Raw genomic sequence first — 144,179 nt, forward strand, 5'->3', positions numbered from 1 at the left:
TGGGTAAGGAACTGGTCTTGCATGCAGCAGATCTGGGTTTGACCCTCAGCACCCCACACGGTGTTCTGAGTGCTGCTAAGAATGATTCCTGGGAGCAGAACATGGACTAAACCCTGAGCACCATGAGGAAACATCAGCACATACACCCCTGTCCTCCCCATTCTACCGGCCCCCCCAAGACAAAAGCAAGCAACAAAATAATTAACTTACAAGCAGACAAACTGGCAAAAATTTTCAACTAGAAATCAACAATCTGTAGAACTCTTAATAGTTTATGTTTCCCTCAAACAATTCAATCTCTCACTAAAACTACCTGCTCACTTTCATGTAGAATTCTTTTAATTTTGACTGTTAGGTGAAAGATACTTTTATCCATATAAATGAGAAAATATTCAATGCTGGTAGGGGAGCAAATGTACTCCTGGTAGGCACTTACCTTCCATGGCACCAACTTGTGTTGAAGTATGACATCCCATACAGTCCCCTAAGCACCATCAGGAGTTACTCCTGAGTTCAGAGCCAGGAGTAAACTCTGAGAATCAGTAATGTAGCCCAAAACTCAAGAAGGAAGGAAGGGAGGTAGGAGGGAGGGAAGGGAAGAAGGAAAGGTAGAGAAGAAGAAAAGGAGGGAGAGAGGAAGGCAAGGAAGGAGGGAATACTGTATATGCCTGAATTTTAAATGAATATTCTTCAAATTATAAACTATATTAGAAATTTATGTATTAAATATATTATTCATAAATTAGAAATATGTGTTTCTTAAGAATGTTGAATCCCAGTTTGAATATTAAAATGACATTTAATATTAAAAATTTGAATATTAAAAATGACATTTAATATTCAGTTTTCTTCTCTAGCAAGGAACGAGTTGATGCTGTTTATCTTTTTATTTTGTTTTTTTTTGGGTCAATGCTAACATTCACTTGGATACTTATGGATATATTTGAGAAAACCTAAATAAATCCTTACAAGTTGTTTCATATTTTGTGTTTTATATGATCTTTAATAGCTTATAGAAAGCTATTTTATTTCACATTTGAATTCAACATAATACACACAATATTAAAAATATATGGCAGAATATAATTTGGGATAAAAAGAAATTTCTTCCTTGCATAAAATAATTGAGTAGTAAAACAAATATGTTAATAAAATATGACAATTTGTAGATCAGAGGATACTATTAAAATACCTTATTGGTTTTTGGAGATCTTATGCTGTATATTTTCTTGTGAACCAATTTCACAAGTAGAATTTAAAAACAATTAAAAAGCACAGTAAGTAAGTAAGTAAGTGAAGTAAGTAAAGGCCCTCCCGTTGATCATCGATTTGCTCGAGCGGGCCCAGTAACGTCTCCATTGGAGACTTTGTTGTTACTGTGTCTGGCATATCGAATACGTCACGGGGAGCTTGCCAGGCTCTGCCGTGCAGGCAAGATACTCTTGGTAGCTTGCCGGGCTCTCCGAGAGGGGCAGAGGAATCGAACTCAGGTCGGCCATGTTGGCTGCGTGCAAGGCAAACGCCCTTCCGCTTTGCTATCGCTCAATACAGATTTATAACTAATTCATTTTAGTAGTAATACACCAAGATTTTGTGAATTTTGTTATAAGCTTTAAGGAAGGCAATTGAAATCTAATACTATCGCTTTTCAATTCTTTTTTAAATCTCAAAGGCCATCATCAGGTTAACATAATAAAAATGTCTCAGTCTCCTGTCACAATGACCACAGAAAATTTCACATTATATAAATAACCAATGCTGATTAGGAATCGATGGAACAAACTTTATTTCGATGATCAGAAAATCACAGTCTAGTTACATAGAGTAACTAAATTTAATGTGCAGAGTGTCTTTCTTGCATTCTCTGCAAAAGAAGCATCAGTAAAGGGTAATATTAAGTACAAATCTATTCAATCTCTCATCCATAAATATGTGTGTGTATATATATATATATACATATATATAGGGGGCAGTTGGGCAGAACAGTTGGGGGAACAGCTGTTGGGGGAACAGTTGTGCGGGGAACAGCTCAGGGGAACAGCTGTTGGGGCAGCTGGGGCAGGAGCTTTTTGGGAGAGCCATGGGGGCCAGCTCTCTGGGGCAGCTGTCAGTGGGGGCAGCTGTCCAGAACTCCAGCCAGTGTGGCTCCTGGTAACTCTAACTGGGGAGCTCTGCCGTGGCCCCTGTGTCTGGTACTGTGCTGTGCTTGGCTTCTCCCTGCAGCCCCTGCGGGGGTGCAGGGCTTCGGGAAGTTTTCCCGCTGTGACTGTGGGGATCCTGGTTCTCGTTGGGGAGCATCTGCTTGGTGGACACAGGCCCACGGCATCTTTAGTTGCACATGTGCTCTTGTGTCCACATGCATACACACATGTACCCGCATGAGCCAAGGGGAATGTCAGGGCCATTTGGCTAAAGGTTGAGCAGCCTGTTGCTCTGATCAGACATGTTCTTGTTGGCTGGGCCTGGGAGAAGTCTCAAGTTCAGAAGACAAGGTAATAAAAGGAGTGTATCTGCAGGTCAGAGGCCCAGTTTGGACAAGGGACATTTCTATAGTTACTTCTTTTACTTCAAACATTTTTTTTGGTGGGGAGGCACCTAGCAGTCCTGCAGTACTCGTGGGACCGTCTGGTATGCCAGGGAGGGAACCCAGGTCAGTGGCATGCAAGGCAAGCACATTGGCCATCCTATTTCCAGCCTCCTTTCCTTTGAACTTTTGACACTTAGTATTCCACTTAGTGGGGAAATGTAGAACCTTTTGGTGTGGGCAGACACATCCGGTGGTGCTCAGGGCTTCCTCTTGGCTTGAGCCCAGGGATCAGTCCTCGCAGGGGCCATAGGTGTACTGGGGATCCAACTTGGGTTGGCTACTTACAAACCTTACCTGCCATACTATCACACCAGCCTTTGGAAATGTAGAAATTTTGAAGAGCTTGGACACTCAAGAAAGCATCCTTCCACCCGAAGGGATTTGGTCTGTATAGGGCATTTGCCTTGCATGCAGCTGACCCAAGTTCGATTATTCTGCCCCACTTGGAGAGCCTGTAAAGCTACTGAGAGTATCTCACCCACATGGGAAAGCCTGGCAAGCTACCCGCGATGTATCTGATATGCCAAACACAGTAACAACAAGCCTCAAAATTGTGACATAATTGGGCCCACTCAAGCAAATTGATGAACAATGGGAGGAGAGTGCTACAGTGCTACACATATATGTGTATGCATATATTTGTATTTTTGTACCACAATTTGCAGTGGTTAGTTGTTATTCCTGATTTTATGTCTGTGGTCACTCCTTCCTTTTACTCAGGGGATCATATGGGACTCCAGGGTGGAATCCAGATTGGCTGCATGCTAGATAAGCATACAACTTTCTATACTATCTCTCTGGCCCTAAGGTATATTTTTTTGACAAATTAAATACATATATAGTAAAAGCTCTAAAATTTAAGACTAACAATTCCCTGTGTTTTGCTTTATTACTTATTGCAAGTTAAATTAATTATGCATTTTGCTTTTAATTAATAAACTTTAATTGCCCAATGTCTAAATTATTGCTGTTAGAATAACATTTTCTTATTCACTAATGAAAGAGTAACTGAATTAGTTGATAAGATTAGTTTCTTTGAACAAGTCATCATTAAAGTGTTAAGAAGTCAATTTGATCACTTTTCCATAACTTAAGTGGCTCATTGTTTGAGTAAGAATTTCCATACAAGGTCTACTAATTCAAATAAATTATAGAGTCATGAGTTTAAAAAAGAGCTACTGAATTTTTTTTTTATTTCAGACGCTCACCATCCCTGAGCCTCTTCCTTTTTGTCCCCAACATTGTGCCAGTCTTCTTCCACCTCCAGGTCGGTTAATCCATCAATATTTAAATCCGGGACTTGGGTTTCTCTGCGTATGTACCTCAGGCGTCCTCTAGGATCCTAAGATGCCCACAACCCCTGAGCGGCAAGTAATCTGCTCATACCCAGCAATCTCAAGTAACATCTCAGTCTCCATATCTCCACACCAACATGAAGAAACAATTCAAATCTCCACTGCATAGGGAGAATGATGAAAAGAGTCTAGAAGCCTCAGCAGGTGCTAGTCACCTAAGAAACATCTCTGAGAAAGAATTCAGATATTAAGTAATGAAGATGTTCAATTAATTAAATGAAATATTGAGACAGATATCCAGTAAATTGAAGGAGGACATGAAAAAAACAATGGATCGGACAATCGAGAAAATCCAGGAAGAAATGAGAGCAGAAATTGGAAAGCTATGCACAGAAATATAATGAATCAAAGATTCCATAGAGGAAATAAGAAACTCAATGTGTTCCATCCACAGTTGAATGGCCACGGCTGAAGACAGAATCAGTGAGCTGGAAGATCAGCTGCACGAAGCCAAGAAGCAACAACAAACAATGGCAAGAAACCTCAGAATAGCCCTACAGCGAATCAGAGCCCTAGGAGATGATTCCAAAAGGAACAATATTAGAATCATTGGAGTACCAGGAGGTCAGGGAAACAATCTCGATGAAAAATCCATGGTCAAACAAATCATTGCTGAAAAATTTCCAAACCTGGACAATGCAGCCATTCAGATTCAAGGAGGTTGAAGGGTGCCAGCTAAAAGAAACCCTAACAAAAACACTGCAAGACATATCATAGTTAGAGTGAACGATGACACAGATAGAGACACAATACTGCAAGCAGCAAGGTCAAAGAAGGTAATGACATATAAAGAAGTACCCCTTAGATTCACAGCAGACCTATCAGAGGAAACCCTCCAAGCCCAGAGGCAATGGTGGGATATAGTGAAAAAACTCACTGAAATGAACACTTCACCAAGAATATCTATCTGGCTAAACTCTCACTCAAACTCGAAGGAATGGTACACTATTTTCAGGATAAACAGTAGCTCAGAAACTTCACAGACTCAAAACCAAACCTAAAACAAGGGCTAAAGGGGGTACTATAAGACAAGACAAACCCTACAAGCACAACAGACCTCTATAGGAAGATGAGACAAAACTCCATAACAATAATCTCTCTCAACTTCAATGGTCTAAATTCACCAATTAAGAGACACAGAGTGGCAAAATGGATTCAGAGACAGAAACCCAACATTCTGCTGCCTACAAGAAACTCATCTGAACACTCAGAACAAACACGGATTCAAAATTAAAGGATGAAAAACAATCCTGCAAGCAAACAGCTCCCTCAAAAATGCTGGGGTGGCCATACTAGTATCTGACATCATAAATTTCAGGTTGAAAAAAGATTAGAAGGGGCAGCAAAGGCTATTTTATATTCATCAAGGGATATGTGCAACAGGAAGAAATCACAATCTTTAATATATACTCACCTAATGAAGGAATAGCTAAATATTTAAAACAACTGATAACAGATTTTGAGGACACTGCTAGCAACACAATAGTAGCCGTATACTTCAACATTACTTTATAACCTCTGGATAGATCAACAAGAACAAAACTCAGCAAGAAAACATTGGTTCTGAGGGAAGAAATAGAAGAGAGAGGGCTTATAGATCTATACAGGGCTCTATACCCCCAAAAGAAAGAATACACATTCTTCTCCAGTTGCACATGGAACATTTTCCAAAATAGACTATGTGCTAGGCCACAAAACATAGCGCAATAGAATCAGGAAGATAAAAATAGTATCAACAATCTTTTCAGACCACGATGCACTGAAGATAGACGTAAATCACACACAGACATGGAGAACCAAATCAAATACTTGGAAATTGAACAACTCATTGTTGAACAACTAGTGGGTCAGGAAGGAAGTCAAGGATGAAATCAAAAGATATGTGGAAACAAATGAGAATGAAGACATGAGCTACCAGAACCTATGGGATGCAGCTAAAGCTGTGTTAAGGGAAAAATTTATGGCTCTGCATGCATTTCTCAGGAAGGAAGAAAGGGATCACATAAACAACTTGACTTCACAGCTCAAGAGCTTAGAACAGGATCAACAGAAGGAGCCCAAATCAGGCAGAAGGAAAGAGATCCTAAAACTTAGAGCACAAATCAATGACAGGGAAACAAAAAAAATCTGAAAAATCAATGAAACCAAGAGCTGGTTTTTTGAGAAAATAAACAAAATAGATAACCTCCTAGCAACACTCACAAAGAAAGAGAGAGAGAACCCTAATAAACCAAAACAGAAATGAGAAGAGGGATATCACAAGAGAAACCAAAGAAATTCAAAAGATCATCAGAGACTACTTTAAAGTCTGTATTCCATGAAACAAGAGAACGTAGAAGAAATGGATAAATTCCTGTAATTCCTATAATCACCCAAGACTGAATCAAGAAGATATAGAGTACCTGAATAGACCATTAACATTGAGGAAATTGAAACTGTAATCAAAATCTTCCCAAAAACAAAAGCCCAGGTCCAGATGGATTCACTAGCGAATTTTTCCAAACATTTAAAGAACCTGTTGCCAGTTCTTCTCAAGCTTTTCCAGGAAATTGAAGAAACAGAAACTCTCCCAAAAGTTTCTATGAAGCCCATATCTGTCCAATACCAAAAGGAAACAAATAAACCACAAGAAAACAAAACTTCAGGCCGTTATCCCTGAGGAACATGGATGCGAAGATTCTCAACAAAATACTAGCAAATAGAATTCAACAACTCATCAAAAAATCATACACCATGATGAAGTGGGATTCATCCTGGGGATCAAGGATGGTTTAACATTAGGAAATAAAAAACCATAACCCATTATACCAACAAAAGAAAAGATAAAAAGCACATGATCATATCAATAGTTGCAGAGAAAGCATTTGACAAGATCCAGCACCCATTTATAATGAAAACCCTTGCCAAAATGGGTATAGAGGGGACATTCCTCAATATAGTTAAAGCCATCTACCACAAGCCTACATCAAGCAACATCCTCTATGGGGAAAAACTGAGAGCCTTCCCCCTAAGGTCAGAGACGAGACAAGGATGCCCACTCTCTCCACTGGTGTTCAATATAGTATGGGACTTTCTTGCAATAGCGATTAGGCAAGAAAAAGATGTTAAGGGCATTCAGGTAGGACAGGAAGAAATCAAGCTCTCATTATTTGCAGATGATATGATTGATAATATCCTTAGAGGACCCTAAAACCTCTACCAAGAAACTCCTAGAAGCAATAGACTTGTATAGTAAAGTAGCAGGTATAAAATCAATACCCAAAAGTTCATGGCTTTCCTATATGCAAATAGTGAAAGAGAAAAAATGACATGAAAAAACAAACCTCTTCACAATTGTTCTCCAGAAAATCAAGTACCTAGGAATCAGCTTAACTAAGGATGTAAAAGACCTGTACAAAGAAAATTACAAAACGCTATTTCAGGAAAAAAAAAGAGGACACAAGAAAATGGAAATATACCCTCTGATATTGGATCAGGAGAATTAACATTGTCAAAATGGCAATACTTCCCAAAGCATTATACAAATTCAATGTGGTCCCTATCATGATACCCACGACATTCTTCAAAGAAATGGAGCAAACACTCCTGAAATTCTTGTGGAACATAAGCCCCCACGAATAGCTAAAGCAATTCTTGGGAAAAATAAAATGGTTGAAATCAACCTTTCTAACTTCAAACTTCACTACAAAGCAGTAATAATTAAAACAGCATGGTACTGGAACAAAGGAAGAGCTGTAGATCAATGGAACAGAGTTGAATATACTGACATCTCCCCCAAACATATGATCACCTAATCTTTGATAAGGAAACAAGAAATGTGAAGTGGAGCAAGGAAAGCCTCTTTAACAAATTGTGCTGGCAAAACTGGACAGCTACGCAGAAAAAAATGGGCTCAGACCTCTGCCTAACACCATGTACGAAAGTAAGATCAAAATGGATAAAAGACCTCAACATCAGACCAGAATCCATAAGGCACATTGAAGACAAGGTTGGCAAAACCCTCCACAACATTTAAGCTAATGGTATCTTCAAAGGTGCCATGCCACTGGCCAAGCAAGTGAAAATAGAGATAGACAAATGGCACTATCTTAAACTAAGAAGCTTCTGCACCTCAAAAGAAACAGTGACCAAAATACAAAAACAGTCTACAGAATGGGAAAGGATATTCGCCTAATACTCATTCAACAGGGTTTATCACGGATATAAAAAGTACTGATTGAACTCCACAAGAAAAAAACATCCAACCCCATAAAGAAATGGGCCAACAAAATGAACAGAAACTTTCTCAAAGAAGAAATCCAAATGGCAAAAAGGCACATGAGAAAATGCTCTACATCATTAATCATCAGGGAGATGCAGATCAAAACCACAATGAGATATAATCTCACACCACAGAGACTGGCCCACATCCAAAAGAACAAAAGCAACCTGTGTTGGCATGGATGTGGAGAGAAAGGGACCCTCCTTCACTGCTGGTGGGAATTCTGAGTGGTTCAGCCCTTTTTGGAAAACAGTATGGACAAGTGTCAAAAAATTAGAAATTGAGCTCCTATTTTACCCAGCAATACCACTCCTGCGAATATATCCCAGAGAGGCAAAAAAGTATAGTTGAAGTGACATCTGCATGTGTTTGTTCACTACAGCACTCTTTACAATAGCCAGAATCTGGAAAAAAATCTGAGTACCCTAGAACAGATGACTGGTTGAAGAAACTTTGGTACATCTACACAATGGAGTACTATGTAGCTGTTAGAAAAGATGAAGTCATGAAATTTACATTCAAGTGGTACTACATGGAAAGTAAGCGAAATGAGTCAGAAGGAGAGGGACAGACATGGAAAGGTTGCATTCATCTGAGGAACATAAAGTAACAAAATAGGAGACTAACACCCAAGAATAGCCGAGATAAGTACCAGGAGGTTTACTCCATGGCTTGGAGGACAGCTGCACATACTAAGGGAAAAGGCAGCTCAGATAAAGAAGGGAGCACCAAATAAAGGGTTTTGGGGGATCCTCCCAGGATGGGAGATGCATACTGAAAGTAGACTATAGACCAAACATGATTTCCACTCAATGCCTCTTTTGCAAACCACAGCACCCAAAAGAGAGAGAAAACAAAAGGGAATGCCCTGCCACAGAGGCAGGATGGGATGGGGGGGCGGGGCTAGGGGTGGGAAGGATACTGGGATCTTTGGTGGTGGAGAATGGGCACTGATGGAGAGATGGGTACTTCATCATTGTATAACTGAAACCCAAGCACAAAAATTTGCAAGTCTACAACTGTACCTAATGGTGTTTCACTAATAAAAATTCTTAAAAACTTCTATTTCACAAAAAAGAAATTGATTTATACCCAGAAAAATTAAATGCTGATTTACCCCAAAAATAAAATAAAATAAAATAAAATTTTATTTCAAAAGAAAAACTAAGTTTCATATAAGTATAAATTGAAAATATCGAAGATATCATAGTAATTAAGAAAGCCAATAAATGTAGTTGATTCGAAGAATTTCCTGCAGTTAACACACATACATTTCACTGCAAGAACATTTTATATGCAATATAATCAGAATTGTAAAATAAATATATTATGGAAAATAAGTATCAGTGAGCTGAAGTGATGGTACAGTGGGTAGCACTGTAGTACTGTCCTCCCATTGTTCATTGATTTTCTCTAGTGGACACCAGTAACATCTCCATTGTGAGACTTGTTGTTACTCTTTTTGCTGTATCGAATATGGGGAGCTTGCCAGACTCTACTGTGAGGGTGGGATACTCTCAGTAGCTTGCTGGACTCTCTGAGAAGAATGGAGGAATAGAACCCAGGTTGGCTGCGTGCAAAACAAATGCCCTATCCGCTCTTACATGCTTCTGACCTAGGTTTGAACTCCAGTATCCTATATGGTTCCCTGAGCCATATTGATCCTTGAGTGTAGAGCAAGGAATAAGTACCAAGCACTGCTGGGTATGACCCTCAAACAACGTGTGTGTGTGTGTGTGTGTGTGTGTGTGTGTAAACACTTCCTGTAAAGAGCAAAATTGGAAATATTTTAAGATTTCACAAGTCACCTTTCTTTGTTTTTTAATATATCTCTATTCTTTGGTGTATACATGTGATTTTAATACACCAATTTGATGAAAAATGTACAAATCACTGACTCCACAGAGCATTTTACAAAGAGGTTTCAGGTCATAAGAAGGAGCGGTGAAATGTAATATTAACATAACTAAGTTTTCAACTCTGACATCTAAAACATACTGCATTACATTTTATTTTGTACTTGAATATATTTTCTTTCATAAATGAGGGTTCTTCCCACACACAGACTTTGGCAGGCATATATCATTTATTTGTAATTGTAGACACACTTTTGCTTATTATACTAACATTTCGATAAAATTTAACGTATGCCTTATTGATCTATTTTTTAAAAAATATTGTTGGTTTATATATCCATAGAAACAGAAAAATCTGGAGGGTCTTTTGGTCATTGCCTTCCACTACACTGAATGAACATTTTTAAGTGTCTTCTGCCCGTTTTTAGCTCAACTGTTATATTTTGTTAAAGCTCTGTTTTATTAGATACTAGTGTCAAGCCCAGGACTATGGGTTCCCAAGCAGTGAGATGGACAGAGACACTAACTCGATAATGCAAAAGCAGAAGGAGTTTTATTCCAGTATATTGGGGTGAAGAATTATCTCACCCACATAGTGTTCTCTTGATAAAGACCCCAACTTCAGGCAGCAAGCAGTTTACATACAGTTTGATTACATAAGCAGTACCTGTCTTATTGTTTCAGAAAGAAATCTTACTTAGTTACCAAAGGTGTTTTGGCAAGTGTCTAGGATAACAGTGGTCAGACAATAGTTAAACAATAGTTTCCACTAGCAGTTTATGGTTTCATGTGCTACTCATTCTTTTAGGGTTAACAAAAGGCAATTTCTGGGGCATTGTGGTTGATTGATTAAGCCCACTTGTTGAGCCCAGGAACTTTCCCAGGTGAGTTCAGGTTGGCTAGTTACACATTGTTTTATTGCTGGGAAACTGAGACTATTTCAGTTCCAGGAATTGAACCTGAGGCCTACCTGATTTTACTGGTCTCTGGGCTTGCCATGGCATCAGTTTCAACCTTACACTAGCTAATTGTATGGTTACATAAATCTGGATTCAAATATCTAGATTCTTTTATTTCAAGTCATCAACAAAGTATAATTTATAAAATTTCTTTCTCCTTGCCTCTAATCTTTAGGACTCCTTTCTAGAATTCTACAATTTTCCTAGAATATTAGTTTCTAGAAATTCCCTTCTAGCAGACTCCCAGAAACTGACACTGGAAGGGTTTTGCCTGTGACTCAAAACTGGAATCTTTCAAGCTATCTATATCACTATACTAATCACATAAAAGATTGTCAAATCTCCAGAGAAAATTGAAAATACCTGCCTTAGTGGCAGATTAAAGGTTGGAGAGTGGAGATGGAAATCTGGGACTTTGCTCAGGGAAGTGGACATTGGTGAAAGAATTGGTATTGGCAAATTGTATGCTTAAAATTCAATCATGAATAACACTGTAACTTTGTAGTTCACAGTGATTTAATTTAAAAAATTAAGTATATAATTAACAAGAGTGTTCCAAATATTTGAGGGTTATGAATGTATTCTGAGTTACTGAGAGGAAAATCTATCTAAAAATTTCAGACTAGAGAATTTGTGTTAGGTAAAAAATTTGTAAATTCCTTTCTCTGCTTTATAGAATAACTTTTCAAATAATTTTCCATATGTGACCTAGACTTAAAAGGACCAATTGAATTAACTATATTACCTTTGGTCCACTTCCACTGTAACAGTCTTTTAGGGAGTTTTAGTGGAGAATTTAGTAGCTCCACAATTGACTTAAAGAGTCAACATATATAGTTTTATTTAGTCAATTTAGCCAAACAACCAATTTTGAGTTAATGAAAGTGTTAAATAAGCACTTAATTTAAGTTTACTTAGCAAGATTATTTCATTCTTTTTAACTTTGCAAAAGATAAATTCATAATTTTCATTTTCCTATTGTCTTCTTTGTTTTTAATTTAATTTTTTAATAGAGTCACCATGGATGCTTAGTTACAAAGCTGTTCATATCAATTTTCCATACTTTATTTTCTAAAATATGTGTAATTAATTAGTTTACTAGTCAGTCACAATGGCTATGGAAGAATATTTGGGTGGCTTTCTTCTAAGTTATAAAATAGCACAGTGAGTAGGGTGTTTGCCTTGCACGTGGCTGACCTGGCCGACCCGAGTTTAATTCCTCCACCCCTCTCAGAGAGCCCAGCAAGCTTCCAAGAGTATCTTGTCCACATGGCAAAGTCTGGCAAAGTATCCGTGATGTATTCAATATGCCAAACACAATAACAACAAGTCTTACAATGTTACTAGCCCCTGAGGACAGTGCTACAGTGCTACTAAATATTTAAGTCACTTCTTTTGGTTTCTGAGATACCTAGGAGCTCACTACTGATCTTCAAATGCTATGTCCTTAGGCAATAAAGAAATTAAAGTATCACTTAATTTTTCTGATCCAATGATGTACAAGTTAATTCTCTATTTTTCAGAAGTTTTTATTTGGATAGCAGTACACCAGGTAGTGCTCAGGCTTACTCCTGGCTCTATACTCAGGTATTACTCCTGGTAGAGCTCATGGAGCCATCTGGGTTGCCAAATGCCAAGGATCAAACCAGGGCCAACATGGCCAATGCAAGTGCCCTACCAGCTGTACTATCTCTCCAACCCTATAAATCATTTATTCATTTTTACCTTAGATTTTAATGCTTGAGTCAAATATTTTTATTTGCAAATTCTTAACATCCCTATTGTTTTTTCCCAATTATCCTAAAAAAGTGTGAATGAATCAAATATTTTAACATAAATGTTGTTAAATGTATTACATAAAATTACTTCATCATTAGCTCACTACTAATTTTATCAACTAAAGAGGAAAGAAAAGCCCCAAATCAAGAATGTCTATGATTGATGTAAGATTTGCTTAGAACTAAATGGTGACCGGCTAATTAGATAGTGACATTTCCAGAATCAAAGATCAGTGAGCCCCTCCACCCCTCACCCACTTTGCCCAGAAGACAGGACTATGTCTCCACCTGGCACCAAAAAGCCATCAGGCTGCATTCCATGCTCCCTTACATCCACCCCCTATAAATAACAAAAGGCCAGACCAAGTACACCAGACCAACCAGCCTCTGTTCCCTTTTGCTGCTGAAATCCCGTTTAGCATCTCCCAGGGAGTGACTCTACTCTAGCTTCGCCATTGTCCAGTAAGATTCACTCAGGAGGGCAACTTCTCCTATAATTTCTCCTATATCTTCACTTTACTCGGTCTCTGTCTCTTTGAGTTGGGTGAGGTCAGAGACCTTACTTTCGATGTCTGACTAATATTACATATGATGCCACATCAAAACTCCCATTAGTAGGGTGTTAAACTTTATATTCTACTCCTGGCACTTGCAGGATTGTCCCTTCTACTTCTTCTCTTCCTCAAATAAACACTTTACCAACATCTTAGTCCTATCTCCCTTCTTCTTTTACTTGACTTATCTACCTTTTTTACATTAATGCTTGTAAATGAAAATCAAACAAAAAAAACAAATTCCATGAGTAATCTTAGTTGAAAGCAATAGATGCAGAATAAAAAATCACATTATAATAGGAATTAACAGTAGAAGAAACTTTCAAAATGTGTTTTAAATTTATATTTAAAACTCATAAACAGTTCTTAAATTATTTTAGAATTGAATATTTATATTGCTGATGTGACTAACTTCACAAGTTTCTGGAAATATGCTAAAGATTTTTTTTTTCTTTTTGGGTCACACCCAGAGATGCACAGGGTTTACTTCTGGTTTTGCACTCAGAATTCACCCCTAGCGGTGCACGGGAGGGCGGGGGGGGGGGGGGGGGGACCATAGGGGATGCTGGGAACCGAATCCAGGTCAGCCGTGTGCAAGGCAAATGCCCTACCCACTGTGCTATCACTACAGCCCCAATATGCTAAAGTTTTAACATCTGAATTTTCTTTCTTATGATGTATACACTCAAATCTTTGAACTGTTTTCTCCAACAACTATTTACTATGCTTTACAGCCATTAAAAATTGCCTATAAAAATATTTTAAGCATTTGTCTCAAACCAGGCACTATGTGCTAAATCCATAAAGGAGTAAAAGTTTGGCATACTAATGTATTGTGTTCTGTGGATCATTCTTGGTTGCCAAGATCTGTGATGCATGTCAATTATAGCAGAATCCAGGATATTATAATTCTACCAAGTTCTAAGGATTTATCTTTTCTGAAAGGGTAGTATTTGAATTGATGATTATTTGGTTATGCTAAAATTCTTCAAATGTGTGAGACCTGCACAGGTCTGTAAATCTGGGGCAAATAAAGGAAATGTAGACTATGTTTATGATATCACTGTATCACTGTCATCCCATTGTTCATTGATTTCTTTGAACAGGGACCAGTAACATCTCCATTGGTTCTAGTGCTGAAATTTTAGCAAGTGCAACATTGGAGGCTCTTTTAGGGTCAGCGTAATGAGAACCATCATTGTTACTGTGTTTTGGCATATCAAATACGCCACGGGGAGCTTGCTAGACTCTACCGTGCGGGCAGGATACTCTCGGTAGCCTGCCGAGTTCTCTGAGAGTGAGAACTAGACAGTAAGAGGTCTTGTGTCCGAGAATCGTGCTTCGGTGAGCTGGGTGTTATAGTCTCTGCGTCTTGGCCATTGGTTATCCGGCAATGGGGGCAGTTGGTGGGTGTAACACCTAGCTACTGGAAGATGGAGGATCTGGGTGGAGGAGGCCAAGTCCCAATCCAAGTAGATCTTGAGATCTCAGCCCCGGGTCCCGCACACCTGGGTTCCTCTGCCGGTTACTTCATGCGTGATATGAGGCTCGTCTGCGCATGTGTAGAGTGGTCTTAAGCATGGCTGTGGCTGTTTACAATATAGATAAAGAAATAAATGTCAAACAAACAAACACTGTCCTCCTGTTGCTCATTGATTTGCTCGAGGAGGCCCAGTAACGTCTCCACTGTGAGACTTTTTACTGTGTTTGGCATATCGAATATGCCATAGAGAGCATGCCAGGCTCTGCCGTGTGGGAGGAATACTCTAGGTATCTTGCCAGGCTCTCCAAAAAGGGCAGAGGAATCGAATCTGGGTTGGCCGCATGCAAGGCAAACGCCCTACCAGCTATGCTATCTCTTCAGTCCAACTAAATAAATACAAGGTTGAAAAAGATGCACTCCCTAGGAAAATGTCTGATTTGCTAATTTTATTTGATAATTGCCTCAATTGATTACAAATTATTTAAAAGTTATTTTAATAAGTTTTTAAATCATAACTATCACCATGCCTCTTTCAACAACATTCTAAATTCCCATAAGCAAAGCCTATAAACATCCTACAGGGATGTGGATTCAGCAATATCTACCCCCAAACCTGTTGAAAACAAAATGAAAGTAATTAGTGAGAAAGTGTATGACATTAATTCTTTAAGTTTGAAATGGAATTATTTTGTTACTAAAAGTATGCTGCAATGATTAAATTTTCAAATTATTTTTTAAAGAATTTGACTTAGTTTTTGAAATATTTAAATTATATTCTTTAACCCTTAAACTCACATGTTTACTTACATAGATTTGTTTTCAGTTCTCAGTATGCATAAAATAATAGTAAATCAAAACTGTATGAAGTTTAAAGGCTTCTGCCAATTTCCCTTAAAATTGGAAAAGGATGGTATGCAGATTCCACCATCCTATGCGTGTCTTTTTATAGGAGTCTCTTAATTATGAGAAAGGCAATCAGGGACCTCTGTGAGGTTACCTTGAATGCTCACCACTCATAAAATCAACTATACACATTAAAGCTACTCTCTTCATCCTGGGCATGATGACATTGACAGAAAAGACTCACACACATGGTCTGCCACTAACTACACTCACCAGATTCAGAATTTACTCTTAAAAAAAGGCATTCTACAAACTGACCTTTGAAAGAGACAATACACACAGAAATTGAGATTCACATTTCATACTTATGACATAGTCTCCCAAATTCTGAAAGTATGGACTTGGAATTTTTCTCTTGAAAGATTTCCCTTTGCGTACTTGAAACATCAAAAAGTAGGTGCCCCATTGCAATCTACTGCTGTGCAAATCTTTAAGCATTCATCTTTGATTACTGAAGTTGATGTGTGAGTAGTTAGGGGAAACTACTTTCTGAGACATGAAAACTCTCTCAGCCTTCATAGGGTGAAGGGTTCCCCACTGATATCCTGGTGCATTATTTAGGTTTTCCAGCCTATCTCTGCAGGTGTCAGTGCTAAAGCTTATGGAGTGCAGATAAAGCTTGCTAGTAGAAGGCAGGTTTCACAGCCTGCTCACCTCTCTGGAGGAAACTGATCATGCCATCCATAGCAAAACCAAAACAGCAACTGATAGTTTCCATTTGGTATTTGAAAATTGGACTTTTACTTGGAAAATCTGAAGAAATTTTATTTTTCTGATCAGCAAAGATCTTTAGGAGAAGGAAACTGAGTGTGTGACACAGAAGGGCAAGAGTTGTCACTCATGTGTAAGGCCCTGGACTTGATCTTTGGTACCACAGAAAACAAAACAAAGCAGAAAAACACCACACACACTTTTGGTGGAAAATTCTCAGTGCATTGTAAACTAGGTTATAAAATTCCACACAGCATGTATGTGTGGAGTAAAGCATGGTACTTACAAATGTATGCATTCAGTATATTAAAACTTACCAAAGTGTGTATGTTTATATTAATACCCTTATATTCAGTTCAAAGAATGTGTTTTTTAAATTTCCATGTTTCATAAGACTGACTTTCTCTAGGTATAAACTCCACAAGGGAAAATTAATTAGTTAACTGAAAGGTAATAATTTGCCACCTACTGTGATCTTGGAAAAAATAATTCCTGCTCTCAGAGAACTTAAATTCTAATTAAGGACATGATGATAACTAGCAATATGGTAAATCTGTAAAATTGACTTGGGAAATGTCAAATAAATGATCTTGTTCTCTAAATAATTTTATTTTATTTTTCTTTTTAAAACATTATGATAGATTATCACAGTTTTAATTAATAGTCTAGTAACTCCTCAGTATGAACAAGAAATTATATCTATCACTGTATAACTTTGGTTTTACTAACATTAGTCATGATTACTAGAGAAGAGAACAAGTAGGATGTATATGTATGGATAGATAATGCTTTATACAAGAAAGGAATTAACTCATATTGCTTTGAAGATTAAGAAGTCCCTATATAAGAAATTAGAAAATTGGAGATACAGAAGAATGATGATTTATCCTAGTCTAAATTCTGACCTGAGAAGCAGGAGAGCTCAATATGTTGGTTGCAGTCTGAAAGGAAGTTCAAAATCAAGAGTTCATGTCTTAGTTTTAAAGGATGTCCAACTCATGGAAATCTGACAAGAAGTATTCTCTAATGAATAGGAAGACTAGTCTTTTCTGTGTGGTCATTTGGTTTAGGTTCACACACTTATGATAAAGGAAATTAACTACTTTATTTAACTCATTAATTCAAATGTAATCTTACCCAAAAACACTTTCATAGTCATCCCTAAAATAATTACTTAACCAATTACTTACCCTATAGCTCATCAAGTTGATAAAACACTTCAAGATGAACTCCTATCAAATTGACACCATATTCATACCCTGAAACCATATTCATTTTCCAAAACAATAATAATAATTGCATCTAATGATACAATGATCTTGTGTATAAAAGAAAATGCACTAATTCTTTCAAGAAGAGAGTTCTTCTTGAGTGATATTCATTCTTCTGTCATATTTCATAAATATTGTCATACACCATTATAAAAGACTATGAAGTCTCTACATATTACATTAATACGTAAATTTAAAGGTAATAAAGGAAAACATATTTGCATTACCCACGATTCTTTACCTAATATGCAGCCCAACCGTTCATTCTGAATGGTCTTGGTCATTAGTATTCCTGCAAGAATTTCATGTTACAGTTTTCCTTTGGCTTGATCACAAGGCATGTAATGTGCTAAGAGTTCTCTTGAAACACAAACGTACTCTGGCTCACCTTAATTTTGGTTCCATGTTAAATTTCTCCTTTAGCATCCAAGAACAGTCATTCCAGCTGGCAAACAACTCCCCTTTTTGACTACTCATGTAGAAGTCTGAGGAATCCTTTGTACCTCAGTGGAAGTCTTACCTTCTAGCTCATGAAAGAGTTGAATCTCCTGATGTTTCCAAAGGGAAGAAGCGTTTTTTCCCTTTGAAGCCTGGCTTTCTAGACCTGAAGAACTCTAAGTCTCAAGAACAGGAAACAAAATTGTTGTTACTAGTCCTCAGGTATAATTAAGAAGGAGTCCATTTCAATTTCAATCCTTTGATTCCTCAACCCATGATTGCTGGCAATGGAAAAAAATGGAAAAAAAAATTTTGTTTAATTGTAAATAAGCACTTTTTTGTAAGTTGATTCAGAAAACAGTTCTCTGGAGAATCTTGCCCTGAATCAGCAAAGTATTGTCACATAGCTGTCATTAAAACTGAGTCTTCAAAAGGAATTCTATCATGCTATCAAACTACTTTTAATCTTCCCAATATATCCAAACTAATAGATTTTCCTGGACTTTACCAATTACACTCATGATTCTTTACCACACATGGCTCTTTCATATGTATGTGATTGTCTAAATTAGTTTTCTTCAGGGCTTCTTTTGCTCTGTCTCTTTCTCTTTCTATATTACTCAAAGAGAAGGACTTGTGAGGACACACAACAAGATGGCCACAGCCTACAAGGCATGAAGGAAAGCTTCATAATGAAAGTTAAAAAGTATCTGGATTCTTAATACCCTAGCCTCAGGACAATAAGAAAGAAATTTTTGTCATTTTGCCACACAATGTGTGGTATTTATTTTGTCAGGACCATCTGAAAAGACTAATACACTCTGTCTCTGGCATATTTATAGGGATTTATAGCCCTTCTTTTCACAAGTTTCTTTTCTGTGTCAAAAAAGTATCCAAAAACTTTAGGAACCCCACAAAACTTGTTATATTCTAAAAGTTATTGGCCAATAATATATGTTTATGTTATTCAATTGTTATATTGTTGTTTTTGCTATAGTTGCTATTATAGTTTGATATTCCTTTCTTTGTTACCAGACATTTTCTCATGAGAATTATGACTCTCAAATTTCTCCTGCCTGAGCCATTTTCCTCAGGCCAGGGGAAAATGAGGGTTCTTTTAAGTTCCTAGCAGTATCCCTTTCCTTCCAACTCAGGAGGCAAAGCAAACAGAGTTTTTATTTACCTTAATTTTTTTTTAATTTTTTATTTTTATTTGGGTTTTTGGACCTTCCCTGCTATGTGGCTGTTCTCAGGGCTTAGTCCAATTTTTTCCACTCAGGGATCATTTTTGGTGGGACATTATAGGGTGCTGGGGATAGAGACTCAGGCTGTAGCAAGGCAAATGACCTACCTGCTCACTATCTTTCCAACCCTGAACAAAAAGTTTAAAGCTAATGCTTCCTTATATCCTCCTGGATACTCATGCAAGAACAGACAGCGGACAACATCTGATCTTTAGTCATTGCTAAGTCATAAGTCAGTATGTATCAGTCCCAAGTTTGACAGTGATATAAACTGGGTGAAGAGGTGCCTTGGTTTGTTTTTTGTTTGTTTCTTTGTTTGTTTGTTCTGAGTCATACCCAGTAGTGATCACAGATTGCTCCTCACTCTGTGCTCAGAGATCAATCCAGGAAGGACTATGGGGACCATATGAGGTGCAGGCAGGGAGTTTGTGTGTGTGTGTGTGTGTGTGTGTGTGTGTGTGTGTGTGTGTGTGTGTGTGTGCTTTGCCTTATCTTTGCAGGTTTATCTTTACCTTTCTAGTTTTCTTTATCAATTTTTACCCACTGTATCTTGACAGACTGGTCTTGCCTCATTTGTACTAATGCGCCATACTTTCCTTGTGAAACACCTTCAACTGGTATACCCTGACATATGCTGCCAGTTAAGCAGATTGGTAGTCTTGGGAATATTTTCCTTGACTCCCTAACTCTGTAAGACTAAAGGCTCTTATGACATCATGCATTTCTCTTTTGGCTTACATGTAACTGTATTTGTTTCAGCATTTTATTAAAGTTTATTGTTTCTAGTTGTCTGCAATACCCAATTGAGTAAATACCAAGTCTCTTTTATTCAAATATGTTTCCCTGCATCTCCCTTGGTACACTTATTAGTAAATCATAATATTATTTGAATAATAATTTATGATTGACTGTGTGAAGTGATTATGTCATAGAGGTGATATAAAAATATCTGTCACTGCCTCTAACATCAAGTTAGCTTATCTTTTGGTTTAGAAGGTAAATATAAACAAATTTTATAACTAAAATATATTAAATAATTAGCATCAAGTAATAAAGCATGAGAATATACAAATCAATTTTAAAATAATTTACAACACAATGTCAAAAGATTAGAGTCAGAATTGACTGATGATTTATGAATGAAACAAATCTTGAGTTTGAGTTAAAAAGCAGGAAAGATTTAGAGTGAAATTTTTAAGAAGTTTCTGGGAAGAATGGAATTAATATCACTTCAGAGGTTGGCCAGTCTTGAGGATCAAAACTGATAGAGATGCCTTCAAAGTTGCCTTTAGAGAGGTCAAACATTCTGTGGAAATGAAGAGGATGTAGTTCCACAATGTGATCAAAGCCAGACAGTGGTATGATAAGAATTTTAATGACTGGAAATCCTGACAAAAAGCTTCAGTATTATATTTCTACAAGATACTAGAAGTATCATTGATGCATTACAGGAATGTGGGAAGAAAGGGTAAGAAAATCTAATAGACTAATTTTTAAAAAAGCATTATAAACGAGCTGGCAAAGTTATAGTAATATTGTACAGTTTCAGCAATCTCAATGAGAACACATAATAGACTATGTGGTCTTCTCTTTCTATTAAGGACCATCTCATGTCTTTAATATCTTTTGTTTCAAGCTTAGATTTCCAAAGAATCTTCTTTTCAAAAAAAGATGGTTTAGCAACAGTCCTTGAAAATCAATCTCTCATTTTTAAAGCTATATTTTTCTTAAAAACTACCTCTTAAAGAACAGAACAGTATAATTGACAACATCAAGAACTTTATCTGTGAAATCATCATTTTTCATCAAATTAAAAATATCCACAACTATCTTCATAAAATTTTCTTTAAAAATGCCAATATAACTATGGATGCTATACTGATTCATAGCAATTATGTTATTTATAAAAAATTTCAAACTGTTACCCATTCTCTAAATCACAATGACTTTAAGACAGGAAATAATTAGGTATTCAATTATAAACTTGTTTAATATGATTTTTTAAATAAAATTAACACATCACTATAGTTCTAAGAGTCAACTACACCCACAAAGTTTGCTTTGAAAAGCATCAATTTTCCTTTCTCTCCCATTAACTTTTTCTTCCCTGTCATATCCATATATTGCTGAATTTCTGATTGAAATTACAATACAGCTATGGAAGATAATAATCTCACTCTTAATCTTCTGTCTCTGACTCCTTCGCCAAATGCTTTCAGTTTCTCTCCTTCATCCTCTTAATAAAGAAAGCTTATAATTTTGTGCAGATTCACAACAATTATGCATGTTTATTTTAATGCTGCAAAGCAATTCATCCCTATGTCATATGATTCATGGTATCATTGATTGGTATTGGATTCATATACTGTATATCCAACTGTTTTCACTGCAGTTAATAATTGTTTATAGCATGTTTAAACTAGCTTTTCATTGCTAGTTTAAATCCACTCTTGTAATCATTTAATCCCTATCAGTGAGGGATAACCCATTTTGTTTTCTTCTATTCATCCTTTTTCAATAATCACTTGCATAACCTTCAATTTACTCCAATCTTAAGTGGAGCAAACTTACTCCAGTCTTGTATAGCAAATAATGGTAATTGTAGGATCTCCTTTCTTTAGGGCTTCTCTTTATGGATCACTTTGACTGAATCCAATGCTCACTAGACCCTTTCTTATCATCCTATTTTTATTTATCTCCAAAAGGCAAATGTTTTTATTTATTTAATATATTAGCTTATTCTCTTCACTTACATTTGTATAGAATCTTTGGAACTCATTTCGCCTAAAAGTTTTGAAAGCATTTATTAAATTTCATTAAGATTGTATTTATGTTGTTAAGGAAAGGCCCATGGGGTGACGAAATGAACAGAAACGTTCTCAAAGAAGAAATCTGAATGGCAAAAAGGCACATGAGAAAATGCTCTACATCATTAATCATCAGGGAGATGCAGATCAAAACCACGAGATATAATTTCTCATCACAGAGACTGGCCTACATCCAAAAGAACAAAAGCAACCTGTGTTGGCATGGATGTGGCGAGAAAGGGACCCTCCTTCACTGCTGGTGGGAATGCTGACTGGTTCGGCCCTTTTGGAAAATAGTATGGATGATTCTCAAAAAATTAGAAATTGAGCTCCCATTTGACCCAGCAATACCACTCCTGGGAATATATCCCAGAGAGGCAAAAATGTATAGTCGAAGTGACATCTGCACTTGTTTGTTAATTGCAGCACTCTTTACAATAGCCAGAATCTGGAAAAAACCTGAGTGCCCAAGAACAGATGACTGGTTAAAGAAACTTTGGTACATCTACACGATGGAGTACTATGTAGCTGTTAGAAAAGATGAAGTCATGAAATTTACATTCAAGTGGTACTACATGGAAAGTATCACACTAAGCGAAATGAGTCAAAAAGAGAGGGACAGACATAGAAAGATTGCATTCATCTGGGGAACATAAAGTAACAAAATAGGAGACTAACACCCAAGAATAGCTGAGATAAGTACCAGGAGGTTTACTCCATAGCTTGGAAGCCAGCCGCACATGGTAGGGGAAAAGGGAACTCAGATAGAGAAGGGAGCACCAAATAAAGGGTGTTGGGAGGATCCTCCCAGGATGGGAGATGCATGCTGAAAGTAGACTATAGACTGAACATGATTGCCACTCAATGCCTCTTTTGCAAACCACAGCATCCAAAAGGAGAGAAAGAACAAAAGGGAATGCCCTGCCACAGAGGGAGGGTGCGATGGAGGGTATGGGAGTGGGAGGGATACTGGGATCATTCATGGTAGACAATGGGCACTAGTGGAGGGATGGGTACTCAATCATTGCATAATTGAAACACAAACACAAAAATTTGTAAGTTTACAACTATACCTCATGATGTCTCACTAATAAAAATAAAATAAAAAGAAAGGCCCATTTTTATCATTAATATAATATTTATTTAAATTTGTTCAAAAATTTTTAACTCCAAGGGGGCTGGAGCAGTAGCACAGCAGGTAGGGCATTTGCTTTGCACACGGCCGACCCAGGTTCGATTCCCAGCATCATTCCATATGGTCCCCCGAGCACCGACAGGAATGATTCCTGAGTGCATGAACCAGGAGTAACTCCTGTGCATGACCAGGTGTGATCCGAAAAGCAAAAAAAAAAAATTTTAACTCCAATATTATGAAGTTTCTTGATGATTGTAATGTTATTGATCGCACTTTACTCACTGAATTTGATGCTTAGTGGAAAGCCTTCATCTGAACACATGCACTTCATTTCTGGAAAATATTTCTTATTTTTCTGATGACTATATATCCTGTTTATTTTGTTATTCTAAGTTGGTCTTGAATTTTATCTTCCTCTACCCAACATATTTTCTTTGTTTTCTTAAAGAGATGTTCACCTATTTGTCTTCAAATACATTTTCTTTCATTTCAATAAATTTTAATTTCTTAGTGATGTTCATTTTTTCAAATTTAAATGCCAAAAATATTATGCTCTATCTCTGTGTATAATCTTATAATTGTTATTGTATATTTTTCCTGTAGACAGGAAGTTTGAATTTCCTCCATTGAGTTTTTCTTCACTGAGTCTTCACTTACACTTTAAGTAGAGGACTTACAGACCTGGAGAGATAGCACAGAGGATAAGAAGCTTACCATGAATGCAATCATCCCAGGTTCAATCCCTGGAACACCATATGATATCAGAAATTATTTCTGAGCAAAGACCCAGAAGTAAATTACAAGCACTGTCCTGTGGTGGCCCCAGACCAACCAAAAAAAAAAAAAAACCAAAGAATAGAGAATTTACTTTATTTCTGGGTGAGGTCTGGTTACCTTCTCAGAAAAAAAATGTAGGTGCTTAGCAGTAGACTGAAAATTCTGTGCTCATCTTAAATATTCCTCATTGTGAGGTTAATTGCTGGGCCATCTGTTTGGGCAACCAGAACAGAGATTTCCAGTGTCATTATATTTGGTTCTATTATCTTGGGTTAATTAAATACTATTGATAATATAAGGGGCCAACATGGCCGACCCGAGTTCGATTCCTCCACCCCTCTCGGAGAGCCCGGCAAGCTACCGAGAGTATTCGATATGCCAGACACAGTAACAACAAAGTCTCCAATGGAGACGTTACTGGGCCCGCTCGAGCAAATCGACGATCAACGGGAGGGCCTTTACCTTTACCTTTACCTAATATTATACTGAAGAATATATATCTTCTATTTAGAAACTTAGTCTATGACCACTCGCATTCAGGGGATGGGAAAGGAGTGGTATAAAACTCAAAGTAACATCAAATTTGTATATTCATATTGTATTTAGTATCTATATTTTAATTCAAAATTTTTACCTTCGACTCCACTTATTAATGACATCTTCCCCGTTATACATTTTCTGGGCTAGAGTGATAGCACAGCAGTAGGGTGTTTGCCTTGCAGGAGGCCGACCCCACTGACCCGGGTTCAATTCCTCCACCCCTCTCGTAGAGCCTAGCAAGCTACCGAGAGTATCTCGCCTACACAGGAAAGCCTGGCAAGCTACTCGTGACATATTCAATATGCCAAACACAGTAACAACAAGTCTCACAAGGGAGACGTTACTGGGCCCGCTCGAGCAAATCAAAGAACAACGGGAGGACAGTGATCAGTGATCATACATTTTCCAGAGAAAAATGTGCTCTGTCTTCTGCATAAGACAGGAAGTAGCCTAGCTATCTACATAAGGGGGTCTATATTTTAACATATGGACTTTAAATCCACAACACTTTTTAGCGCCAGATTCAAACATTCTTTCAAAATCAAGTGTGATAGTTTCTGTGCCATATGTAGGTTCTGTAGTGTAAACAATTTTGTTTCTTTAGGTTAGTTGGCTAGTTTATTATATAATATTTTAGAATCTGTTACTTTGTTTATCCCTCACCCATTTGCTTTCTAGCCTAAAATTAGAGGTTATATATTTTATCTTTTGGGAGTCTCTATATATATATGTATATATGTATATATATAATTAAAAACTTCTTTATTGTCATGTCATAATGGTGTTTTAAGGGAGTCATAGTAAGTTTGTATGTTCAATGTACTGTCTCTAGCAATCTTTATTACCTGGCTACTAGTCCATATCAGTGAATATTTTTCAGTGTTCTTTTTGAGGATTATAGATAATATACGTTATGTAGACATATCAGAAATGGGTATGTATATTATAGTATACTCCTCATAAACCTTTTCCGGACCTTCCCATAAAAAGCAGAAACTCCAATCATCTATTCCACCTCACGGTCTCCTCCCAACTCTCAGATTCATGTTGAATTTTTTATAAAGCTACTGAGTATCAGATTTGTGAAAGCTATTCAAGGATAAAAAATTATTAATGACAGAGAGATTTAAATTTTGTCTTGCTTTTGTACTTTTCTTTTACTATGGATCTTTGTATATGAAGATATATAATGTTACTTGTGCAAAATTGGACATTTTTTCTAGCCAGTACGTTACATATGGTAATAACACGACTGTGAATATAATCAAAAGGGTTTAATATCAAAAGAAATATAAGTGATCAACCACTGCAAAAGCTTAATAATTAATGTGTGCATACCTAGTAACAGATTAGCAACAGTTTTTCTAAAATCCTTAGAACTTCCACATTTCATCATTAACCGAGCAGAAATTTAGCCATCTATAAGATCTCATCCTATTACTCTAAGGTAAAATTATTCTAGTCTTGTTCTCATATCGCCAGTTTGGACAGTGATGCTTGAGGTATTGCATAAGCCTATCCAGGGAATGTTTAAGGTAAGTACTACTTGGATCCTTGGATATCAACTTCAGAAAATATGATTCTCTCTGTCCCTCTGGAGTTAATAATTTTATCTTAAATATTCCCAGGTGAATTGATAAATAACAATGTTGAGAAGTCTCTAGAGAGTACATATTATCTAAATAGAGAAGCAGAAGGGTAACTTCTTAATGGCCCTTAATTTGTTCACGACGGGCTCTTGAAAGTCTCCATGACAGTGTTCTAGTTTGATAACTTCAAATGGTCTTTTGAATGATTCTTTCCCTTGGTCTTACTACTTTTGGTGTTCTCACCTTAAGTGAATGAGTAGTTGAAGAGGTAGTTAAAAGTAATGACAACACTTATTTGTTTTGAATATTACCAAATTCTATAGAAGATTTCCCAGAAAAACTTAATAACATGTTCTCTCAGAACACTGATGAATTAGCTTACAACTTTGGTTAGCTGGGAACTTCTGGGTAAAGTCTGTGAAACACCCAGAGATGTGAAACAGAAACATTGCCTTTTTATGGGAAGTATTATAGTTCAACAAAACTTTATGTAATTTTACAATTTTAGGAGATATGTTTGATGAGGTATTCATGAAGTAGCAAAGTAATTATCTAACACTCTCTTGGTAACAAGAAGAGATTCCATCTGAAAAAGATAATAAGCAACTCATTATACTAGTACTCATTATACTAGTACTTTTTTCTTATAAACTTAATATTTTATAAATTGTTGTGAATTTAACAAGAATATTTATGGAATATTTACAAATGTTATAAACGTTGAGTGATTCAAATAGAATCAAAATTTATTGTCAGAATACTCTTGGTAGGTAGCTTGCCAGTCTCTCTTAGAGTGGCAGAGGAATCGAAGCGCGTCGGCCACATGCAAGGCAAAAGTCCCACCCACTATGCTATTGCTCCCGCCCAGATCTTTTATCTAGAAGAATTTCATATTTACCATATAACTTTCCTTAGATCTGTTCCTAAAAACACCAGTGTCCCAAAATATGTTAGTACATATATTCTAGAAGGTTAAATATACACCCTTGGCCAGGAGAGATAGCTGCAGAAGGCTGAAGTTTGAACTCAAATAACCACAGCTGGAAGCAATCCTGAACACCAAGTAAGGAGTAGCTCCTGAGTACCAGCACGTATGACCCAAATAAAGAGGAGTTGTAGACAGTTTTTCCATTTTGTTTGACCATGAATAATTCTGGACATCATAATTATTAAAATTTTACAGTCATTGATACAATATAGGAAAGTACCTTGATTCTTTGACAGTGCTACCTCTTTTTGATTATTCAAGTCTCTGTGGTGTGCTATGATGTCTCATTATCTTTTGATTTGCATCTCCTCGATTATTAGCAATGTAGAGCATTTTTTCAAGTGCCTTTGACATTTATGTATCATTGTCATTATGTAGGCTATAGTGTTATATTTTGTTAACTTGGTACAGATCTTTTCTTTCATTTGGTTACTGCTTGAACAGTAATCTACCAAGCTTCACTCAAAACAAACAGGTCATTATTGTGTTACAGTTTGAGATATAACAGCCTTCTTCCCAAAAGAGATAAAACAAAGCAGAGTTTCTTTAGGAAATATATTTGCTGTTTCAATTTTACATGAAGTGTTCAGATAAAATCTTCAGGGACACCATGTTATTGTACTAGATCAGGAACTATGCTGCTACATTATTGCAAACACTTTGGAAATTCTTGAACTTGATCAAAACATTTTTAAGAGTACTATTATTAATCTATTCCTCTTATTTCTATTTTTCCTTTAATGTGCTTTGAGTTTTCAGATAAAAAGTTTTATCAAAAGTGCAAAATGTTATATTATTATTGTAAGATAATACCATCTTTCAGTTCATAACTGAAAGTTTGGTCCGTTGATGAAAATCTTTTACATTTATTGAAGCATGTTACCAGCATATACCTGAAGATCAATCACTATCACGATCAAGATCATCCTGTTGTTCATCGATTGCCTCGAGCAGGCACCAGTAACGTCCCCTTCGTCCTAGCCCTGAAATTTTAAAAAGTGCCATATTCAAGGCTCTTTCAGGGTTAGGAGAATGAGACCCATCATTGTTACTGGTATTTGGCATATTGGGTACGCCATGGGGAGTTTGCCAGACTCTGCCATGTGGGCAGGTTACATTTGGTAGCCTGTCAGATTGTCCAAAGTAAGAATGAGATATTAAGATGTCCTGTAGCTAGGTTTTATAGTCTCTGCATCTTGGCCATTGATGGGATTACATGGCGCTGGGCGTCAGTTGGTGGGTGTGACCCCTGCCTATTGGAAGATGAAGGATCTTGGGGGAGGATGCTCAGCCCCAATTCAAGCAGGCTTGGAGATCTCATCCCTGGGACCCGCATGCCTTTGTTCCTCTGCCAGTACCTTCATGCATGTGGAGAGTGGTCTCAGCATGGTTGTGGCTGGTTCTGGAGGTCTTTGGCTGCCAGAGCTCTGCTCAGGGTGGAGAGGGAAATTCAACACACCCCCCTCCAAGGAGCCCTAGGGAGGACAGTCAGGCACAGGGGCAGGAGACTCTGACTGAAGATCAATGCTTAAGTGCATATATAGAAGCATATTCTTTCTTTTGAATGCTCAAATGTTAAGTTCTAGTATTTTATATTTTTTCTAAAGACACTTTGACTATTACCCCTTCTCTTCTTCTAAGATGCACAGAAGAAATGATTCTCCTGTCTTATAGAAATTTGCCAATAGGTGAAAATTTCTTATTTCAAAGATCCAAATCAGTAAGTGTTGATGTCAATTAGAGGGTAGTTAAGTAAAAGCATTGGTTACTCTTCCTCTTCATCCCCCAAGCTGTGCTGGTCTCCTCCACCACCCAGGTCAGTTTATCTGCCAGTATTCAAACCCAGGACTTGAATTTCTCCCTGCAAGCCCCCAAGGCGTCCTCTCAGAACCTGGGAGAAAAACAGCCCTGAGCCTCTGCCTCTGCCTCTTACTCTTCATCCTCCAAGCTGTGCTGGTCTCCTCCCCCACCCAGTCTTTATGCCCACCACACATACCACTTACCCATGTGGGCGTGGCCTTTTCAGAAGTGGGCGTGACATTGGTAGAAGTGGGCGTGGCCTAATTTTCAGCGGTCACAGGTAGTTTAGCCAAACCAGGGAACCTAGTCCCCATACCTACACACCAACATGAAGAAACAACACAAATCCACACCACATGGGGAGGACAATGAAAAGAATCCAGAAGCCTCTGTAGGTGCTGCTCACCTAAGGGAACTCTCTGACAAAGAATTTAGATATAAAGTCATGAAGATGTTCAATGAACTCAACGAAACACTCAGACAGATATCCAGTAACATTACAAAAATTATCGACAAATTATGGGAAGAAATGAGAGCAGAAATGTCACGAATAAAAGATTCCATACATAAAACACTCAGTCTGTGCCCTCAACAGTAGAATGACTGCAGCTGAAGAGAGAATCAGTAAGCTGGAAGATCAGCTGCACCAAGCCAACAGGCAACAACGAACAATGGCAAGGGACCTCAAAATAGCTCTAGAGAGAAAACAGAGACCTAGGAGATGATTCCAAGAGGAACAACATTAGAATCATTGGAGTACCAGAAGCTCAGGGAAACAATGCCAATGAAAAAACCACGGTTAAACAAACCATTGCTGAAAAATTCCCAGAGCTCGAAAATGCAGCTGTTCAGGTACAAGGAACCAAAGTTGCTAGCTAAAAGAGACCCTAACAAAAACACTCCAAGACATAACATAGTTAGAATGATCGATGCTGCCGATAGAGACACAAAACTGCAAGCAGCAAGGTCAAAGAAGGTAATCACATACAAGAGAGCACCCTTTACATTCACAGCAGACCTATCAGAGGAAACCCTTCAAGCCTGAAGGCAATGGTGGGATATAGTGAAAAAAACTCACTGAAATAAATACTTCACCAAGAATACTCTATCCGGCTAAACTCTCACTCAAAATCTAAGGAACGGTACACAATTTTCTAGATAAACAGCAACTCAGGAACTTCATAGACTCAAAACCAAACCTAAAACAAGGGCTAAAGGGGGTACTATAAGACAAGACAAACCAGACAAGCACAACAGACCCTTACAGAAAGATGACACAAAACCCCATAACAATAATATCTCTTAATGTCAGCAGTCTAAATCCACCAATTAAGAGACACAGAGTGCCAAAATGGATTCAGAGACAGAACCCAACATTCTGCTGTCTACAAGAAACTCATCTGAACAGTCAGAGAAAACACAGACTCAAAGTTAAAGGATGGAAAACAATCCTGCAAGCAAACAGCTCCCTCAAAAAAGCTGGGGTAGCCATATTAGTATCTGACAACATTAATTTCAGGTTGAAAAAGATTAGAAGGGACAGGGAAGGCTATTTTCTCTACATCAAGGGATACATACAACAGGAACAAATCACACTCTTAAATGTATATGCGCCTAATGAGGGAACAGTTAAATATTTAAAACAACTGCTAACAGATTTTAAGGAGGACATTGCTAGCAACACAACAGTTGATGGAGACTTCAACATTGCCTTATAACCAACGCTGGATAGATCAACAAGAACAAAAGTCAGCAAGGAATCATTGGCTTTGAAAGAAGAAATAGAAGAGAAAGGGCTTATAGACCTATACTGGGCTTTAGACCCCCCCAAAAAAGAATACACATTCTTCTCCAGTGCGCACAGAACATTTTTCAAAATAGACAATGTGCTATGCCACAAAACATACCTCAATAGAATCAGGAAGATAGAAATAGTATCAACCATCTTTTCAGACCATGATGCACTGAGAATAGAATTGAATCACACACAGATATGGAGAACAAATCAAATACCTGGAAATTAAACAACTCAATGCTGAACAATGAGTGGATCAGGAAGTAAGTCAAGGACGAAATCAAAAGATACTTGGAAACAAATGAGAATGAAGACAGAAGCTACCAAAACTTATGGGATGCAGCTAAAGTCATATTAAGGGGAAAATTCATAGCTCTGCAAGCATATCTCAGGAGGAAGAAAGGATGCACATAAACTACTTGACTTCACAGCTCAAGATCTTAGAACAGGATAAAAGAAGGAGCCCAAATCAGGCAGAAGGAAAGAGATCATAACACTTAAAGTAGAAATCAGTGACAGGGAAACCAAAGAAACAATATGAAAGATCAATGAAACCAAGAGCTGGTTCTTCAAGAAAATAAATAAGATAGATAAATCACTAGCAACACTCACAAAGAAATAGAGAGAGAAACCCCTAATAAACCAAATCAGAAATAAGAATGGGGATATCACAATAGAAACCAAAGAAATTCAAAAGATCATCAGAGACTATTTGAAAGTTTGTATGCCACGAAACAAGAGAACCTAGAAGAAATGGATAAATTCCTGGATTCTCATCATCTCCCAAAGCTGAATCAAGAAGATATAGAGTACCTAAAAGACCTATTCACATTAAGGAAATTGAAACTGTAATTAAAAAGTAAAGTAAAGGCCCTCCCGTTGATCATCGATTTGCTCGAGCAGGCCCAGTAACGTTTCTATTGGAGACTTTGTTGTTACTGTGTTTGGCATATCAAATACGTCACGGAGAGCTTGCCAGGCTCTTCCATGCGGGCGAGATACTTTCAGTAGCTTGCCGGGCTCTCCGAGAGAGGCGGAGTCGCTCCAGCCCTTAGCTGGAGCGATTGCACAGCATCAGGGTGTTTGCCTTGCACGCAGCCAACATGGCCGACCCGAGTTCGATTCCTCCACCCCTCTCGGAGAGCAAGTGAAGGAAAGTCCAAATAAATGTAATAAAAAATCTTCCCCAAAACAAAATCCCAGGTACAGATGGATTCACTAGCGAATTTTTCAAAACATTTAAAGAGGACCTATTGCCAGTTCTTCTCAAGCTTTTCCAGGAAATTGAAAAAAAAAAAAAACAGAAACTCTCCCAAACAGTTTCTATGAAGCCCAAATCTCTCAAATACCAAAAGGAAACAAAGACACCACAAGAAAAGAAAACTACAGGCTGATATCCCTGTAGATGAAGTCATGAAATTTACATACAAGTGTTACTACATGGAAAGTATCATGTTAAGCGAAATGAGTCAGAAAGAGAGGGATAGACATAGAAAGATTGCATTCATCTGGTGAACATATAGTAACAAAATAGGAGAATAGGAGACTAACACCCAATAATGGCCGATATTAGCACCAGGAGGTTTACTCCATGGCTTGGAGGAAAGCTACACATGCTAGGGGAAAAGGGAGCTCAGATAGAGAAGGGAGCACCAAATAAAGGGTGTTGGGAGGATCCTCCCAGGATGGGAGAATCGTGCTGAAAGTAGACTATAGACCAAACATGATTGCCACTCAATGCCTCTTTTGCAAACCACAACACCCCAAAGGAGAGAGAGAACAAAGGGGAATGCCCTGCCACAGAGGCAGGGTGGGATGGGGGAGATAGTGGGTGGGAGGGATACTGGGACCCCGTGGTGGTGGAAAATGAGCACTGGTGGAGGGATGGGTATTTGATCATTGTATAATTGAAATCCAAGCACAAAAGTTTGTAAGTCTACAACTGTACCTTAAGTTGTTTCAGTAACAAAAATTCAAAAAAGAAAAAAAGAAGGTTGAAGGAAGAAGGAAAAAAAACATTGGTTAGAAAGATTTCTTAGAGATTGTATATTTCTTTTCAATTTAATAAAATATTACAAAGAGTAAAGCACTGAGAAAAACTGAATAGCAGAAAATCATCTGAATGTCTCTCTGTGATAAGCACACAGCTCCCCAGAAAATGACATTAACGTCATGGGGGATGTCCAATAATCATATTTTTAACATACATGTTCCTAAATACAGAACCCGTTTCCTCTTCTGTGTGTTTTCTTCTCTTTCTCAAGTACCACTAAGTCCCAGTCTCCATGGAAGACATTTTACACAAATTATTTTTTATTTGAATAAATATTTTAACTTTTGAACACAACTGTGTCTATTAACATTTCCAGTTTTGTTTTTATTGAACGGCTGTGAGATACAGTTACAAAGTTTTCATGTTTGAGTTTCAGTCATACAATGATCGAACACCCATCACTCCACCAATGCACATTTTCCACCATCCATGTTCCCAGTATTCGCCCCCTTTCCCAAACTTCCCCTTGCCTGTATAGCGGACAATTTTCCCAATTTCCCCCATACTCTCTCCCTACTTTGGGGCATTATGGTATTTAATATAGATACTGAGAGGCTATCATATTTGGTTCTTTATCTACTTTCAAGCACACATTTCCCATCCTGAACGATCCCTCCAACTGTCATTGACTTAGTGATCCCTTCTCTATTCCAGGTTCCTTCTTCCCCAGCTCATGAAGCAGGCTTCTAACTATGGAGCAATATTCCCGGCCCTTTTGTCTACTGTTCTTGAGTTACACACAGTATTATTCCTCTTTGGACATTGATATCAATTCATAAATGTGATCACCGCCATACTTTTTCATTCTCTCTTTATTTTCTGATTTTTAGGTGCCTGCACAGCATCCTATTTTATGACCTATTGCTCTCTGACAGGCCCACATGCTGTGTTGCAGAGCCATGTGTGTGGCGGGCCTCTGCTGATAAAGTTGTCTGTTGAGTATTGTTTCACAATTTCAGGTTGTTACATTTGTGGTTTTGATAAAGACCATGAGACAGCTTATGTGTGAAGGGAAAGTATAGTTACTACAAATTTGTTTTAAGTCAGCATAGGGTTCTTGTATAGAGTATGTTGAAATGAATTTTTTTGAAATGAAAAAAAATGTTGAGATATGAATGAATGACTTATAGTTATTTTTGACCTTTTTTGGGGGGTGGGTGACTCTCAACTGTGTTCAGGGATCACCCCTGGTGTTGGGGGCAGGGCTGGGGGACCATTTTTTACCTCGGATGGGCTGTGCGCAAGGCAAGCACCTTCCTCGTTATCTGACTTAAGATTTTCTTGTTAGTTTAAGTTTTTGGGTGGTACCTGGTGATGGAGCAATAGCACACGGGATAGGACATTTGCCTTGCATGAGGCTGACCTAGTCGGCCCAGTTTTGATTCATTTGCTGCTCTTGGAGAGTCCGGTAAGCTATCAAGAGTATCTCGCCCACACAGCAAAGCCTGGCAAGCTACCCGTAAAGTTTTCAATATGCCAAACACAGTAACAACAAGTCTCACAATGGAGACCTTACTGGGCTAGCTAGAGCAAATCTATGAAAAACGGAAGGACAATGCTACAGTGTTACAGTTAAAATATATTTACAGTGGGAGAGAGTCTCTCAAGCAGCTCTCAGGGGACTCTCCTGGCCACACTAAGCAACCAGGCTAGCCAGCTCAGGGAGAAGGCTTAGAGTTTCGTCGTGCTTTGGCCTTCCTGCACCAAGGATCACAAGGTCCACCTCAGGGTGGCTAAGGGGTCCCAGGACTCCATCTGTGATTAACAGAGTAGGGAGTATTTGGTGCCAGAATAGACTTGAGCCAATTCCAACGCTGTCTTCCTCATCCCGATTTAATTTAGTCTTATTTCCAACACAGGTTTAAAAATTTTTAAAGTGTTCCCTTTTCTTTTTTTTTTCTTTTTCTTCTTCTTCTTCTTCTTCTTCTTCTTCTTTTTTTGTATAGCCAATATAGTAGATAGAACTTCACTGGAGCTCAAAATTTTGTGTTGATTTTGATTCATTAAATGCTACAGATGGTAGGAAATTCAACGGAAGCATTAAATGGAGATCCAATTACAGAAATTCTATATTTCTCATTTTGAAATGAATTTGACAACACTAACCTCTGGAATGAGATGGACAAAACTGAAGTGGATTTTAGGACTATTAGATTGGCTAAAGCAGGTTAAGGTAATAGAAGAGCAAATGATTTACAATCATCTCATTCTATATTTCTGTGCAGCTCAAGACTCCTTTGCCGCCTTGAAAATTTATTTTCTCTTATATCCAAATGTCATTAGAGGAGACCTTTCATGTAAAAGAAAGAAGACTGACACACATTTTTTTAAGATAAAATGTTGACCTGTTTTTTTTTTCTCTCAAGTAGTCAGATGGAATATTTTCATAGCTCTCTAGAGCACTCTTAAGCACAACAATTTTACAGTAGTCAGGGTGGCCAGGAAACAGAAAAGGTTTTGCCTCTGTACTTCTGCTCAGTTCAGTAAATGGGGTTATGACCCCACTAGAGATTAGGGCTAGAGAAGATAATAGAAAGAGACATGTGCAAACATAAAGATAACATTTCAAATGAAATTTAACACCATACTATAACATCATGCAATAACATAATCCAGAGGTAGGAAACCCAGACTTTGTGCGTAGCTCTCTCTCACCAGTATGATTTGAGTCCATGTCATTTTCCCTTTCTGACCCTTAGCTTACTCCCCTATGTAATAAATAGTGATAATGATATTTACCTGAGAAGAATTTGGTGAATAGAATGAAAGTCAGGATTTTATGGTACAACTAAACCTTTGTTGATTTTGATATATAAACTGATTGTTTTCTTACAAATGATCAAATGTCTTGTAATAAAGACACTTAAATACTATGCCTGAGGCCAGAAAGATTGTATAGCGGGTAGGGATCTTGCCTTACACAAACCCAGGTTTAATCCCTGGCACTCTGTATGGTCCACTGAGCCTGCCAGGAGTGATCCCTGAACATTGAGTCAAGAGTAAGCTCCAAGCACCACCATGTGTAGCAAAAATGAAAGGGGGAGGGAGGGAGAGAGAAACAGAGAAGTGAGGAAGGGAAGGAAAGAAAGAAAGAAAGAAAGAAAGAAAGAAAGAAAGAAAGAAAGAAAGAAAGAAAGAAAGAAAGAAGAGGAAGGAAGGAAGGAAGGAAGGAAGGAAGGAAGGAAGGAAGGAAGGAAGGAAGGAAGGAAGGAAGGGAGGAAGGAGAAGAAATGAAGAAGAGAATGAGAGAAAAAGAAAGGAAGAAACAAAGAAAGAGAAAAAGAGAAAGAAAGAAAATGCCCAGATATGTAGAAAAGAGAATTTTCCCGAATATGCCATGACTATACTATGTACCTAGAATTTCTGTTCAGCCAAATAGACAAATATGATTGATGATCAGGTCACCCTCAGTCAGTCTTGTCTTCATTGTCTCTATCTTTGCTACTCAACAACACATATGACCATATTAAAAGTCTTTGCAAATTTAAAATTTATTAAAAAAGTACTTAGAGGACTTGACAAATTAAATGCCAACAAGCAGAAGCAAATGAAAAAGCAAGTGTGCTCTTCAGGTATTGTGCTAATATAGTCCTGAAACTGAAAATTTATGAGATATTTGTAAATTACAGATAATATGAAATGTACAGATACTAAAGAACATAAGAAGAGATAAATAATTCTAAATAACTAAGATTGTTACCAGACAATGAAAGAAATTTTTTTTAGGTTCTCCTTTCCCTGCTCTAAGGGAAAATGAGGTGGAGAATGACTTTTTTTTTTACTACTTTTATTGAATCACTATGAGATAGACCCTTACAATGCTGTTCATGATTCGTGTTAATTAAAGGATTTCAGAAAATGTATGTCTATCTTACCCAATAATCATTAGTCCATTAACAATAAAAACTTCAATTCATTAATAATTGCTCCCAAAGATTCAATAAGATTATTTGAATAGATATATTCTTCTTTACATTTATTTCTTCTAATATAATACTCTAGGTTTATCATCTTAGTGCCAGTTAAAAGGTGTAATTTTCACAAATAATGTAATTCCTAACAGCACAGTTCATGAATCTGTTATAATGTTTATCATGTCATGAACTGCACAAGTATTATTGTAATATGTTTGCTTGCTTCCATTCTTCTCTAAACCTAGATCACCTCAAAGGAATCTTTTAAAGATGACAGTTTCACATTGTATGACATTGTGGAGAACCATCCAATAGATTGACAAGGTGCACATAATCACAATTAAATTTAAGAACTTTGTCTTTTCGCATCTCACATTTCTTTCTTTCTCACTTTTACTTATTCCTGCCAAAATGCAGGATTCTGATTATTATTTAAGAGGGTTATGTTATCATATAGATCTGGAAACTAATAAAAACTTCTCACTTGCACAAGTTCCTGAAAGGAAGGCCTGTCTTAACTTTGTTTTTATAATCTAATTTTATTTTTACTAAAGAAAACATCACACAAAACAAAACAAAACAAAGCAAAACCCCCCTACAATCTTCCCCGACAATTTGTGATATCCAATTAGTTCTATTCTTTTGTCTTAAAATAGTGCTCCAACTATTTATATACACCTTTTCCTTCAGTTTTCACTCTGACTTTTTAAATCTCTTTCTTTAAATCTCTTTTCTTCAAATGTTGAATCAACTCTTATTTTTCTCTATGAAACATCGAATAATTACTAGGAAGCTAGAGAGATAACACAGTAGTTCGTGCACTTGCTTTATACACAGCTAACCCCAATTTTATCCCCAGCCCACATATAGTTACCCACACATTGCTTTAACTGATTTCTGAGCACAGAGCCAGGAGTAAGTCCTGACCACAGTTGAGTTACCCCAGAAACCAAACATAATGATAATAATAAAAAGTTATTGGTACTTTCTGGCACTATTACATACCCCTATCTTTTTATAGTTCATTGTTTAAACCTCACTGTAAAAAATAATGTGTTGTAATCTTGTCCTTTATGGTAGCCTATGAGCTATCTGAAATATATTTAGAGCATAGGAAGTATTTAAAAATATGTTCACGCATGCATGAATCAACATATTTTATAACAACTCTCTAAAAATGGGCTGGAGTGATAGCACAGCGGTAGGGCGTTCGCCTTACACGCGGCCAACATGGCCAACCCGAGTTCGATTCCTCCGCCCCTCTCGAGAGTATTCGATATGCCAGACACAGTAACAACAAAGTCTCCAATGGAGACATTACTGGGCCCGCTCGAGCAAATCGACGATCAACGGGAGGACCTCTAAAAAGGAATTTTACTCTAAACATGTGATTTGTAATTTTGTTCTACATTACCTTTTTTGTTTTCTAAGAAAATAAATCTATTATATTTTAGTACAGGATGATGATGAGAATTCTAAAAGTTAGCCCTAAACAATTCACATGGCAATTAATGTGCCAAAAACATTGCACTCTAGCAGCACTGTGAACCACTAAAACTTTACCCAACAAGGCTCGGAAGGAAGAGGGACAAGTGGCTCTAAGGACCAAATATGGGGCATAGTCTGTGCTTAATATGTGCTTCACCCATTGAACCACCTTCCAGATCCACAATCACACATCTTTAGCAAGAGAGCACTAGACTTGGGACTGGCGCAATAGAACAGTGGGTAGAGTGTTTGCCTTGCATGCGGCTGACCTGAGATCGACTCCCAACATCCCATATGGTCCCCTGAGCACCGCCACGAGTAATTCCTGAGTGCAGAGCCAGGAGTAACCCCTGAGCATCTCCAGGTGTGACCCAAAAAGAAAGAAAATGATAATTAAAAAAAGAGAGAGAGAGAGCACTAGACTATATATTCTGATCAGGAAGTGATATATAGTACATGTTTTCCATACATCTGAATTTTTAAATACCATTCAAGAGGCACTTCTCTTGTGAAATAGTTTTGAAGCATCACTCTCTCCCCTATTGCTCTATATCTAAGCAACACAGAACCCTTAATCTAAAGAAAAGAACTGTGGGGAGAAGGCTACTATGGAGAAAAGTTAGCCATCAAATTTAAGATGAAAGTGTTTGATCCTAAGCTTAACCATTATAAAAGGTAAAGGCCCTCCCGTTGATCGTCGATTTGCTCGAGCGGGCCCAGTAACGTCTCCATTGGAGACTTTGTTGTTACTGTGTCTGGCATATCGAATACTCTCGGTAGCTTGCCGGGCTCTCCGAGAGGGGCGGAGGAATCGAACTTGGGTCGGCCATGTTGGCCGCTTGGAAGGCGAACGCCCTACCCGCTGTGCTATCGCTCCATTATAATAGAAAAAAATGAAGGGGTCTTATCAATTCATTGATTTTTAGACCTACATTTATTTATTTCTTTGATTTTTGTTTTTTATGATAAACTGTTCATTTAAAATTTACTACTAGTATTTGGCTTCTGATGGTGAAGATATTGTTTCATCTTTCCAACACTTTAATCATACTTTAGAATACTTTTATCACAAATTAGAACACTTTTGTCACAAATTAAAGACAAATATCCATTGATGTTTCATAAAGAAGCTGATGTTACTAAAATACAGGCACAGATACTATACATTTATAAGTGTTCACTTTAATACAATTTTATTTTTCGCAGATATGTACCATTATTTTCAGTGACAACATATATTCCCTTCATAAGATACAAACAGCCTTCAAGTGAAATTCAGGTCTATGTCACAACTTGATGTTTTCATATTCTAACTTTCAGGAAATATTGTCTTAAAAATATCTCTTGTATAATTCCTATCTTGAAATATTCAGGGGAAAGACTGCATGGTGTTTGAGATACGTAGGTATCAAAGGGAAAGTTAAGGATATTTTCTTATTTCTAAGCAGATAGTTGAGACCATGGTCTCTGAAATGTGGAGATATTTAGAAACTTTTTAGATAAGAGGTTGATTATTACTTTTGAAAATACGCCTGCAACAATGTTCATAATCAGAAACTGGTTGTGGGGTCTCTGGATCCCAGCAATAACCTCTAATAATCATCTACCACTGCTCTGCATTATATTTGTACTGATTCTAAGCATTCAAAATATTTTCAAGAACATAGAAACTTTGCCATGTTTTAAATTTTAGAAACTTGCAAGTGAAGCCTAAATACACAGGATGATAATCTGGCAGGTTTAGGATATAAATTTCAGAGCAAAATGACTAAAGCAGATGACCAGTGCTACTACAATGAACAAACGGAACACATAAGCATCAAAGTCCCTAGATCATAGTCGGAAACTTAAAGACAGATTGATTTATTTTCAAGCCTGGGTTTGAAAGTTCAATAATATATCAATTTTCCAATATTCGGTTCAATTTAGTGCTTGGTTAGCTTAAAAAGATCATAAGGAATAGAATGTATACCTAGGAAAATTATAGGGGAAGCATCATTGACCCTGGAAAAAAAGTTAAGGCAGCACAGACTGTAAACTAGAAAATGCATTTATATAATTCCTATTTTGAAATAGAATCCATGTATATATGTTAATATATTTATGTGAATGCAAAAGAAGGAAGTCACACACTCAGCTGAAAGAACCAGGATTATTGGTTTCTTGCATCCTCCTAAATATCTTCCATGCAGATAAAATTACAAGGTTTTAGAAACTATTTACTTAATGGTAGGGAAAGAACATCCTTGGGTAGTCATTAACATAGGTATGTTCATTGTGTAAAAATTATCAAACTGTGTTTCATTTATTTGTTTATCTCCATGCTGTACTTAAAGGCCACATAAATACACAAATTAAAAAGTCTAAACATAGTAAGTATTCTAGAAATGCTAGTCAGTACAGTTAGATGTTATAACTGAGGCATTAATTTTCTACCCTCAAACTTGTAAAAATCAAATGATTACCTAAATCAGAAATGAATGAAGTTAAGACATGAGATAAAACAAGCTCATCCTCAATAGATATAAAAATGAAAAATGAGCAATGGACAAGAAATAGAAAGTAGCCTGGGCAACATGTTTAAATATTGTTTATCTCTTTACAGGGACCACATTTCCTCACAAGCAGGAAAAAGTGACTGAACAAAAATTATTGCATTTCTGTTCCAAATCTTTTTCCTTTCTTTACAAGAGAAAGGTTTCTGGTCTTTGTACTCTTAGTTTTTTGCCCTCTTTCCAAAGAGAATTCTGCTCTTGCCAGATGGTTCTCTGAGTTTTTGTAATACAAAATCAGTATAACAAAAGGGAGAGAAAACGTGGGAAATGGCAAATTAAGGAAGAAGGGTGAGTTGAAGGACAATGTCCAGATGGCATATATGTCCTCTGCTATCAGGAGATACAGCTTGAAGAGAAATATTGTTTCTCCTAAAAATTAATATTACAAAAATATTAACATTAAAATAAAGACAAAGGAAAAAATGAGACAGTCAGCATGTATTAAAACAATCAGTCAATGGTAGTTTTAAGAAAAATGTTCATATCCAAAACTTAGTATCCAGTATATCTGATTTTAGAAGACTATTAGCCGTTATCTGCTTAAAAAAAATGTCATGGACTCTGGCAGAGAAGATAACTCAGAATGATGGAATGCATGCCTAGCATGTGTGAACCTTGAGTTCAATCCCTAGTCCCACATGGTGTCTAGAGCATTTCAAAGCCTGAGCAGTGAAGGGCAGCCAAACTAAGAATAGCTGGGAATGCTCCCCACTCTCTTTCCAACACTGCTTGGGGTGAGTGGGTGGGAGGGTATAAAAACTGAAAGTAAAAAAGAATAAATGTTACACAGTTAGAAGGTAGTATACACATATTGAGCAGTAACATGTAAATTGAGAGACGCAGTACAATAGATTTTAGATTCATTAATTTAATTTTTTCCTGATCAATAGTGAGCACTTGGTAAAGGAAAAGTCTCAACAATAATAGTTGGAAAACAATTTGAATTTAGGACTGAAGAATAATTAGTCGGTTATTTTAAAAACAAAAATTTTGGGATATTTTCTCTTCCAGTGTTGAAGAAAGGAATTATAGATAGGAAAAGAGGTCTTGACTTCCTGGCCATGTAAGGTGGTAGAATGGATTCATTCCATTCTGGACCTATCTAAAACTTTGGTGTGACTGTGGTGGTTTCATCTTGATTCCTCATAATTTAATTATGAGTTGCTAAATCCTTTATTGGATTTATATTTGGGTACTTTCAAGCAGCTAACATGGCTGGTGCATATCATTAAACTGCTGCATTCACATCTGTACTCCTTATAAAACCATGAAAGTATGTGCAACAGTAGGTTTGGTGGGAATTACTTTTGCTTTCTCAATGCCCATAGTGTTGTGCAACCTTTAACTACTATTATCCTTTGGTTACAGATATTCTTAGACCAGAACTGTGGATAAATTTGATAATTAAAAGCACCTTCAGATTACAACTACCACCATGTCTCACAGAATACTAAAGGAACCTTTCCTTCTTTTTTGAAAAGAGAGTGTCTAACATTCTGCCAAATATATTTAACTACTCGTTTGTTTGCTGTTGGACCACATACATCTGTGTTCAGAGCTGACTCTGTCTCTCTGCTGAGGGATCACTCCTGCAATGCTCAAAGAACATATGGGACACCAGAGATTAAACCCACATCAGCCATGTGCAAGGCAAGCAACCTGTCCACTGTATTCTATGGCCCCCCACTAAACTTCCTTTAAAAAGAGAAGAAACACTCTTTCTCAATAAACTGTTTTACATTGACTGAGCAATAGTTTGGAAAAATAGGGGTACAGAAAGCTAGTGAATTTTTCACAGGATAAGTTCTAGCTGTCTTTCAATACACCATTCAAAGCAATGGTTTCTTCCAAGTTGTAGGGAATTCCTGAATTTTAATTCTTTTTAAATTTTTCTGGGACAAACCTGGTGGTGCTCATGGCTTATTCTTTTCTCTGTGCTCAGGGATCACTCCTGGCAAGCTCAAGGTACCATATAGGGTGCTGGGGTTGAACCCAAATCAGCTGCTTGCAAGGCAAACACTCTACCTGCTGTAATATCTCTCTGGTCCTAGGATGCCTTAAATTGAAAATAACAATTATCTGAAGTTACTTATTCTGTTTAGAGCATGCCCAGGATAGTTTTCCATTTAATACATAGGAAAGAATTAAGCTCCCAGAACACTATTTCTCAATCTGAAACAATTTTATCCTAGAGAATATTTGACAGTTACTGAAGGTATATTTTGGTTGATGCAATTCTGGGGATGGTAGCAGCATTTAACACGTAAGGGATAAGGCTATTAGTAACAATTTGTAACGCTTATGAAAGCATCCATGGAAAGTAATTATTTCAAAATTTTAGAAATTTTAGAACTAGAATACATTCTTATGTTCATCTTTAAATGAATTTACAAAATGACTACAAATGATATTTCATGGGAACACTGTTGTCTTATAAATCCATGTTTATTGATAAAAGATATTACTCCTAAAAAAATTACTGATTATATGACTACATGTTTTTATATTCCCAACATTCTATGTAGTAGGTTTCACTTTCAACACCATCATTTATATCTCTGATTTAACCAAATAAGTACATTTCTAACTTAAATCAAAAATAATCATTGAAGTTCCACTGATCTTTCTTTAATGGTACTGGCTTCACCAAAATTGGCAATAAGTGTCAGAATTCCATAAAAATTTCAACCAACAGATGGAAAATCTGAAATTACAATAGGCAAACAACCATATGACTTTTCACACTTGTAATGGTGCCATCAAATTTTTTCAGTTTATTCTTTCAGAAACAAGTAACTGCAAAGGATGTAACTACTAGGCCAGGTGTTACGGCAAGGTAGAGTTCAAACAAGTAAATTGACATGACACTTTAAAATGTACTATTTCATCTGGGTGAATGGCAGTTCTGCTATGTGCATAAAATCACAGATTTATCTGAATGTTAAGTTATTGTCGAGGAGTCATTTTACCATTCCTCTTTTTTTTTTTTTTGCTTTGTGTCATGTTGATTCCTTGAAGCAACTAGAAAAACAGCCATAATCCATTTGATTTCCTGTCTTCCCACGAGAAAAACTTTTGACAGATGATAAATAGCAACTGCTGACAATCATCAATGCGAAGCTATCATGCTTTTACATTAAATACAAAAACAGAGTTGTAAAGTCACAAGGGATAGGACTTTTGACACATAAGAGACAAATATATAATCCTCAGAACTAAATCACTGTTGGGATCTAAGCAAGTGCAACAAAGCACAGCTGCTTTTAGAATTTCACAAAGTCAAACTAAAGCTAACTTTGATATCTGGAACCTAATGCATGTTCCAACCCAATGTGCCATCCAGAAGCTCAAGTTAAACTTGCAAACATCAGTGAACACGTGTGCTCAAAGGAGAGAATCATTTTATCATACTGTCTCTTTTAATTAAGGCAAAACAGAGACTAGAAAATAAATAAAAATGCCATAAACCTAGTTAATTAGAATAGGAAGTCAATTCAGAGGCAAAGTGTTTTTAGTATTAGATGTCTGTATCTCATTAAAACTGCATGAGAGCTAAGGATATTCAAACTTTCAAAGAAAAATAGTAAATTATCCAGATTTCTTATCAATATAAGGAAGGCATATGCAAAGGTTACTTTTTTTATAGTCTAATATGATACTTCTTCTACTGTTGACAAATAATAAGAGTGGCTCCCAATATCATTCTTTCATTTATAGGTAACTCACAGCTATTGACATTCACTTCAACTTATCTAGCCAATTTAGCAAGCAAAAGTGCCCATGGGATCTAATTTTAACTTCAAATTATATATACAACTATATAGTACGTTAGATTAAATGACTGATTTTAATAGGGGAAATCTTATCTAATAGGCTAGGAAGTAGCAGGCCTTCCAAATTTCATGCTATTCTGAATGATCTTGATAACAAATCAAAGGTTTTAGAGTATGCTGTTTATTTATCAAATTAATAATACACTGGCCTTTTGACTTTTATTAAACTTGATTTTCTCTACTTGGCCTAATTTTCCTCATGAAAATGGGGAAGTAATATAGATCAGAGAAGTCCTTCCCTAATCTTCAGTCCCCTTTCTTCCTCTTCCTACTTGAGTGTGAATGGAGGTCTGGAGCAAGTAGGTGGAAGCCATACTTGTGCAGTTCATGACATGCACGACCATGAACAGACTGGAAGCTATACAAAGGCTACAATGCCTAGTCATGTCTTTCAGTGGAATTGTTTGACCAAGACCCTATTTTCAGAAATGTTTTCATGTTTTGAGGAATATATATATATATATATATATATATATATTACTGTATCACTGTCCTCCCGTTGTTCATCGATTTGCTCGAGCGGGCCCAGTAAAGTCTCCATTGGAGACTTTTGTTGTTACTGTGTTTGGCATATCGAATACATCACGGGTAGCTTGCCAGGTTCTGCCATGCGGGCGAGATACTCTCAGTAGCTTGCCAGGCTCTCTGAGAGGGGTGCAGGAATCGAACTCGGGTCGGCCATGTTGGCTGCATGCAAGGCAAACGCCCCACCGCTGTGCTATCGCTCCAGCCCATATTATATTATATATATATAATACATATATATGTATCACTGTCACTGTCCTCCTGTTGTTCATTGATTTGCTGGAGCGGGCACAGTAACGTCTCTATTGTGACACTTGTGTTTGGCATATATAATATGACACAGGTAGCTTGCCAGGCTTTGCCATGCGGCTGAGATAATCTCTGTAGCTTGCCGGGCTCTCTGAGAGGGGCGGAGGAATCGAACCTGGGTCGACTGGGTTGGCCACGTGCAAGGCTAACATCCTACCCGCTGTGCTATCACTCCAGCCCATATGTGTGTGTGTGTGTATGCATATATACATATATGCAAGTGAAGGCAGAAAGTCAGACATACATATGTACATATATGTACATATATGTAATATATGTCTGATTTTCTGCCTTCATTTTACATGTCTACATTTATAGCTGGGTATTTTCAGTGACCTAATCACAGTTTCCATAATAATAGGAATAACAGTTCAGGAATACATTTAAATAGAAGAACCTACATGAATGTTGGTAGAACTGATGACAATAAAGGTAAGAAGGTAGTTTACAAATATGTTTTTATTTGATCCTTGCAATCCTATTATATAAAATTTAGGGAAGTTAAACCACTTATTCAAAGATGTACATTTATAACATAGGAGAGCCAGAATTTGATTTGTTTCTTATTTTGGGGTTTTGGGCCACACCTGGCTATGTTTAGTCCTGGCCTCTGTACTGATCACTCTTGGTGGGGCTCAAGGGACGTTATGGGGTACAGGGACATGAACCCAGGTCTGCCAGTACAAGGTAGGCACCCTACCCACTGTACTAACTCTTTTGATTATATGTTGTCTAACTTTACATTGAGTTCCTTTAATGTTTCTTTAAAAATGCTAAGCTCAATTATTTTTTACTTCTATCTTTTGCAAAGTCCTACAAGTAAGTTTATCTTAAAAGCGTGAAATGGAATTATCCAAAATTACATGTACTTGGGATCAGAGAGATAAGTGAACATGTTGGAATACATTCTTTCCATGCTGATGGCTCAGGTTTAATCTGTAGCATTACATTGCCCTTAAGCACTGCCAGGAGTGAGTCCCCAAGCCGAATCAAGAGGATTCTCCAAACACCTCTAGGTGTGCTCCCAAAGCAAAATGTAAAGAGCTCTATATACTCAAGAAACACAATTAGACAAAGAGAACTGTCCTAGAAAGTTGTAAAAAAAAATCTCTAATTTATTTAACTCTTTTATTAAATGGCATTGATCATTATTATGCTTATAGTTAGTATTTAACAAAAATATACATGATTAGGAAAATTTTAGTTTTTTATGGTAACCAACCATAAATCCGAGAGATTATTTTCTCAAACTTTCACATGTGAAATTTTTAAAGCAGTTCATTAAAAGTTAAGTAATTACTAGTAAGAAGCAGTGTAGGAAAAAAAAAAGACACATACATACCTGTATAGTCATTTTACATAAGTGGAAATTATTGGGATTAATATCACCTTGAAACAGACCATAGAATCTAAGAAAGCTAAATGTACTAAAAACCTTGATAATACATATGTTCATAAAATCTCTGAAGTATATTTTCAAACTGAAAAATATTTATTTATATTCACACTAAAATAGAAAAACATGATGTTTCAGTAACAATTACTTCTTTGTGTTATTTCTTACACAAAATGAAATATGGTTTGGATAAACATTAAATAGAAGTGATACCCAGTATTGAATTCAGCTATTTTCTTCCCCCCAAAAGTGAATAAAAACTAATTCATAAATAATAATGTTGCATATACCTTTTAAAATCTGAAAATACTTAGAAATAGAGCAGGTGAATGAAATGATCTTAAACCTATTAGAACCATTTCCCAAGAGCATGACATTGACAATTTGCTATATTATATTTTTTAGACCTCATGTGAAAAAAATCAGCATTTTTCAGTGTCTTAATCCTTTACCTGACTTTGTCTTTAACACATTATAATTCAGAGGTCAGTTTTTTTTTCTTTAACTGATTATAATTCAAAATGAGAGGTTGTTGTGGTTTTTTTGTTTTGTTTTGTTTTTTTCTCACTGCTCTGTGCCACACTCTTCATTTTGTGGTAGCACTGTCCTCCCGTTGTTCATTGATTTGCTCCAGCGGGCCCAGTTACGTCTCCATTGTGAGACTTAATACTGTGTTTGGCATATTTAATACATCACGAGGAGCTTGAGATGAGATGATGATTTTAGGAATATAGACAAATAATTCTAAATTCTGTAGGTACCAATGGTTATAATGTCTCAGTTTGTTCATGCTATTATATTGAAAACTCCATATGAAACAGGTCTAAAGTTTAATATTAAACAAAGAGAACTATTATTGTCCCAAAGTTAAGAGATAAGAAGACTTTCTCAGTTTTACCTCCAAAACTAGTCATGACTTTTTAAGACTTGTGGATAAGATTAGTTGGACTCAGGGAGAAACCTATGTGTATAATATCCCGGATGGCGCCTACGGCTCTTGTTTCGGGGGGTAGGGGGGTAGGCTGGCAGCTTGCCCAGTGGGGGAAGCTCAGGACATGGGGAAGACAGTGGAGGAAACAAGGGACAAGCCAGTTGGTTGATCAGATGTCGTTTATTTCATTCTCTCCACACACCTGCCCCAGTCTCTCTGAGCCCCCCATTCTAGTCTCACACTGCTCCTCATTGCCGTCTCCTCCTTTCTCTCCCACTCATCTCACCATGCTCCATCATACTGCCCTGCACTCTCTCTTCTCTCTCTTTCCAGCTCCTCTAACTCCCTTGTCCGTGGGCTGACACTACACCCAGTCTGTTAGCCAAATCAAGGTAAGAAAGCCCCTCCTCACTGTCAGGCTCAAGGGCTGAAGACACCACCTAGGGGTATTCCAGAGCTGTTCCTGACTGCCCAGGGGCAAAATATCTCTTAAGGTGTTTTTCTCCTTTCTCAGTCCAATAACTCTATCAATATCTTAATTCTAGTTATTTTTGTATGGACACAGTAAGAGATAACATTGCCTTGTTGGACAGCTCTCCTGAGAACATCTTGTCACAGACTCAGACTATAGCATTCAGGCCAGATTAATCATTCCTAACCCTAGCAGGGTCCGAATCTAGTTATTACTTTTTGGATCATGACAGCATTTGTCCATGGACAAGCTCTTAACTTATAGTTAAACAAGCATTATGGCACTTTGACCAGGCCCATCTCTAGGCCAGGGTAGCACATAGTTTACCACTTGCCCTGGTTCCATCTAGTTCCTTGTCAGAACCCTGCTTTTGGGGGTGCTAGGAAGTAAGGGCAGCTGAGGCTTAGGTCGAGAGAACAGATGCCCAGGAGGAAACTATCACTGAGAATCACATTACAAAAGCATAGCATATATTGTCTTCTGTTTCCATACAAAAAGAACACTGCTCTGAATAAACTATGCAAAGGACTTAGGGAGAAGAGAAAAACAATATTTACAAGTCAATAGAGCACAAAGAAAGAAGTTACAAATAAACAGAGGAGGAATAGGAGCACTGTGATGGGAACAATCCAATAACCCTAAACTACCTGAGTCAATGCAGGAAGGGCAAACAATGTTATCCTACATCTATGAAGGGGTTTTACTCTTCAATCTGGCTCCCACTGGTCTGCAACTCACCTTTAATTCCTTTTGGTCTCCCTGTAAAAACTCTTTTCTTATGATCACTTTGACAAGATAGCTACATTAAGAACATGACTCTACTGTGTTCCAACCTTCAGGCTTCTTGCCAATAAAGTTCTTATTTGGCCTGTAAATGTGTATAACCTTTGACCTTTAAATGGTTGTTGAACTGGACTTCTATAGACTGGGTGACTTGAACAATAAATATTTATATGCCACATTTTTAAGTTTGGAAGTCTAGGATCAATGCACTGACCATCATTGCTTGATGGGCATTTACTCTCTGGTTCATAAACAACTTTTTATTTTCTTTGCCTTTTCATGAGATGAGGAGCAAAAAGCTCTTTAGGATCTCTTTTATTAGGACACTAATCCCACTAGTAACAGTTCTACCTTCAAGATTTATCACGTATCACTTGCCAAATAACATAACATGGGTGGGGATTAGGATTCAAAGTCTGAATTAGGGAAGACACAAATATTCAGGCTAAAGACATATAATTTTTAATTTCTCCTTGAATATTTCCATGCAAATCTGGGATATTCTAATAAAAAATTTAATTCATAAAATTATGCATTGGGATTTAGCAACTTTATCTAATTATCACCCTTATTTCCACTCAGAACTTGGAAAAAATGCTCATCTTCCTTGAAGGTCAATGCAGTTTTGTTGGGAGTAGGAGGCATTCATTTGTTGCATAGGAAAATCATGTTAATATTCCATACCTTTTATTAGGATCATTATTTGAGTGTTATATATCTAATAGAATGTTAATGAAAGTTATAGGAGACATATCCATTTATGGCCATTATATAGTTACAGATAACTAAATAAATACCAATAATCCTAACTAGCCAAACTGGCCGAAGAAAACTGATGTCCCAGTGTCCAATTATCCCAGTAGATCTTATGTACTTTGTAATATAGGAAAAACAACTTTAGAGACTCAACAAACCCCAGCTAGAGAAACACCTGTTATGCTCTTTTCTTTCCCTAAGAATATTCTCTGGAGGCAATGAAAGGTGTAAAATTGGTCAGAATTTGACCAGATCTGAGTACTCATAAAGATAAGGTCAAAGGTTGAGTCCTAAAAAGGCCAGGAACTTCAAACAAAGTAGACATCTGTTCTTCAGTCACATATTGTGCCTCCAATAATCCTGACCAGCTGTCTCAGAAACATTTCAATCACAATAGAGATCAGTTAAGACTGTGGTAGTTCATTGGCTTAGCACAAACATATCACCATGACAGGTCAGAGATTAGAAGTCAATATTCACCTGATGATCGATTAGTAACTTTAATGCATAAAAAAATACTGTTTAAAAAATTTAAATTGTTTTCATCTACACAATGCCAGTAAAAAGAAGTCAAATGTATTTGAGTGTTTTGCATTTTCCAGATGTCATGATGACAAAGCCTTCCTCTTTCGTCTTATTGAATTTGTTTTCAGTTGTATTTAACATTTGGATCAAATTGGCATTCAAAAAAACCTAGGAAATGTTTATTTATTCCTTTAGCCAAGGAATAGCAAGTCATTCACCCTGTGACAGATGGACAGCAAAAGAATCAGTGACTCACCCAGAAAGTGATTCACCCAGAAAAATCAACAAAACTTGAGACCTGTACTTGTGTCTCTAACACTCACAGTTTTTGTTGGGCCTAAATGAAGTCTAAGTCATTTGCTATGTAACAAGATTTTGAACTTGGGATATTAAACTGTCCCCAAAGTTTTATTGTTTTGGAAAGATTTTAAAGACCTGACAATTATCATTCTGCTCATCATTAGAAAAAAAAAAGTGCTATTTAAATCCTAGAATTACCAGTCCCTCTGTGTTCATCACCTGTGATTATGTCTTTTAAAATATTTTTAAGTAATACCAACAAATCACAAACATCAAAATTTTTTAAAAATTGTAGTTTCCTTATAAAATAATCTGAAACAGAACCCCCCTCCAAATTTTTCTTTTAGGCCACAAAAATAGGCAAAACTTTCAATTTCATACCATAGTTATTTGGAAAGAGAGATGAGAGAATGAGAGACAATGAAAGAGATAAACACAGAGAGAGTGGGGGAACAGAAGAGGGGTAAGGAAAGAGAAAGAGAGAGAGAGAATGAGAGAGACAGTGGAGAGAAAGAGACAGAAAGACAGTGAGAAAGAAGATTATGTAATGCATAACCATGTGCTGGAAAAAATTTTAGAAACTTGTTGACTTAGTTGAATTACTACAAATATTTGATCCAAGCAAGGGGAAAAGTTAATCTAGGTAATAGAGGCTACCAAGTAAATCAGTGTTGCCTAACTTAGGATTTCTGTATCTAATTCTCTTTAAGTACGTCAATCCTTGATAATTTTGTGTTCTCAAATTCTTATCCAATACTAATGTATTTTAAAATCACCAGAAAGTTAGACAATTTTACAGTTTGGGCCCATAAAGCATTAGTTTACATTCAGGTGGTTTGGGAGTGATTTGCTGAATGAAGCAGTCTTGATAAACCAAGTACTTTTATGTTCTTTATCATACAAGCTAATTTTAAAAGCCATTACTGGCACCTGCTTTTTATGACTGTGAATAAGAAAACAAAGAAAGGCATTTGAATTTCAAATATCGTAGCATTTTTTTAAAAAGAAAGCATTTCCTAACATCATATAAAATACCAACTTAAAATTGTCAATCAGTAGAACAGATTAAGTTGTTTGGAGGAGGGGAAAGATAATATAAGCTCAATATTTAGTTATGTTTTGCAGTAATAGCTCTCCGAATTTCCTCATAAACACCAGATTGTTGATATGGACAACTAAAGTGTCACACTTAACAACAACAAATATTAAAATATAAATTACCAGAAATTTGCATTTCAGAATAAAATTATAAACTCTTAAATTTAAATTTGTCAAATACAATTATTTGGTATTAAGGTTTAAAAGTGAAGAAGATGGGCCAAAGAAACATATAAAGATTAGTCTGTCCTTGCTCTCCCCTTCCCCCAAAGACTAAAGATAAGGCCTCAGTTTATTCTTCACTCTGAAACCTTACCCTTACTGTGTTTAGGTTTGGAGATAAGGGGAATTGTGCCTCTGGGGACCAGCAGACAGGAGGATTGTATTATTCATTTTGACACCCATTGGTCTATAACCTACTCTTTCTCAAAGCCTCCCTGTTCTCTTCTGTTGTAAGAACCTCTTGTGACAGAGCAGGCAAGTTGTTTTAAGGACATGAATCAGGCATCTTCCAATCTGGTAACTTGCTGACAAAAACTTCTTTTCTATCAGACACTCTTCCTCTCCATTGGTCCATGATGAACAGTGGAACCAGACATTAGATTACAAAAGGACTAATTTTGAACAGGGAGGATTACATCTGAGAGAAAAATACAGCTTGATCCACTGGTGTATTTTTTTTTAAATGTTATTTCTTTATTCTGAATGTTTCTTTGTGCCGGAATTCTATGATTAACCTCTACTCTGTCACTAACTTCAAACAGAAAAGACTGTCCCCACCCAGTTCTACACATAACTTCAGTGTGAATATTGCTTACGTGAACATTTTCACTGCAGATTTTGTCTTAAGGCTTCTTTTAGTCTAAATGTTGGAGAACATGGGGTCATGGCATGAAATTTACCCTTTATTCCATTTTTCCATTAACACAACCTTGTAATTAATTTGTTTTAGACAAGAGCATAAATCTTAGACATTTCACTTCATTTTAGAAAAGTCAGAACATTTTAGAAAAGTCAGAAATTCAGTGAGAAAAGGCCCTACTGTGTCTACTTTATCAGTGAAGTAAAGGAAGTGCTGGAAACTACCCAAAGAAATGAGGAAGAACAAATTTCTAGACAAGGCACTTGTTCTTATCACACTCTCTCCTCCACCCAAAAGCCTAAAAATAGAGTATTCCTCATTTTGTCCTTATTTTGTTTAGGTTTTCAGATAAGATGAGGTGTGCCTCCAGGAAGCAACACACCAAGGAATTCATTGCTTGTTATGAAGCCCAGAAGTCTTCAGCTCATCCTTCTTTTTTTGTTCTTTTCCAGTAAAAATCCCTTCTTGGAATAGAGTAGACACAATTGTTGCATGGAGGATGGGAGTCTGCCATCATCCAACCTGCCAGATGTTGCTTGGCTATTGCACTAAGTCTCTTGTTTATATCTGAAAGCTTTTAATAGCGTCACTGTCCTTTTTATAAATTTCATAAAGTTTGTACATTGTTTTTTTCTGATTTCTTTTAACATTGCTGTAATGATTGCTTTAAATTCTTCCTCAGGCAGGATCCTCAATTTCACTATATTTGAACATTTTGTCTGAATTTTTGTTTGCTCTATCATCACTGACAATTTTTTTCTCTTTTTATGGTATTATATATTAAATGCCAAGTGTTGGATTGAGTAGATAACTTTCTTAGAAGCTGCATTAAATCAGCTACTATCAGGTGTGACTCCTGTCTATTATCCACTGGTAAATTGGAAATTTAGTATAAGACCTGAGGATGAGGTGCTGCTCTGGCTCTGAAGTGCTGGGGATGGCACAGATTATGCCCAGGATCTTTGGAACTGCCAATGCCACGCCCTGCAGTGCTCAAGAGACCATATGGTGCCAGGAATTGAACTGGAGTTTACCACATGAAAGGCATGTGCCTTGATACATAGACCATTTCTCCAGCTCATGTTTTCAACCTTTTTAAAATACCTATAAACCAGACTGAACACAGTAGATTTAGAACTAACAGATTACAAAGAAGTTCATAGATATTGCAATAAAGACTAGTAAAGTAAGTAAAGTAAAGGCCCTCCAGTTGTTCGTCGATTTGCTCGAGTGGGCCCAGTAACGTCTCCATAGGAGATTTTGTTGTTACTGTGTTTGGCATATAGAATACATCACGGGTGGCTTGCCAGGCTCTGCCGTGTGGGCGAGATACTCTCGGTAGCTTGCCGGGCTCTCCCAGAGGGGTGGAGGAATCGAACTTGGATCGGCCATGTTGGCTGCGTGCAAGGCAAACGCCCTACCGCTGTGCTATCGCTCCAGCCCCAAAGCGATAAAGACTAATACATAATTACACAGAAAGAACCCCAAGCAGCCATGCGAAAGTCATAGTTAGCTTATTAGAGGAATTTTACTTTTGACCATTCTTTCTACCAAGTATGATTTAATCCAGAATAAATTCATGGATATTATGAGTATGCAGGGATGAACAAACTAGGATCTTACTCAACTGAATCCTCAATCCTGTCTATGAACTCACCTAGCAAACTCAAAAAGTGTTAGAATGAATAAAGGTCTTTAATGGGTCTATCAGTTATGCTAGCAACCATTAAAACTATTATTTATTCATTACGTACTTAACTTAACCATTGCCAGAAAAATGTTATGGTTAAGAACGGTTGAAAAAAATTAAAATAGCAGTGCCAACAGTACTAATGAGTAGATGTTAATCTTTAAAAACAAAATGTGTGGAAAAACATTTGCCAAGATTTTATCCATTGTTATGCACAGTATTAATAATAAAATAATTTCAAAAATGTATGTGGGAAAAAAGATGTTTGAAACTACTGTTATAATAGCAGGTATATTGCTTTGAAAGTTCTTTAATGTAGCCCAAGCAATAAAAATTCACGAGTAGAGCAAAACCTAGTGAGAACTGTAAAACATGTAGAATTAGAAAATAAGTGATAAACATTATGTAGTTATTATGCACTGTAGCACTGTCCTCCCATTGTTCATCAATTTTCTCTTGTGGGCACCAGTAACATCTCCATTGTGAGACTTGTTGTTACTGTTTTTGGCATATTGAAAACATCATCGGAAGCTTGCCAGGCTTTGCCATTTGGGCAGAATACTCTCAGTAGCATGCAGAATTCTCTGAGAGGGGCAGAGGAATCGAACCCAGGTAGGCAGCATGCAAGGCAAACGCACTACCCACTATGCTAACCCTAAGGCCCCTCAAAGAAGTGACTAAGAATACACACAGGTCCATCCCCGCTGGCAAAAGGCCACAGGAGGTAGATTTGAAAACCCTATTTTCCCACCACGGACTTTATAGATGTATGTCTGTTCTGCTGAAATCAGAGCCGTTTGACATAGTTCAAGCTGACAAACTTCCTTACCCAAATTGCTGTGGTAACTTGCAGTCTTTGGATGCACTTTAATTGTTTTGAGAAATAAAGCTTCGGACTACAGGTGCGGGAGGTTGTAGTAGCAATCCGGGTACTTCCTCCTGTGTTTGATAGTCCACCGGTAAATGTGCTCAGCAGCTTCAAACTGTTTCAGACAGTTCTGCACGATCCCTAAATTCATCCATGCGGTGGCAAAGTCCAGCCTTGGTGCATACATAATTTTGAAAATCAGTCAGCAGTGACCCCAGGCATGGGACTCAGGGGCCCATGTGATTATTAATTAAATTATTACTAAATATGACAATATTTCATGCTTTTTAAAAATTGCAAGAGTAACCCATTTACATATTTTATAGCAAGGTGATAAGTACAGTATTCTAAGCTGACTCTGGTAATAATAAATTGTTCATTAACAAATATTTGGTAATTGCCAATTACTTAAATCCTAGGCTATGTCTTTCCACCATACCTAAAGGTAATTTCTTATTGTTTAAATTTTAATATTTGTGTATTAAGATAGAAGATTCTAAAATGTTTCTTGCTGCTTACATTTGAAAGGTATCTGAATGGTTAATATCTGTATATTAAGTATAGTAACTGCTATAAAAGAGAGAAAGTGTTTTAGAAAATTCAGGCTTTCCTGAAGTGTTTTCCAGGGTGTGTGTGTGTGTGTGTGTGTGTGTGTGTGTGTGTGTGTGTGTGAGAGAGAGAGAGAGAGAGAGAGAGAGAGAGAGAGAGAGGAGAGAGAGAGAGGAGAGAGGGGAGGGAATATATGTTGTGTTTTCTCAAGTTTGAGTAAACATTAGCACCCTTTAGTTCTTTAGTTTAGTCTTCTGGTGATAAGTTGTCCTCAATGAGTTATCAAAAGCATTGCCTAAAATTGTACTATTTGTTACTTCCTTCATTTCTAGTGAGTAACACATTTAAACTAATGCTCTGTCAAATTTAATAGTTGTAATTGCCTAATTATCTGCTCTAGTGTGATGGTAAAGCCTTTTAACATCTCACTTCCCCCTAAGGAGAATGCACTGCAGTTTCAAGAATACTACCTTCTTCTTCTTTGGGGAATACTCAAGCAAATAATTCATTTTGCTTTCAGCTAAATAAACCCATCCCCTTTCTCAAATGCTTTTTGCTTTGTTTTATTTTGTTTCATTTCCCCCTCTTTATTTAACAACTCTTCTTATATCTGCCTTATACAAAATGTTTTTAAACAAATTAGTAACACACTGTAACACTGTCCTCCCTTTGTTGTTGTTACTGTTTTTGGCATATCAATACACCACAAATTAGTATCCACATTCATAAATTGGAGAGGAGTGGGTTGAGTTTCCCTCCGAGCCCTCAGTAGAGGCCCGGCAGCCGAAGACCTCCAGAACCAGCCACAGCGATGCTGAGACCACTCTCCACACGTCCGTATATGTTTCATGCATGAAGGAACCGGCAGAGGAACCCAGGTATGCGGGTCCTGGGGCTGAGATCTCCAAGCCTGCTCTGATTGGGACTGGGCCTTCTCCACCCAGATCCCCCATGTTCCAGTAGGTAGGCATTACATCCACCAGCGCCGGCGCCAGGCGGTCCCATCAACGGCCAAAACCCAGAGACTATAAAACCCAGCTCCCGGAAGCACATGGCCACAAATACGACATCTTATCATCTCGCTTTTACTTTGGAAAACCCGGCAGGCTACCCAAAGTATCCTGCCCACACGGCAGAGTCTGGCAAACTTCTTGTGTCGTACTCAATATGCCAAATACCAGTAACAATGATAGGTCTCATTCTCCTAGCCCTGAATATGGCTCTTTTAAAATTTCAGGGCTAGGAAGAAGGAGACATTACTGGTGCCTGCTTGAGGCAATCGACGAACAACAGGATGATTGTGATCGTGATTCATAAATTATTATTCATTATTTTCTTGGCTGTATTGATTCATGGTATCATTTTCCAACAGATTCTTTCATTTTTACCTTCTTCTGTATTACCTGTCCAGAAAGATGGCTTCCACTTTTCCAGTAATTACTGTTCTTCATTTAATTAAAAATAATAATTTATATCACTCTACTCAATACAATTAATTAGCATACATGAACATATGATGAATCAATTTTAAGTTACCTTGATTTTATTTTTCTGATTATATAATTCCAGCTTAGTGAACTCAGTGAACAATGTAGTGAACTGCAATGTACAAAGTTCACTATCAAAGCATTATTTTCTACCCCTGACTTTAAGATTCTGAATTTGATTCTTTGTAATCTAGTTCATTTGGGGATCTAATGTAAGCGTTCTCACAATAAGACAAAAATATCCTTAATAGACAAAGATGCTACCTTGCACAAAAGATGCAGAGTGTGACTCTTTAAGTAAAAGAAACTCCAGGGAAGAAAAGAAGGGAAAAGAAAAGAAAAGAAAAGAAAAGAAAAGAAAAGAAAAGAAAAATCTGTAAGTCTAGAAATAGCAAAGGATGTGCCTAGAGAGAAAAGAGCTTCTATGTTCTCCAACATTTTTCATGGGGAAGTAGGATCCCCTAACAAATGGCTTCCCAGTCACTAAGCATAAATCCAAAGCAGACTTGTCTGTTTGCAACTCCATTGACTGAAGGTAGCAATGGGTGGTGGTTGGGGAAAACAGGCTTTGTCTTTTTGTCTCTACATTCTATATTTTGTGAGTTTCAATTCAGTTTGTAAAATACTCTCTATCTTAGACAGATACAAATATCCAGACTGCGACAGTATTCTTTACAAATGAAAGTCCTTTTCCCTATTTTTTTTTTTTTTTTGGCAAGGTGGTGGGAGTCATACCCAGTTGTGCTCAAGGCTACTCCTGGCTCTGCATTCAAACATATCCCCTGAACTCTTGGCCAGGTTGGGAGGCCAAGCAGGGTGTCAGAGATCCAAACTGCGTTGACTCTGTGCAAGGAAAACACCCTGCCTGCTGTGCTATTGCTTGGGCCCCCAACTTTTTCTTGATTATTGAATAATCCCTCCAAAATCTTTGTGTGCACATACATATGCATGCACATTCCTATGTATGCATAATGTGTAACAATTGATCTGTTAACATATAAATAGGATTGTCCTGTATCTATTTAAATATTTGTCTTAAAAATATCTATCCTAATCTATAACTATCTCTTTTGTAAGGAGTGTTGTTTCCTTTTATAGAAGAATAATATTAGACAACCAAATCTTGCAACTAGTATTCACAATATATTATGAAAGTCTACAAAATATTCCACTAGATAAAAATGGTATAATTCATGTAAAGAGGATATTAAAAGTAGTAAAGTGATAAAGCAAAAATAATAATAAGCTTTCTTTCTAGTGGTCATGAGTTAAAGTTTTTTTTTTTTCCTTAATTCTCTGTGTGTCTTCTCCCCTCTCTAATATATTAAGTTTAGGACCAGGAAAATAACTCAAAGGACCTGAATTGCATGCTTGGCAGATGGGAGGCCTGGGTCTGATCTATGGCACTGCATGGTGTTTTAAACACAGCTGGAGTGAACCCCCGAACAACATACTGTGAAAAGACCATGAGCACTGTTGGGTGTGATGGCTAAATCAATCAATAAATCAAGCAATAAGTAGATAATTTCAAAGAGATAATACAGGGGTTAAGGGACATGCATTGCTTGCAACCAACAGAGTTCAATCCTTGGTACCACAGGGTGCTTTGACCATCACAGGATGCATCCCTAGAGGATTCCAGCACACTTGGGTTGGTCCTGGGTATACCTGAGCACTTTCAGAGTATCTCAGATACTACAGAGACAGAGCAGCCCTGCATCCTCAGGCCCTTGCACTGAACTGCTGATCTGGCTGTTTGAGAACTGCCAGAGGGCCACTAGCCCCATAAACAAGTCTTAGCAGGCCAAAATTAGATCAATGAAATAAAATAAAATAAAGTAGGGAGAGACTTGAGCGGCGAGGAGGGGGGGGGGAGCTCAAGGGGGGGAATCCCAGGCCGGGTGGGGCCGGCAGCAGGCTCTCAAAGGTTCCAGACGCACCACGTGCGTGCGCACAGCAGCCTCGCTCCGCACCAGCTGCTGTGCTGCCTGTCCAGTCTCCAGCATGGCCCAGTGTTGGAGTACAAGGAGCTTAGGTTTATCTGGTTACACCCATCACAGTGCTCCTGAGGCACTTCCATTTCATTGTGTTTATCTGTAAACAGTCTTCCCTATGCTCTCCTCCCCACCCAGTTAATCAGCTTTCCCCCTAATCAGACTCTGTTAATTTGTAAAGTTAGATTTCCCAGAAATCTATGATTTTATATGTATGAGTGAAATATTGCCTTTCTCCTCTCCTTATGTCTCATTAACAATTTACTTTAAAGCAATATCCTTTTTGTATAGATACAGGAAGACCGTTAACATTATGTTTTGTAATTTAGGATTTGATTGGCTTTGAATATTATTCACTCCTGGGCATCTGCTTTCTCAACTTAAGCCTCAGTTGCCCTTAGTTCCTAACATCCCAAAAGCAGGGTCCCAACGAGGGACTGAATGGACCCAGGGCAAGCAGTGAGCTACCCTGGCATCGAAATGGGCCAGACCAAGGTGCCATGATTCTTAACTCTAAGTTAAGAGTTTGATCATAGACAAACGTTGTCATGATCCAAAGGTAATGAAAAGACTAGGATCCTGCTAGGGTTGGGAAAGACTATCTGGCCTGAGCACTGTAGTCTGAGATTGAGATGCCCTAGGAGGGCAATTCTATAAGTTTAAGATATTTCTTACTGTATCCATACAAAATAATTTATATTATATATGCTTATATGTTTGCTAGACAAGGAGAGGAGAAACACACCCAGGAGAATCCTCTCTAGGGTAGATTAATCTGATAATGAGGATCTGTCCTAGGAGAAGCTTTCCCTGAGGCTAAGATTTCTACCCCTATTGATTGTGACCACCCTATGTGTAATGATTACCCCAACCCCTCATGCTTTGGGATTAAACTAGACTGTAAGAGTGGGCTGGGGGAGCAGAAGGGGTTCAGAAGTAAGAAGCAGAGGATCAGAAGGAAGAGAAGGAGGATGAAAGGGGATGGAGAAGGAGAATGAAGTGGCATGGGGAAGGAAGAAGAAGAGGAGTTGGCAGAGGGGAGAAGGGAGACTGGTGTAGATGGAGAGAGGATCAGAATAAACTGCGACTAATACCAACCAGCCTGCCCTCGTTTCCTTTCTCCGCCTGACCATCACCATCGACCACCCTGGGGTGGGACAAGAGTGAGACTACTGATCGACGGAGGCAGGAGAGATAGAGCCACCGCTGTGTGCTGTGCCCCCTTTGTGTGAGTTTACACAGCCCAGCTGTGGTGTCCATTGTGGAAAAGCTATGAAAAGATCTGGAAGAGGTGAAGACACTGCTGGGAAAGACTTCCAGGAAGAGAGTTGGCGATGCCCTGATGGCTGAGAAGTCCAAGCTTGAAACCAAGATCAAGAATAAGATACAGCCGCAGGCACAGAAGAAAGCAGATGCTGTCAACAGCGAGAAGCCCGCAGTCCTGGTGGCGCCCGTGACCACAGACTACATGGTGAAGACCAGTAATCATCGATGGGGCCACTATTGACAAGTTCCTGAAGATCTACATCACCCTGGCTGGGCTATACCAGGTGTCCCCCAGAGAGTGTGCAGGTGCGCTTCACGGACAGGTCATTCAATCTTCTGGTCAAGAACCTAAAGGGAAAGAACCCCTCGATGATCGTGAACAATCTCCTGAAACCCATCTCTATGGAAGGCAGTTCCAAAAAGGTCAAGACCGATACAGTTCTGATCTTGTGTAGGAAGAAAGCCGAGAACAGGCGGTGGGAAAACCTGACTCAGGTTAAGAAGAATTGCAAGGAGAAAGAAAAACCCTCCTATGACACGGAGACAGACCCTAGAGAGGGACTAATGAATGTCCTGAAGAAAATATATGAAGATGGAGATGACGACATGAAGCAAACCATCAATAAGGCCTAGGTGGAGTCGAGAGAGAAGCAAACCAAAGGGGACACAGAGTTTTGAGGCTTCGAGTCCGAGTTCAGGGGCTCTGATGCTGCGGTATTGATGTTGCCAGTGAGGAGATGGTGCAGAGATGCACCGGTATATTTGCCAGCCGTTCCCAACCTGTTCATCCTTTCCTACTCAAGAGTTTATTTAAATAATAAACTTATTGAAAACTTCCTCCAAAGTTGATTTCCATAGTATCCAGTTTTGTTCAAGAAAGAATGATATTGCATTCTTGTGGGAAATGTAAATAAACAAGTCTTACCATAAAAAAAATAAAGTAGGGAGTTCTGATTTACATCTTCTTCTTGCCACCAGTCAGTAAACATTATGTCACTGTAACTATTACATCGATTATGTTTCTTATTTTCAACTTAAAGGAATTTATGTTTCCTCTATATTCTCTAGAATTAGGAATTGGCTACAAGTTTACTCATACTTTCTTTGTCAGAGTTAAATTTGAGTAGCAGTTCTCTGAAAAGACATTCCAACATTAGTTCAAGTAACACTCCCCCAAAGACACTTCAAGCCACAAAATACCCTTAAATGCTCAAATGGAACCAGAGAGAAAAAATACTTTCAAAAGTCTTCCTATCAGTTTTTACTCTAATGGATACTTAAATTATTAATAGTCTTTTAGAAATTTTAAGTAAATGTAGAAATTCCACATCTTTGCATTGAATCAATACCATTATTTCCCAAAAGTATGAAATTGCAGAAAAAACCATTAAGCATTGAATTTAGAAAACATTTCCCCATAGATAAAGCAAACCATTTCAATAGGTAGCATTTTTTTTTTTTTGCTATCATGTCCAGTGGTGTACCGGGCTTGTTCCTGTCTTTACACAGACTCTATATGCAGTACTGGGGATTGAACTATTGTTGGCCACGTGTAAAGCAGGCACCTTAACCCTGTACAATTTCTCCAGTCTCAAGAGCTAGCTAGAATTTTTCAAAACCACAATACTGCTTGGTTTCCACAGAGACATTTCTCAGAAGACACTGAAATAATTGAATTATATAACACATTTTAGTTGGAGTTGAGCACAGCGGGTAGGGCGTTCGCCTTACAAGCGGCCAACATGGCCGACCCGAGTTCGATTCCTCCGCCCCTCTCGGAGAGCCCGGCAAGCTACCGAGAGTATTCGATATGCCAGACACAGTAACAACAAAGTCTCTATATTCATATCTGAAAAAAATTTCAGGAACAGCTGAATTAAAGACAAGAATTTTGTTGGCAAGAAGAGGACTTGTAAGTTGGGGAACTGGTCTTGCCAGCACAGGTTGTAGCTTCAAAGATAAGGGATGGGGTCATGTCTGGCTGTAGGCCAGTTAAAACTAGGGAGATATAATAGCCTGCACATATTCAGGAATTTTCCAGGATAAATAATGGATACTGATGGAAAAGAGATGAGGGTGAACAATTAAGGAATATACAATACATAACCATATATCACAGGGACATACAAAGGTAGCAAAGCATGGCTAAGGGTTTGATCTTTAAGGTCTTAATGTAAAAATCAGTCAAGAAAGACTTCTTCATCCAATTTCCATCTACCATTTCTTTCAAACCTTGGGTCTGGGATCTTATTTGTACAAAGTATGTCTAAGATTCTGTCTTGATGCAACCAAAAACAAAAGAATGTAGCATTATGGTTGCCTGCAACCTTAGGTTGTCACATCATCCAAATAAGCCTCTGGCCAGTATGCCTTTGCTTTCTCAGTTTTAGAGTCTATCTCAGTTTTGTTAAGAAAAGGTCACAATATTGCACAAAGTTGTGTTTATTTGATTTACTGGTATCAAATAACTCCAAACACCCATTTAAGTAGATCCCAGAAATATTTGGACTATCTCCAAGTATTTTATATCTGTTGAAAATGATTAAAGGAAATTTAACTTTTGTGATTATCCAAACTATGAATGACTTAATATGTATATGCCCACATTTCTGCATTCTGTGTTAATTGTATGATGTTGGTGGAAAAGATTGTTATAAAAGCAAAGCATCTTCTTCGTATTCTTGAAAATTAGGATGGAAGCTCAGCAAAGATTATCAATAATATGAGAAAATATCTTATTTTATAAATGTAAATAATAGACCCAAATACAAGAACTCCAAGACACATAATCAGAATGAAAAAACCCTAAAGTGACAGAATATTAAAAGCCCCAAGATCAAAAACAAAAAACTTTACATACAAAAAAAGCCCACAGATTCACACATAATCTATCAAATGAAATGCTACATACCACAAGAGATTGGTGGGCCTTTGTTTTGTTAAAAAAAAATCAAAACATGAAATACTCAATGAAATGAACACCTAAATAAGAATGCTCTATTCAGATAGATTACTGTTCACATTTGAAGGAATAATACAGAGCTTCATGGTCAGACAACAATTTAGAGAATTCAGAGCCCTGAAACTAGTTTTCTAAGTGTTAAAGGAGCTTCATTAAAGTCAAGAAAAAAACAAGACATTCACCCATGGCACTGATAGTTGAGCTCTACTGGATCAAAAAAAACCTCTGCTTACTCCTAGTTTACTAAGGGATTTTTATGTGGTTTTAGTAATGAAATACTGTTTTATTTATACAGAATGTTCTTTCTTCTCAGCTGACTTTTTTAAAATTTACGCAGATTTTATTACTTTTTTTTTACCTATTAATGTACATACTTAAGCACTGTCTAGATATTTTATAACATAATGTCCCTTCAGGATAGAACACAATTTTATATTTTTGTAGACCTTTTTAGATATTTATATTTTTGGTTTTTGAACACGCCTAGTAGTGCTCAGGGCTTACTCCTGGCTCTGCATTCAGAGATCTCTCCTGGTGGGGCGCGTGAGATCATATGGAATAGCACTGTAGCACTGTCCTCCCATTGTTCATTGATTTGCTCAAGCAGGTGCCAATAATGTCTCCATTGTGAGACTTGTTACTGTTACTGTTTTTGGCATATTGAATATACCACGGGGAGCTTCTCAGGCTTTGCCATGCGGGATGCTCTTGGTAGCTTGCCAGGCTCTTCGAGAGGGAAGAGGAATCAAACCCCAGTGGGTCATGTGCAAGGCAAACGCCCTACCTTCTGTGCTATAAAGATAAAACCTAGGTCAGCTGCATACAAGACAAGTGCCCCAACCACTGTAGTACTTCTCCAACCCCCCTTAATTTTTTCTCAATTCCTCTTACTAAATATAAATGTATAAATTTAATATATATGCTATAGGATTTATCTTTTTCTTGTATTTAAATGTACCAGCATAAAATCATTTATGCTAGCACTGTAGCACTGTCCTCCAGTTGTTCATCGATTTGCTCAATCAGTCCCAGTAACGTCTTCATTGTGAGACTTGTTGTTACTGAGTTTGGCACATTGAATATGCCACAGGTAGCTTGCCAGGCTTTGCCATGCAGGCAAGATACTCTCTGTAGCTTGCTGGGCTCCCCGAAAAGGGTAAAGGATCAAACTCCAGTCGGCCAGGTTGGCCACGTGCAAGGCAGATGCCTTACCCACTGGGCTATAAGGGCAGTCATCTTGGGCTTTTAGTTGGCCAAGGAAAGGCGGGCGTTGCGAATGCTTTTCCCGGCTTCTGCTGCATCTGCCAGCACTGCTGCTCTTCTCTCTTTGAGGTCTTCCTTGATCACTTCTCTGCACTGCTTTGCAAGCTCGGATGTTCACTTGCGGTTGCTTGAGGCTTGCGCCAAGCCACATTGGCGAAAGAGCTCAAGAGTTTTTTGAAAAGTTTGCGTCTTTTTGTGACTATCTCTCTTAGCACTCCTGACACAAATATGGAGGTGCTGAACCAGTCGATCGTATTCCTGATCAATGTTGTCAATGATGGCATCTTCCCATGTTGCCACAATAGTGCCAAAGATCTCCCAGTTGGTGGTCATTCTGGGAGTTCTCTTTTTAAACTTTGAAGCCCTTTCTCCCCGCTCTGTGAAGTAGAATTTTGCATGAAGGAGATAGTGGTCCAATGCCTTTTGGAATTTTGGGACTACAGCGACATAGATAAGGCAAAACAGTCGATTGAGTATGATGTGGTCAATTTTGTTGTGGAACCATCCACTGGGAGACTCCTATGTCCAAAGTTTAGATTCGGCCTTCTGGAACTGTGAGTACCCATCGATGATTCTGGTTGCCATGATGAACTCAGATAGTCTTTCACCCTGGCTCAGCTTTTCACAAGCTAACTGTCTAAATGCAAGGTTCCATCCCAATGGAAAACTAGCAAGACTACTACTGTACAAGAAGGGAGACATGTATAAGTTCATTTCCAAATAGCACCTCCTCCAAAAGTTTCACTCAATGTCTGTTATAAAACAAAGAATAACGCCTGACTGAGAAGAACGTCAAACTCAGAAACGTAGAAGGGTGCCTACCATGGACAAAAACTTATCCATAATCCCTTCCCACTATAAGAGAGAATAGTATAATCTGTGCTGGACGGAACCGAGGCCCATTGTTTGGCAACAAAACTGAACGGCTCCTGGCAGTCTCTCCTCATTCAACCAGGTACAGCCTGCCCCAAGGCTTGAGACTCCCCCTGGGAATGCGTAGTTAGCTTGATCCCCTAGAATTGCCGGTTCTCTCCCTTGACCTGCGCAGGATGGGAACTGAGGCAACATCAGATCCCGCGGCAACAAAGCTGAAGGGATCCGGGAACTCTCTCCTCACTCAACCAGAATAGTAACAGTGAAGGTGTAGGACTAAAGCACACTGGTCACAATGGTAAAGCAACGCAAAAGCCCACCAAACTTTCTTATTGAAGAGGCAAGCCCAGAAGACACCAACAGTATTGTAGTATTAGACAACCTCTCTGACAAGGAATTCAGAAGGGAGCTACTTAGGATGCTTAGGGAACTAAAAGAAACAATGCAAAGCAATGCCAATAAAAGACAAGAGGATTTGAAGGCAGAAATGAGAAAAATGCAATCGGAAATGTCGGACCTGAAAACCCTGGTAGGCGAATTGAAAACCTCAGTGGAAGGCCTCAGAAGCAGAGTAACAGCTGCTGAGAACAGAATCAGTGAGCTTGAAGATGAAGTTCAGAGACTCGCCAGAAAAGAGCAGAAAATGGAAAAGAGACTCACAGTTCGGGAACAGATGGCAAGAGAAGATCGTGATGAAGCCAAGAGGGGTAACATAAGAATTATTGGAGTCCCAGAGGGACAGGAAGAAAACCCTGATGAAGAAGAAACTGTCAAAGACATCATTGCTACAACATTTCCAGAGCTGAAGAAAACTTGTGACCACATTCAGGAGGCCCGAAGGGTACCAGCTAGAAGAAATCCGAACAAAAATACCCCAAGACACATCCTGATCAAAATGACCAAAACTTTAGACAGAGACAAAATTCTGAAAGCAGCAAGATCGAAAAAAGAAATCTCTTACAAAGGAGCATCCTTAAAATTCACAGCTGATTTTTCTGATGAAACCCTCAGGGCCCGAAAACAGTGGTGGGACATAGTGAGAAAACTCAATGAAATAAATGCCTCTCCAAAAATACTTTACCCAGCGAGACTCTCATTCACAATAGAAGGAAAAACACACAGTTTCACAGACAAACAACAGCTCAGGAACTTCATAGACTCAAGACCATGGTTACAAGTACAACTAAATGGGCTACTTTAAGACAGGACAGGCCCCTCAAATACACCTAATTTCAACAGAACAATGGGACAAAATCCCATAACAGTAATCTCTCTCAATGTCAATGGGCTAAACGCACCAATTAAAAGACACAGAGAGGCTGGATGGATTAGAAAATTGAACCCAACATTCTTCTGCCTGCAAGAAACACACCTTAATAGTCAAAGCAAACACAGACTCAGAGTCAAAGGCTGGAAAACAATCCTACAGGCAAACAGCTCCCATAAAAAAGCTGGGGTAACCACCTTAATATCAGACCACATCGATTTCAGAGTGAAGAAGGTCATAAGAGACAGTGAAGGCCATTTCTTAGTGATCAAAGGATCTGTACAACAGGAAGAACTTACAATAATAAATGTATATGCACCTAATGAGAGACCAGCAAAGTACTTAAAACAACTACTCATAGATTTGGAAAAAGACATCAATAGCAACACAATACTAGTGGGAGACTTCAACACCGCTTTGTCACCTCTGGATAGATCAACCAGACTCAAACTTAGCAAGGACATACTTAATCTGAGGGAAACAATGGAAGAAAGGGACTTAGTAGATATATACAGGACACTTCATCCTCAAAAGGCTGAATACACATTCTTCTCAAGCGTACATGGAACATTCTCCAAGATAGACCACATGCTGAGCAACAAAACATATCTCCATAAAATTAAGAAGATAGAGATTGTATCAACAATCTTCTCAGACCACAATGCGCTTAAATTAGAAGTAAATCACACACAAAAACAGAAAACTAAATCAAACACCTGGAAATTAAACAGTGCGCTATTGAACAACGAGTGGCTTAGAATGGAAATCAAAGAGGAAATCAAAAGATTCCTAGAAACGAATGAAAATGAGGACACGAGTTACCAAAACTTATGGGACACAGCAAAAGCTGTTTTAAGAGGAAAGTTTTAGCTCTACAAGCTTCCTCAGAAAGGAGGAGCGAGCCCACATAAATAAACTAACCTCACAGCTTAAGAGCTTGGAGAAGGACCAACAAAAGGAGCACAACCCGAACAGGAGGAAGGAAATAATAAAACTCAGAGCAGAGATTAACAAGATGGAAACCCAAAAAACAATCCGAAAGATCAATGAAACCAAGAGCTGGTTCTTTGAGAAAATTAACAAGATCGATAAGCCTCTAGCAAAACTCACAAAGAAGGGGAGAGAGAAAACCCTAATAAACCGAATCAGAAATGAAAAGGGGGTCATCACAACAGAAACTACAGAAATTCAAAGGATCCTCAGGGAGTACTTTGAGAAGCTTTATGCCACAGAACATCAAAACCTCGAGGAAATGGATAAATTCCTAGACTCCTACAGACTCCCAAGGCTGAACCAAGAGGACCTGGAATACCTGAACAGACCTATCACCATCAAGGAAATTGAAATGGTAATAAAACGTCTCCCCAAGCACAAAAGCCCTGGCCCGGATGGATTCACTAGTGAATTCTTCCAAATCTTTAAAGAAGACTTACTCCCAATCCTCTTTAAGCTTTTCCACGAAATTGAAATATCAAAAACACTTCCGAATAGTTTCTACGAAGCGAGTATCACACTGATACCAAAAGCAGACAGAGATACCACAAAGAAAGAGAATTACAGGCCGATATCCCTGATGAACACAGATGCAAAGATCCTCAACAAACTACTAGCAAATAGAATCCAACTACTCATCAAAAAGATCATACACCATGACCAAGTAGGATTCATCCCAGGGATGCAAGGATGGTTCAACATTCGGAAATCAATCAACATAATCCACCATATCAACAAAAGAAAATTTAGAAAGCATATGATCATATCAATAGATGCAGAGAAAGCATTTGACAAGGTCCAGCACCCCATTATGATGAAAACCCTAGCCAAAATTGGTATAGAGGGAACTTTCCTCAACATAGTTAAAGCCATCTACCACAAGCCTACAGCAAGCATCATCCTCAATGGGGAAAAACTGAGAGCCTTCCCTCTAAGATCAGGGACGAGACAAGGATGCCCACTCTCTCCACTGCTGTTCAATATAGTACTGGAAGTACTTGCAATAGCGATTAGGCAAGAAAAAGATATTAAGGGCATTCAGGTAGGAAAGGAAGAAATCAAGCTCTCACTATTCGCAGATGATATGTTACTATACTTAGAGAACCCAATAACCTCCACCAAAAAACTCCTAGAAACAATAGACTCGTATAGTAAAGTTGCAGGCTATAAAATCAATACCCAAAAGTCCATGGCTTTCCTATACGCAAACAGTGAGAGAGAAGAAAGCAACATGAAAAAAAACAATCCCGTTCACAATTGTGCCCCAGAAAATCAAGTACCTAGGAATCAGCTTAACTAAGGAAGTAAAGGACCTGTACAAAGAAAACTACAAAACGCTACTTCAGGAAATAAAAAGACATGAGGAAATGGAAAGATATCCCCTGCTCATGCCCTATAAAGGATACCCATGACATTCTTCAAAGAAATGGAGCAAACACTCCTGAAATTTATATGGAACAATAAGCCCCCACGAATAGCTAAAGCAATTCTTGGGAAAAAGAAAATGGGAGGAATCAACCTCCCTAACTTCAAACTCTACTACAAAGCAGTAATAATTAAAACAGCGTGGTACTGGGACAAAAGCAGAACTGCAGACCAATGGAACAGGTTTGAATACACTGACATCTCCCCTCAATCATATGATCATCTAATCTTTGATAAAGGTGCAAGAAATGTGAAGTGGAGTAAGGAAAGCCTCTTTAACAAATTGTGCTGGCATCACTGGATGACTACATGCAAAAAAATGGGCTCAGAACTCTGCCTAACACCATGTACAAAAGTAAGATCAAAATGGGTTAAAGACCTCAATATCAGACCAGAAACCATAAGGTACATTGAAGACAAAGTTGGCAAAACCCTCCATGACATTGAGGCTAATGGTACTTTCAAAGATGCCACACCACTGGCCGAGCAAGTAAAAACAGAGATAGATAAATGGGACTATCTTAAACTAAGAAGCTTCTGCACCTCCAAAGAAACAGTGACCAAAATACAAAGACAGTCTACAGAATGGGAAAGGATATTCACCGAATACACATCTGACAAGGGGTTGATAACAAGGATATACAAAATACTGGTGGAACTCCACAAGAAGAAAACATCCAACCCCATCAAAAAATGGGGCAATGAAATGAACAGAAACTTTCTCAAAGAAGAAATCCGAATGGCAAAAAAGCACATGAGAAAATGCTCTACATCATTAATCATCAGGGAGATGCAGATCAAAACCACAATGAGATACCATCTCACACCTCAGAGACTGGCCCACATTCAAAAGAAAAAAAGCAACCGATGCTGGCGTGGATGTGGCGAGAAAGGGACACTCCTTCACTGCTGGTGGGAATGTCGACTATTTCAGCCCTTTTGGAAAACAGTATGGACATTTCTCAAAAAATTAGAAATTGAGCTCCCATTTGACCCAGCGATACCACTCCTGGGAATATATCCCAGAGAGGCAAAAATGTGTAGTCGAAGTGACATCTGCACTTGTTTGTTCATTGCAGCACTCTTTACAATAGCCAGAAACTGGAAGAAACCTGAGTGCCCAAGAACAGATGACTGGTTAAAGAAACTCTGGTACATCTACACAATGGAGTACTATGTAGCTCTTAGAAAAGATGAAGTCATGAAATTTACATACAAGTGGTACAATATGGAAAGTATCATGCTAAGCGAAATGAGTCAGAAAGAGAGGGATAGACATAGAAAGATTGCATTCATCTGGGGGATATAAAGCAACAAAATATGAGATCAATACCTAAGAATAGCTGAGATCAACACCAGGAGGATTACTCCATAACTTAGAGGCCAGCCGGATATTCTAGGGGAAAGGGCAGTTCAGATAGAGAAGGGAACACCAAATGAAAGGTGTTTGGAGGATCCTCCCAGGAGGGGAAATGCATGTTGAAAGTAGACTATGGACTGAACATGATTGCCACTCAATGCCTCTTTTGCAGACCACAACACCCAAAAGGAGAGAGAGAACAAAGGGGAATGCCCTGCCACAGAGGCAGGGTGGGAGGGGGGGTGGGGGGAAATGGGCACTGGTGGAGGGATGGGTATTTGATCATTGTATGACCGAAACTCAGGCACAAAGATTTGTAAATCTACAACTGTACCTCATGGTGCTTCACTAATAAAAAAAAAAAAGATAGATGGTCGGCAACTACACCACCTCCGCTTTGCTGATGACATCATTCTAATAACAACAAACATCAGCCAAGCGGCACAAATGCTGACCGACTTCGACCATGAGTGTGGAAAGGTGGGACTACAGCTGAATCTTACAAACACAATGTTTATGAGAAACAGCCTTGTTCCTACGCTCCATTCACTCTCAACAGAACCACCATCTCCGAATGCAAGTTATATATTCCTAGGTCGAGAAATCAACATGATGAATGACCTGGCACCTGAGTTGCGCAGGAGGAAGAGAGCGGCTTGGAATGCCTTCAAGAGCGTTGAAGAAATAACTAAGAGGAAAAATGAACCTCCAGCTCTGAGCATATCTCTTTGATTCCACTGTTCTTCCTGCATTAACATATGCCTCAGAGACCTGGGCCCTATGAAAACAGAATGAGAACGCTACTCAGGTCTCTCAAAGAGGAATTGAAAGAGCTATGCTTGGAATATCACGATTCACTCAAATGAGAGATAGAATCCGGAGTTCTGATCTCCGTCAACGCTCAAGAATCAGGGAGGCTGTCTCATTTGCCATGGTCCACGGTCCTCCTGTTTTTCATCGATTTGCTTGAGCAGGCCCAGTAACGTCTCCATCATGAGACTTGTTGTTACTGTGTTTGGCATATCAAATATGTCACGGGTAGCTTGCCAGCCTCTGCTGTGCGGGCGAGATACTCTTGGTAGCTTGTCAGGCTCTCCAAGAGGGGCGGAGGAATCAAACTCGAGTCGGCCATGTTGGCTGCGAGCAAGGCAAATGCCCTACAACAGTGCTATCGCTCCAGCCGGCTGCGACATCTGTCACCCCATTGATCGCCAGGGTTGATTCAGCTGATCTGGCTGGCTAGGCGAGTGTCCCCTTCCTCCCTCACCGCTCCATGTGTGTCCTTCCTGAAGCTGCACGCTCGGTCGAAGAGGACGGCCTTCCTCGAATAGAGACGGACCGGTCTTTGGTCAAGGGTATACGAGTAGCTGCGGTCCCCTGCTAGAACCTCCAAACAAGCTCATTTGCCAAGGCATCAAAAATCAGATGGGCTGGACACGTAATGAGGTTTACAGACAACCGGTGGACTAGAGCCATTACTGACTGGATTCCACAGGATGTCAAAAGATCGCGTGGACGCCCACCTACAAGATGGTCAGACTTCTTCGTCAAGACCCTGAATGATCGGTTTGAGGCTCTGCATGTTCCTAGAACAAACAGATGCCATTGGGCTATGCTAGCACGCAACAGGGATGAATGGAGATGTTACTGGAACCCACTCGAGTAAATCAATGAATAACAGGTGATCAAGTGATCAAGAGATCAAGTGTGATTTCATAGAAAAATATTTAAAACTTTAAATTTACTATTTAGCAAATATATACTCTTATTTCCCCTTAGTAATAGTAAAATTTAAATATTTTCAAAGGAAAACATTTTCTGACATTTTGAAATTAACATTAGTGGAACTATTATGAGCTTTGTGTTTATATTACACAATATAAGAATCCAGTATCATTTGTTTCAAGGCCTGCCTGATTAATAGAGAGACTAGGGAGAGTAGGGGAGAAAGAAAACTGAGGCATGAACAATATAATCACAAATTTGGAATAAGGGGCTTCAATAAAACTGAATCCTTGCTCAGCAACTGATTATATGACCTCAAGTTTAATTTTCTTCATCTATATACAGAGAAGGTAATAAAATATCATATGATAAAAATAATAAAAAATTAAATGTGTAGCACAATATTTGATACATCAGTTGTTAATAATAAATATCACTATCATAGTTGTCTCTTCTTAATAGATGAGAAGTAAAATAAAGGTATAGAGGCAACTATTTGCATTTATATTATCATAGCAGTAGTGGAACAGATTCTTACCATAGTCTTTGGTCAATAAAAGTTTGATGAATTGGTGATTATATTTATAGTCACACTCTAACTAGCAGTAAACTTATTTGAAAGAAATTTTAACACTATGTACAAAATAAAAGATAAAAAGAGAGCATATGAAACATTGCATTTTGATATATTACATGTGATCATACCATCATTTGCTAGTTTGAAATTTGTAAGAAAGTACTTGCCATAGTGAGAAAAATAAGGAACTTTAGAATCATAATCTAACTGCTTGAGAATCTTGATGAAGTCATTCAATATTCTGAAAATCAATAGAAAAACAGTTTTCTCCCCTATGTAATGGTGCATATTTCCCAGGTGTCAGGAAAAAGTAAATAATATATGTAAAGTACTGAGACAGTTCTTATGATATGAATAATTTTTGTTCTTATTTATTTTTAAGGGAAGAGAAAGGAAAGAAATATCTTGGGAAAATGAGTGTATGACAGGCAACAGAAAACTGTTGGGTGAAGTGAATTTATAGGCAGTGTTAATAGCTACTGCAATCAGGGCTAATAGATTAAAAGAAGAAATCTATTTTGGCTTTAAATACCAGCATTACTCTGCTTTTCTCTTTGGCACATGAAACTTTGTTGATATTACTAATCTAGACTGAGAAACAAGATGGGCCTCAAATCATGCACTCATGCTCTATGTTGTCCTCTACAAGAGAAAAAAAGACAGATATCTGCTTACTGTTCTTAAAAACTCAAGAAAGGACCCATGTGAGCTTTTCTTATCAACAGGGGATTAAGATCAGTCTATAAATAACCAGGAATTCAGTATGAGTGTTCATAGTCAAAACGCAACAGCAAAATAGATTTTATATTAGGATCTAATCCTGAACTCCTAGGATAGGCTTCTTAGACATATATGTTGACAAAGATTCCACATCACATCTGAAACAAGTTGTCAGGAGTAGTATGATCAATTAGTGATGTCAATCAGACTTTGAGTGGGTATTGGTGGAATGCAAGCTCAGTACTTACATTCACACTTCAGAGACCAAAGGATGATAGGAAGATGGTAGGGGGGTTGGATTAACATTCCATTCATTCTCATTACAGGATTAAAAAAACACATTTCTTTGGAATAGCGGCTCAGTATCAGTTTCCTATCCAGGCCAGACATGCTGTCCATCATTCCTGATTAACAATTTGGAAATTGGCCTGAAAACTGTAGATATAGAAATGCTAAGTGGTTTCAACCAAGAAATTTATGAGCACTCATGACAGGGTTAGAAGAATTTTTATTCCAGTGCCTTATCTTAATCAATATAGTCTCATTTTAAATTCACAACCTGTGATGTAAAAATACCTGAACATGTTTAATGAGATCAATTAAATATTTAGCTTGACATTGTCAACAGGAAATGGAACATTTGCATGGAAATAAGCACTTCTCCCTTTACGATTCTAAGTAATACACTGCTCTGCACTTCAATTTTCTGGTCACACTGATGCCACAGTAAATGTCTCTAGAGATAATGTTAAGCCTGGTTACCCTTAGGGGAAGGTGAAGAGTAAGTATGCCCAGTGTGCATTTTTTTCTTATTGTGAAATCTAAGCTCAGGGTTTCTTATCAGTGTTTGTTGAAATATATTTTAAAGGGTTTACTGAAATCTATCTGCTTCCACCATCAGTTGTCAGTGTGACATTAAGGATGTAATGAATGTCTGTAGAGTCTGTGTCAACCCTGAAAGCACACTTATCCTGTTTATAAACATATTTTCTCCCATCTGCTGTTGTTGTCTTACCTCTGTTTTAAAATACATAAGTTGATTAGAGTTGTGTGGGTGGAGTAATATCTACAGTGCCAAACCACCTACAAGCTGTAATATATCACCCATGTCTCTGGGGGATCTATCTCACTAATTACTTTTGCAGAAATATACAAGAGGTCACTTGCCTGCTACCTTTCATCATTACTTATCCACCAACAAGAACTTAAAAATGGTTGTAAAGATACAAGAAGAAAATAAGTGCGAAAGCTTTATAAAACCAACTTCATTGGTAAGCCCAAATGACAGTTCAGAGGCAGCCAGTAAGTGCTGCAGGAAATTATTTGAAGAACAAGATAGTTAGAAAGAGGAAGAGTCTAGTAAGGAGAAGCAGAATGTTTCTACCTGCGCTTCACAGCATAAAAAAGATTTAATTTATAAACACACACACACACACACACACATAAACACATACATGCTTGCACATGCTTTTTTTTCTTTGTATATTATTTAAATGCCACAGGAAACTCAGTTCTCTGATATATGTTAAAATAATTCCATGTATACTTTACACAAAATGCCAGTGGATTTTTAAATAAAATATAATAGGCTAGAAAGAGAGTATAGTTGTTAAGGCATTACCTTGCATGTGGTCTACCCTTGTTACCTTGTTTGATCACCCGCACTACTATTGTACCCTGAGCCCCACCAGATGAATCCCTGAGCACAAAGCCAGTATTAAGCCCTGGCACAGAGCCAGGTGAGGCCCTAAAACAAAACGCAATAAAATATAATATGGCGAGTAGTGTTTCTAGATAATGTATGGAATAAAATTCATGATATTCTTTCCTGATTTCTTGTTCCTAGAGATTTGTCCATTGCTAAAACCCCAAGGGTCAAGCAATTCTACTCCCCATTAATGTTTTCAAACAAATTATAGTAGTTTTACCACATTTCTCTTTCATCATTCGTCACTGACTGCTACCTAACTCAGAATCAACACCCAACCAAATGATTCAAAGGTTTTTCTTCTCTCTACCTCTATTCAGGTATGTGTGGAAAGGTATTGGGGAAGGGTGATGTCTTATTGAGAGAGAAATTAAAAGAGTTTAGACTTAGGTTATATTGGAAAATTGCATATTAAGATAAAACAAGGTTTTTTTTCTCATATTAAAGTTATTTTGCTCCTGACAAACCATCAGATATGTCACTCAATTATAAAATCAAAGAGAATGAATGAAAAACTTATTTAAAAATTTAAGAACATATTAAAATAATTTCCAATACTTAGATACAGTGCTATATTTGCTTGACAATGCATTTGACCCTGTTTCTCATATGTAGGAATTGACACACATAAATCTTGTATGTATGTTTAAAAATCACTTTATATAATTACAAAAAAAGTATAATATACACAATCATTTTTCTAGAGATGATGGAGCCAACCAGATTTTTTTCCATAGCTCTGGGGCTCTGTATGTCATCAACAACTCCTTCAAGTTCTTATAAGAAATTCTCTAACATTTTACTGTCAGGTATGTTATGCATAAACTTTGGTCATCCCTCTGCTTTGGAGGGGAGGTCAAGGTTAAAACAATGGTCCTCTCTGGCATGGCCCTAAAAATATAAGGCTATCTGATGTTTATGAACTTGTTTACACAAAAATAACCTTTTACACTTGGTTTTTCTGGAACTACATTGTTAAACCTGTAAAACTATCTTGTGTATAGGAGGAAAGAGCAGAAATTTACTCAAACATCACCAACCTCTCCCTACCTCACATAACTTTCTTTTCTTTCCTCTACTTTCAAAACAACAAAAAAGAGTCTAAGACTTGTTACAAGTATGGAACAGAACACTGAAAATACATCAGTCAGGAAGCTAGATGACCTGATTAACTCAAAGCACCATCCTGTTTTCTTTCTGAAACCTACCTCTTATTTTTCGGTAGTAGAAAGGAACACAAGTTTCATATCACCCCCTCTATCTCATTAAAGCAGTCTTTAAAACAAAGGATGAGGGGAGTACTTTTGAGCATTATGAGCACCTACCTTCCTGCTATTCTATACTGTAATTAAAAAACACTTTCACTTTTTAACAAAATCTGGCATGACACTGTTTAACTTTCCAGTTCAGTGGGCAGAGATCCCACATTTTAACCATAATCACTGACATCATAGTTTAATATCTATCAGCACCTGTTCACTTCTGCTCAAAGATCACTCCTCGTGGTGCTTAGAGAACATACACAGGGCCAGGGATCAAACCAGGGTCAGTCGCATTCAAGGCAAATCCTGCCTACTGTGCTACCTCAGTGACTCCAAAAGGTCACTTTTAAGATATCGATGAACATTATATAAAATGGCAAGTCCATGTAACTTTTTTTGTTTGTTTTTGCTTTCTGGTTCACACCTGGCAATGCTCAGAGGTTACTTCTGGCTTTGCACTCAGGAATTAGTCCTGGCGGTGCTTGGGGGACCATGTGGGATGCTGGGAATCCAACCCAGGTTGGCCGCGTGCAAGGCAAATGCCCTCTCAGCTGTGCTATAGCTCCAGCCCCACGTCCATGTAACTTTGATCTTTACAAAGATCTTGATAAATAATAGCAGCAGTCATATTCATTTTCACCATAATTTAGCAAGTAGCTGTTGCATAAAATTAATTCTTAGAAATAAGAAGATCAGGGGCCAGAGGGATAGCAAAGTGAGTAGCGCGTATGCCTTGCAGGTCGCCAACTCAGGTTAGATCCCTGGCATCCTATATGGTACCCCAAGCATTGGCCAAAATATTTCCTGCATGCAGAGCCAGAAGTAAGCTCTTAGCATCACTGGCTGCAGCCCTAAAGCACAAACAAAAAGAAAAATAAAAAACATCAATATCTAATAGATGAGTTCTAAAAATTAACCATACTCATATGGCTGAATTATTGAATCTAACAATACTGAGTAACCTGTATTTTTCTCCATACAATACCTGAAATTTTTAGGTTTCCTATGCTATTTATATAATTCTGAAGTCATATATTAAAATGGTACAAACCTCAATAGTTCCATTGCTGAAATTATATCTATTGCCTTGTATCAACAGATGATCGGTTTTAGAATCCCAGAGGATACCAAAATCCATGGTTGTTATATTCCTTATATAACATATTATTTAATATAAAAGTCCCTTGCACAAAGTTGCACAAAAAAGCCTTATACAAAGTTGGGTTTGTATATAATCCACACATATCCTTTTCCCAAAATACTTTAAAATCATCTTAAATTACTTGTAATACTAATACAGCATAACAGCTATATTAGAAGTCATTATACTCTACTTTGAAAATAGTAAGAAAAATTGGCCTATACTTGTCAGATGCAATTATTGTAGTCCTAACTACATAACATACATTTTGATCTGCTGTTAGTTGACTGGGTTGGAGAAATATCACAGTGGGTAGGGCGTTTGCCTTGCACACGGCCGGACTGGAGTTCAATTTCTCCACCTTCAATTATTTTGCCCCTCTCGGAGAGTCTGGCAAGCTACTGAGAGTATCTTGCCCGCACGGCAAAGCCTGGCAAGTTCCCAGTGATGTATTCGATATGCCAAACACAGTAATAACAAGTCTCACAATGTTACTGGGCCCGCTAGAGCAAGTCGATGAACAACAGGAAGACAGTGGCAGTGACAGCTGAACACGCAGATATAGAACCTATGGGTATGAAGGGCTCCCTGTACTATCAGCTCTGTGAGATTTAGCATCATCGTATACTAGTTTCAACGAAGACTATATTTAGTGTAATCAGTATGGAACAGTTTGGGTAATAAGACAGAACCCAGAAATTTGATAGAAAACTAGCAAGTTAGCAAAGTTTTAAGAAAAGAAAAATCTTAGTTTTCCAAGTACAAGGACCAATGAGTACTTTGGAACGTTTTAGGTGTTTTTTATAGAGCAAATTTCCTGTCTTTCACTTTGCCTGCTGAAAACTGATAGAGAAGCCACAAATGGAAAGAAGGCACTCCATTAGTCCACAGTAATTTCCCTTGCACAAATTAATATGAGATGGACACGGAAATAGCTCTTCAGGTTGGCTTCCTGAAGATGGGGGCGATTCTCCTGAGCGGGTGGTGGTTGGGGGAAGTGCAGTTGTGAGTCAGTAAAATTTCCTCCATGAGTAACTGGGTGACAAGCTTAGCACCACTGCAAAGGAAATTTGCAGTAAAGAGCAGAATGTCCCACCTGGACATCCCACAAAATAAAGTCACTTTTCACATGTCTTTCTGGTTAGTAACCCCCATGTTTTCCTCCTAGCACCCCACACTCTGCCCACTTATCACACACACACACACACACACACACACACACACACACATACATTTCCTTTTAAATAATTGCAAGCCATATGGATTGCAAAGCTTTCAGACTCTATGGCATTTTTTTTTAAAGGATGCAAATGCTAAAGTTCACTAACAATGACACAAACAAGGCATGCTATTTCGTCTTTCCTTTGTTTGAATACCCTTCATTTGGACTGTGGAAAAAAAGAAAATCTAAAAGCTCTGCTTTCTTAGAAAAACTTGCTAGTCAAATAAATCCATTACCTGAGCCCTGTCCTGTCCAACCACTTCCCAACCAAATTCGCTTTATCGTCTCGAGTTCAGAGTATATTGTCTATTCCAGATAAAGGATTTAAAAATAAAAGGCAAAGGTTTAGTATACGGGTCATAGCATGATGTGGAGAGGAAGCTCAAAGCTCAACTGGCCAGATATTATTCTCCTGCCTCTGTTTGGAACAATAACCCCCCAAAGTGGAGACTTGTATCTCTGTCTCCATCTGCTTTCCTGTCTCTGAAAAATTGAAGAAGGAAAGAGTATCTATTTACAGATATTCGGTCCCCTGGTAGCATTCTTATAATTTCTACATCCTGTTTAATTATGCTATATCTGAAACACTGAGTGTTCATTCTCTTTAACTTGTTCTTTTTATTTTTTTTCCATCACATCACCCCCCCCCCAACCTGGTTCTTATAAACTCACTCTGTGTATTGAAGAATTTGATTATTAACCCACAGAAAACAAATATTCTATATTTTTTCTCATAAGTCAAAGCAAAGCATTAACTCTCCATGGACCTAGGATTGGTCCTGTTTGATTTGTGCCTCTGGAATATACAGTAAAATATTGAAAATGCTTAGGAGAGAATCAACTCAGAAAAACTGAGACACAGTTTTTCTTCTGGAACAAGGCTGATTTCCTAAGAGCAGTAGCAAAAAAAAAAAAAGTGATAACATAACAGATTTCACTAAGTATTCAGTGAATGATGGACAAACTTCTTCACTCAGCTCTGCTCTGTGTAAGCATATTTGTTGGAGAAAAACATGCCCTGGCATTGTATCTATATTTACATGATGTATTTTGTAGGACACTGACAATTGGTAGGGATGTTACAATTCAAAATTTCAAGCAACATAACAACATCTTTCACACCATTAGTTCAGTAATATCTAGTGTCTACCATTTAAATATTCAATCAATATGGAACAGTAATCTAAGTACACACAAAAATAATTTTTTAAACCAAATGCATAAATCTTGCTGAACAGATTCCCACAATGTAGGCCAAAGGGAGAGCTCAGGGATTAAGGCCCTTGCCTTAAATGTGACCAACCTGGTTTAATATCCAGCATTACATATGGCCCTCTAAACAACATCAGGAGTGATCCCTCAACAGAGTCAGGAGTAAGATCTCAGCATCACTGAGTGTGACCTGAAAAAAAAAAAATGAACAGACAAAAAAGACTGCCAATATCTAAAAGAAAAGAGATGCTTATAACAAATTATAAGAACAGTGCTAACAAAAAAAGTGAAAAGGTAGCAACTAACCTTTTCAGAGGTTAACTAAGAGGAGAAAGCAATCATGTAGTTGAAATACCTATTATGAATTGTCTCTAATGACACAAAACATTGTTTCTGCTTAATTTCTCTTAAAAGTATATGTCATTTTGTTGTTGTTTTGAGCACTCAGTAGTGTTCAGTGCTTACAACTGTTTCTGTGCTCAGAAATCACTTCTGATGTTGTTCATGCGACCATCTGAAGTGCTCCGATAGAACCAGGTTGGCAGCATGCAAAACAAATGCCTTATGTGCTGTACTATTTCTCTAGCCTTCTTCAGAAAATATTAAGTTCTGGGCCAGAGAGATAGTACAATGGGAAAGGTGCTTGCCTTGCTCTAGATTTCAGTTCAACCCCTGCACTCCATATGGTCTCCTGAGCACCAACAGAATCCTAAACACAGAGCAAAAAGTAAGGCTGGGCATGGCCAGGTATGGCACTCAAAACAAAGAGCAGAGATAACCAAAAACAAAAGAAAGAAAGGAGGGAGAGAGGAAGAGAGGGAGGGAGGGAGGGAGGGAGGGAGGAGGGAGGGAGGGAGGGAAGGAGGAAGGAAGGAAGGAAGGAAGGAAGGAAGGAAGGAAGGAAGGAAGGAAGGAAGGAAGGAAGGAAGGAAGGACAAACATTAAGTTTAGTCACAATCAAGGAGAAAGAAATTTGACCTCAGTTCTTTTGTTTTGTTTTGTTTTGTTTTGTTTTGGGTCACCCTCAGTGATGCTCAGGGGTTACTCCTGGCCCTGCCCCCAGGAATTACTTCTGGTAATACTCCAAGGTCCACATGGGATGCCAGCAATCAAACCTGGGGCTGGCCTTCTGCAAAGTAAACACTGAAACCATTGTACTATCAGTCTGGCCCTGACTTCAGTATTTCAAGGAAAGAGATTTTATTCAATATCCCAGCTCTCTCTGAGATACTGGTTCTGTTCTGAAAATTCTCACCATGAGTCAGCAAAAGAAACTAGCAGTATACCCTAGGAGTTGGGAGAACTCCAGTTTACTAGAAAAGCAGACATAGCATATCTCTTAAGCAAAAAAACAGGCCGCAAATAGGAGTGCGAGTTCTGTTTTACAGAATATCTGATGAGGGGGTGGGTCATTTGCAGGCAGTTCACAGGAAGTACAAAGGCAGCAATTCTTGAGCGTATCATCTGCAAAACAAGGGTGAAGCTATCTCAAGGCCACGAGATACCCACTGAGATTACATTGAGTGTTTACAAAGTGAAATTATGGTAATGTCAAGTACCTCTCAAATGCATTTCATGGTTAGGTCCTATTGCCCATACTCAGCATCCCCTTGGCAGCTCCTGTTCTCTGGCATTAGCCTGTCTGAAATGTGGGCAGGGGTAAATTTCCTCATCAGCTCCTCACTCCTCACTGACTCCTATTTCTTCTCTAAAAAAGTAGGCATAGGTTTGTCGCTGGCTAGTTTCCTCAGCCTTTTCCTATCTGTAAAAATTTGAGGATTAAGAGGTCTCTCTCTTTTTTTTTTTTTTTTTTTTTTTGCGTTTTTGGGTCACACCCGGCGATGCTCAGGGGTTACTCCTGGCTCATGCACTCAGGAATCACTCCTGGCGGTGCTCAGGGGACCATATGGGATGCTGGGAATCGAACCTGTGTCGGCCATGTTGGCTGCGTGCAAGGCAAATGCCCTACCTGCTGTGCTATCGCTTCAGCCCCAAGAGGTCTCTTTTTATAATTTATTATCTCTGTAACTTTGGATCCAGACTGGACATGTTTCTGTGAGTATAGTTGTCTTTAAAATGTTGTAGATCACCTATGATTCGTAGGGTTCATTCTTATCCAAAAAATGTACTCACAATAATCTTCAAGAAAATGTTTGTTTTTTTTTAGGTTTAACATACATAGATGCCCTATTATTTGAGAGCTAGGTTGAGGCATGCTGTTGTTAATCCTATTAGAGAGACCTTATTTCTGACTGAACTCAACTGAATTCTGAGATAATATCTTTGATCTTTCTGAAATCTTAACACAGTACAATTCAAAACTTCATCTTTTTAATAATGCTTTCTTAACAGTACCTTGAATTTGATCTTTGCTCATCACATTAATTCATTTTCACATCATTTGCCACCTGAGATTAGGAATTTTTAAAATTATCAATATCTTCTTTTGTTTATCAATGATGCCTTTCATTTATTTTTCTTCTCTCTTATTTTATAATAAGCAGTAAGACGAATCCAGTTGACATCTTCACTACTTTTCCTAAAAACCCTAACTGAGGGTATTTTCTGCATGTCAAGCTACTGTATGCAACAACGTGTCTAATTTTTTGATATTATATAATAGTACATTCCTCAATTACCTTTAAGTTCTCATGAAGGGTACTAAGTTTCTAATCCAAATATTACAGGGTTAAGTTTTCAGTAACAGTCCCCTAAAAGATTTTTCATCTCCTGTTTGCTAGGTTCCAACACCACTTCTGTATTTTAGGTTTGTTATAACACCCTCTGGCAGGTATCCAAATCCCTATTAATGTAAAAGTGTTGCATAACAAAAACCGTAAAATTCTGGATCTTAAAACAATAAACACGTATTGTCTCACAGCCTCTGAGACTGAGAATATGGATCTGTCATGAGTTTACAGTAAAATCGTCAGCTGGGTTGCTATCTTCTGAAGCCTGACTGTGGCTGGACAATCTGCTCATTGATGTGTCGCTTCTGTGACTATTGACCAGAGTCCTTAGTTCCTCTCTGCTTTGTTCTCAAAAACCTCAATTAATTTCTGTATTACCTTTCCACAGGTCAGCCCAAGTATTCTCACGCCACCAGCTGACTTTCACCCGAAAGAATGATGCAAGAGAGAGCAAGGAAGAGACCACAGACATTTCTAAAATTTAGAAATACTCCAATCCTGGAAATGACATGCCATTACATACTCTACTGTTGCACCAACTAATCCTGATACAGTGTGGAACTGTACAAGGGTAATTCATTTCCATTGAGACTTGAAAAAGTCAATATGGATCATCTTGAATGTTAGATGTCATACTGGGATCTAATTATTGTCATGTTATCCACATAATTTGTATCATTCATTTAATAAGATTCACTTAAACATAAATGTAAGTGAATGTTATATATCATATATGTGAATTATATGCATCAAATATATTAACATTTTCACCTATTTACTTAATATTGCTATAAAATAAACCAAAGTTTCATATCAATGATATTATATAAGTGTGTGTGTGTGTGTGTGTGTGTGTGTGTGTGTGTGTGTGTGTGTATAAACTGGACAACACTTTACTAGAGGATACATTAAAAGAGAAAAATAAGATCAGAGGTAAATAACAGAAGACAAATCAAGCAACATCTTGACTTTCCTCTTGGAGCGTTTAGATTCTCCCTCTCTAAGCAATAAAGGGACATTGAAGTCTTTTGAGCCAGAAAGTGACATTATCAGAGATAAGTTTTCAGAGGTGATTACATCAAACAGCAGGGTGTTAGATGAATTAGACCAGAGGAGACATCGAAGAGAACCAAATGACAAAAAATTAGACAAGGCCAGAGTCCAGTAGAAAAATTAGGATGGGAGAACTGAAAAAAAAAAAAATTTAGTCACATCCTTTGAGATCATCGTTTAAAGCTTAAAAAGGATGGATCCTCTATAGTGGGTTCAGGCTTACAGGAAATTTTTTGGGGGGAAGATCAAAGAGTGGTGAACTTAACATAGAACACACAGATGTTGATTTATATTGATTCACTCCTGAAACCTAACAATGTTCTGATGCAATACATTATTTAAATAAAATGTTTTTTAAAAAACAGAAAGGAAGATCAAAGGGCTGAAATAAACTAAGAAAAGTAGCCCGAACAACCAAAAAAGGCAGGGTTGAGGGGGTGGGTGATAAGGAAGATAGCTCTTGCTTATTTTTTCTAGTTGTTACTGTGGATTATAGATCTAGTTTTTGGTACCCCTTGAGGCTTCGGGGTAGCTAAGTGGCTTCCTAGAGCAACTGTCACACATGAGATTTTTCTTCCCTTTGTTCTGAGTCAACACCACCTTTACAACAGTACTGCTTTGTTACCCACAGTGGGTAAGGTTCCCCAGATCAAGCAATTGGCAGAGCTCTGATGAAGATATCTTGTATTAATCTTTTGCCAGCTCCTATTCTCCATCCAACTTCTGGGAAGGAGGCAGTTGTGGATAAGCAGTTTTGGTGTCATCCAGAGCTCTGGTCTAAATGTTTATGATGTGCTGCTATAGAAGAGGAAGTGAAAGAAACAGCTGGCTTTATTCAGTTGAGATTGAAAAGGCTTTTAATGAAAAGTTTAAATTGCTCTTCTATCTTTAAAAAAATGCTTTGTCAGTAGCCTTACAAGTGGTGAACTCAATAGCGTTTTGGATTATGTAAAATATAATGTTTTAAGTTTCAAGAAATACATTTTCAAATAATTTTTTTCCTGGTGTTAAACTTATTTTCAGAATTCTTATTATCATTTCCATGCTATATTGAATAAATCATTGTCTAAGGTGATTTAAAATTGATTATAAAGTGATCTTAAAGAATTATAAAGTAGTCTTAATATTAATCGTATTAGTTGATAACACATTTTAATACTGTAAGTAAAGAAACCCCAAACTGTAGAAAATAAAAAAGCTACCAATTACACACTTGGAATTTCTTAATTATTTTTTCATTTTTCTAATGCTTAAAATTTAAAGCTTAATGTGCTCTGATTAAGGCTAAGAACCTAGAGAAAATGGGAAGTTTTCTTATTTTGGTGTCATTTTCTCCCTTAGCTTTTCTAGTAATTTGAAAACTATAGTTGCCATGAGGGGTTTTTTTTCCCTTTTTATGCCCACTGGAAATTGGAACAAGATCAACAATTCTCTTAAGATCTAAACAGTATTATTCATTGCGTTGTTAAGACTTGTTCAGTTGATTACATTTGATGTTGAGGGAACATTTATTTTTTCATCAATATGAACAGTTTTTTTATCAAGTGATTTTATGGGTTAATTATATCCTGAAAATAAGGAAATCACAAAAGTGGTTGTCATTACAATCCCAGAAGGAATCAGTGTGATTCTTTTTTTTTTTAATTCATCATTTATTTTGGGTATTAAATAAAGCAAATTGAACATCTTTTAAAGACATACTGCATGGTTCCTTTTCTAATAACTAATAGCTTGCACCTTGCATTTGGTGGATCACTGTCACTGTCATTCTCCTCCCGTTGTTCATCAATTTGCTCGAGCAGGCCCAGTAATGTCTACATTGTGACAATTATTACTGTGTTTGGCATACCGAATACTTCACAGGTAGCTTGCCAGGCTTTGCTGTGCGGGTGAGATACTCTCGGCAGCTTGCTGGGCTCTTCGAGAGGGGCAGAGGAATCAAACATGGCCATGTTGGCTGCTTGCAAGGCAAATGCCCTACCCGCTGTGCTATTGCTCCAGCCCGTTTGGTGGATATATAAATTAAAACCAAAGGATGGAAAATGGACGAAAAAGAACTATGCAACAAGAAATAAGCATAGAATCATTAGCTAGCTTTTTTGCTCTCTGCCTTTTATGCATTAAACCAATATTTATTAAACAACTACTTTATCCCTGGCATCTTTATAAATCTACAGATACCTGAGAAATATGAAGCTTAATTATAAAGCAATTTCCTCTCTCAATGTGTTTATATATCATCCATCAGGACAAACATATATTTATGCCACTAGCTACAATACAAAGTGATAACTATACTAATAACCTAATGCTATATAGCATTTAAGATTCTGCAAATTATTTTCATATGCACTATTTCATTCAATTCTAATAAAAATACATTTAATAGATAATTTACTATCCTTGACATAATCAAGTGTTGATATTAGACAGGAAGTTAAAACATAGAAAGAATACTCAATATAAAACATACCACAGAGAACAGAACATATAGGATGGAATCCAGTGAAATTTCTTCTAAAGTGTACACTGAATTTTGGGAATGGAGGCTATTTTTTAAATGAAAATGGTGCAATCTTTTATATTGGAACAAACTTTAAAAAAATGTATAAAAGAACTGTAATTTACAAAGTTATTGACAGTTGGGTTTTAGGCATATAATATTTCAGCACCAAAATTGTTTCCAGTGTCAACTTCCCTCTACCAGTGTTCCCATATTCCCTCCCCACTTTAAGTCCAAACCAGCTGTCAACTTGACAGACACATTACAAAATTTTAGTGGTTGCTGCTTAAATCTCATGTTTTCAGTTTTGTTGATCTGTGTTTTGCATATATAGTTATACCACTCACCCTTATCACCAGTACAACTGAAGCCCTGATTCCTGTTTACTCATTACTTCTTGTTCTCTTGTTCCCCCCTTGCCCTCGCCTCCTTTGATTTCTTTCCTTCTCTGTCCTCCTCTCTAAACACTGGGGTCAAAGGTGATCTAGTCATCCACCCTTCACTACAATATATTTTCTCATCCAATATTTTTTTAAGAAAAATTGTAGTTATCTGCTTTATTTGGCTGGTTGAAAGAAAAAAAAACACATGTTCTCTAATACTGCTATATGTGAAAAAATCACACCTACACACAATCATCCAGTATTCTTGGGGCAAGTTATTAATGGATAAATAATAGTTAATTTAGAAGGAAAGAGCATTTCAAAGTAACCAGTATGAGTTGTGTAGAGCTGTTCCCATGGTAGAAGGTTTTAGGATGGGTAATTCTGAAACTGTGGTCAGTAATGTGAAGATATAGACTGCAGCCTGTATGTCATCCTGAGAAGTCTTGAAAGATAAGTCTTAAGACATCCTGACCTTTGTCTTAAAAGGTATGGTAATGGCACTTTGCTCTTAAAGGAAAGAGTAGGAAAACACACAGGCCAGGAGATAGGGAGACAGTTAATGAAAAATGGGGTAGAACAATGGGAGAGAGAATAAACAGTAAATACAACAAGAAAAAAAAATGGGAGAAGGAAGATCAAAGAATCCTAAAACAACCTTAGGCTAAAGAAGGAGGAGGAGGAGGAGGAGGAGGAGGAGGAGGAGGAGGAGGAGGAGAAGGAAAACTCTGAAGAATGTTTGAATGTTCATTCCCCCACTGCCAAGAGATTCAATTTCCAGAAAGATATGAAAGACACATTAGATCTTTACTGCAAAATTTTATGTTAAAAATTTTAATGAGACACACTCTCTCCATTGCTATGAATCTTCCACAAACCGGAGTTTGCAAGCACCAAAAGTAAAACTTTAAAGATTAAAAAAAAAATAAAATATTTATTTTAACAAATATTTCTTAACCTGTGAACAAATTCACCACTGAACTAATTTTGAATACATATATATTATAAACTATAATTGTAACTACATCCACAGGATTCCTGCCTTCTGAACAGACAGTTAGACATGGTTTCTTCAGGTTGAAGTTGCCATAGGCTGCTAGCACTTGTCAGCTCTACAGATGTGTCAGATGTAAAGAAAGTATCACTGATCCCAGTACCATGTGTTACATAGGCAGCCTCTGTGCTCTTTAGCTAACAAAATAGCAATGAAGGGCAAGGTCCCAGGGCCAGACATCTTTCCTCAGGGAGGAAATTGGCAGTTTACCAGACTATCAAGCTCTTGTTGGGAATCGTTTCTGCTAAGTAGCACTCTTACCCAAAGGCACTGAAAATACTTAGGTTTTCCTTAATAAAACTGAACATTTTTGTAGCACTTTCTAATCATTAATTAGTTCATCTGAACACCATCCCTATGAGATAGGTAAGGATAATTATCCTCATTTTACAGATGAGAAAACAAACACTAAGAGGTTAAATGACTTTGACAAGGTTATTTAGGGAACTGGGGAGGCAGAGCAAAAATGTAGACAACTTTGAGACCTGGAAATTTAGTGTATAATAAATACGATGTTAGTATATTTAAGCAATTCATATGATGTAATTGTTTTCTTTTTGATCTAGATTCTAGATCACTTGGAAACTTAAAAGGAGTCCATTGAATCATCATTTAGTGATGGGCAGTGACGAATAGCACAATATATGTTTTTGTTGGCTGCCACCACCAGAGCAGAACTAGATACAAATGATGGAATAAAGCTTAAAATAATTTAAAAATAACTCACAGAGAGTCGTTCACTTTAGGGTAGTATTTTAAAGGGTCAAAGGTTCACTGAAAGCACATGAAAATAGACTAGAAACATAACAGGATTGACTTTAAATCAGGTATTATCAATAATACTGCTAGTAAGCAATGGGAAAGAAAAGATAACCATAGTATAAAAATACTAGCTTTACTCTTTGCTGAAATTGGTCAAAGTATTAGATATGTGTGTTGAAACATAATTGATGAAGTTAGAAATCACAGTCAAAGTTAGATATCAATTTAGATTTTTATATCTCTACTTTAGAGATTTAAAAGAAATAGACTTGTAATAATTATTGCACACTTATATATTAATTTCCTAAATGCAGAATTGTAAATCTTTACAACTATGAAACAGAAGTCTAATACTTATTTTATAAGTATTGCTGTTCCAAATTGCATCGTTTTTATTTCAAGATTTGAATTATTACAGGAATATTTTTAACTTATTCTAAGCAAAATAAAAATTGTAAAATCATAATTCTTAGTAACATCAATAAATATAATTAGAAGACTGACCTGCATTCTCTGGGGCTGCTTCTCATACATTATACTGTCTCAACATTCTTGACAGCAAGCAGGGGACTCTGGTAAAGGAAGCTGACACTTATGGTGGGATTGATGTTGGAATATTGTAAGCCTAACACTTATCTAAAATTTATGCATGTAGGGCTGGAGCAATAGTACAGCGGGTAGGGCATTTGCCTTGCACGTGGCCAACCCTAGGTTTGATTCCCAGAATCCCATATGGTCCTCTGAGCACCACCAGGAGTAATTCCTGAGTGCAGAGCCAGGTGTAACCCCTGTGAATTGTCAGGTGTGACCCAAAGAGCAAAAGAAAAGAAAAATGTATGCATGTATACTAGGAACAAGCAGTTTTTTGAGAGATTTCAAGAAGAAAACATTTACAACAAATTGCCCATCTAGAATTAATCTTTTATTAAATTTGTATAGTGTAACTTTTAAAGAAAAAATTTTTCCATAAAAAGTGAAATTTTAAACCCCCAAATAAGTTTAAAATGTTTAAATATTCTCTTTAAGAAGTAAACTCAGATAAGTCCAAGACAACTCAAAGCTGCTAGTGACATTTTCATGGAATAGAGTAGGACATCTCCATTAGAACAAATAGAATGTCTACTTTAAATCCAACTATAAGATTTTCTGAATATAATTTTTAAAAAAATTAATTTTTCTTGAAGTTAATTTCCCAATATTTGCAAATTTCTCCTCTGCTCTCCTACTAAGAAATCTTTCTTAACACCTCTTTCTTGCCCCAAACTTTCATGTGCTTTCATGGTCCACTTCACTACATACTTCTTTCTGTACTCCCTGTCTCCAGGCCTATATTGTCTCTCCACACAGCTTCATTTTAATAATTTGCACCATGATCTGACCTCCCTTGATTCTTCTCACATGAATTCATTTGTTCAGCACAGGATTGGATCTTCCCCTGGATTTAACTTCCTTAAAGAGTTCAAGTGAAAAGGAAAATAAAATATTTATCATGTGATAGTCTCCTTGTTACAAGTCAAAGGAATAAATAAAAAAGAGAGAGAGAGAGAATAGAGGACATATGAACAACCAAAGGAAATGTTAACTCTGACACATGTAAAACTCGCAAAGGTGAAACAACTGATAAAGTTCCCATGGATAGAGAAATTTAAAAGCAGCCTTACAAGTCTAGGGATTTGCTTCTGTGAAATCAAAAAGGGAAAGGAAAACCATCAGATATCATAGCAGTCAACACGCCTTCCCCAGTAGGATATCGCTTTCCCAGCAGGGGGTCTCTCTCTTGTATTAGCCTCTCAAAATCAGTGTTCACAATCAATTTCTATTGAGCAGGGACAATTTCAGTCTACTGTGTGAATCTTTGAAAACCTACTAAAGAAAATCTCTAAAGAGAAACATACTGCAAAATAGCGACCTTGGCAATGGCAAAGAAAGGTCACGAGCCTCCCACAGAATGGTATCCCACCACCAAAGTTTTGGGGTGATTTTTTTTTCATTTCTCTGCTGGCCATTGAGGACAGCCAATTGACTTTTTAATGCTAGCAGATGGAACTTTTTTTTTTAATTTAAGACGCTAACAAATCAAGAGTGGTAAAAGAAAAACAATGAATACTACAACTAATGTTTTGACAGGTGTATCAAACTAAAACTATGGAAGCTGCAAGATGGAACAAAATCACAGGAATAATCAGAAGTCAGATATTTGCATGTAAGCATTGTGTTTAAGCAGGATGAAAAGAAAATGAAACTTTTACTGGGAAGGTTTCTTCCTTTTCTTCTAAATTAAAGACAGAAGAGTGAGTGGACAATTGATAATGAATCTACTGGCAAACTGAAGTTTGTTAAACATGCAGAGGCTTTCTATGAGGAATTTCCCTATGGGACAATAGCCAAGACTGAATTCACTTCTAAAGCTAAAGGGTACATATCACAATAAATGAAGGTAAAGGTATTGAAAGGCCCATGTACACATATGCCAGGGCACAGAAAAAGATCCTTCATCTTTCTGAAATTTTCCTTTAGCTATACAAGTAATGCAATCAATCAAAACAGGGCCAGAAGGGTTAGCAAAGGAAAACCAATTTAATAACAGAAGAGTTATAGTAATCATACAGATCATGGTCTTGGAGAGATGGGTTTGTATCTCAAACTATAAAGACCCATAAAGGTCCTAGGTCAACTAGCAGTCCATCTGGAAGTGGACTTAGGGAATGAAACGTATCTTCTTTTCCTTTTAAGAAAAGGACAATGATTAGAGAGTAGTGATCATTTCTTCCATTAGGGAAATAAACAAAAAGGAATAAGGGAGGGGCAAGATTCCTCTTTAGCTCCTGGGATCTCATTATCTTGTTCAAAATAAACTGCGTACCAGAACAGAGCCTTATTAGGAGACCATTTCTAAGGATCTTGGGGTGGTTTGATTTGAGTACATATACATAGAGCTGAAAAAACTCAGAGGATATTGATTCTTTGATACAGGATCTGTATTGAAAATGTTTCCAAGAAATTTCCAAACACTAGCCAACAGTTTAGGTTTGAGTAAAATCTCAAATGTGAGGGGGCAGGAACAAGTAGGACAGCATTTGCCTTCCTCACAGCCAACCTAATTCTTTATAGCACCCCATATGGTCCTCTGAGCATGCCAGGAGTGACCCTGAGTACAGAGTCAGGAGTAAGCCCTGAGCACTGCTGGGTATTAAGGTAGTACTGTCACCTCTCAAAATTTAGTTTGCCTCAAAGTCATTTTGAGAATGGGCTTGTCAATAAGCAGAGCTCTGGGCTCCATTTCCAGGGATTCTGATTTAGTAGGCTTGGAGAAGAGCCTAAGGTTTTGCATTTGTCTTACCTCCCTGTGATAGAAATGATTTTTCTCTATGGACCTCACGTTGAACAACATCATGTAAAATGTATAACCATATCATTGTCAAAAGAAGTCCCTGGAACAGCTGAATAGAAAATAAGAGCTTTACTGGCAAGTATACACAAGTTAGAAAGCTAGTCTGGTCCACACAATTTATGCAACAAATTTAAGAAAAAGGAAGCAGTGCTTTGATTTTAGGTAGAGTAGATTTAGGGTAGTGCAACCTTTAGGATTTCTTAGGAAAAAAACATGAATATTTATGAAAGGCAGGGTACATACTGTTGAGAATCGTACAGTGAGCATACATTGGACTTACAGAAACTGACAGAGATATCATGGGACAGTTCTCTTTTGTAAGGAAATTGGGTAATAGGTGATTATACATTGAAAAAGAATCTATGTGAATCCACTCAACAGTTGTGCCCAGTCAGGAATAGAAATTTATTTTTAAAGTTTTGTTTTTGTCCAATCAATATCTCTGCTAGAAATGCTTTCATGGTTTCTGAACTAGAAGACTCTGACCAGTGTTTTGTCTGTTTCAGTAATCTTAGAGTCTATCTGAATGACAAGAAGAAAAGGGGGCACAAAATTGCATAGTTTTTATTATTTGATTACATCATAGGCATTTAATTTTCCTGTAGATTGAGGTTGGTCACAAGCAATCAGCAACCGGGATCCTTAATTTTAGAGCAGTTTACTGAGGCATCTGATATCAATCTCTTAATCTCTGTACTTCAATTTTCCTTTATGTGGCATTAAGATAGCTATCCTCAATTTTCTAGTGCAGTTTGATAATTAGGTACTTTCTTAATGATGGGTGAGGCTCCTAATTATACAATTAAAGTTTTAAAACCTTTTGAAATTCTAACACAGAAAGTATGTTCACACAAGTGTCCTTGTTATTATTTTTTAAACCCCTGAAACATCAACCAAATCCTGCAGAAGTGATTCTGCAATCTATAGCCAATTCACACTTGCCCCAGATAGTAATTATAGAAAACTTATGACTTTTCTGTTTGTAAAGGCTGAAGGTTTTGAGGAAATAAGCAGCTTCTAAATGTCAAGCACTCAACAGAGCCCCCTTTTCCACTAAGATGTAGCTACAGCTGTGTGTCAGGGTAGAGGAGTTTCTGATATTAGAAAAGGGATTTATTCTGCCCAGACTTGGATTGACCCATGGGGCAAAGAGTCATTAGTTTAATTGGCCTTTCTGCAAGAAGAAGCACATTTTGACCATATTTCTGCCAGTCTTTTCATTTTCCAGCCTGTCCCTGTTTTTGGATACTTAGAGAAGGAAAGGGAATTGGATAAGACATTGCTGATTTTCCCCCTAACTTTTCTCCAATAAATGTGATGAAATCTAATTATTTATAGAAAAAAGTATCTCTCTTACCAAATGTCTCACATAAGTTTGAAAGAGATGCACATGCCAATATACAGTGGAAACAGTATATTAACCACTATTGACAATGAATGTACTATACTTTTTCTTTTTCTTTTGTCTTTTGTTATTTCTCCTATCTTTAATTTCCTTTTGCATTTTCCTTTCTCTTTATTTTATTTCTCCTTTTATTGTTTTCCTTTTAATAAAGGGACATTACATTATTCAGCTAAAGTTTAAAGCACGTCTTTATTTTTATCATCATCATCAATTGATTCAACATCATTAAGTACAATCATCTGCTATTTATTCTCATCATTATCTTGGATAGCTAGAGATGCCAATGCATGTTTTTCCTTTCCTCTCTTCCTTTCCCACAGCTTTTAAGAGGATTTTTATTCTTACCTCCCATCTCCCTTGTTCTGAATCTAATAGAAAACTTATTTTCTCTGTTCTTTTCCCTTTCCCTAATACTATGTCTGTTATTTCCTTCCCTAATACTGTCTATTATTTATATTAGCAGAAATCATTACAACTCCTCAGCTGAAAATAAAGTGACCAAGCCAGCTGGCATTTGGGTTTAAGTTAATAATATAAATATCTGAAAATAACTTCCTATGAATTGCCAATGGATGAGATTATTTTAGTTACTATTAAAATGAGCATGCAAGGTTATTACTTCGAAACTTCATCTACTGCAGTAATGTCTAAATTTGCCTTTTCTAAGAAGATCCTGGATGTGATGCAGAAGGGTTGTTTCCCAGTGAAAACCATGCCTCTCTAACTAACACGTCAACATAGACAGAACTCATTGAAGGAGAGGGTGTGTGCACACAGCTATCTCAGGGTTACAGCTAAAGTCAAGATCTTCTCTTAGATAAATGACTTAGTGTTGCTACAAACATCATTTTATTTCCTAATTGGTTGTGCATGCTTCCTTGCTGGATAAAAGGAATGGGCTAGGTATGGCATCATCCTTAATTAATTGGTGTGCTAGCTACTTAAGAGGGCACACACCATTTGTGTTATTAAACAGTGTCATGTCAGATTTAATGGATGTCATTATGGGGGTTCCTCGGGGATCAATCTTTGGACCATTGTTATTTATGATCTTTCTTTATAAATGAGCTGACGAGGCAGTGTTCCAAGTGTGGTATGTATCTTTATGCTGATGAGACAATCCTAGGTGGCAGTGCTCCGTCACTGAGTGAACTTTGAGTTGAAATTATCAAGATGGAAATAAGATATTTTTAAGCAAGGTAGAAAAACACTTGAGTCTTTTGTTCAAGAATTCCTCAAAACTCCTTGGATACAAATACAACATTTCAATGACCAGTCATTCCTATTGTGAGGATGATTTTTAGGGTAAGTATTATTATTGTTGGCTATTTTGACAAAAGCATTTGCATTTAAGGCATCTTCAGAAAACTGTATTCTGGAAACAAAACAGCAAAAACATTTCGATTCAGAAAATTTATTGAAAATTAGATAAATTTCTGTAATGTCAATGAAGAGTAGGAAGGAGATCTATCTACCAAGGGATTTACAGTATTTTCTCTCTGGGAAGGTGCTCCCAACTTCTCCCATCTGTGTTAGGTAAACTTTTTCTATTCTTTTTTGTTCCTTGTACTCACTTTTCATTCTTCTCACTACATAGTCAACTTGCTAAGGGCAGGAACATGTCTTTAAGTTCTTAGACTCAGCTTACTCTTAGAGTCAAATAAGTGTTTATTAAATGAGACATTTTGTCTTTTTCACAGGAATTGGAGGGAGAGGAAACAGGCAGACAGACAGAATATGAAAACAACTTAATATAATATACCTTAAATATATTAGAACTAGCTTCTAACTGGCTTAAGCAGAAATTGACTTTTTCCCCCACAAAGATTTTTCCTGAAAAATTGTGCAGAATATTATGTTGCAGCAGAGTTCTCAACCAAATTCCTAGTAAGAAAAGATAGAAAATAAAGAATAGTTTGTCTAAGTTTGACAATCATTTACAAGTAAATAAGGAAGACCTATTGAATTTTTTGGTTTTGGTTTGTTTTGATTTTGGTTTGCCTGATTTTTTGTTCTTGTCACACATGGGGTGGGCTGGAGTGATAGCAAAGTGGGTAGGGAGTTTGCCTTGCACTGGGCCTACCAGGCTGACCTGAGTTCGATTCCAACACCCCTCTAAGAGAGCCCGGCCAGCTACAGAGAGTATCTGCTGCAGGGCAAAGGCTGCCAAGCTATCCGTGAGGTGTTCTATATGCCAAACACAGTAATATCAAGTCTCACAATGGAGACGTTACTGGGCCCACTTGAGCAAATCGATGAACAACGGGAGGACAGTGCTACAGTGCTACAGTCACACTTGTGGATGCTCAGAGGTGACTACTGGCCTTGTTCTTGGGGGTCAGTCACTCCCACTGGTTCTTGAGGAACTTGCAGAGCCAGGTATAAAACTTAGGCTCCCAATATGCAAAGAACATGCTTGGTCTGGTGATTAATCTCTATTGCCCAAGATCGCTGTTTTTGTTGTAGTGGTGGTGTTGTTGTTGTTGTCATCATTGTTTGAGTTGGGGGTTATCTTTGGTTTTTTGATGCCTCACTATGAGGGTCAAAGGAGTACTTAGGAATTAAAGCCAGTAGTAGGGATTGAACCCAGACCTCTTGAGTGCAAAGCATGTGCTCAGTCTGTTTGTTGAACTAACTCTTTAGCCCAGGGCTCTTTTTCTTTAGATAGAATTTTTGATAATATAATTATAGCTAGAATACAGTCATTTTTCTAGTAGATATTCACATACAATTACTCAGTATGCTTATTAAGCACTGAGGGGGATACAAAGGTGAATCTAAAATAATCTCTATACATAATAGGTTTGCAATCCAGTAGGAAAATAAACTCCAATACAAAACTGAAAAATAAAATAAAGTACTTAAATTCAGGTTTGCTCTTTCAAACCCTACTTCTCCCTCCCTTAGTCTCTCTCTCTCTCCTTCTCTCCCTCTCTCTCTCTCACTCTCTCTCTCTCTACCACCCACACTTCCTAATATGTCTCTAAATTTCTTTCAATAAAAAAAATTGTTTCACCATTTCACCTCCTCATGAAATTCTTTTCTGTGAGGGAAAGCGATGAACTTTCAATAGTCGTGCCCAGGTTAGGACTGACATTCCTTTTTTGCAAAGTACAATTTCTCACTCTAGTCTGAGTTCATTGCTTCTGAAAAATTGGGTGGTGGGAAACTGTTCCTTTGTCCTGCAGAACAAGTGGGCTTCAGGCAGTTTGACAGCTGTTTCAGGGAACTGTCTGAATGTGAAAAACCACAAAGATGCTCAGAGCATCTTACCAGTCCTGACCCAGGCCAGGCATTTCTCCACATGTTGTAGGTAGCCTGGGCTCTCTCTTTTCCAACTTACCTTTTTTGCTCCTTAACTTTCCAAGCCATTTGTAACAACAGAATTCTGTAGACTTTAGATCCCCAACCAAAATTCAGCTGGTTTTACTAAAGCCTAAAAACCTTGATCCCCTTCTGCTCAAATACTTCCTAAATGGAACAGATCTTATCAATTAGGTACTCCCACAGTTATAAAACTTAATGGAACTTATACTTGGATTCATCCTTCAAAATAAACTCACTCATGAATAACTGCATAAATCACAATACCTCCATTTTTAAAAATAAAGTAAAATAAAATAACTAGCTTCATTCACATTGTCCAATCACCAGGCTCTCACAGAAAGTGAATCTAACTGTTGCTCTGAACCCATCAAGGATTCAAACTTCTCGTTAAGAAAATCCAACTCTTGGGGCCTGAGCGATAGCAGAGTGGGTAGGGCATTGGGTAGGGTATTTGCCTTGACGCGACTGACCCGGGTTCTATTTCCAGCATCCCAAATGGTCCCCTGAGCACCACCAGGAGTAATTCCTGAGTGCAGACCCAGGAGTAACCCCTGTGCATAGCTAGGAGTGATACGATCATGATCACGATCACCACCATCCTGTTATTCGTCAATTGCCTCGAGCAGTCCCCAGTAACGTTTCCTTTGTCCTACCCCTGAGATTTTTTTAAAAAGTGCCAAATTCAAGGCTCTTTCAGAGTTAGGAGAATGAGACCCATCATTGTTACTGGTATTTGGCATATTGGGTACGCCACGGGGAGTTTGCCAGACTCTGCCATGTGGGCAGGTTACATTCGGTAGCCTGCCAGTTTGTCCAAAGTAGGAATGAGATAATAAGATGCCATAATAAGATGTTGTGCAGCCACAAATGCGGCCGCCTCCTGGTTCCGGGAGCTGGGTTTTATAGTCTCTGAGTCTTGGCAGCGGATGGGATTACACGGAGCCAGGAGGCCAGTTGGTGGGTGTGACCCCCACCTACTGGAATTTGGAGGATCTGGGTGGAGGATGATCAGCCCCGATCTGAGTAGGCTTGGAGATCTCAGCCCCAGGACCCGTGTGCCTTTGTTCCTCTGCCGGTACCTTCATGTGTGCGGAGAGTGGTCTCAGCATGGTGGTGGCTGGTTCTGGTGGAGCCCTGGTCGGGGTGGGGAGGAAAACTCAACCCGCTCCCCTCCAAGGGGCCCCGGCGAGGACAGCCAGGCACGGGGGCAGGAGACTCCAGCATAGCACAGCGCAGGAGTGATACAAAGAGTAAAAAAACAAAAAAGAGAAAAGAAAATCCAACTCTAAAAGTTGATATAGGTCTATTAACTCTGAAAAGATGGCTAATAGTAAAAGCAGAGAAAAACAGAACTCTTTTCCCTTTATCAGCATTCAAAAGGAATAAAAGCTAATGATATAGCTACTGGGTTTTTTTGGTTTGTTTGCTTGTTTGTTTGTTTTTGTCTTAAATCCTCTGCCCCTGTGGAGCAAGGGAAAGTTTTTCTCCTGCGTGTTTAAAAAAGAAAAAAAGCAAAAAAAAGCAAAAAATTTTGTTGGAGGCAGGTATAGAGGAGAGGCCTGGTAATGTACTTTTGGGAAATAATAAAACTTGCCCCATCCCTAAAGTGGCCCAAAGGTATGAAAATCCTGATATCCCTTTGACATGCAAATCCTCAGCACTGTAAAAAAGAGAAACTGAGGCACCACCCAGATGCAAAAATTAAAGTCCCTACTCAGAGAAGGTAAACCTCCCACAAAAAGGAGAAACTATGAAAGAATATCTGAGATTATGAAAAGACTGTCAACAGTGCAAGGTTTCCTGTTACAAATCTTTGGTTTATTTCTGCGTAGCAGAGAAATTTAGGGAAAAAAAAACGTTTGGAGGAATTATATAAAAATTCCCCTGGAAAATCATTTTTGGCTTTCTCTTCAAGCCAGAGTTCACTTTTGGACACAAATCTAGCTTGCTTATCTCTATAACTCTTTGCTAGCATTTTCTGCTCTGAAGAAACTCCTTTTCTCTCTTAAACACATTTTCCCTCTCCTTCTCACCTCTCATATCTTTCGAAGCAAATTTCATTGAAAACAAACAAACAAACATCTTGTTTTGCATACATATGTGAAACAGGATATATATTATATATGTATATATTGTATATACACACACACACACACACACATCTCACCGACAATGATCTTGTAGAAGGTGTGGTCTTCTTTGTAGAACTTCTCCAGCTCCATGTAGAACTTCTCAAATTCTTCTTCATCATAATTGGATGGTGGCGCATAGACAACAAAGATAGACAATGCACCATTAGGTCCTCGATGGATGCATCTGATGCCAGCTTATGTGCATTGAACGTACAGACAGTCATTTTAGTCCTTCTTCATTTTGGCATCCTAGTTAGGTCTTGAGATTTTATCAGCCTCTCCTTTCTCATACTTCTTAATGCTGCCATATTGGTGGCTCTTTCAGGATCAGGAGAATGAGACCTACTGTATTCACTGTTTTTGGCATATCCAATACACCACAGATAGTTTGCCAGTCTCTACTGTGCAGGCGGGATACTTTCAGTAGCTTGCCAGGCTCTCCAAGAGGGATAGAGGCTTTTAGGGTGGTCTCTAATCATCATTGCTGGAGTTCCTATGGTTCAAACCATATTTGAACCCAATCAAATATGGTGTGATAATCTTGGAAGATCAGTATTAAATGTCTTATGATGTGTCGTGCAGCCACGTTGTGGCTGCACAGTTCGGAAAGTGGCCTGGAGCATGGCAGAAGCTGGGTAGTGGAGGTAGCAGAGGTAGTGGAGGTCAGCCGATGAGGTATTTATTTGGTTGCGGCAGGGTGGGACTTCTGGGTGTGATCCCTTGGTCACCAGAGATTGGTGGAAGCAGGGAGGACAGGGCAGGGTGGGACTTCTGGGTTTGATCCCTGGGTCACCGGAGATTGGTGGGAGCAGGTAGAGGATCTCTGTTTCCTGGTCCCATTGAGCCTGGAGTCCAAGGTCACAAAGTTCTGCTTACCTGGTTCTGTGGGGCTTCATTCGTATGTGAGTCTTGAACCGAGCATCAGGAAAGCTGCCTGGAGAGTGGCGGCCGCTTGGTAATGGAGACAGTGGAGGTCAATTTTAATGCCAAGATAAGACCAAGAAGATCAGCCAAGAACTTCACATTGGGACCCATGGCCTAGAATGGACCAAAACAGGGTGAAAGACTGTCTGAGTTCATCATGTCTACCAAGACCATCCATGGTAACTCACAGTTCCAGAAGGCCGAATTTAAATGTTGGACATGGAAGTCTCCCGGTGGACAGTTCCAAAACTAAATTGACCACATCATATCCAATTGACAGTTTTGCCTGACCGATGTTGCTGTTGTTCCAAAATTCCAAACAGGATTGGACCAACGTCTCTCTCAAGCAAAATTCTACTTCACAGAGTGGGAAGAAATGGTTGTAAAGTTTAAGAAGAGAACTCCCAGAACAACCACCAGCTGGGAGCTCTTTGGCACTATTGTGGCAACATGGGAAGATGTCGTCGTTGAGAACATTGACAAAGAATACAAACGACTGGTTCAGCACCTCCATGATTGTGCGAGGAACACTGAGAGAGAGATAGCCACAAAAAGATGCCTGTCTTCAAAAACTCTGGAGCTCATTTGCCAACATAGCTTGGCACAAGCCTCAGGCAACCGCAAGCAAACCTAGTTAGCAAAGCAGTGCAGAGAAGCAATCAAGGAAGACCTCAGAGAGAAAAGAGCAGCAGTGCTGGCAGATGTGGCAGAAGCCAGGAAAAGCATTTGCAAAGCCTACCTGTCCTTGGCCAACTACAAGACCAAGATGTCTGCCCTCCGACGTCCTGATGGATCTACATCTTCCAGAAGGGCAATGAAGAAGATTATCCATGACTTCTACTTGGATCACTTCAATAGCCATGCCCACCTGCCCACATACCAAATTCCACAGGATGGATATGTCATTCCCAATGTCCTCCCTTCCGAATTCCGACATGACATTTTTTTCTGTAAAGAAGCGAACAGCACCTGGCCCAGACAAGGTCAGATCCAAACACCTGAAGAATCCTGCCATCAGTACTCATCAATACACAGGCTTGTCTCTTCACACGCTACATATCTGAATGCAAAGTTCCGTCCCATTTATATAGATGATATATACATCTATATGAATGCAATACTGTTCTACTGTACAAGAAGGGAGACATCCACGATATTGGCAACTATTGCCCGATCTGACTATTGTCTGTCATCTACAAGCTGTTCACTCAGTCGTCCTGAATAGGATTGGCAGAACACTAGATGAAGGACAACCATGCAAGCAAGCCGGGTTCCAAACAGGATTCAGCACGATTGACCATATCCACACAATAACCAAGCTCATTGAGTTTTCTAGAGAGTTCAAGATGCCATTTTGTCTAACATTCATTGATTTAAAGAAGACCTTTTATTCTGTTCAGACTGAAGCAGTCATCAAAGTCCTAGCTAAACAGGGCAGTCAATCTCAATACATCAGGATCCTCCGTGAGCTGTATTACGAATTCACTACCAGGATCTCATAACTCTACAAGGAAGTGATCATCTACATCAAGAGAGGGGTTTGGCAGGGTGATACCATTTCACGGAAACTCTTCAGTGCCACTGTAGAGAACATCATGTGACAAGTTGAATGGGAAGGAATGGGAGTGAAGACAGGTGATCCACAACTACATCACCTACACTTCACTGATGACATCATTTTAATAAAACCAAACATTAGCCAAGCGGCATAAATGCTGGCCGACTTCTACCATAAGTGTGGAAAGTTCAGACTGTAGTGAATCTCACGAAGACAATGTTTAGGAGAAACGCACTCATTCCTGACATTCTATTCGCTATCAATGGAATGAACACCTCCAAATGCAACAGCTACGTGTACCTAGGTCAAGAACTCAGTATGACAAATGACCTGGCACCTGAGTTGCACAGGAGGAAGAGAGTGGCTTGGAACGCCTTCAAGAGCATCAAAAAAATAGCTAAGAGGACAAAGAACCTCTAGCTCCTAGCACATCTCTTTGACTCCACCATTGTTCCTGCATTAACATACGCCCCAGAGACCTGGGCCCTACAAAAACAATGAGAACGCTATTCTGGTCTCCCAAAGAGGAATCAAAAGAGCTATGCTTGGAGTATCACTCTTCAATCAAGTGAGAGAAAGAATCCGGAGTTCCAACCTCCATCGACGATTGAGAATCAGGGATTCTCATTTACCAAGGCATCGAAAATCAGATGACCTGGACAAGTAATGCAATTTGGAGACAACCACTAGACTAGAGCCATTTCCAACTGGATTCCACAGGACGTCAAAAGATTGTGTGGCCACCCACCTACGAGATGGTCACACTTCTTCATCAAGACTCTGAACTATCGGTTTGAGGCTCTTCATTTTCCTGGAGCGAGCAGACACCATTGAGCTACACTAGCACACAACAGGGATGAATGGAGACATTACTGGCGCCCACTCAAACGAATCAATGAGTAAAGGGAAGTCAAGTGATCAAGTGATATATACATCTATATGGATTAAGATAGTTATATATATGTATAAACATACACATACACACATTTTAAAATTCAAATTAAAGAAACTTTTATAAATGCACATAATTTCTATATGTAGGTATGATTTAAATTATTTTTAAATTGAATTTTCTCTCCTTTCACCAAACATTTGTCACAGCCACCTATGACCTGCATTATCTTACTTTGACATATCACCCTTAACACATAGATGATTTTCACTTCCTTGCTACTAAGACATTTTATTCCTCGTATTCAGCTATCTTCTGGGCAGCTTCATTCTTTTCACAATATTTTACTCCAGCACTGTCCCTCATTGATGTCTTTAAACATCCTGGGCACAATATTAGCTTTAGGACTTTTGGTGCCTATTTCTCTTACTGGATCATTCTTTGTTCAGACAATCATTTAGCTTATGCTGTTTCTTACTCCAAAGTAATCTAGGAGTATTGTAATGAGTTGCATACTCATTCCCAAGAAGATACTTCTATAGCTTAAATTCCAGAGCTATGAATACCAAATTTACTTTGAAAAGAAATCTTTTCATATACAATTAAAGATTTAATAAGAACAGCCTTGATTATTTGGAGATTCCTTAAATTCTGTGACAAGGATAATTGCAAAAGTTATACACAGGAGCAACAAAAGGAGGTAAATCAAATATACAATAGAGATCTCATGGGTCAAAGGAGAAAGAAATTCATGTTATATTCTTACAAGGTAAAAATGCCTTTTGTCATCAAAAGAAAGAAACAGAATAGTTTCTCTCTTAGACATTTCAGAGGTAGTGTCGTTCTGCCAATATCTTGATTTTTAAACTTCTGCCCTTCTGAACTGTGGAAGAATGTATTTCTACTGGTCTAAGTCACTTGCTTTGTAGTAATTTATTAAAGAAGGCCTAAGAAATTAGTGAAGAAAGGAACAAGATTTCACTGAACCTTTCCTTAACCACTCTTTTGAAAATGTCTCCTCCTCAAACAAATATCCGACAATCTGATTCAACTGAAGGATAGGGCCAAGTAAAGCACAGGAACAAAGCCAATGGAAACAAAGCCATATACTTAGATCTCAGGTAAAGTGGTAAAGCAGGAGGTTGAGGAGGATATGTTGATGGAGATAAAGTAAAGCGTGGACTGTGGTGGAGGTACAATGGTTCTTTGGGGGTGATTGTGATAGAGTAACATGAACTTCTAAGGGATTAAAAAGAAACTGTACGCCTGAAACACAGTCATATAAAAGAGTCTTCTCAATAGTAAGGCAAAAGCAGGGGGAAAACTAGCCTCTTCTTACCCCAATCATCTGTGGTACTTAATAGTTTTGTGCTTTCTCCTCTAATCTATAGAATACATTACTTTTCAAATACTAAGTTTACATTTTTAAAATAAATATTGCTTGTTTTAACCATCCCAAACAATAATGTAAAATTCACAATATACAGATTTGTTTTAAGTGTACTGATGTATTTCAACTGCTTAAAATATTGCCAGATATGTGTTGAGTACAAAATATCTGGTGATTAAGGCACAATCACAAACATCAGCTATCACAGGGGCAATTTAATAAAAAAGCTCCATTTATTTTGAGATCCTTGAAACACAAATATGAAAGACTAGATGCAGAAGATCTATAGTTTTGAGATCCTTGAAACACAAACACAAAAAAATTAGACAAGGAGAGATTTGGGTTATGTATGGGAAGTAATTAAAAGATAACTTGTGAACCAGCCATGCTTTATTGTATATGGAGACATTTTGTGATTAGTACTATGCTTTGCTACACATGGTTGACTTCATTCTTGTTGAGAAAATTATCTAATGTAGAACTCCTGGATACTCATGTCTTCTTTGATCACTTTCTCCAAGAAAGAAGATGAAACTTAAGGACGAAGTTAGTAAAATAAATAAATATAGCTCAGTTTACATTTTCTTTTTTCCTTTCTTTGGATCAGCATTCACAGATGTGTGTGCTTTGCACTCTTACATCATTAACTTTAAGAATACCAGGATTATTCATGGAAATACATACTGCTGGTGAAAACACAGTTTTCTAAGTATCATAAGAAGATAAATAGAACCTGAAGAAAAGATCATACCTTGGCTTTTCTAAACTCATCAAAACAGGTGAAGATTCATCTTTATTAGTATTGGTCATGTAAGGTAAAGCTTTCCCATCTCTAATTTAGTTTCTTTTTTATTCTTGTGGTGGTGTGGAGATACAGCCAGCAGTATTCAGGGGCTTATCCTGGCTCTGTGCTCAGAGGTCTCTATTGGCAATGGGAACATACAAGGTTTTGGACTAGAGTTGGTCACATGCAGGCAAGCACTTAACCACTGAATTATCTGTCTAGCTTCCAATTTTTTTATTTTATATAGATCTCAATTTTGGCATTAGGGTAGAATCAGAAGCATCTATACTGACAAAAGCTGTGTTATAAAGATGAAAATAAAGCATCACTTTTTAATATTGAGAATTATGAATATTTTAGAGACCACAGTTAGATCTGTCATGATACAATGCTCTTCAAAGACAAATAAAAAATATCATTTTTGAAAATATTGTTTAGGAAAATATCTCAGCTTGATCCCAAATTCTATATTTTACCCTTTTAGTAGTCAATTGCTTCACTTCTCCTGGTCTCTTTCTTCTTGTGTAATTTAGGGGAAATATTTTTGGTTCATGAGATTTTTCTGAATATTAAATGACATATTTACAGGAAGGGGCTAGAGTGATAGCACAGTGGGTAGAGCGTTTGCCTTGCACAAAGCTGACCTGGGTTTGATTCCTCCATCCCTCTCAGAGGACCCAGCAAGCTATCAAGAGTATCCTGCCTGCATGGCAGAGCCTGGCAAGCTACCCGTGACATATTCTATATGCCAAAAATAGTAACAAGAAGTTTCACAATAGAGATGTTACTGGTGCCTGCTCGGGTAAATCAATGAACCACGGGAGGACAGTGGTACATTTACAGCAAACCCAATACTTCCTTTAGAAGAGAATTCTGCTAGTGTACATTTTAGTTTTTCTCCTAGTTTCTCTTTCATACTCAAGAAGGAGGAGTGACTTACCTACTTGGAATACTTGAAAGAAGAAAATTATACAAAGCACAGACCCTTCTTGTCTTTCTCTTGCAAGCAGCCATTATAAGATACACATATTTTCTGCCACTCCATATTGTAAGATTAAGGAATAGGTCTCAGTGGGCAGAGGTCTAAAACCAACCAGACATTCCATGATTGAGAAGTTTGTTCTAATTAAATGGCAACGAATAAGCAAAGCTATTATGGTCACATTTATATTCCATGTCCTCAATTCAGCTTTCATCAGTAACAAAACACTTAATTTTCCTTCCATCTCACTGATTTTTGTATTTATTTCTCATATGGTTCCAAACTTGAGTATAGAAGAGGTTACACTATTAATGTCTTCCGTCAAAACTTTAAAATCCTCTACAAATGCAAATGAATGCGATTATTATGCAGTATCTTTGAGCTTTGCTTGCAAATGACTATCATGTGCATTTATTTTGCCTATTTTTTCACTCCCAGAAGTACAGAGATATATTTATCTTAGAGATCAAATTTTCTACACCAATAGCGAATTAAAATAGGATCCCCTACACACACAAAAAAAATCAGTCTAAATAGTAAATAACACGGATTTGTTATGTGTTGTAATTATGTATATATTCACTGTAAACTTTAAAAATAAAAGTATTTCTGCTTATACATTTAAATAGTTTTACTGGTTTGGGGCAGGTAGTGTGTGTGTGTCCGTGTGTGTGTGCACGCGTGTGCTCTCTCCTGTTTCCTTTCAAGCAAAGAAATTGTTTTCTTATCTTTGAAAAAAAAATAAAAAATTATTTATTCTTCCTTATATCCCTTTCCCCCTTAACTCCCATTACTCTGGAGTTGAGGTCATTATCATCCACACCCAAGGACAAGGAAGAAATTAACCTTTGCTTCCCCTCTGCCTCAAATAAATAGAAGAACCACTTCTTAAGTTTAATCACTAAGTGGTATAATATCCTGCAAGCATGTGTTATATGGTTATTTAAGAGAAAACTGTAGTTGTTTTAATATGGTTATTGTAGCCCATTCATTTAGTTTTTATGAGTTTTTATATAGCACTATTTACTTGTTTGGTAATCTCAAGGATATTGGTATAATTTGTTTTATGTGTTAAGTATTATAGAGGCCTTGCTAGCACGGCTATAGTCAAAGGTCTGAAGACATCTCATTTGATCAAACCATGTTCTCTGATTTAAACTATTATTGTTACCAAGGTCTCCATGGACAACTTTGGTTCACTGATTTAAGTCACTTTCAAAAATTTTGGCTTCTTTTCTTGAAAAGTAAGTAATAAAAATCTTCTTGAATTATATCTATGAGAAATTGTTCATGTTACATATGTGAAAAATTCTACGCACTCCTCTTTAGTCAGGTATATATCACTTCTTCTGATTCCTTCATCAGCACTGGGTTTGCTTGTGACTCCATCTTTTGTTTTTTGACTGTTTGCTTAATTATTTTTCTTTCTTAGTAAAGCAAATAGTTGTTTTCTGTTTTAAGGGTTTTTTTTTTTTTTGCTTTTTGGGTCGCACCTGATGATGCACAGGGGTTACTCCTGGCTTTGCACTCAGGAATTACCCCTGGTGGTACTCAGGGGACCATATGGGAATCAAACTCGGATCAGCTGCATGCAAGGCAAACACCCTACCCGCTATGCTGTTCCAGTCCATCTTTGACATTTTGAACAATTAAAACTGTAACAGTCATTCTTAGTTGTCTCTTTCATCATTATTTTTTAAAAAACTCAATTGTAAGTAATCTGCTTACAAGTTCTATATCTGGCACCATCTCACTGCTGACTGTACTGCAGGCAGCATTACATATGAAGATTCCAAGGGCCACCACAAAAGTATGCAATTGCCAGCACACTGTGACCAAGTGAACACAGATCATGACCAGATTTGCAAGAACCACAACCAGGTATGTGTAGCTCCTGGTCATGACAATAGTAATGGCAAAAAAGAATAAAGAGAGGGGAATAGTTGGGAGTCACAAATTGTAATATATACCTTCAACTTATATTCTTTGTGTCTTAGTTCATAGAGAAGATATGATTGTGAGAGGACCATTCTGGAGTTCTCTTGACATCTTGCTTTTCTTGAAAGACTGCTTATAGCAAAACATTTGCTGCTAGTGAAGCAAGGAAAACTTGCCTCTTAATCTGTGGATTGTAGTACACGAGACAGCATCTGATAATTGGGACAAGGACATCATGCTTACAGTTTAGTTGGCTTTCTTAGGAAATAGTTCATGTCCAGTAGGTGCATTTGTCATATTTCAAAAAGGTGGTTTGGTTTTGTTTACACAGAAATACATTCTTACATGCTGAATAGTCTCAACTGATGTATACACTCCTCACATATGGTATATAGTCACCTAATTATATTAGTTTAGCTATAAATCTCTCTATATCTATAGCCAGGCAAAGCAGTAGAACTGTACAGTAAATATCATGGCCACTTACACTATCAAATAATAATCTGAACCTCCTCTGCACAGAGTTGTTATTGATATTGCTCTGATGGCTTCCAGGGTGGTAAGGGTGGAGGATGGTGGATCACACACTAGCTCACAGTGCTTGTACACTTGTACACTTGGTTTAATTGTTTGCTGGGTTCATGTTTTTATTGTTTGTGGCACTTCACACATTTTCAGTTGTGATTGTGCTCAATTTCTATTCTTGTCTTAGTTTATAGAGAAAGTATGATTTTGAGAGGACATTCTGGAGTTCTCATGACATCTTGCTTTTCTTGAAAACCTGCTTAGAGCCAAACATTTGCTGCTATTGAAGCATTTATCTTACACATTTTTAGTTTTGAGTAGAGTCATATATACTTGCTTGCTGTGTGAAGGAGAACATTTGGAATTGGGTATCACTAATAACAGTGTTGGTATAACTTACCAAGTCAGGCAGTGATGGGAATAGTTTACATGGTTTCATGCCTAGGAGGCAGGTATTGTACCTTCAAGCCATCCCTGGACCCCAATAATCTTTTTGTTTGCTTTTAGTTTGGGGGCCACACTCAGTGCTACTCAGGATTTTCTCCTGGCCTTGTACTCAGGAATCACTCCTGGATGTGCACAGGGGATCAAAGGGATGCCCTTGATCAAAATTTGGGTCAGGGGCATACAAGGCGAACACCCTACCCATTTGTATCATCTCTCTGGCCCTTAAATTATTAAATAGACCCCAAGAAAAATTCCAATATAGGAACTTGCAGATCCTCTCTTTTACACTTAGTAGTGATTCAGTTAAATAACAAAATCATAGACTTAAAATCAATGCAAGAGGAAACAAAACTAACCAAAATAAAGGTGATGAACTTTTTAGAAAAGAATGACAGCTGCTTTCAGTGCCATTAGTATGACAGAGGACTTATAAAGAGTAAAGCAGCCAAACTTTTAACAAACTTGTAATGACCACATGTGAGCTGGTGTGATGGATTGGAATCACTAAATGCCATAGCAGCCGTCTATCTGCTTGCCAACTTATCTCCATAACACTTGACCAAACATGCATATTCAGAATGCCAAAGAATAGAACAGGAAAGAAATAGTGAGTGAGGCATATCCTGGGATTTACACAGCTCCCCCTTGGTCAGTGCATGACTTTGTAGGAGAGCTGCAAAAATCACAAAAAAAAAAAAATAAAACTTGGAAAATAATTTTCTCTTAAGCATTCTGAGGCTGGTCCAATGTAAAAGCACTTTTTTGAAAAGTTAGTTCAGGAGAAAAAGGCCAAAGGTTGAACTGAATTAGAAAGAGATACAGCCATGATGGAAAAGCAAGCAACTATGTGTAAAGCAGAGGAAGGGATTATGAAGAATTTTGAAAGCTATCAGGACAACAATATAGCACAAAGTAATCTCTGCAGGTCTTCAAACATGAAAATAGCTAATGGTAATTTGCAAATTAGACTTCAATAATACCCATACCCAAATCAATTGCCTGATAACAAATAATACTCCAGCACCCTAAATGAATGGTAGTGGACATTTTCTTGAAAATAAGTACTATTTACTTTGATTTTACCATTCTTTTACAAAATATGGTACAGATAAGGATTACAAGACATGAGAATAAAAAAAGGCATCTGCAAAAGAAAGGATGCAAACAAAGTGGACTAAGAAATAACACAGATGTTTCAATTATAAGATAGGAAGTTAAAAATATCATATTTTAATAGTAAGATATATTTAACTAAACTTTGTGGGACTGCATATGCAGTTCCTCCTCTTGAACAATGAGCTAAAACAACAATTTAAAAAACCTAGTGGAAACAAACCTTAGTAATTAATTACATATTCAGTGATATAATATGAAAACAAAAGAAATTACAAATTAAAAAATTTAAAATTTAAAAATCACAACTATACAAGATCTCTGGGACAATACTACTATACTAAATGATCTAATGCATGAATTACTGAAAAAATATATGAAGAAAAGGAAAAAATGAACCAAACGGATATTTGACTGAGGAAAAAAATAATGAAGAATTTTTCAAAGTTAATTAGATATATCAATCCTTAGATCTTTAAAACAAGATGAACAGCAATCTGTACAAATGTAAAAACAGCAATAAAAATGTCAAAATTCTGAAGAATAAGGGAAAAGAGCAAAATTCATCCAGAGAGAAAAGATTAATAGTATATATTGAGAGAAACAACAGGAAAAAAATTACTGATGACTTACCATTCAGAAGCAAAGGGTAGAAGAAACATAAAATATATGAAAGTAGAAAAATCCTAAACTTATACATTCAAAAAAATCTACCAATTATGAAAGTAAAATAGAGATACTTTTTAAATATTTAAATATTTAGAAAGTCAGATAGACTGATAGAATTAATTTCTAGCAGAACTTCTCACAATAAATACTAAAGAAAGATTTTAGACTAAAAGAAAATGATACTAAAGGAAAATATATTTCATCAGGAAAAACTCAAAGCTACAGAAAGAGTGAATACAAAGTCAAAATAAGAATTTTGTTTTAAAGCTATCAACTATGTCAAGCAAAAATAAACATTATGTGCTTGCCCATAAAATGCATGGTCATGAGTTTTAGGGAAATGACTCAAAGGACTGAAGCATAAGCCTTGGTCTACATGTGGGACTCTAGGTTAGAGTCTCAGTTCCACATTGTTTTCCAAAACCTAGTGAGGAAATACTCCTATGCACTAAACCAAGAGAAGTTATCAAGCACTGAGCTAGGACTAGATTCCAAGTACTGCTCAATGTGCAAAACAAGAAATAACAACAAAAAATGATACATTTTTTTACCTCTGACAACAGAGGTAAAAAAATGAGTAAAAGAAGCTGGAGTAATAGTATAGTGGATGGGGCATGTGCCCTGCACACAGCAGAACAGGATTTGATCCATGGTATCACATATAGTACCCTGAGCACCGGCAGGAGTAATTCCTGAGTGCCAGAAGTAAGGCCTGAGCATCACTAGGTGTAGCCAAATAAAAGAGTAGGAGAGAAAAACAAAATACAGGTAGGAAATAAATAAGAGAACAAATATCAAGTTAGTAATACTAAATGTGTTTATAGTCTTGACTTTAACTATGTCAATACTTACAATAAATGCAAATAAAATGACAGTTCAATTAAATAACAGACACTCTCAAATTGATTTTCTTTTTGAAGTAAAACCAATCTATATATTATTTGTAAGAGAAACATCTAAAATATAAGAACAGGTTGCAAATACAAATACTGGGAAAAATAAATAATCTAATATGCAAAACAAAGCTGGTACAATGAAGTTATCACGGTCACGGTCCTCCTGTTTTTCATCGATTTGCTCAAGCGGGCCCAGTAACGTCTCCATCATGAAACTTGTTGTTATTGTGTTTGGCATATTGAATACATCACGGATAGCTTGCCAGGCTCTGCCATGCGGGCGAGATACTCTCGGTAGCTTGCCAGGCTCTCTGAGAGGGGCGAAGGAATCAAACTCGGGTCGGCCATGTTGGCCGCTTGTAAGGCAAATGCCCTACCACTGTGCTATCGCTCCAGCCCACAATGAAGTTACAACAAAAATATTTGAATTATGCAAATGAATACAAAAATGATAACCTTCCGAGATGGAAGTATTTAACAATAGAAAAACAATATACTCTTGATAATCATAGAATAGTCATAGAATCATATTGAATAAAAAATAGAGTATAAATTAAATATTTTTTTTATGCTGTCCATCAGTAGGCAAAAGCCCTCTGTCTTATTTGGGATTCCAAAACATGTCAACCATATATTTCAAGGTCTCTGTATTTTATTATGTGTTACTTATCCTTCAATAAAAGAAAATGGAGAGAAGGAGAAAAGACATGTTTTAATGAGATGTTTTACTAGTTTAAAAGGCAGTTTTCAAGGTCCTGTATAAGAAAGATAGAAAGGAGAGGAGACTCTGAAGAGGATGCCGACTTTTTCCCCTGAGAAGACATGATGGTGATTTGACAGCTTCCCTTTATTTCAAGAGAGTGGAATATGAACAGTAGAAATGCTTTATTCTGAAACAAAACAAATCCAATCCAGTCAATTTATCTGATTGTAGAAGGTACAGAAATTTGGCATGTAGAATTTTGGCATCTACACTATTATTTAAAAATTTACAATTATCTTTTTTAAAAGGTATATTAAAAAGTAGCACTGCACTGTCCTCCCATTGTTCATTGATTTGCTCGAGCGGGCACCAATAACATCTCCATTGTGAAACTTGTTACTGTTTTTGGCATATTGAATACCCCACGGGGAGCTTGCCAGACTCTGCCATTAAAAAGTAATCAATTTTTACAAGGATAGTATGTGCTGTTCTACTATACTTCAAATATTGTGTTAACCCTACATTTAGCATATAGTATTTTTAAGTAATACACCAGTCACAATACAGAACTTGCTAGATACACATAAATGACAAAGCAATGCTAAGGAACACTCAGCTATGCATTAAACACTCAGCTCATATTTATACAGAAGCCACATAAGATGCCTTGATTATTACTTATGGACTGCATGTAAGATTTTTACTAATTGATAATAAAATGTTTCAGACTTAAAAACATTTTTTTGAAAGAGTATACACATCTCATAAACATGCATAAGTAAATTCTTATATATTTATACATATTACATTTACATATGTATGATTAATAATATAACATCTGGCAATCTGGAGAACTGAGATTGCAGGAATGTTCTACATCATTTTTCAATAATGACAGTAGCAAATCTTCTGACAGAGATTGAAGAAAGGGTAATGATGTAGATGTTTATTTTGGATGATATTTTCTTGGGAGGTTTTAAGAAAAGATATATTTCTTGAATCCTAGAGCTGAATGGAATTAGGGGTCATCTAGTTCATCTTCCATGCCCAAACTAGAGCTCTTTCTACTACATTGACTAATGACCGTCCTGTCTCTGCTTGCATTCTTTCAATGTCAGGAAAGTTCTATTTTGGAAGTTAGCCCAATAAGAGCCCCTCTCGAAGAAAATAAATGCAGAGTTGCAAATACGAAGTATATCAGTTTTTTTCTTATGAACTCTAGAACTTGGAGGTCATAGGGTCAAAATAAAATATGCTAATGAAGTTGAGGGAAAGGAAAATTGAGAAAGGAAAAAAAGAGAGACTTAAATAAAAATACCAAGAAAGAATAAAGTGAGCAGAAAATGACTAAGAGTAAGAAAAGTCAATATTGGGCTGGAGAGATAGCACAGCAGGTAGGGCATTTGCCTTGCACGCGGCCGACCGGGTTCAATTCCCAGCATCCCATATGGTCTCCTGAGCACTGCCAGGGGTAACTCCTGAGTGCAGAGCCAGGAGTAACCCCCGTGCATGGCCAGGTGTGACCCAAAATGCAAAAAAAAAAAAAAAACCCAATATGTCCTTACAAGAGTTGTATTGCTTCCTATTTCTCACAGATTCCTCATCCAAGAGCTTTCAATTTTCTGTGTTTGGGTTGGTGTATTTTAAATGAATATCATGTGAAGTTGTAAGTCTCTAGAAAGTATAAAGTGGAGTAAAACAACCAGAATTATGTGAGATAACAGTTACAGAATCACATATTATCTTATCCTTCAAGCTTCGTTCTCAGGGCTTTCTTTATAAAGCAGAAAGATATTAGGATTCTCAGAAAACAGCTATAAGAAAACATTAGATAAAATAAGACTATGGTCATCTACCAAGACTACTATAAAACATGCATTTTTGCCATATAATTATGCCAAGTACTTTGAGCAAAAATTAACAATGCTTTCCTAAGTAATCAGTAATTTTTTTTAATATTATTTTGTTTTAAATAGTCATAGGAGCAAAGAAAAAACACACAATAAGAACGTGTCAAGTATCTCTAACTGCCTAGTCCTGAATGAATGCACATGAAACTAACTTGAAAAATTTGCTTTAAAAAAATTGGCTTGCACAGTCCAGTTGCATTTCGGTTGGGCATTATATTTTGCTCAGATTTTCTCACCACCATTTAAGTCTGTTTTTCAGGGACAAACGCTAGATGATTTACTTTCCATTGATCACTTTGCATATCAGGAAATGTCAGGAAATATCAGGAAAATAGTCCTGGTGCCCACATACCAGAGTCATGCTTGTAGAAGCTCATGGTTACCGGGATTCCATCGGGAGAAGGTGGGGAGATATCACTTACCCCATCTGGGACCTCCCAATGATATAGTCTCAGTAGGGGGCCCGGAGAATTCCGGGAGTTGTGGAGCCCACCAGCAGGTTTTCTTCGCTGCTGTGTGCTGTAAGACTGTGCATTTAACTATGGTGCTATGCTGCCCTGTGAGGGAAAGGGTGTCTGTCCCTCCGCCTGTTCCCCCATGTGTCAGCAACACAGTGGCCTGCATCTTTTAGAGCCTAATGAACAGCCAAGTATAAGAATGCATTGACGAGACATGTGGGGCCTCATGGGATGGGGGGTGGAATCCGCCCTGCTCCCCGCCACAACAATGTTCCGGGCTGCAACTTTCAAATGCCTCCTCTGCCTTCTGAAAAACCATGATCCCAGAGGCACACAAACCAATCTCGGAACCCAGGGGCTTTTGGCAGTAATCCCTCTAGGTTTATTACTAAAATATTAGAAATCCAAATTTGTGTGACCGCTATTGTGGCCACACAACATTATATGCTCTTCATAGTCAGCAATAGAAAACAAATTATCTAATGATGTCTTTTTGGCATATCTGAATGTTGGGGAAAATTCCAAATAATAATGTTGGGTCTTTTGTCATAATATTGAATGTGATCAACGTAGAGAGAATAAAGTGGAAATCTGCCACACAGGTTGGGGTGGGCAGGAGGGGGGTATACTTGGGTTCTTGGTGGTGGAAAATGTGCACTGGTGAAGGGAGGGGTGTTTGATCATTGTATGACTGACCGAGACTCGAACTGAAAGGCTTTGTGACTGTTCTCACGGTGATTCAATAAATAAATTAAAAAAAAATTGCTTTAACAAAAAATTGTTCACATTCTCATTAAAACTTCAGATAAATTAACCATTATTTTGCAAACATTGTGCTTTAATTTGAAGGGCAATTTTTTCTCCTTAATCTTCTTCCTGGTTGCTCATTCATGACAACTTTAGGATACTTCATCCTTATACTTTTGCTCAAAAAGTATTTATTTGCTCGAAATAATGTATAAACCTTCAAAACTGTAGGTACTTTTAAAGTTATATTTTGTCTTTAGGAAGTTTATCTCAAAAGTTGTTTATAGCTTATTTAGAAATATAATTCCATCATGTCTATGAATTAGAGGGCCTTTGAATATTAATAAATTATGTGGAATAATAAGATTCAGATATTTACCAGAAAATTAGAATATATTTTTCACCAAGAAAAGAAACTTAATTTTTACAGGTACCAAAAAAGTTGTGTTAATTCAGAGTGCAAAAGAAAAAATAGAAAATTTTAAATAAGCTGTCTGAAACATGGTGAATTTGCTATAACCACTTAGAAAAGTAATTCAGGGGATATTATTATTATTAAATGTCTTTCACATTGAAATTGTTTTAATATAAAAACTGAAGCTGAGCAAACAAGTTCTCTAATAAGTTTGAAAGCCTTCTACGTTAATATATGTTTAATTTAAATAAATACACTTTTCCAAAATGAATACCATTCTAATGAAGTTTCTATGGGACGTAGAATGGTACAAGATTTTGACGGAAGTTTGCTAATGTGTTAATATTTAATTTGTATATTTTCTTAAAACATTTTATGAGATATAGTTGTACAAATGCGTACACAAAATTATATATTTATACATATGACTGTTTATATCAAAGTTTACTAGAAGAGATTTTGTAGTAGAAAAATTTCAAAAGTGATAAATATTACTCAAAAGTAGTTATTAATAAAATAAAGTATAATTAATCAATAAAATAATAGCAATTGTGATTTTTTTAAAATTTATATTTAAATCAGTGATTGCCTCTGCATCAAAGCATTTAAATTTCATTACTTGCAAGCATTTAAATTTCATTAAATAAATATATTATTAGTTATTATAAGCTAGTATAATTTTGAAGCAGAAAGCAGCACCACTCTTATTTTTCAATTAAGACTACATGTGGGGGGCTGGAGTGATAGCACAGTGGGTAGGGTGTTTGCCTTGCCTGCAGCCAACCCGGATTCAATTCCTGGCATCCCATATGGTCCCCAAGCACCACCAGGAGTAGTTCCTGAGTGCATGAGCCAGGAGTAACCCCTGTGCAAAAAGAAAAAAAAGACTGCATGTGGATATTATAGGACAAAATAAGCAGAGGCTCTGTATCTTGAATAAGAAGTTGAATCCAGTTAATATTTATAAGAACAGGACATACACACATAATAATGTTCTAAGGAAGTAAATTCTACTGTATGTGCATCTCTACTAATCTAACATTTTTAAATCACCTTAATGCAATCAATTTTACATATTTAGAGCACTTAGGTGCTCTAAATTATAATAACTAATAATAATTATATTATTAGTTATTATAAGCTAGTATAATTTTGAAGCAGAAAGCAGCACCACTCTTATTTTTCAATTAAGACTACATGTGGGGGGCTGGAGCGATAGCACAGCAGGTAGGGCATTTGCCTTGCACGTGGCCAACTGGGGTTCTACTCTTTTGTTCGTCAGAGAGCCTGGCAAGCTACCAAGGGTATCCCGACCACACGCAGAGCCTAGTAAGCTCCCCATGGCATATTCAATATGCCAAAAACAATAACAACATGGAGACGTTACTGGTGCCCACCCGCTTGAGCAAATCGATGAACAATGGAAGGACAGTGCTACAGTGCTAGAACACTTACGACAAGGAATAGAATAGAAGTGTAACCTGCTGAATAGAAATGTAACACATATATGTGGAGATCAAGAAATGGTATCACTTCACATTTTCTGTACAGGCTGGAGCGATAGCACAGCGGTAGGGTGTTTGCCTTGTGCAAAAACTCCGCCCCTCTCTGAGAGCCCGGCAAGCTACCGAGTATCTCACCCGCGTAGCAAAGCCTGGCAAGCTACTTGCGAAGTATTCAAAATGCCAAACACAGTAACAACAATTCTCAAAACAATGGAGATGTTACTGGACCCCCTCGAGCAAATCAATGAACAATGGGAGGACAGACAGTGACAGTTTTCCATATGTACTTAAAAAGTTATGATAAATTTAAATATAATAATTTTATTGCTATATTTGCATTATTAAAAATCAGTCTTTATACAATTTCAATTATCAATTAATTTTACTTTAAGTTGGTTGGTTAATAAATTTTCTTTTTTAATTGATTAAGGTTTGGAAAATCTAGGTATGAGGGAAAATCATATTCTGAAGGAAATACTAAGATTACTGTCATTTTGCACATTCAATAAAACTACTTGAGAGTAGGACTTTAGTCCTATTATATTCATATATAAATATTTATAGGAAAGGTATTATAGAAATTTATATATAGAAATATAGGAAATTATAGGAAATTATATTATAAAAGTATTATAGGAAAACTATTTATTGGAAAAGTAAAATATCAACTAGAGTGAAATTATATCCTTATGGAACATTTCACTCTGTTTGTAACTTACCAGTGTTGGTCCATCAATATGCCACAAGTTACATTGTTACATTGTAAACACACTTTCATTTTTGCTTCACTGTGTTTTGTTTTACAGCTTAAAACAAAAGTCTTTATTTTCGCATAACTCTGTATAAGAAAATTTCCTTTAGTATTAGCTGTGAACAATCATGCTTGTCTAGTCATTACTGACTGTGGATAAAACACCCAAGACATCTTCACTATGTTTTCGGTGCTTTAATCACATATAATACAGCAGATCTGTTGTTATATAAAGTGTATGTGGTAAATAGCAAAAATGAAGTGGATTTTTGGCATGCCCCAAGAGATGGATTAAAAGTGAAAGACTTAAAAATTGGGGGAAATAGTTATATTCTTCACATAGTTCTTTGAGAAACAGCTCGTGGTTTCATACTGAGAAGTGGTAGGTCTAACAGACTGAATGTTATCAAATGGCAATAAAGTATAAAAAGTTACAGAAGTATGGCCAGATTTTCATTCTACCTATTACAATATTGCTTCTCCTTCAAGCTTTATCCATGATTTCATGGGATCTTTCCTATAAAGTACTGACCCAGAAAAAAAAAAAGGAGGGAATTCAAGTCTGATTTATAGAGGATTCTGCATGATATACTGGCATTGATTTTAAGTGAATTGCCATGTAGTTCTACTCAAAGAAAACTGAAAAAGAGTGGTTAAAGAAAATTCACAGTCAGCAGGGCATATACACTGCAACGTCATTAACTTTTCTTGATAAAAAATAAAGAGATGGCAAGAGGTATAGTTCTGCAGTAATTGTAATGCCTGGAGGGACTTGGAAAAATATAACTAAAAATTTGGATGAATATTTGTGATGAAAATTTGAAGCAAATATGGACATAATTTTCTCTGGTCAAAAGACAAGTGAAGGATTATTTCTTTGCCCCTAGTGAAAGATCACTGAAAATGAACCGAGTATCTGTCAATATTCAGACAAACAAAATAACCTATTTTAATATTAAAAACAATTTATCTTATACTTTCTTAGATAGAAGGAAAGTTTTGATTTGGGAACTATACCCAGTGATGCTCAGGAGCTACTCCCAATTGTGTGGTCAGGGTCACTCCTGGATGTGCTCAGTCAACCATGTAATGCCAGGGATTGAACCCCAGATATCTCACAAGCAAAGTAAACACTGCAACCAAATGTCAAATAACCAGGAAATGCAGGATAAAGAAAGTGAGATGTTGTGTATAGTTCAAGAGACATTAGACTTTGGCATTGTAATAGGGATGCTTTTAGGATTCTATGATTTACCACAGAAAATGATCAACTATTGTATTTGTTCATTATTTAATCTTCTTTGCTTATCATAGTCAATATGCCACCATTGTTCCTTTAAAATATTATTAAAATATTTCATAGTAAATGTAAAAAATAATCTTATCTCTCACCAAAGTATCATTTAAAAGATTAGCATAAATTGCTACCAAATTGCACTTGATGTGAGGTGATCTGAACATACAGTTCTAAGAGAAAGAAGGTAAACAATATTGCCAATTAAGTTATTTATGCTCTTTACCCAGAGATTACAGAAAATTTACAGACTAGGACAGTGGGTATATTTCAGCTCTGAAAAAATGTGATTCATTTCTATTTTTCTGTCCACCTAAATATTCCTGGATCTGTAGTCCTCTGAGATGTAGCTAGATTTAAGTTTTAACTGTTTCACACATATGTTACAGCTGTGAGTCTGGCAATGTAAACAGAACAGCACTCGACTGACAACCAAATAATTCTTGTGAATGAATACTGATTACATGTGCATCACAGTTTATCCAACACAATGGGTCATTTTGTTCTATTAAGTGTAGTACACAAAATTCTAAACTACGGAGAATGATAGGAATATTCTGTGCTTGTGCCAAAGAAACAAATTTCCAGACATTTTTGTTTCTTCAGCTGACAGTGAATCTCCTATAAGCCTTGGCAAATTATTTACTGTTTTGATTCTCCATCTGTAAAATGGGGTAATTAAACAGACTTTAAGATGTTCAGATGAAAGGAATGATGTAAGTGCAAAATAATCTACTCATAATTAGGAAGACAAGATTATCTAGTCATGAAAATGAGTGGTACTAAAAAAACTGTGGTCAAAGAAGAACGACATTTAAGAAGATTCTTGTAATTATAAGAAGCTAATTTGCCCAATTTATTCATTAAGACAGGTATGTATTTTATTCCAAAGATTTTTTTTCTGCAAGATAGAAGAGATATGATCTTTGCAATTCTTTAATGATAGTAGTGTCTCAGAAGTACAATTCACTATGATTTAGGCTTCCCATGAGAATTTTTAAAGCATTGTGTAATAATTTCTTTGAAATGTTTAGGAAGTTCTCCATCAAACAAACAAATTAATTTTGTTTCTAAATTTTTTTGTTTTCAGATTAAGTACAGATAAAAATAAATATGTAACACTTTCAGGTTTTAAAACAATTTATCTTCTTGACTCATCAAACAGAAGCATACTAGAGATATCCTATGTAATATTCATACCCTTGGACCAAGAGATGCGAAGTGGAGGAAGAAAAGTCTATTTAACAAATGTACTGGCAAAACTGGACAGCTACATGCAAAGAAAATGGGCTTAAACCTCTACCTAACACCATGGATCAAAATGGATTAAGGACCTCAACATCAGACCAAAATCCATAAGGTACATTGAAGAAAAGGTTGGCAAAACCCTTGTACAACATTGAAGCTAAAGGTATCTTTAAGGATGAAATGCCATTGATCAAACAAGCAAGTGGAAACAGAGATAAATAAATGGGACTATCTTGAATTAAGACATTTCTGTACCTCAAAAGAAACAGTGACCAGAATACAAAGACAGTCTACAGAATGGGTAAGGATATTCACCCAATACTCCTCCAATAAGTGGTTAATATCAAGAATATACAAGGCACTGGTTGAATTGTTCAAGAAGAAAACATCCAACCCCATAAGAAAAAGGGGCTATGAAATGAACAGAAACTTTCTCAAAGAAGAAATCCGAATGGCCAAAAGACACATGAAAAAATGCTCTTCATCACTAATCATCAGGGAGATGCAGATCAAAACAACAATGAGATACCATCTCATACCACAGAGACTGACACATATCCAAAAGAACAAAAACAACCAGTATTGGTGTGGATGTGGGGAGAAAGGGACTCTCCTTCACTGCTGGTAGGATTGCCGACTGGTCCAGCCTTTTTGGAAAACAATATGGACGTTTCTCAAAAAAACTAGTAACCGAGTTTCCATTTAACACAGCAATACCACTTCTGGGAATATATGCCGGAGATGCAAAAAAGTACAGTAGAAACTACATGTGCACTTGTATGTTTATTGCAGCGTTATTTACAATAGTTAGAATTTGGAAAAAAACCCGAGTGCCCCAGAACAGACAACTGGTTAAAGGAACTTTGGTTTATCTACACAATGGAACACTATGCAGCTATTAGGAAAAATGAAGTCATGAAATTTACATATAAGTGTATCAACACGGAGACTATCATGCTATGTGAAATGAGTCAGGAAGAGAGGGATTGACATAAAAGGACTGCACTCATTTATGGAATATAAAGTAACATAATAGGAGACTAACACCAAAAGACAGTTGAAATAAGGGTCAGGAGGATTGTCCCACAGCTTGATAGCCAATCTCATGCACTGGGGGGAAAGGTAGCTGGGATAGAGAGAGGAGTACTAAATAAATGATGGTTGGAGGGACAGTAAAAGGAAGAGTATAATTAATGCTTTACAATTAAGATTTTAAAACAAAGTGATCATCTAGATAATTAAACTAAGACTTTTTTGAAAGTAATTTTTTTATTTTGCAAGTAAAATTTTAAATTTTATTTTCATAATACTGTACTCTAAAATTGGATACTAATATTTAGGAATTACTACATCAAAATTTAAAACTGTTAATTTAAATACTTAAGTACAATAAAATAGTGAAGATTCATTCTGAAACTATTTTCTAAGGAATATGTTCAATACTTTATTTTTTTTGAGGCTGTCTTGTTCAATATTTGTTAGCTAAACAAAAATAAAAGAGAAAAAATAAAGAAAGGAAAGAAGAAAGGAAGATATATTCAGGAAAATCTTAATATTTCACTTGTACATCTAACCTCCCTAAGGAGCTGACTCAATTGTCCCATTTCCAAGGACTCTAAACATCATCCAAAGAGTTCTCACTTTTATGTAAAATGTTTATGTATAAACACCAGATCCTTATAATCATCAATTTCTTTGCTACAGACTAACCACTATAAAGTTTACATGTAATTAATAATGATATAATTTTTAAACACGTTCAATCTCAGAGTCACAAAGAGGTATTAACTTGAAAAAAAAGAACATCTGCAAAGCAGGAAGCCAATGTGGTGGCTTTCTCAGTTCTTTGACTTCTTCTACAGTAAAAGGAAGAGTACAATTAATGCTTTACAATTAAGATTTTAAAACAAAGTGATCATCTAGATAATTAAACTAAGGCTTTTATTCAAAGAGACAAATTCACCATAGTTTTTCTTTACAATACCAGAGAAAAGTTTTATTCTCAAATAAATAGTAGCAAAATTATTAAATTTTATGAATCAGTAAAGGTAAAGGTAAAGGCCCTCCTGTTGATCGTCGATTTGCTCGAGCGGGCCCAGTAACGTCTCCATTGAAAAAGTAAATAAATAAGTAACATGAAAACTGGTTTAACTGCGTTTATGTCTATCTTGTCTATCTTCCGAGTATCTGGCTGTTATAATGCTGGGATTTACTATTTGTCATTAAAGTACTTGATATGCTAACTTTTCCTTGTATGTAGTAGGAAAAGTGGGGGAATCATTCAAAACTACAATATTCAAGATAGATAACTAACTTCAGAATGAACAGAATGACAGCATGCTTTCAGTGTTGTGAAAGGAGTCAAAAACATAATTTCAGAACAAGAAAATATTTTTAAGTTATGAGAAGTCTGAAATGCATGAATTAAAAAAAAACTTGGATGGAAATACACAAGCAAGGTCTAAAGAGCTGGGAAGAAGAATGGCAAGACACACTAGGAAGATTGCTTTGGTGAGTTTTCAAAGGGACCAGAATGAAAACCAGAAACAAGGCCAGGACAGAAATGTCTTGTGAAACCTAAGGTTTGATGATCACTTTGGTTCTATATGTTTTCTTACTCCTTCTCAAAATGCGTTCTGCATGATCAGTAGTATCCTTAAACAAACAAATATTAATACATTCTATAGCCAGTATAAATCAGAATCTTCGATAAAACACCACTTTAATGACTTCAAAAAACAAGAGCTTCATAAATCACTTTAACACATCAATTTCAATTTAATCTTTACAGTACTTCTGGTAGTTTCAGTCACTGCTTTAAGGTTAAAAAAAAAAAAGAACTGAAATGATATGATCTGTCCAAGGCCATATAAGTAGTCACTGTCACTGTCACTGTCCTCCCGTTGTTCATCAATTTGGTCAAGCGCGCCCAGTAATGTCTCCATTGTGAGACTTTGTTGTTACTGTGTTTGGCATATCTAATACGTCATGGGTAGCTTGCCAGACTTTGCCATGCAGGCGAGATATTCTTGGTAGCTTGCCGGGCTCTCCAAGAGGGCCGGAGGAATCGAACTCAGGTCGGCCATGTTGGTTGCGTGCAAGGCAAATGCTCTACCCGCTGTGCTATTGCACCAGCACATATAAGTAGTAAATAAAAATAAAATAATTTATGATACTAGTGGTAATTAGCCGATTAGTTCCAGAACACACATGTTGATGGGAATAAAGAGGCTAATAAACACCATAATTTAGTCTCGAGGATGTAAGGGTTGGGTTGGAGATAAAAGGAAGGTAAGATACATAGGAAATTATTAGCATGATAAAAACCTCAATGAAATTTTATTAATATGTTAATATTTGTATTGGGCAGACCTCAGAGGAACATTCAAGAGTCTTGAGTAGCTCTTCTTGGTATCCTTGACAGACTTGGCAGAATTTCAGTTCAAGGGCCTGCGATGCCAGGAATTACCTGGGTCACCCTGGCAGTGCCTAGGAAATTTTCAAGGCCTATATTCAGCAGTGCTCAAAAGCCCCTAGGGAATTTCCCAGCAATGATCTTGGGCCATGTGCTATGGAGGTTGTATTATCACCTTTACATAATATCTCTACAGTCCCTAATTATCTTTTATATCATACAAAAGGGGCTGGAGTGATAGCACAGCGGGTAGGGAGTTTACCTTGCACACGGCTGACCTAGGTTCGATTTCTCTGCCCCTCTCCACCCGGCAAGCTACCGAGAGTATCCCACTCGCATGGCAGAGCCTGGCAAGCTCCCCATGGTTTATTCAATATGCCAAAAACAGTAACAAGAAATCTCACAATGAAGACATTACTGGTTCCCGGTCGAGCAAGTCAATGAACAATGGGAGGAATGTGCTACAGTGTTACATCATAAAAAAATAAGATTTGTCAGGTTCTTTCTATGGTAAAAGTCAAAGGATTATTCAATGAATTTTAACAGAAAGGGTGTCAATTCTTGACAGGAGCTGCCTAAGAGAACAATCGTACTCTAGGTAGGATATTTGGGGCCACATCAATAGAGAGATAGATTTCATATCATTCATAGGGATGGCTTGAACTAACAGACAGACTGAAGTGGAAGCCAGAGAATAGTGCCAAGACTTGGTTGTCAGGAAGATAGCCAATGTCTGAGTGAAACCAGAATTACTGATCAGAAATAAGGTTAGAAAATATTTTTAAAGTTGTAAAATTGTCAAGAATCACAGGATTTATAACAAATACTTTTAAATGCCTCAGATTATACATAATCACCATATGCATATGTTATACTTATGATTAAGTTACATACTAGGTTTTATGTGGAATTTATACAAATTAGTAAATATATCCTGATTAGCAATCTTCTAAGTGCCATAATCATATGGTGATGAACAAGACCAAAAGATTTTATGTTGGAATAGGACAAATATAATTGAAAAGTAAGTGTCCAAGATTATGTTCAGTGTAGTGAAACCTAGGAATAAAGCTCAAATAATAATGATAGAAATTTAAGACCTCAAAAACAGTAAAAATTTGGGGGATAATTTCTCTTGGGTAGGGACATTTTAATGTGGAGAGGAAAAATATTTTGTGTACTTTTCTTTTTAGTAACAAAAAGGAAAAGAGAACAAAGGGAGAAAAACTCATGGGAAATAAACATCATGTTAGAGCACAAAAAGGAAGGTAAGTTTTAGAAGGGTATCAAGGCAGGGAGTTGACTATTCTATATCTGTTGAACAATAGATATGGTTAAAGAGAGTCAAACTAAGATCATATAAAAGCACATAGGGCAGAAGTTTGAATGAGCTTTGATAAAAAAAGTGCAATTCATAGTTGACATTTCAATAGGCCAATAATGACAACTGAAGAACTTGTTATCTAGTTACATAGATGCAAACAGGTCATAGCTGCAGACAGGCGGTCATACTACATATGACGACCTTTGGATGTCAGTGTGTACATGGAAAGTAAGTGAAAAAGAATTTTTTCTTTTTTTGGGGGGGGGGTTGCATCTCTTTATTTATTTATTTATTTTCGAATCACCATGATATACAGTTACAAAACTTTCATGATTGAATTTCAGTCATGAAATGATTGAACATCCATCCCTCCGCCAAAGTATATTTTCCACCACCAGTGTCCCCAGTATCCCTCCTGCCACCTCCACCTGACCGCTATCCCTGCCTCTATGGCAGACAATTTTCTCTTACAGTGAAAAAGAATTTTTATGGGAGCCTTTTTAAGGCATGTTGGCCTATGCAACTAAATAAGTACAAGCACCATTTGTTAAGTGGGTGATAATATAGTGATTAAGAAGCAAGTGTTAGATGATATAGGTCAAGGCAGTGAAAGGTAAATGGAAACTTTTGATTTAAGAACTTAGTATTTAATGGCTGATTTGCAATGACTTTTAAGTATCCAAGCAGAGATAGTAATTTATAGTTTTAGATACACTTTTAAAATAAAAGGGAAAGTTTAGACCAAAGTTATACACTAAGTGTGAACAACACATAATTGACATTTAAAGTTGTAGGACTGTAAAACTGTTAGTGTAATACTTAGGAAGTAAGGCCTCACAAAAATACCCGAGGTTTAGAAGAGTGTGCTGAAAGTTGGGAGAGGGAGTAGCAAGATTGGAACCAATATATCTTTAAAGTTCACATAACATTATATATATGTATATATATATATGTTTGTGTGTAAATATATATATTTACCTATATACCTATATAATTATGTAAATATAGTCACAGAGACCATAAAACCCAGCTCCCAGAAGAGAACAACGCAGAGACTCCTGCCCCCACGCCTGCCTGTCCTTGCAGGGGCCCCTTGGAGAGGGGCGGTTTGAGTTTCCCTCCTCGCCCCGAGCAGAGCTCAGTCAGCCGAAGACCTCCAGAACCAGCCACAACCATGCTGAGACCACTCTCCACCCACATGAACATACTGGCAGAGGAACAATGGCATGCGGGTTCCAGGGCTGAGATCTCCAAGCCTGCTCGGATCAGGGCTGAGCATCCTCCACCCAGATCCTCCATCTTCTAGTAGGCAGAGGTCATACCCACCAACTGCCCCCCCTCCCCCCCCGCCGTGTAATCCCATGAACAGCCAAGATTCAGAGACTATAAAACCCAGCCCCCGGAAGCGTGCAACCGCATTTTTGGCTGCACGACATCTTATTATCTCACTCTTACTTTGGACAACCTGGCAGGCTGCCAAATGTAACCGGCTCACATGGCAGAGTCTGGCAAACTCCCCATGGTGTACCCAATATGCCAAATACCAGTAACAATGATGGGTCTCATTCGTCTAACCTTGAAAGAGCCTTGAATATGGCACTTTTTAAAATCTCAGGGCTAGGACAAAGGAGATGTTACTGGTGCCTGCTTGAGGCAATCAACGAACAACAGAATGATAGTGATTGTGACGATGTATATATAAAGAGAGAGAAAGATCAGTGCTGATTCACTACCAGCCTAGCAGCCTTATGAAAAAAGTACTTTATAACTGTGTGTACAAAAAAATGCTTCTCAAAATACCCAGAATCAGTAAATTATAGATCATTAATAGTCTAACAAAAATGGTAAATATTCTTATTTAAGAACACAGTCTCAGGGGCTGGAGAACTAGTGCAGAGATTAAGGTATATACCTTGCATTAACCAATCCCAATTTGATGTCCAGTACCACAAAGCATCACTGGGTGCAGTCCTTGAAACTCCCAAGCACCATGGAGGTGAGCCAGGTAATCAGCTAGGCAGGACTTGAGCAGCATTGCACCCTCACATGAGCTACAGGCTCAATTAGTCAAGAATCACCAAGAGTGGCTCCTGCATATTCTGAACACTGCTTGGGATAGTGTTCCCCCTACTGCCACCAAAACAAACAAACAGAAACATTTCAGAGGATGAGAAGATGCATCCAATTGTGAATCTGCATTTATTGTGCGACCTTCTATATGTTAATGAAACATTTTGTGCTTCAGTGTCTTTATCTGTAGAGATAATATAATCACTATACCATACTCATAAGGTTGTTGCCATGATAAAGTATAGTAATACTTGCAAAGCATTTTGATGAGTCCGTGGCACATAGTAAGCATTGTAACAATGTGACTGGAATTATTTTCTAGGCCAGAAGTAACAGAATAAAAAGGTTAAGAGTATTTTACAACCCAGATTATCTAATTATTGATTAACTGCCTTATTATTCTCACTGCCTAATTATTGATTAACCTTGTGTAATTAACTCACAGGTCTCAGTTTCCTCATTTATAAATTGGGTATTAAAAATGAGTTACTTATGGGCTCACTGTGATGATTCAACAGTTAAATGCTAGATTATTTAGAGTATTATTTGGTACTTAATAAGTACCCAGGGTAAGAATTACTATCTACCCTAAATCCATTCTGACATCAGTATAACCCAACTGCATGCTGGGCCTAAGACAACGGTTATTATGAAAAACATAAGTAGTGCCTAACAGAGTTCAAATTTCACTAAATTCACACTTTGGATACTTTTGTGAACCAAACCTATAAATATTTAGAATCTTGCTTGACATTAATCACCACCAATGATTTTACTGCAAGGTAATAAACATCAGAAATTTTCATGAGTGTTTTTGTGAATAGGACAGATGCTTTTGTTCATAAATCCCGTACTGACCTCAATCATTAATAAACAAAACAGGCCAGAGCACCAAGAGAATGTAAAGAGTAATTTGGTAAGGAATCCAATAAATTTATTCAAGACAAATAATCAAAACAAAGAATTTATTCTTAATCCTGCCATGCTAATGGCTTCTGTTAAAATGAAAATGATTAAATCAAATTTGGCTTTAATTTGTTGAGGCTAGATGCAGTTTTCCCCAATGTGATAAATTACTGTGAGAGCAAGTCAAATAATGTGAAATTTACTATGAGCCTGCTGTTGCATGAAAGTGGAATGAAAAAAGAAACAATTCAAAAGTTATTTAGCATATAGTTCACTGAACTCAAGAAGGAAAAAGTATTATTAAAACCTCACATACCTTTGCTGCTGTTGATTTGGTATTCAAGAAAATTGTTTTTAAGAAAATTCAGGGCTATATATATTTAAGTCTTCTGTGCCAAAGTCTACTTGGGGCTTCTCGTGATAAACTGTGTGGTTTGCACATTCTTTCATCTTCCATGATTTCATAGAATCATAGAATGATACTGCTGTGAAACATGCCCCAAATGGTTTATCCCAACTTTCCCAATTTATAACTTCTGATATAAAGCCAGAAAGTTTTAATGACCTTCCCAGCTCCCTCTGGGAGAGAGTTAGATCAGAAGCAGTTTCTTTGGGTTCTGTTAGCCCAAACAAAAGAGACGGGGAGATTAGAGCCAATAAACTCAGAGCCTCTATTCCCATAGTTTACATATTTTTAGGTTTATGAGATACCATTTTCAAAAGCTCTCCTTCCTCTACTGAAGTGAGTATTATTTAGTTTTCAGCTACATAGAAAATCTGCCCAACTTTTATTTCTCTAAAATTTTAGGTGTTATGATAGAATGGTTTATATTTGTGAATTTTAAATAATTTTATAAAAACAATGAGCATCTCTAGTTTTTAATCCTTTTTCATTTTTAGAGAAATTCTTGGACAACTTCTGTATCTCTCCATCATGTGTGTGTATGGGGGGGTGTTGAGCAGGAAATGGAGTAACAAAATAATTCAAAATGGTAGGAAAAGAAAGTTGCAGCCTGTGCACAGAACAGAAGGCGAGGCCATGGGGAGTAAAGAAGTCACAGCAGAAAGAAGGAGAAAAGTAATCAGAATGACTTGGAAATTTTCAGTTGGTAGTGAAACAGAATGTGGTCAATTTTAATCTGCCATGAGGAAGTTGAACTATTAGACAAATGATGATCAGGGAGTCACTCGCCAAAGAAAACTATTTTTAATACATGAAAACCAATCTGCACAACCCCCCATCGCCAAACCACTGACTTTGTGGTTTTTCATTTTACCTAAAGTGGTGGATTAAACCAATGACACTTATAAAAGGGCAGGGATTGTAATCTTTATACTGTGCTACACTAATCAGTTCAGCAACTGTGTATGGGCCAAAGAAATCCAAACTTCTCTACTGACAGCATTAAGTAGAGTAGAAAGAGGGGTTATTCAATAGCTTGCTTTACTCTGCTACAACACATTATGTCAGTTTAAGTTAAATGACAGTACAAGAAAACCTCTCTAAGGTCATGCTCCCCCACTACCCCGCTCAGTAACAACTCAAAGTGTGAACTTGAAAAACTTGGGACAGAACTAAGAGAAAATAGAAAGACCTGACTCATGTCCTAGGTTCATGGTTGGTTTCGGTTTTTGTTCAGATTCATATATTTGTGATAACACACAGAATAAATAATAGAACATGGGTCCTATCTTTTCACTCATGGCCTTTCAGATTATAGTAGATGCTCTCATCTTGCACTGGACATCTAGGCTTAGGTCATAAATGAGTCTTTATTGAATTTACATAGCAACTCCAGTCATACCAAGCTAAATTCATGGTAAGAATTTCTAAGACACCATTTTGTAGATTGGGTGCTCACACCAGTGAACAGGCTTATATATAAGCAGCACCTGAAATATTTTCTCCTTATAAAAGAGTTCCTCAAATACTCAGGTACCTTCCACCCTGCTTTAAACTCACTGTTCTTAACATCCATTCTGATTAGAAACATATATTCTATTATGTCATGTAATAGGGATATATGCTTTCTCCTCCCTCCCTAGCCCCCACCTCTCATTATTTTGTACAAGGAAGTATAATGAGTACTATCTAATTCTGTTAAGACTAGTAAAACAAAATACTATACACTGGATGATTTAGAGACAACAGGTACTTTTTTCTTTTTCCTCACAATTCTGGCAGTTGGGAAGTCCAAGATGAAAACAGATGTCTGGTGAAATCCTGCTTCCTGGTTCATAGACTGCTAGAAACTCCTTGTGTTTTCACATGGTGTATGGGAGAATAAGTGCTCTGAGTTCTCTTTTTAAGAGTATTAATCCCTTTTATGAGAACCTGTAACCTAATCACCTCCAAAGGCCCACCTACAAATGCCATGACATTGGGAATTAAGTTTCAATATTAAACTTGTACACTACATTCTTTCCACTTCTTTATGCTTAGTTGAAAAGTCACTAAGCCTTAATTTCTATATGAAAGCAATAATTTTCTAAATTAATTGATGGCATTCTATTAAAGTTTATTTCTATAAAATTTCTGAAAAACTTCTTCAAATGGCTTAGTCTAGATTCTATCAATTGCCTTTTAAATGTTTTGTCAAATTAATTTGGCATTTGGAAGACATTTTTGACAAGTTTTATGTTTTATAGAAAGCAAATCCCACCCTTGAATTTTAAATAGCTTGTGAACCATAACAGATTAGTCCAAAAATGTTGGATCTGCAATGAGTTTATAATATTCACCCTCCACATGAGTACATGATAAAGAAGCCACATATTATTGGGACTTTCTCGACCTTGTCTCTTGGGATTCATTTTTTCTGTAAACTAGTCTTACAGTGTCAGAATCAGTGGAATGACTACACAAAATAAAGGAGCAATTTCACTTGCTCAGGGTTAGCTACAGATAGCTAAGATGCCATACTCTCTGACAAATTAGAGGAAATAATAAAGCCTCAAGTTGTTGAACTCTGACTTTGAATTGGGGTACAGCTACTATTAAAATCCAGATAGAGACTTTCAGTAGCACTCTTAATGGATATTATATCTGAAGAAGCCAACTCAGGGCAATTTTTTTTTTATTCCTTCAAGAGATTTGTATTTAGCTAATATGGTTAAATAGAATTAAGAAGGGAAGACTTAGAAGGTAAAGAAGGTAGGACTGGAGAGATAGAAGTGTAAGAGTTAGAGTGTTTGCCTCTCTGTTCCAACCACCTCAGCCACCCAGAGAAATGCCTGGCATAGGACAGGTAAAGTCTCCTACAAGCAGCTACATGATACAGGGATGCTCACATCCCAACAATCCCACAGAGCAGTCACCAAGCAAAACCCAAAGTCCACTTACTCTTCAGAGCTTGGGAACAGTTCTCTATCTTTCAAGTCCTCAGAGAGTCACAGTACTGCGTTGGAGTGACTAACTACACTTCACAGGAAAGGAAAATCAATCCTCACCTTGGAATAGGGATTATGGGTCTGTCATCTTCTCTCACAGAAAAGAATTCTGGAAGGCGATAAATGGTGAAACAAAATAATTTTTGTTAAAAAAGAAATGTAGAGAGATATGAAGAAGAAAAAAAGAGAGAAACATGTGATCAGGAGATCAAGAACTTCTCCAAACAGAGCAGAGGAGAGGAATATGTGTTACAGTTCAAGAGAGAACATGGTCTAGGAAGGAAAGTATAAGATGATTTTTGGAAGGGAATTATATTCAGTTCTTCCCAATTGTCTTGGCCTGGAGTTTCCTCCCTCCCTCTTCCCCTCCTTCCCTCCCTCCCTCCCTCCCTCCCTTCCTTCCTTCCTTCCTTCCTTCCTTCCTTCCTTCCTTCCTTCCTTCCTTCCTTCCTCTTTCTTCCTTCTTTCCTTCCTTCTTTCCTTCCTTCTTTTTTCTTTTCTTTTTTTTTTTTTTTTTGGTTTTGAGTCACACACAGCTGTGGTCAGGACTTACTCCTGGCTCTGTGCTCAGGGATCACTCCTGATAGGACTCAAGGGAACATATGAGATGCCAGCGATCCAATGCTAGTCTGATAACTACAAGGCAAACACCCTACTGACTGTATTACAGTTCCTGACCAAGGGCAATTTCTTCTTAAGTTTAATTCTTTTTTCGAAAAGCTCGTTACCTGGCTCCCTATCAATCTGCCTGCAGCTGAGCTGCCAAGTTCTGAATCACTTGGTGTTCCAAGTTAAAGAGCTTTTTCACAGTGTTGTGAATGTAAAGAGCTGCTAGGCTCCTTCAGCTCTTTGAAGCTTTGCTTTGATGTACATTCTTTGGCAAGCAAGCTAAGAAGTATTCTTTGCATTCCATTTCATCCAGTGTTCTAGATGTGTCTTACGTTCCATCAATCAGATGCACTAGGAAATGAAAATATAGTTTCAAATAATACATTAAATATGATCAGTCAATTTTTATTTTTCTTATTTTCAGTGAAGTAAAGGAGTTTTGTTTAGAGAGCCATAGGTTAGAGAGAGACAGAGAGAGAGAGAAAAGAGAGAGAGAGAGAGAGAGAGAGAGAGAGAGAGAGAGAGAGAGAGAGAGAGAGAGAGAATACAGATAGTCAGAGACAGAGAGAAATCTGTTGAGGACCAGACAAATCTCTAAAATAAATGCCCCAATTCTTATTTTTTTAATATAATGTATCAGATAAAAGTAATATTAACTTAAAATAAACCCCATAATTTGAAAGATAAGTCTATAGAAAAGTGCAAACTCTTTCAACTAGATATTTTTTGGTTCACTTTTACTTGTTCAAATGAGAGAACTGTAATCATTGCATGTGTTAGTAACTCAACATCCATGAGAATAATAGGATATGTTGCAGTATCAAAAATTTTCCAAATATCTGTGGCTTAGAAAAACAATGAATAATTTCACATTCTTGCTAAAATTCCCCCATAACTGGGGACTCTGTTCTATCTCTCCTCTGCAATCCAGCCTGACAAAATACAATGTTAATCATTCCTATTTGCTATTGCAGAGGAGAAAGTGGTTAGAAGGGTCTTGGCTTTAGAAGTAATGCATCCTCTGACACTGACCATTTACTGGTTAGGAGAAAATAGTCACATGGCCCAAATCAGCCAACAAGAAACCAGAATGTACTCAGAAAGAAGCAGAACCTGAAATATTTAACAGATATTTCAATGTCCAATACAATATTCACTTCTGAGTCACCAAGTATTTGGTTCACCCTCCTTCTTGTATATATTCCATGTTCGTCGTTACTTTAAGGTAGAAAACTCAAAAATACATTGAGTCACTTTGCCAATCACTGGAATATACATGGTAATACTACATTTAGATTATATGTAGCTATGTAGGCATCATAGCCAGGTTGTCCTTTTTATCCATAAAATTATAATAAACAAAATAAAACAAAAAGTCATCTGTTACCTCTGCAACTAACATGAAATAGTGTAACAAGACCCAGATAACTGCAATAAGGGAAAAAAAAACATTCAGAGAGGCAAGTGAAAATCTTGATTTAGCCTTCCACACTGGATGGGGGATTTTTTTTTTTATAAGTTAACCTGAACTTTATTCCTTGAGAAAGATTCGTCAGTGTTTTCAGTGGCTCGAAGATCTATCTGACCATTGTCCATTATTCTTTCCAGTAATTTTATGAGTGTGCATTAGTAAAAGGCCATTGTATGAGCTGAACAACTTCTCTAGGCGTTTTCTTACCTACGAATCATCTTAAATATCAAGCAGTAGTTTCTAGTTTTTTTCTTCATTGGCATTTCATTTTTTTCAATAGCTACATGTATTAATAGTTCCAGCAAAACTTCTCTTTAACACACTTATCTTTTCACTCCTGGTTTATTCAAACAAATTTGTAGTTATAATTTTATGATGAAGCCATACCATTGCTTTCCTATCCTTGAGACATTTTCCATTGAGTTGAAAGATTTACTGATATTCTTTAATCCATTTAGACAATGTTTGTTTTGGAAGAGGGATGTTTTGGATGCACAACCAGAGTTCAGGGACTACTCCAGGTGGTGCTGCTTGGGGAACCAAGAAGTTCTGCGGATTAAACCTTATATTAAGCTTATAAGGTGTTTGCCTTGCATGCGGCCAACCAGGGTTTGTTTCCTTCTCCCCTCTTGGAGAGCCCAGCAAGCTACTGAGAGTATCCCACCCATACAGCAAAGCATGGCAAGCTACCCATGACGTATTTGATATGCTAAAAACAGTAACAACAAGTTTCACAATGGAGACATTACTGGTGCCCGCTCGAGCAAATTGAAGAACAATGGGACGACAGTGCTACAGTATTTCAGTAGTACTTTTGTTTTGTTTTAGGTTTGAGAGTCACACCTGGCAATGTTTGGGCATTAATCCTGGCTCTGTGCTCAGAAATTACTTCTAAAGATTGCAGGGGGCCTTATCTTAACCTAGAGATCAAATCTAGGTCAGTCTCATATAAGACAAGTGCCCTACCTATTATACTATCTCTCCCACCCATACTACATTTTGAGACCAACAACTTAATGGGAGTGCACAAATACAGTCTCCCACTACCACAAACTGTGTAGTGAAATTCCCAAATTTGGGGAAATTGCAGGTGCTAGTACATCCTGAGTGCAAATGAGTCTCACTCTGGGAAAACCACATTCATGATTGTGGTATCTGCCTTGCCAATTATTTCATTAGTGCTCTTCCCATGACAATTTCTAAAGAAATACAGATTGTGTTAGTTTGAACTGAATAAGAAACTACCTCCAAATCTTCAAATTGGAAAAATCAAGGATTTAATTTCCTTAATCAAAGAATAATCGTTTTTCTTTTTTTACATTTTGCCACTGACTTTGTGTAAACAATTCTAATGATTTTTCTCTTAGATCACATCATAAACCTTCCTCCATGAAGCCTTGATGATAACAAACTGACATGGGACTCAGCAATAGATGACATAAAACTGATTATTATTTTCAACTCTTCTCAATTATATGGAGGAAAATATTCCTTTCTTTAGATAGTCATTTTGAAGATTAAATTTTTTGATAATCTTGCCACTAACTTTCTTGCTCATCTCTGACATTCATTGATCTACACCTATGTTAGTCACACGAAAATGATCTGAGGAAGCATCTCTGACTTCATCCAGTGAATCTCAGAAGGGGGCAGGTGAGTCCCTCCTCCTGCCCCAACATAACTTAGGCAGCCACAAATCTAGAACCCAGTCACCTCCATGCACAGGCTTGGGACAAGCACCTCACACATGAGAACAAATGCTTTGAAAAACCCAAGTATGAGGTTTTTGTATCTGAAACCTCCAGGCTCACATGGAGTCAGGAATGGGCCCCCTTCACCCATCTTGCTATGGTTCTGTGGCCTGGCAGTCATACCCATGAACCACCTCTGGGCACCATATCAGTTCATTAATGGCCATGATCCAGGGACTCACAGATAAATCTTGGAAGAGAGCAACAACTGAAGAAATGCCTCCAGGCCCCAAAACCAGATCCAGTTAAACTTAACTCCAATTCTAGCACCCTGTTTAAAATTTTAAAATTTCTTGAGTGTGTGACTACTTTCACAGCTGAGTGAAATTTAATAGTTTATGCCACTGTTATACCAAGAATATACCACTGATATACCAATTATATATATCAGGAATATACCCAGAGTAGATCAGCATATTTAAATTTTATGGGATATAAAGTAGAAGGCAACTGGTCTTGATAAAAAAAAAAAAACATCTTGATAGAAAAAGCACTTCTTTCAGAATTCAGTGTGAATAACCTTATCAAATTGCTTACTGTATTATACCTTCTAGGTTTCCTAGTTCGATTTTTTTCTGATATGTTTTGGTTTGAGGGCCACATCTGACAGTACTCAGTGCTTACTCTTATCTCTGTGCTCAGAGATCACTTCCAGCATGATCAGCCCAACATGCAGGGAGGGGAATCAAACTAGGCAGCCATATGCAAAGAAAGGTCCTTAACCCATGTACTATTTCCCCCAGCCCTTCATGGGTTTTTACTTGTTTCCTAGAGTTGACTATTAAATTAGTAAAGTCAACTGCTGCCTTTGTCATTTGTCTCAATTCCTTGAACACTAATTAACACATGATTGATGTTCATTATTCACTAAATTATTTAATCTATGTTAATGGTGTACCTACTCTATCATTAACTATGTGCTAGACTCACAGAGAAATAATTTGAACATTTTTTTTAACTCAAGACTTTTACCAATGAGTACAGTTGATATTATTTCTTGAGTGCCATGAAACTTCTACTGAGCCCAAAGGCATGGACAAAATGTCTGATCATGGAAAAGAATCTAATATAGAAAAGTTTGATCATGCCTTATAATTTATGTTGTTAAAATAGTGACCCTGATCTCTAAACATAAAAAAATAGGCCTGATCCCATTATACAAAGTTTTAAAATGTTTTACTAAATAAAATGTCAGCCAAGAGATAGAGTACCAATTCATTTCTTACTTGTTTCATGAAATAATTTTTTAGAATAAAAATAATTTTGTGAATTTGAATATATTTATATGTTAAGAAGTTGAAAAACTTGAGCTGGAGGGATACTACATCAGGAAGAGCAATCGCCTTGCACATGGTCAACCTGATTTAGATCCCTGGCATCCTCTATGGTCCCCCAAGCACACCAACAGTAATTCCTGAGAGCAGAGCCAAGAGTAACCCCTGACAATCACTGGTTATGAACCCCCAGTGATTCAAAAGAATAAAAGGAATTGAAAAAACTTTAATCATAATGATTATATGTATTTGTGTTTTGAATATCTGGAATTATGATTGCAAATTCTAGTTATCCATACTGGGTGAACTAATATTTTCATTTATGTAGATTATCCCAATATAAATAATTTTTCAGTCATTAAAACTGAAACACCTACATAATAAAATATTCCATGCTGCCTCCAATTGAATTTTTATACAAATTTTAAATAATTTGAGCGATAGTACAGCTATAGAGCATTTGCCTTGTGTGCAGCCAGTCCAGCTGAGCCGGGTTTGATTCCTCCACCACTTTCAGAGAGCCCGGCAAGCTACTGAGAGTATCTTGCCCGCATGGCAAAGCCTGGCAACCTACCCGTGATGTACTGGATATGCCAAAGACAGTAACAAATCTCAAAATGGAGACATTACTGGGCTCGCTTGAGCAAAATTGATGAACAATGGGAGGACAGTGCTTGACAGATTTTTTTATTTCTTTATAATAATTTCTCAAAAAAAGAGATATATTATGTCACATACTTATCAAGACACTTCAACACTAATTTTCATTTTTTTTCTGTAAAGTTTGTTGGTGTTGTCTTCAATCTGGTGTACATAAATAAGTAAATAGTTATCAAATGTGTATACTTGCAAATTACAAAAAGAAATAGGTATAATCAACACATCTCCATCCACAGAGCCCTTAATTCTGAGAACTTTTCACAAACTTGAGAAATATGTAAACTATTTTTCATGATGGAGTGATAATAAAATTTACAGTTGAACACCGTTTATAATATATATAAATTCTGGCATAAACCAGTGCAAACACTAGCCCATGAAATCTAGTAAATAGTCCCTGAGTCTGAGTCCTAAGTCTCTAACTACAATAATAATATTATAACTATTAGGATAAATGTAATTATTAGAAATACAGTAGACATTTTCAAGGTATGTTGATTTTATTTTATTTTGAAAAATAAAAATAAAATATCATCTTTTCTCATTAATAAGTTTACCCTATCAATTATTTGGGGGATTTGCTTCCATTTTCATAGACTAGTATTTCATAGATTATTATAAAAGAATAAGAAGAAAAATTATAACTGTTTTTATCCTTCCAAACCAGGATTATGAAAAATATTTTAAAATAAAACCCCCAATGTTATCAGTGAGGACTACTGTTGAAATGAAAAGAAAATATCATAATATATCAAGCATTTATGGAACTCAACTGTTAGTCTGTTATAAAGTAAACTGCAATGACAGCTTCTCCTAGTCTCTGTACCTTAAACATAGTTTTTGGATTATCGGGTCATTTTGGAGAATATGAATCATGAAATAACATGGTAGATACTTGGCAGCTTAGCCTAATAAAGAAGGCAAACAATCATGTCAGTTGATTAGTGAGCACCTAGATTTAAGATACAAATAAGATAGAAGTAAAACTGAAAAACTTGTACATGCTACTTATAACTTATGTCACAGAAGTGAGGTTCTTAATGAACAATCAAAAATCCAATAGAGTGAACTCCTGAGTAACTGCAAATGTGGATCAGGAAATATGTGTATAATATTTTTTAAAGCTAAACAATAAGACTTACTATATAATGCTGAAAAACAGGCATAATATAAGATAGAATTACTTCTCATATTCTTCAGTACTCAGTCTCAAACTTGAAGCCTAAGGTGGCTATATAATTTGCTTCTTAAATTTGTTATATATATATATGTAACAGCATAGATTATATATACTAGAAAACAGTCATAATCATAGGACAATCATTTAAAGAATTTGTTTTCCATTTACATCCTTCTTTTACTCTGATTTTAAATCTACTGACCCATATATTTAAGTAATTATATTTTATGTTTATGTTTATTTATATTTTATGTTTATTCTGTGAAGTAAATTACTGATTTCAAGAGTAATTGTTACCAATCACCAATAACAGGGCTCTTGGAATCATGACAGTCTGAAAAACACTTGTCAGAAAACATGAATATGGTGTTGACCCTGTTATATACTTGGTTGGTGACCTCAAGAAGATGATCTAACCCACTTGGTCTTCATTTTTGTTAATGAAATAAAAATACTCAAGGTCTTTCCTATAGCTAAAAGACTTTAGTTTTTCTTATAATTCAAAAATTTTGGGCTTTGCAACTTCTTTAAGTATTACAAGAGAGGCAATAATGGAAACTATCAGTAATGTTCTCTAACACTTTATCAGGGCTTACCATGTCCAAGGTCTTGTTCAAAACTTTCACATTACTAAGTCATCTAATCACTATAACAAATCCCAATAGTATCTACCATTAGCCCTGTTTAATAGGTATGTAAATTAAAGCACTGGCAGATTAAGTAACCTGCTCATGCCATTCAACTAGGAAGAAGCAGAAGCAGAATTTGAACCCAAATAAGACCTTTATAGAGGTCATTCCTTAATATCAAAATGCCCCATGAAACCGGCCTAATAGACTAGAAAGTCTTGAATGCCTAGGAAAATTTGTAAGGAAATAGAGCCATATTGAGGGATGTGACTAACAGAAAACATTAGGAACCAATCTACGTTTGAAGAAGCAATCTGGATATTACACGCCAAATTAAAAAAAATAGAAATAAAACAGCAGGTGAATAAACTGCGGGGGGGGGGGTCACACCCGGCGATGCACAGGGGTTCCTTCTGATTCTGTACTCAGGAATCACTCCTGTCCGTGCTGGGGGACCATATGGGATACTGGGAATCAAATTCAGGTTGGCTGTGTGCAAAGTAAACACCCTACCCGTTGTGCTATCACTCCAGCCCAACAAGCGAATAAATTCTGCTAGGAGAGTAGCACCATGACCTGGATGAGCAAAAGCTAGAAAGCTCAACAAAATAATGAAATGAAGGTCATCTACTTATCAGATATTGAAGATATAGATAATAGAATGTTGTCTAAGCCACAGTTTGTGTTTGCTAGCTGAGAATGGTATTATTAAAAATTACAAGGATATTTTATGCAGAAGAAACTTTATTTGAGGGAAAGTTTTAAAGCAACTTTACTGAAAAATTTGGAACTAATATGGAAAAATACTTTCATGAACATAATGGGAAATTTTAGAGATCAAAATTCAGCTAATGCAGAAGTAAAATGATAGTGGTGATGTGACCCTGTTCTAACTCAGTGGTGCTGTGACAGCTTTGAAGTTGGAATGCTGAGGAGGGTCAGTGGATTAAAGAAAATTTGAAGATAAGAAAAAGTCCATTTTTGTTCTTTGTTCACCATATTTTTGTCCCGTCGCTCTAAAGAGAAAATATAAGCCTAACAAAATAACACATCATCAGTATCTCAGTACAATTACAGAATATAGAAAACAAGCCCTACAGACACTGACTCTCTAAAGAGGGTAAAGTCATTAAAACATGGCTGATGTTGGGGAGGGGCAGAAACAAGGTGTTCGATGAGCTTTTTCTACCAAATTCTTATTGGTATTCATTTACTTCTATTTTTTGGGCTATACCCAGGAATGCTCAGGGATTACTCCTGGTTCTGTACTCAGAAAATACTCTTGGTGGGGTTCATGGGACCATCTGGGAGTTAAAAACAATTTTTTTAACCTTAATTTGGTGAAATAAAACATCAGCGCACAATCTGATGACAGTAGAATAGATAGTCACAATAGGTGGAAGTAACCCTCACTTTCTATTAATGAGTTTTTTTAAATGAATGTATGAAGAGAATCATGAATGTTCTAAGTGTTCTTATTTAGTCAACTTGAGTTGTGTCTCCGTGACAAGTAAGTTTGACTTGTAATAGAGTAATGCGTAATGTCACATGTACCTAATGTCACATGCCTGGTGTACCTCCTCTCCCTCAGCATTATTCCCAACATTTTTCCTTTCTTCTTAATTTTTGGAATACAAGATACCACCACATTATCACTAATTATCAACCAGTGGATGATATATATTTGGTGGTGAATGGAGTAGCTCTAGCACTGGCCCAATCCAACCCAACCCAAACATCTCCACTTGATTTCCTGTGGTGATGGCCTCAGTTTCTACCTTTCTGCCCTAATGCTTGCTTCTTGCTTGCTTGAGAGGCGGTCTCAAAATTCCTGTGTGGGGTCATTGAGCTCTCTCCTCGCCTGGTTAGTTAGACAGAAAACAGACTTAGAAGTGAGGGCCAAGAGACTTTGACTGTCATTTGATAATATTTGTTTTCCTGTAAGTCCGGAATTAGTGTTTGTGTGGCATACAAGTGACAGTAAACCGTGCACAAAGTGGATATCATGGTGTATACTGTAGCACTGCCCTCCCATTGTTCATTAATTTGTTCAAGCAGGCACGAGTAACGTCTTCATTGTGAGACTTGTTTTTACTGTGTTTGGCATATCAAATACGCCACGGGGAGCTTGCCAGGCTCTGCCATGGGGTCAGGATATTCTTGGTAGCTTGCCAGGCTCTCCAAGAGGGATGGAGGAATCAAACCTGGGTTGGCCACATGCAAGGAAAATGCTCTACCCGCTATGCTATCACTCCAGGTGGTGTATACTGTAGGGAGACAAAATTACAGGCATAGTTTTACCAATAATAAGAAATATCACCATATAACGTGTGCCTTTTAGAAGTGATTTGTGTGCATCCTTAGAAGTAAATAAATATACGAATGTAATAGAAACCCAGGAAAATTTGGAAATTAGATACTCTTAAGCAACTTTTAGAAATTTTCATATAAAAATATTTAGTGAGTTATAAAAATCATAAAATCAAAATGAAAGTAAAAGATCATAGCTACAACAGCATTAATATTTTTGCATAACTTTTAAATTTTTTTATGCCAAATAAATGGGGCTCCTTGGAGGGGAGCAGGATGAGTTTCCCTCCCTGCCACAAGCAGAGCTCCAGCAGCTGAAGACCTCTGGAACCCAGCCGCAGCCATGCTGAGACCACTCTCCACACGCTCAGATAACCTTCATGCATGAAGGAACCAGCAGAGGAACCCAGGTATGCAGGACCCAGGGCTGAGATCTCTAAGCCTGCTCAGATCAGGACTGGCGTCCTCCACCCAGATCCCCCATCTTCCAGTAGCTAGACAGTTGCACCCACCAACTGCCATGTAATCCCACCAACGGCCAAGATCCAGAGACTATAAAACCAAGCTCCTGGAAGCATAAGGCTGCAAATGAAATAGACCTTTTATTGTCTAGTTTTCGCTCTCAGAGAACCCAACAGGCTACTAAAATTATCTTTCTTGCACATATGCCTAACTGGAAACACCTGTAAAGTTGATTAGAGGCTGCCCCCAAAACCTCTATCTTTCTTGGAGAGCCAGGCAAGCTATTGAGTTTCCCGCTTGCACGGCAGAACCTGGCACGCTACCCGTGGCATACTCGATATGCCAAAAACAGTAACAATGATGACCCTCAATCCCCTGACCTTGAAAGAGCTCCCAATATGCCATCGGGCTACACTAGCATGTGTCAGGGATGAATGAAGACATTACTGGCACCCAATTGAGCAAATCGATGAACAATGGGAGAACAGTGATACAGTGATACAGTGATGCCAAATAAAACACAAAGATCCATGTAACAATCCATAGTATTATAGAGTTCTGATCTGTTTTTTGGTTTAAGTTAGAAAATTCACCAAAATCTTCCACCTTGTTTTATGAAGAAGTTTACTTGTAGTTTAACACATATTTTTAGTGATATATTGCTCCTGGAAAGGTGAGGACTCTTGTTTTGTTTTGTTTTCTTCAGTATGGTGGGCTAGTGGGAAATCAAACCTATTAGTGAGATTTCATGTGCTCAATCATCATCTTATTTATTCACCTATTAATATATATTGAACATTTACTAAGTTTAAGTTGCTAGGCTAGGAAGAATCCAAGTATAATGACATATGATGTAGCCCTCTCTTTTTTGAGTTTTAGGGGATAGCTGATAAGTTCAAGGAGCACGTAAAGAGTGTATAATATGGGTCTGGGGAGAGTTCAGAGGGTAGGGTTCTTGCCTTGCACCAGCCAATCAAGGTTCTACCCCCCACATCCTGCATAGCCCTCTGAGCACTGCCAGAGTTTAGTCAGTAGTAACTACTGAGCATGTATGGGTGGGTGATGCTAAAAATAAGTGCCATATGTTCAATGTATACATTAATAGAAGAGATAGACTATAGCAACCAAGAAAAAGCTGCTTAATATACTCTAAAATGTGCTTTCTCAATGCAACATAGATTTATTAATAGACTTGCTACTTTTTCCATGAAAACATTCTAACCTGCAATTTTTTTAATCAGGCAGACTTCAACTTCTACTTCTTTAGCTTAGTGAAAAGCAACTCTTTGGAGCCAGAGAAATAGTACAATGGATAAGGTACTTACCTTGCATGGGGTCAACACAGGTTCAATCTCTGGCACCCCATGTGATCCCTTAAGAACATACAGAAGAATCCTCAGCAGAGATCCTTATATAAGACCTGAACACTGCTAGATGTGACCCCAAATTTAATTTTTTTAAAGAGCAATCCTTCCGAGAGAATCTGGTCAAGCTGGATTAAAATTTTCTTACACACCTCTGCTCATTGCTCCTCTTAGTCACTGTCACTGTCACTGTCCTCCCGTTGTTCATCTATTTGCTCGAGCGGGCCCAGTAACGTCTCCATTGGAGACTTTGTTGTTACTGTGTTTGGCATATCGAATACATCATGGGTAGCTTGGCAGGCTCTGCCGTGTGGGTGAGATACTCTCGGTAGCTTGCCGGGCTCTCCAAGAGGGCCGGAGGAATCGACCTCGGGTCGGCCATTTTGGTTGCGTGCAAGGCAAATGCCCTACCGCTGTGCTATCGCTCCACACCTCCTCTTAGTACAATAGTATATAAAAAAAAAAAAAACCAAAACGTTCAAATGCCCAATAACAGATAAATAAGTAAAGAGCTTAACAGAACATATACACAATGAAATATCATTCAGGAAGTGGAAAAAATAATGTCATGAAGTTCACACAACTTGGATGGAATAGGAAGTTTTCATACTGAGAGAAATAAGACAGTGGCAGGGCAAATATAGGCTGATCTCACTTACCAAATATATGGAAAGAAAAATAAATCAAGGGTAGGGAATATATCACTTAATAATAAAACTCAGGGATTATAATGTAGTCCAGAGAGGGCTAGGTGAGGGGTATGTGTCAGAAAGGGAAAACTAGGCAGCTGGGATATAACACAGGAATATAAGTAGGTCTTAGGTACATGGGTGATGCTAAGGGAAGTTACAGTATGCACCAAAACTATAAATATCAATTAAAAATAGGGGACAGGTGTGAGAGGGAAGGGATGCTGGACCACAGTAAACCTAGGGATGGGAGGAGAGGTCATGGGTACTTAAGTATTGGGAATAGTGTATATCAATACTAGAAAACTGGACACTATTGTAGCCCTGTTATCTAAAATATATTAATATAATATGTATGTTGACTTATTGAACTAGATACACAACACTGTTGCATTCGGAGATGTTCATTTCATTGAGAGTGAATAGAACATCAGGAACAAGACCTTTTCTCATAAGCATTGTCTTCATGAGATTCAGCTGTAGTCTGACCTTTCCACATTCACAGTCGAAATCGGCCAGCATTTGTGCCACTTGGCTAATGTTTGGTTTTATTAGAACGAGGTCATCAGTGAAGCAGAGGTGGTGTATTTGCCAACCATCTATCTTCACTCCTTTTCCTTCCAATTTCAGT

General features: G+C 37.3%; 1 pseudogene; it reads left to right on the plus strand.

Moving 5' to 3' along the window:
* The first annotated feature begins 2,080 nt into the window (after nt 1–2,080).
* Nucleotides 2,081–61,163, plus strand: LOC130031517 (calcyclin-binding protein-like; annotated as a pseudogene).
* The last annotated feature ends 83,016 nt before the right edge of the window (nt 61,164–144,179 follow it).

The sequence above is a fragment of the Sorex fumeus genome, unplaced genomic scaffold, assembly GCF_029834395.1.
Source record: "Sorex fumeus unplaced genomic scaffold, SorFum_2.1 ptg000047l, whole genome shotgun sequence".
Taxonomy (NCBI): Eukaryota; Metazoa; Chordata; class Mammalia; order Eulipotyphla; family Soricidae; genus Sorex; species Sorex fumeus.